The 144,179-nt window shown below is 44.4% G+C and overlaps 1 protein-coding gene across 1 annotated transcript; it reads right to left on the bottom strand.

Annotated features, from left to right (window-relative positions):
• Window positions 1-128,289: 128,289 nt before the first annotated feature.
• LOC125314886 lies at window positions 128,290-129,677 on the bottom strand. Its single transcript, XM_048278147.1, has 2 exons — window positions 128,404-129,677; window positions 128,290-128,341 (listed from the first exon to the last, which is right to left on the bottom strand). The coding sequence occupies exons 1-2, from the start codon at window positions 129,675-129,677 to the stop codon at window positions 128,290-128,292; spliced, it is 1,326 nt and encodes a 441-aa protein (XP_048134104.1).
• Window positions 129,678-144,179: the final 14,502 nt, after the last annotated feature.

Here is a 144,179-nt window from a genome sequence, read left to right as displayed (position 1 = left end):
CCCAAATACTCGTTTAAGAAGTGGGTTGAGCTATTAGACAATTTGAAACCCGAGCATATTAGATGGCGCCTGACTTGGCCTAAGATTATAGAGGCTCGCATTATGGGTGTTGAAGATAGTCCTATCCCCCTATTGGGATGTACTGGTGCTGTGGCATATTACCCCATCCGAGTGGTGAGGCAATTTGGAGTTCTACAAGAGATACCACCGGATGTTTGTCCCGGGATCTTCTCATTTGATATGACACGAGGAAAGCTCACTAAGGAAACAAAGGAGTTGTATCGGGCCCGGATCAAGCTTATTCTTCACGCTTTGAAGAACTCCCCGCTACAACAAGTTGAATGGCCGGATTATTTGGATGATGAGATGAACATTCATAGAGCCTCTAAGGAGTATATCAAGAAGTTTAAGGAGTATCGCCAATCAATGGTCGAGCCATATGTACCTGAGTGCGTATCTCCTCGGATTGAAGAAGTGGAGTCCTACGAGCCAGAGTACATAGTACCATATGTACCGGTAGTAGAGCCGTACATTCCCGAAGATCCAGAGCAATGGATGTTAGAAGAAGGAGAAGACCCATACTAATGGGATTCAGATGGGTCAGAAGAACAAGAAGAGTGGAAGCGTCCTAGACTTGGATAGATTCATTTCCCCATTTAGATTTTCGCATATTTATTATCTTTTAGATACTTCCGAACAATTTGGTTTGTAATATATACATATTATTTCTTTTATGAACACTTCATGCATACATATAGAAAAGTCAATTACCACGGATCAATGTCTCCAAATCCTTTAATATTTCCCATACTGATTTGATGTTCCGAAAACAGGTGAGTGATAAATACGAGGACTCGTAGCAAGACGCGCAAATTGAGGATGGAACAAGAAGAGCTCGCACCTCGTGTGGGTAATCTAGAGAATCAAATGAATATGATCGCCACAATGGTGGCGGAGATGAAAGCGATGCTGATCGCTAGCCAGGGGAGATACCCCGTTGATCCTAATTCCCAAGCCCCTACGGAGTCATCCGACGGAGTGAACGCTAATCCGGCGCCCGCCGCTAATCCCACTTTGAACCCGGAGCGACCGCCTAAGGATCCTCCTGTTGTGATAGATTTGGAAAAGAAGGAGAAACAGGTCCTCAAAATGGAAGAGGAGATAAGAAGGCTTGCTAAGATCGAAGAGTGTTTGGCGAGTCGGGGTTATGAACTCTCGAGGTTCGACAAGGTTGCACCATTCGAAAAGATAGAGGTTCCCGCTGACTACAAGGAACCGGACTTTGTAAGGAGATATAATGGGACCGGGTGTCCCAAGGCGCACTTGAAGTATTATTTGCGCCGAATGTCCCAATTCTCCGACAACATCCCACTACTGGTTAACACCTTCCAGGAGAGCCTATCTAGGGCAGCCCTGGCGTGGTTCATAGAATTGGAACCAGAGAGGCTTGCCGATTGGGACAAACCGGCAGATGAGTTCCTTCGGCAATACAAGTTTAACACTTTGACCGCCCTCACTAGAGAGGACCTTCCGAGAACTACAAAGGGAAAGAGCGAGGTCGTTCGCGCCTACGCCCAAAGATGGAGAGCACTGGCTGTGCGGGTAAAGCCGCCCGTCCCGGAAGAAGAACTAATAGACCTGTTTCTCAAGGCCCTTCCCTTTGAGTTTTTCGACAAGCTGAACACCTCTGGGTGTCGGACGTTTGCGCACCCGATCAAGGTGGCGGAACGCCATGAGTGGGCACTAAGAGAAAAGAAGATGCCCGAGGCGCCGTTCAAACGCCAATACCCTTTGAGAAGGGATAATAGTGAGCAAACTGGAGAAGTAGCCTTTGTCCCTAACCCGCCAAAACCCAGAAATTTTTCACCTTCAATCCCTACCCAAGGAACGTCCTCCTGGACCGCTTCCAAACCACCTGAATTCAGAAAAAAGAACCAAATTGTTTTTACCCCACTACCCCGACCCTTATCCAAACTACTACCAATGCTTCTGGAGAACCGCTTAGTTGCAAAAGAGCCACCTAGAGCTCACCCGCCAAGATTTCCCGGGTATGATGAGACCCAGACGTGCGTATACCATATGGGAGAAAGGGGACATAACGTGGACAACTGCCTCGCTCTCAAGTTCAAGGTGCAAGCATTGATTGATGGAAAAGTTCTAGAGTTTGATAAGGCTGAACCAAATGTGCAGCAGAACCCGCTACCCGAGCATCACGAGGTGAACGCGATTTTTGAAGGCGAAGAGGAAGAAGTTTTGGAGTTCATAGTGGACATAAGTAAAATGCGGGATGTCTTGACATTGGCCTCACAATACCCGGAAGGAGAAAATATTTCCCGGGAGCAAAAGGAAGCTTGCTTAGAAAAGCTGATTAGCTTGGGCGTCATAGGGAAAATGGAAAATGTCACTTTCAAGGGGACCTACGTGGCGGTGGACATGCTGTCCGAAGAATTTGTAATGAAACCTACGAGGGGAGCTGTTCTGAAAATACCCTCGGGATACTTGATGAGCATTAAAGATGGCCAAGAAATTGAAGAGACAGATGAATATGAAGTCCGTCTGGATAAGGCCCGCCGAGGCGATAGAAGGTTTTTGCAAAGGGCCCTAGAGAGAGGCGAAATAGTTGACAACCTGGGGGAAGATAGTGGCGGTTACAACTTTAAAGTGCTATATTTGGCGCCCCCGAGTTTCTTTGTTGACTCGGGAGATGTAGTCCCCGATGGATGGGGTGGAATGGACGACCCCGAAAGTGAAGAATTTGTGGGAACGGTAGATGAAGTCAAAGACCAAGCGGCTCCTCGGAATGAACAGGTGAATCAGGAGTCCAACGTGCGACTTTCTAATTTGGAGACCCATATGCGACATTTAACAACCATGGTAGCGAAAATATCGCAACTGATGGCTAAGAATGATGCCATGAGAGTAGAAGAGAACATGCAGGTTCTGGAGATACGGCGGGCTATAGACACACAAAATCGAAAGATCGCTCTACTGGAAGAGCAAGGAGACAATGTGTCAAGGAAAATGGATGAGTTGAAGGAGCTGATTACGCCACTCACCCAAGCAAGAAATGTTCCGCCTCAAGGCGCGAACCCGAGAGTGACCTTCCGCACGAAGTATAATGGCGCTGGATGTCCTCTGGCGCATATCTCATACTATCTTCGCTAAATGGTTGGCCACCATGAAGATGACGAAACACCGATCCGGAACTTCGGTCAAAGTTTAACGGGCCCCGCGCTAGCATGGTTTTAGTTGATTGACCTAGACTGGGTCTCGAGCTGGGAAGATTTATTAGAACACTTCATACGACACTTTGAAGCTGGAATCAGAGGTTATTTCACTAAAGCTAATCTGTTGAATATCGGGAATGGTGAAGACGAGAGCTTTGAACTCTTCGCTAGGAGGTGGAAGAAACACGCTGTGATGGTGCAATCGCCGCTGTCGGAGAGAGAAATGCTGGAGTTCGTACTGAAGTCACTTCCGGCTGAATACTTTGACCGCATGTATGCATACACGTACTCGTCATTCCCACATCTGGTGGAGATTGGTATGAGAATTGAGGGGATTATCTTGAGAATCAGAAAGGAAAGGCAGAGGTGTCTGGATGAAGAAAGTGCCACGTTGGTAAGGCCGGGTCCAGAATATAACCCCGAGGATGTTCATGAGGATGAAATGATCGGGATGGTAGATACCCCAATTCGTTTCGTGATTGATTTGAACAAAGTTGATAGCTGGGAGTTGGAAGCTTCTAGTTCAGAAAAACCATCAACATCCGAATCACTACCAGAAAAGATCATACCGGTGAAGATTAGGTTACCGCATGTGGAGGAGTATAATTCAAGGGCAGTTCATTGGGATTATGGAACGGGCGAGACCGACGCCATAATGAGATCCGGAAGGTATTATCCACCGAGAGAGGCGGATTCCGAAAAGAAAGTCCCGACTGCATAAGAGATTGAGAAATTGCAATCGGTCTTAAAAACCGGTGAGTATGAGGTCGTTGACCAGCTGCGGAAGATGCCTGCACGGATTTCTTTATTGGATCTATTCAAGAATTCCGAAAAGTATAAGAATGCCCTCTTGAAAGTGCTGGATGAGGTGCATGTTCCGGAAACAATTAACGAAGTGCAACTGGGAGATTTCGTGGGAGCTATCCTCTTGAAAGACCAGATATCCTTCTCGGATGAAGACTTCCCAAAAGAAGGGCGGGTCCACAACAAAGCCCTTTACATAGCTGTGAGGTGTCACGGAAAAGAGCTGCCTCACGTCTTGATTGATAATGGCTCTGCTTTCAACCTATGTCCTCTGAGCACTTTGAGAAGCTTGGGGATCAACGAAGACTTCGTCAAGACGTCTAAAGCTACTATCCGATCATTCGATGGAGTCTCCAAGAATGTGGTGGGAGAGATCAAATTGGACATTGTCATTGGACCGGTAACATTTTCTATACCGTTCCAAGTGTTAGATATCCCTAGAGCTTTCACCTTGCTTCTAGGACGACCATGGATCCATGTGTCTGGAGCGGTACCTTCCTCCCCGCATCAAAAGTTAAAATTTGTGGTCAAGGGTCAGTTGATCACCGTCCATGGCGAGACAGGACATCGGGCCGCTTTAAAAGGGATGGTTCCATACGTCGAGCCTTCAAAGGAGGAGGAGCTGAGTTATCATACCTTCGACATTGTATCCGTCATGCATGTGTCACCGGATGCAAAGGTAGCTACACCGGAGCTTTCGAAGCCTGCGACCATGGCAGGAAGAGTGCTACTCTCGAATGGATTTATTCCAGGTGCCGGATTAGGGAAATATGGTCGGGGAATCCGTAACCCTTTGAATTTGGGCTCAAATGACCACAAGGTTGGTCCGGGTTATAATGGAATAGCGAAGAATAATACAGGTCGAGGTCGAGGTCGAGGTCGAAACAAATGTTATGGAGACCGTGGACGCCGTGGACACCAAGGTGGCCGTTTCATAGGCACCGATGCATGGAAAGCTAGAGGAAAAATGTTCTTAAACCCCTTATTCGAGGTATTCTCTAAAGGAGGCAAATGGCTGGAAGATGAGGACATCTCCGAGGATGCAGAGCCGGACCTGTTCAACCCGTTCCTGGATAATCGGGTAAACGTGATAATTGAGTGGCTGGACGATGATTTCCCCACCCCCGAGTAAAAGGCTCTTTCTGAACTTTACCTTTTAATGCATTTTGATTACTGCACTTGTTTTTGAAGCTTTTTGCTATTTTAGCACCCTTTGGGTTACACGTTGCGGTCCGAGAAGTGCAGTATTGTATTGCCCTTAGTTGCATCTGTTAATGAAAATCATCTCAAATTTGATTACAGACGTGTGGAGCAACGGATTGGTCCGATGATGACAATTGATTCTACCATGAAACTTGAGGCCTGATCCGCCATATGATCTTGGGTTTTAAATAGCTTTTTGAGAACAAGGATGTCCGGGAAATTATGGACTAGTTCTCTTTCCTTTTTCTTCAAAATTAAATTCGAAAAATGTTTCCATGATAAAAAACATGCATTCTTTGATTTTATCATCTTTGAATACTAACCTTTCATGTTGCATTTCAGGCATGTCATCCCACCCATACATAACAGGTTAATATGTGACTCAGATCAGCTCGATGATTATGCATGCGAAGTTGATATAGACGAGGTTGATGTGAGCGATATCAAGAAAGAGTGGGATTGTTTTGAAGGATCTGAACCCCCTATCTCCGAAGAACCCATCACTATTAATTTGGGAGATTCCGACTGCGTCAAGGAATTGAAAATAGGAGGACACCTGTCCGCAGCAGATGTTTTAAGAATGACGGCATTGCTCAAGGAATATCAAGATATTTTCGCCTGGTCATATGCTGACATGCCGGGTTTAGATCGTGAAATTGTGGAGCATGCTCTGCCCACCAATCCTTCTTGCACACCAAGAAATCAATCACCCAGAAGAATGAATCCCGAATCGGCGGATAAGATAAAGGAAGAGGTGATGAAGCTCCTTAAAGTTGGATTTATCGAGGCTGTCCCATATGCTGATTGGGTCGCCAACATTGTACCAGTTAAGAAAAAAGACGGGAGAATTAGAATATGTGTAGATTATCGGGACTTGAACAAAGCCAGTCCAAAAGACGATTTTCCTCTACCGCACATTGATGTACTCATTGACAGTACCGCGAGTTTTGAATTATTCTCCTTTATGGATGGATTCTCGGGATATAATCAGATCATGTTGAAGGAAGAAGACAAGATCAAAACCTCATTCACTACACAATGGGGAACTTTCTGTTACAAGGTAATGCCCTTTGGATTGAAAAATGCAGGGGCAACATATCAAAGGGCTATGGCGACACTTTTTCATGACATGATACATAAGGAGATTGAGGTCTATGTGGATGATATGATTGCCAAGTCCAGACCTGGAGAAGACCATGTTAAAGTGCTAAAGAAATTATTTGATCGATTGAGAAAGTACAAGCTCAAGTTGAATCCTGCGAAATGCGTATTTGGCGCAAGATCCGGAAAGCTGCTAGGATTTGTGGTGAGCAGTCGTGGTATTGAAATTGACCCTTCCAAGATTAAAGCCATATGGGAAATAGGGACTCCTGCCATTGTCAAAGAAGTAAGGGGCCTACTTGGAAGATTGAATTATATATCCAGATTCATATCCCAACTGTCAGAAACGGCGAAACCCTTTTTCAAACTCCTGAAGAAAGGCGCAAAAGTAAAATGGGATTCAGAATGCCAACAAGCATTTGAGAAGATTAAGGAATATCTAGTACAACCTCCAGTATTGGTACCTCCTATCCCTAACGTTCCTTTAACTCTATATCTGACGGTTAACGATGAATCCTTGGGAGCTTTATTAGCTGAGACCAACCCCAAGGATCGTAAGGAACGGGGCATATATTATTTGAGCAAAAAGTTCACAACATCTGAAGCCAAATACCCAGCAGTGGAAAGGACTTGCGTAGCATTGGTTTGGGTCCTCCACAGATTGAGGCAGTATACGCTGCACTATCATATAGAGCTGGTCACTGAAAATGACCCTATCAAGTACCTTTTGGAGAAACCAACATTGATGGGAAAGATGGCTAAATGGCAAATATTGCTTTCAGAGTTCGATATCAAAACTTCTCCCCAAAAGTCTGTCAAGGGAAGAGCAATTGCTGACATGCTAGTTGAGAATCCTCCTAAGGACGTTTTAGAGCAAAACAAGGGAGGTCAAATCCTGAATATATCTGAAGACAAATGGACAATGTATTTTGACGGCGCAGTGAACCTCACTGGATCAGCCACCGGGGCAGTTATGATATCCCCCGAAGATCAACATTATCCAGTTTCAGCCAAATTGGTGTTTCCATGCACCAATAACATTTCTGAATATGAAGCCTGCATACTGGGATTACAATTGGCCATATCATTAAAAGTGAAAAAGTTACTGGTATATGGAGATTCCATGCTGATTATCTTACAAACCCAAGGAGAGTGGAAGATAAAGGATCCCAATCTTATTCCCTATCATAAGTACCTTGAGGAGCTGATCCAACATTTTGAGGAGATCACTTTTGAGTATCTTCCAAGAACCCAGAATCATTTTGCTGATGCTCTGGCCACACTATCAGCCATGTTACAAGTGCAAGACGGCCTTGAGATAGAGCCGTTAAGGATTGACATCCTTGAGCAACCGGCGTATTGCATGGTCATTGAAGAAGAACCTGATGAAGAACCGTGGTATCATGACATCAAGAATTATCTGCTGAAGGGCGAGTTCCCACAAGGCAGTCAACCAGAAGATAAGAAATACATAAGCAAGACGGCATCTAAATTCTTCCTCAGCGGACAGATTTTATACAAGAGGTCTTTTGATTCAATCCTATTGAGGTGCGTGAATTCGAAAGAAGCAAATCTCATTATGAAAGAGATTCATGAAGGAGAATGCGGACCGCATATGAATGGCCACCTCCTCGCTAAGAAGATCATGATGCTCGGATATTACTGGATGACTATCGAGTCGGATTGCAACCAGCATGTTAGATCCTGTCATCAATGCCAGGTATACGGCGACAGGATAAATGCGCCGCCAACCGAGCTACATCAAATGTCAGAACCATGGCCATTCTGTATGAGGGGAATCGATATGATCGGCCCTATCAACCCAAAGGCCTCCAACTGACATCGCTTTATTCTGGTGGCTATTGATTATTTCACCAAATGGATTGAAGCTAGCTCATATGCCAATGTCATTGCGAATAGTGTGGCTAAGTTCATCAAGCGAAATATCATCTCAAGATATAGAGCGCCAAGAGCCATCATTACAGACAATGGCTCAAATTTTAACAACAAGGTGGTCGATCACCTATTGGAACAATTTAAGGTACGACACCTTAATTCTTCACCTTACCGCCCACAAATGAATGGAGCTGTGAAAGCGGCAAACAAGAACATCAAGAAGATATTGGCCAAAACCGCTGAGAAATATCGAGACCGGCACGAAAGATTGCCATATGCTCTTATGGCTTATCGAACTTCAATACGTACTTCAACCGGGCCAACTCCCTACTCTTTGGTATACGGTATGGAAGCAGTCCTACCAGTGGAGGTGGAAATCCCCTCTTTAAGGATCTTGTCTCAAGTTGAGCTCACGAAAGAGGAGTGGAACCGGCAGAGACATGAACAGTTAAATTTGATTGACGAAAAACAATTGAAGGCTATCTGCTATGGTCAAAGCTACCAGAAGAAAGTAGCCAGAGCTTTTAACAAGAAGGTCAAACCTAGAAATTTTGAAACAGGGATGCTAGTTGTGAAGAAAATGCTCCCAAATGCCCAACATCCAGGAGGCAAATTCATGCCAAATTATGAAGGCCCTTACGTGATTCAGAAGGTCTTATCCGGGGGAGCTCTTATACTTGTAAACATGGATGGAGAAGAGTTGGCAAGTCCAGTGAATTCGGATGCCGTGAAGAGATATTTTCCTTGAAATAAATTGAGCTTCAGAGCGATTAATGAGCAGATCTGAGTCACATAAAGATTTTGCATTCGCATGACATTTGCATACATGCATTTGCATACGTTTGTATTTTGTAGGTGGACTGGGAATCATGAAGAACTTTGCAGTGCAATTGATCAAAACAGGGAGGTTATCTGTTATTTTGGATTACAGATTTTGTATATCTTTAACTGATTTGTTTCCTTTTATTTTTACAGGAAACGGGAGTCGACATCCGAAGGAGGTAGAAAGGAGTCGCTCCGAGATTTGAAAATTTTGAATATCTTGAACTAATTGTTTCCTTTTATTTTTACAGGAAACAGGAGTCAACGTCCGAAGTAGACAAAAAGAAATCGCTTCGGGATTTGAAATTTTAAACATCTTGAACTGATTGGTCACTTTTGTTTTTACAGGAAACGGGAGTCAACATCCGGAGGAGACGAGAAGAAATCGCTTCGAAACTTAAAATTTTGAATACCTTGAACTGATTGTTTCCTTTTGTTTTTACGGGGGACAGAAGTCAATATTTGAAGAAGACAGGTTTGAGGTTCTCCTCCTTTACAAAGTATTTTCATACACCGTCGTGCTTGAAATTGAAAAAACTTGGATTTATAAAGCCACAAGGCCCCTTTCAAAGAAATATTCCTTACAAATTACAGAAACATCTTTTGAATAAATTTTTTGATGAAAACTTTTGCAAAAGATGAATTTTGATGAAAACGCCCTGAGTTTCTATAAAAGGGCATGTTTTGAAAGCTTTTCAAAAGACTGATCCTTCAGATGAAAAGAGGCAAACATTACCCTTAAACACATCCCCGATACACTTGAGTGATGAGTGAGAGTGATAGAGCGAAAGAGCTTAACCTCGGGATGTAGAGGTCATTCGCGGTGATTACATAGATTGAAATGATGAAAGGCATTTCCATTTCAAAATTATCCATACACATTTATATCCCTTGATAACCACTCCGAGCCAAAAATGGAGAATTTTATGAATATAACCCTGTCAAGAACCACCCCACACTGGGGCATATTTGGAGGTTCATTGGATGATTCCTTGGAGAAAAGATCGGGTAAGACTTTATTGTGCTAACCTGCATCAATCTTTTTGTGATAGCTTCAGGTGATTTCTGGCAGAGACTTGGAACACCTCAAAGTGAAGAAAAGCACTTCATTTCTATATCCCAAACACTTACCCTTTGAAAAGCCAATTTGAGCCTTCGAATATTCATCTCTAAACCCTTATTGGTGATCACCTCCCCACATTGGGGCAAAACGAAAGGATAACCAGCAATGAGTCAAAAAGGATGATCGGGAGAATTTTTTATACTGGTCTCCAAAAGAGCCAGCCAATGCAAAGAATGATAAAGATTGAAAGGGCTGAAAAAAGCAAAGTGCTTGGTAAAAGCAAGGCCAAAGCCCATGAAGAGCATCCTGAAAAGGGGCAAAGTTTGAGAAATCAAGATGAAAAGAGGAAAATCCTCAAAGTCAATTAAAGAAAGAATGATCATGAATTTACTGCGAAAGCAAATGAATGCTGGAAAATGTCAAGGTGATCACCAAAGTTTACCCCTCTTTTGAAAATATGGCCATTCTTAAAGAGCCAACCTTAAGCCAAGATACAACCTGTCACCAAAACTTTTCTGATCTAAGAGGTGTTTCAGGTTGATGCAAGAAATCATACAGGAAGCTACCACTTAAAGAGGTAAGAACAATCATGTCTTATCATGTCTTCGGGGTTCTTGACTTGTATACTCGAAGAAGCTGTTTCTGATCGAAATTCATTTCTAAACCTTAAAATGAGCATCCTTTGATAAGCCTTTGACCCGGCCCGAATTACGGTCCCTTTTAAAATGCATTTTCTGATTAGTCAGATTGTATGCATCTCGAATGATCCCGAAACCTCAAGGTTAGGTTTCCTGTGAGCGGATTTGAATATTAAGAAAAGCCTTCCCAAATAGTGAGAAGCCCTCTTGGATGAAGGAAAACCCTTTTGAAGAACTTTTAAAACAACCTTTTTTGTAGAACACTTAGGATGTGTCATTTAAAATCCATCCTCAATGGGAATTTGAAATTGTGATTGAACACATTTCCTTCGCAAATACACTTCGAAAATTTATCTAAGAATTCTTAAGTTTCTCTCCAGAACTTAGAATTGTCATTCTAATGATATTTGATTGAACTTTCTGCAGGTTCGCTAGTGATCCCAAATGTCACGCCCCGTGTCCTTTTTGGCACGCTAACATCCCTCACTCGCTATATATCTTCCAGGATCGACAAGACAATAAATTTGAACGCGATGCAATATGCACATGCGGAAGCGATGCAACACCCAAATGGTAGAATTAAACAGAATGACTTTAGAAGACGAGAGATTTTTCATAACATAAAGAGACGATCGTTCTTACAACGCATAAGGACAAAATACATGAGGATGCAAGGGAGACAGTCAGCTTGGGTAAATAGGGTTCCCACAAAATATATGACAACTAAGGGTAGGCGTTCTACGAGACCACATCCATCCATCAGGATGTACCAAAAAGTAAGGGGCCCTACTCCGGTCTTCAGTCCGCGACATCTGCCGGTGGTGGCACATCTTCCGGGTCAGACTCCATTGGCTCTTCAGCGTCCTCCTCCTCCATCGAATCGGTGTTATAGTGCCTATAGTACACCCTACCATCGCCTATCCCATATTTGGTCACTATACGGTCCATTCGTCTCGGTATCCCAAAAGCGGCGGCGACATTTTCAGGGTCGGGGGTCTGAAAAGGTTTTGGGATACAACTATGAGAATAAATCTCAATAAGCTAACCCCTAAGCCTCGCTCAGGATAACAGTACCTCCAAGCCAACTCTATTAAGACCAAAACCCAACATACCACCAGTAGTAATAATAACCTCGAAATTATCAATTAAAGAGAATTGACACCATGCACACTTCAAATCAATATTCCACCAAATCTATAGTAACAAGCTTCGTACTTAGGCACTTATCAACAATTCAATCACAATGCATGGCAATAAATTCAAGGGGATCAATTCCAGCAATCAGGTCCGCAATTATCATTTCGGACTATTCAAAATCACACTCCCCGCGTCATATAGGCGCCTCAGGGTAATCGTATCACCTTCCCCGCGTCATATAGGCGCCTCAGGGTATTCATCTCACCATCACATTTACCAATACATTTCCCCGCGTCTTATAGGCGCATCGGGGTATTCATAAACACCATCCCCGCGTCATATAGGCGCATCAGGGTATTCAAGTACACTCCCCGTGTCACGCCCCGTGTCCTTCAAGCGCGCCAACATCCCTCGTTGTCGAAGAAATCTCGCAACTCACCAGGATCGCGAACGGACGTAAAACACGCGAGATGCAAATGCAAGCGGAAGCAATGAAAACAAACCCGACAATGAATATAGAATGACCTTAGAACATAACACCAAAATACATATAACATAGCCCGATAGGTTCAAGGTTCATACAGACCACCAGAAATAAAACGACTACGACTCAAGGATACAGCATAGGGACACAAAAGGAAACTCCCTAAACATAACCACTCGTCGACACACGAGGGTCCAAAAGTAGGGATAAGGACCTCTACACACCTAAGGGTCAGGCGTCATCATCAGAAGTAAACTCGGCAGGGGGAGCGTACTCCGGGGAGAAACTCGTCACGATGGCTCCACTAAACGCCCGCTCGGGCTCCTCCCATGGCTCCTCCTCTCGCACATCTTCCAGGTCCTCCTCTAGATCAGACGCCTCCTCGGGTATCGGCTCTTCTTCCGGTTCGGACTCCTCTTCGGGTTCCTCCATCTCCTGGTCATGTGCTAGATCCACGACATGAACTACGTTCGGGACAGGCTCGGGGATCGGTCCAACTACAGGTCCAAGGACAGGGAGTCTCGAAGGTGAAGCTATCGGGAGTCTAGGTCCAGCGGCATCCAAGACGTGCTCGGGAATCACCTCCTCCCTCAAAGGTCCAGATAAATAATCCCCATCCTTATAAGTCCAAGAGAGGAAGGAATAAGGGGTCAAGTATCCTCTCGCGTCGTCGATCCACAAGGTGCTAACCCTCCGATAATACGTCCGATCTGGTCCCACTCTATACTCGGTAATCACGGGCTCAAACCGAGTCGGTAGTCCAAAAAGTAGCGGCATCGCGGCGATCGGGGTCGAGGGTCTGAAAATGTTGGTCCCACAGAGGGGTGAGATCGACATCTCAGCAAGCGAAGCCTAACCTATCCTAAGGTCCTAGTACCTCCAGACAAAACTCGGCATGCAAACAATCCAATCCAAACAGCAGACAGTGGTCAATTCAAAGTGCACGAATAAAGCAATCATGTACAGAACCACCCGGAACATGCCAAATCACACAAGTCGATCCTCGCCATAGGGCTCACATACCACCTCCATAATTTAGTATCATAATCTCATATATCAAGTACAAGCCTCGGACTCTTAGGAACACGGCATTGTACGTATAAATACAGATATTTTTGTGTGCACACCGGGGTCTCAGACACTTAGGAATACGCCCCATGGGGTCTCGGACACTTAGGAATACGCCCCATTTATTCAACGGTCTCGGACACTTAGGAACACGACCGGATTAAGTCTCGGACAATTGGGCGAACACGGCATACTATACGGCCTCGGACGCCTCAATTAAACACGACTTTATAATCTCATGTATAGGTCATACACAAAGGGCCTCATGCCCTAATATCACAATATTGTAATTCCACAATTACTTGGGCTATTTAGCATGTCAATACCATCACGAGCTCGAATCGGGCCAATTGCCACATATCGCCTCACAAGGCCAATCATGCAATTACAAGGGGTCTCACACTAGCCAAGACATCACAATATCACATAAAATGCATTTAAAGCACCCCCAATTCAGAATTACTACTTTTGATACCAACGGTCCCATTCGAGCGAATTCCACGTTTTCTCTTACAAAGCCACACACTTAATCCCAAGAGGCTTCACACATGCCAAGGCATGTAAAAGTCATTCTAAAACACCTTTCAAGTGCCCCACATCAGAATTACAACATTTAGCACCCACTAACCATTTTAGTGCACAATTGCTCCAATTGAGTTATCTTAGGTCCCGATCGCCCCCAACCATGGTCTACTCTTAAACCACGTGCTATCCACACATCAAGTCATTCATGTCCACCCATATGATCACATAAATATCCTAGGACCAGCATTGATACCAATTGCACAGAAATTTCCAGATTGGTCCTCTCTAGCATTTCTCACTATCCCAAGCATTTAGCACACCATCTAGCCAAACCCAAGTGTCTCTTAGTAACCTAGGGCTCTAGGAAGGGTTAGGAAACACTTACCCTTGCTTTTTGATGAAGAAAAACCCGGCGAAAGCGCTTCCTTCGCGCACGATCAGATTCGATCTAAAAGGGTGTCCACCGGTTTCAAACACAAAGCACCAACTTTTAGTCCAAGAAAACCTCATCACACACAGCCATGAATCTCCTTTAAACACCCTAGAATCCTTTGAGACGCTTGAGCTCTTACCTTGAAGTTGGATGAGCAAAACCGGCGGTGAAACCCTAGGGTTTGTTCGGCGCCGAGAGAGAGAAAAACGAATGGCACGGCGGCGGCAACAACTCACAGCCAAGAAAGGAAGATGAAGTGGCGGTGGCGTGGTGGAGCTCCTCCTTGGTCCGGCGGTGTGAGGAGGCCGAAGGGGTGCTCGGCCAAGAGAGGAAAAGAGAGAGTTCTTGGGAGAGTGTTGAGCTCAAAATGAAGAAATGAGGGAGTGAGAGAGAGGATGAGTGATCAGCCAAGAGTAAGAGAGGGAGAGGGTGAGTTTGAGTGATTGAGTGAGTGACTTGATGGGTGGGAGATAGTGGGGTTGGTGTAGGACATGAATAGTAGAGTAGGTGGTGGGGTTTTTGGGGTTTGACTTGCATGGGGACTTGATCCCTTCAAGTGTCATGTCTCTCCAATATCCACATGGGGATTTAGGGGCTGATGGGTACGGTACAAGGGTTGACCGAAATTCCTTCGCGGTCGCTCAAGGGCTGAACGAATCTCGGGACCGGAATGGATTTTTTTGTTCCGCAAATCCGATCCTCATTTTTCCAACTTATATGGCTTCCAATTATCCTTAATAACATTTGCAAGGCGACATCCAAGTTTATTTGTATTGGAATTCTCGAATACCCGGCCGCCAATTTCGAAGTCCGCTTCGCGCTCAAAATCAGCCGATCGCATTTTCAGTGCACCTCTAACCGACGGGCGGCTTTCAGGAGCTACGCGTATCGACCCGTGATTTTAGTTACAACGTTTTAAGAATTCGGACCACGGCGACCCTGGTTGTCATGTAATCGCGAGGGAAACGGTCGGTCTTGACAGGACGCGATTGTCAGGAATCAGTTCAGGGTTATTCGCAAATCATGCTATGGCGTAGCGGTATCACCCGCGAACCAATTGCACGACGCTAGCAAATAGTTCTGACGTCAACCCTGGATCGGCCCGCAATGACCCCGAATGTACCCTCGGCGACCCTTATGGTCGGGATACCAGTCCGCGGTCGAGTCCTTTATGGTCTGCGCACTATCCTATTTAGCCATTCCCCTTTGGTCGGTTATCTCAAGAGTGATCAATTCTGAGTGAGGTTACTGGAATACATCGATACTCATTTCATTCATAACTTCGAAATGGGGTCGGAATTCAGAATGTCACAATTCTTCCCCCCTTACAAAAATTTCGTCCTCGAAATTTACAAGACTTAGCTACTCAAACAGGTGGGGGTATTTACGCCTCATAGCTTCCTCGCTCTCCCAGGTGGCTCCTTCTGTTCCGTGGTGCTCCCAGATTACTTTTACCAACGAAATTGTCTTGTTTCTCAGGACTTGTTCCTTCCTGTCCTCGATCCTAACCGGTCTTTCCACGTATGTTACTCGATCATCCACTTCGATAGCTTCATAATCCAAGACATGGGTCGGATCGGGCTCATACTTCCGTAGCATTGACACGTGAAAGACGTTGTGGACTTGCGACAGATTTGGCGGTAAGGCTAGTCGATAGGCCAGGGTTCCAATTCGCTCTAGTATCTCGAAAGGTCCCACGTATCTCGGACTTAGTTTCCCTTTCTTCCCAAATCGAGATAATCCTCGCATTGGCGATACCTTAAGGAACACATGATCTCCCACTTGGAATTCCAAAGGCTTACGTCGTCTGTCGGCGTAGCTTTTCTGGCGACTTTGGGCGGTCTTAAGTCTTTCTCTAATCACCTTCACTGCTTCAACTGACTGTTCTACTAACTCCGGGCCTGTTATACTCCTCTCACCGACTTCGTCCCAGCATATTGGCGTTCGGCACGCTCTGCCATACAGTGCTTCGAACGGTGCCATTCCGATACTCTGCTGATAGCTGTTGTTATAGGCGAACTCCACAAGGTGCAACTGCTCTTCCCAACCTCTTTTGAAGTCTATGACACACGCCCTTAACATATCTTCCAACGTCTGAATAGTTCTCTCGGACTGTCCATCCGTCCGAGGGTGGTAGGCGGTACTGCATCGCAACTTTGTCCCCATCGCTTCCTGCAGGCTTTTCCAAAACGAAGCGGTAAACTTGGGATCTCTGTCCGACGTGATTGTCACTGGCACTCCATGTAGTCGAACGATCCGCCTCATGTACGGTTCGGCGTACTGTCCCATAGCGAAATCCTTTCGCACCGCCAGAAAATGTGCAGACTTGGTCAATCGATCCACGATCACCCATATGGAGTCATGTCCCCTTTGACTCCTTGGTAAGGCCATAACAAAATCCATCGTGATGTGCTCCCATTTCCACTCAGGGATTTCCAATGGTTGAAGTAGGCCTCCCGGTTTACAATGTTGTGCCTTCACTTGCTGGCACGTTAAGCATTTTGCCACGTGCTTGGCGACGTCCACTTTCATTCCATTCCACCAGTAGTGCTGACGGAGATTTTGGTACATCTTCGTACATCCAGGGTGGATACTATAGTTACTCCGATGTGCTTCTGATAGAATCCTTTCTCGGAGCTCTTCGTCATTGGGTACGCATAACCTCCCACGAAACTTCAGTATTCCATCCTCCGATACCCGAAACTCAGGTTTCCTGTTATTCGCCTCCATTTCCAGAATCTTTTGGAGGTCGGGGTCCGTCGACCGTAATGCCTTAATCTTATCCTGGATCTCGGGTTCAATCCTTAGTGTCGCCATCAAATTGGACAACCGACAGACTTCCAATTTGAACTCCGAATCCCTTATCCTTTCTAGCAGAGTCCACTCTTTCACTAGCATATGCGCCATACTTGACTTCCGACTTAGCGCATCCGCTACCTTATTTGCTTTCCCGGGGTGATACAGAATGTCACAGTCATAGTCCTTAAGCAACTCTATCCACCGACGTTGTCTCATATTCAACTCCTTTTGGGAAAACAAGTACTTTAGACTCTGATGATCCGTATAGATCTGAAACTTTTCTCCACACGTATAATGCCTCCAGATCTTCAAGGCGAAGACTATAGCAGCAAGCTCCAGATCGTGAGTCGGGTAATTCATCTCATGAGGTCTTAATTGACGCGATGCATAAGCCACAACTTTTCCATGTTGCATTAGCACACACCCCAATCCTTTCAAAGATGCGTCACTATAGATCTCGTAACCTCCCGGTCCAGAGGGAATAGTCAACACTGGTGCGGTGGTCAGCCTATACTTCAGTTCTTGGAAACTTCTTTCGCACTTGTCGGTCCATTCAAACTTCGTTTCCTTCTTCGTCAATCTAGTTAATGGCATGGCTATTGAGGAGAACTTCTCCACAAACCTTCTATAGTAGCCTGCCAGTCCCAAGAAACTCCGCACTTCAGTCACCGTTGTCGGTCTAGGCCAACTCATCACCGCTTCGATTTTTGCAGGATCCACCGAGATTCCATCTCCAGATACTACATGTCCAAGGAACGCCACTCTATTCAACCAGAACTCACACTTACTAAACTTGGCGTAAAGTGAGTGTTCCCTTAATGTCTGCAAGACAATCCTCAAGTGTACTTCATGTTCGCCATTACTCATCGAGTAAATCAGAATGTCATCTATGAACACTATGACAAACTTATCCAAATACTCCTTGAACACACGATGCATCAAGTCCATAAATGCAGCTGGGGCATTGGTCAATCCAAATGGCATCACTGTAAACTCATAATGCCCATACCTTGTCCTAAAGGCAGTCTTAGGGACATCCTCCTTCTTAATCCTCAACTGGTGATATCCCGTCCTTAAGTCGATCTTGGAGAATACCGATGCACCTTGCAGTTGGTCGAACAAGTCATCTATCCTTGGCAATGGGTACTTGTTCTTAATGGTCGCCTGATTCAACCGCCTATAGTCGATGCACAAGCGCAACGACCCGTCCTTTTTCCTCACAAACAAAACTGGTGCTCCCCAAGGTGAAGCACTTGGACGAATAAACCCTTTGTCCAATAGTTCTTGCATTTGCACCTTTAATTCCTTCAACTCAGATAGGGACATTCTATAGGGTGCCTTCGATATCGGTTCCGTCCCAGGGGCTAACTCAATAGAGAATTCTGTTTCTCTCTCAGGTGGCAATCCAGGTAAATCTTGAGGAAAGACATCGGGGTATTCACATACTACCGATATGTTTTCTAACTTAGGTTCTTCCACCGTCGGATCCAACACAACCGCTAAATAGGCCTCACATCCATCATCCATCAACTTAGTCACCTCAAGTGACGAGATCAAAGGGATCGAGGTTCCTCCCCGGCTCCCGACAAAGTCAAATCTAGGGCGACCAACAGGAAAGAATTGAATCGCCCTGCTACCACAATCAACCACAGCCTTTAATTTGCCTAACCAATCCATCCCAACAATAACATCAAAGTCATACATGGGCAACACAGCAAGATCGATTAGTTCTTCGCTATCGCCAATCACTATCTTACAGTTCTGACACCCTAAGGAAACCAACGCTTCATTCTTTAAGGGTGTAGCCACATGCAATACTACTTCCAACGGTTTTAACTCTATTCCAGCCAAATCAGCAAATTGAGCAGACACGAATGAATGCGAAGCTCCAGGGTCAAACAAAGCATATGCAGCATGACCACAGAGAAGAACCGTACCTGTGACTACGCCGGGCGCATTCTCAGCATCCTTTCGCGCCACAGCATAGACTCTTCCTTGCGCCGGCGGTCGGTTCCGGCTCCCTTGAGGAGCAACTCCAATCCGAGGCCCTCCTGCGGCCTTACCATCTGCGGAAAATCTCCGGGAGCTTTCTCGCACTTGCCTAACATGGTGGCCCATCTTGCCACATCTGAAACAGGCACCTCCCTGACCGGGGCAAGGTCCATTTCCATGTCGCCTTCCACAGAGACGACAGTTCCGGTTGTTCGGGCGAGTCGGCTTCCCAATTCCTTTCTTCACCGGAGGAACAAATCGCCTGTTGTTCATCATTGGCCTCTTCCCAAAGTTACGATTGTCCCTCCGAGGAACGAACCGCGGTCCAGGGGCCATTTTCCTTCTTTCCCTCATGTCCCTTTCAATCGCTTGACCCCGCCTATATAGCTCCTCATAGTTCTGCAGGTCCAAAGCCACCAGTTGGCTACGGAGGTCAGGTTGTAGCCCATCTCTGAATCTTCTTGCCTTATCCAAAGGATTATCAACCATCCGCGGAGCATACTTAGACAGCCTTGCAAACTCCGCTTCATATTGCTCGACTGTCATGTTGCCTTGACGCAAGTTCTGAAATTCAACCAACTTCTGCTCCCGAGCAACTGCAGAGAAGAACTTCCCAATGAATGCCTCAGAGAATGCATTCCAATTAGGCACCACTCCTTCAGGGAAAACGGTCACTCTCGTAGCCCTCCACCAATCATGGGCAATCTCTTGGAGTTGGTACACCGCCAATGTCACTTTTTCAGCGTCAGAACATCCTAGAACCGTGAAGCATTTCTCAATCTCCTCAATCCAACGAGGAGCCATCTCCGGGTCTCCTTTCCCGTCAAACCTAGGTGGCTTCAGTTTCAGAAATTGCTCCACCATCTGACCCATGGCCCTATGAGGATTCTCTTGAGCAGGAGCATTACCACCTCCATTTCCCTGGCCATTGTTTCCATTATTCCCATTGTTCCCTAACGTCGCATTAATCGCAGCAACGGCGGCCTCAGCAGCTTGAGCTATTATCGTGGCCCTATCCTCAGCTTGTTGTGCCACGTAGGTAGCTCTTTCCCCGAGCCTCGCCTACCCATCAGCTCTCCTATCTGCTCCAAGGTCCTAATCACACCGTCCAGCCTTGGATCTTCTACTGGTGGGGCCCTCGAGCTAGACGCTCCTCTAGTACCTCTATTGCGGTTGCTCATCTCAGCAAGGTTTCACTACACCTGATAACTACAATTTTTTCCCGGGATCGGGGCCTAAGCCAAACACTCACGTCTATCTACCATCAACTAACATTTCAGGATCCCTCACAATCATTAGGCAGACAAACCAGTAGGTACTCAATCAAGCATACCAGGCCAAGAAAGCAAATAACATAGCCATCAAATCATGGCATCTCAAGCAACCATGGCATCACAACAAAGATTCTCGATCGTACCTCCGGTCCAGCCGCATCTGCAGCTTAGTGAAAACATCACAAACAACCCAGCACTTCATAGAGCAATCACAGCTAATTCACATAATAGTCCAAGACAAGGACTAGATACCAGGCCAATCCACATGCGCCATTTCAAATGACATGCTTTCGCGCCTAAGACTCATAACCACCTAAGGTCATAACTAATGGTCATTCCAAAGTCATTCCTCCTTATCACTCCAACACTCGATCGATGTGGATCGAGCTAGCCTCGCTCTGATACCACTTCAACGGGGATGTCACGCCCCGTGTCCTTCAAGCGCGCCAACATCCCTCGTTGTCGAAGAAATCTCGCAACTCACCAGGATCGCGAACGGACGTAAAACACGCGAGATGCAAATGCAAGCGGAAGCAATGAAAACAAACCCGACAATGAATATAGAATGACCTTAGAACATAACACCAAAATACATATAACATAGCCCGATAGGTTCAAGGTTCATACAGACCACCAGAAATAAAACGACTACGACTCAAGGATACAGCATAGGGACACAAAAGGAAACTCCCTAAACATAACCACTCGTCGACACACGAGGGTCCAAAAGTAGGGATAAGGACCTCTACACACCTAAGGGTCAGGCGTCATCATCAGAAGTAAACTCGGCAGGGGGAGCGTACTCCGGGGAGAAACTCGTCACGATGGCTCCACTAAACGCCCGCTCGGGCTCCTCCCATGGCTCCTCCTCCGGCACATCTTCCAGGTCCTCCTCTAGATCAGACGCCTCCTCGGGTATCAGCTCTTCTTCCGGTTCGGACTCCTCTTCGGGTTCCTCCATCTCCTGGTCATGTGCTAGATCCACGACATGAACTACGTTCGGGACAGGCTCGGGGATCGGTCCAACTACAGGTCCAAGGACAGGGAGTCTCGAAGGTGAAGCTATCGGGAGTCTAGGTCCAGCGGCATCCAAGACGTGCTCGGGAATCACCTCCTCCCTCAAAGGTCCAGATAAATAATCCCCATCCTTATAAGTCCAAGAGAGGAAGGAATAAGGGGTCAAGTATCCTCTCGCGTCGTCGATCCACAAGGTGCTAACCCTCCGATAATACGTCCGATCTGGTCCCACTCTATACTCGGTAATCACGGGCTCAAACCGAGTCGGTAGTCCAAAAAGTAGCGGCATCGCGGCGATCGTGGTCGAGGGTCTGAAAATGTTGGTCCCACAGAGGAGTGAGATCGACATCTCAGCAAGCGAAGCCTAACCTATCCTAAGGTCCTAGTACCTCCAGACAAAACTCGGCATGCAAACAATCCAATCCAAACAGCAGACAGTGGTCAATTCAAAGTGCACGAATAAAGCAATCATGTACAGAACCACCCAGAACATGCCAAATCACACAAGTCGATCCTCGCCATAGGGCTCACATACCACCTCCATAATTTAGTATCATAATCTCATATATCAAGTACAAGCCTCGGACTCTTAGGAACACGGCATTGTACGTATAAATACAGATATTTTTGTGTGCACACTGGGGTCTCGTACACTTAGGAATACGCCCCATGGGGTCTCGGACACTTAGGAATACGCCCCATTTATTCAACGGTCTCGGACACTTAGGAACACGACCGGATTAAGTCTCGGACAATTGGGCGAACACGGCATACTATACGGCCTCGGACGCCTCAATTAAACACGACTTTATAATCTCATGTATAGGTCATACACAAAGGGCCTCATGCCCTAATATCACAATATTGTAATTCCACAATTACTTGGGCTATTTAGCATGTCAATACCATCACGAGCTCGAATCGGGCCAATTGCCACATATCGCCTCACAAGGCCAATCATGCAATTACAAGGGGTCTCACACTAGCCAAGACATCACAATATCACATAAAATGCATTTAAAGCACCCCCAATTCAGAATTACTACTTTTGATACCAACGGTCCCATTCGAGCGAATTCCACGTTTTCTCTTACAAAGCCACACACTTAATCCCAAGAGGCTTCACACATGCCAAGGCATGTAAAAGTCATTCTAAAACACCTTTCAAGTGCCCCACATCAGAATTACAACATTTAGCACCCACTAACCATTTTAGTGCACAATTGCTCCAATTGAGTTATCTTAGGTCCCGATCGCCCCCAACCATGGTCTACTCTTAAACCACGTGCTATCCACACATCAAGTCATTCATGTCCACCCATATGATCACATAAACATCCTAGGACCAGCATTGATACCAATTGCACAGAAATTTCCAGATTGGTCCTCTCTAGCATTTCTCACTATCCCAAGCATTTAGCACACCATCTAGCCAAACCCAAGTGTCTCTTAGTAACCTAGGGCTCTAGGAAGGGTTAGGAAACACTTACCCTTGCTTTTTGATGAAGAAAAACCCGGCGAAAGCGCTTCCTTCGCGCACGATCAGATTCGATCTAAAAGGGTGTCCACCGGTTTCAAACACAAAGCACCAACTTTTAGTCCAAGAAAACCTCATCACACACAGCCATGAATCTCCTTTAAACACCCTAGAATCCTTTGAGACGCTTGAGCTCTTACCTTGAAGTTGGATGAGCAAAACCGGCGGTGAAACCCTAGGGTTTGTTCGGCGCCGAGAGAGAGAAAAACGAATGGCACGGCGGCGGCAACAACTCACAGCCAAGAAAGGAAGATGAAGTGGCGGTGGCGTGGTGGAGCTCCTCCTTGGTCCGGCGGTGTGAGGAGGCCGAAGGGGTGCTCGGCCAAGAGAGGAAAAGAGAGAGTTCTTGGGAGAGTGTTGAGCTCAAAATGAAGAAATGAGGGAGTGAGAGAGAGGATGAGTGATCAGCCAAGAGTAAGAGAGGGAGAGGGTGAGTTTGAGTGATTGAGTGAGTGACTTGATGGGTGGGAGATAGTGGGGTTGGTGTAGGACATGAATAGTAGAGTAGGTGGTGGGGTTTTTGGGGTTTGACTTGCATGGGGACTTGATCCCTTCAAGTGTCATGTCTCTCCAATATCCACATGGGGATTTAGGGGCTGATGGGTACGGTACAAGGGTTGACCGAAATTCCTTCGCGGTCGCTCAAGGGCTGAACGAATCTCGGGACCGGAATGGATTTTTTTGTTCCGCAAATCCGATCCTCATTTTTCCAACTTATATGGCTTCCAATTATCCTTAATAACATTTGCAAGGCGACATCCAAGTTTATTTGTATTGGAATTCTCGAATACCCGGCCGCCAATTTCGAAGTCCGCTTCGCGCTCAAAATCAGCCGATCGCATTTTCAGTGCACCTCTAACCGACGGGCGGCTTTCAGGAGCTACGCGTATCGACCCGTGATTTTAGTTACAACGTTTTAAGAATTCGGACCACGGCGACCCTGGTTGTCATGTAATCGCGAGGGAAACGGTCGGTCTTGACAGGACGCGATTGTCGGGAATCGGTTCAGGGTTATTCGCAAATCATGCTATGGCGTAGCGGTATCACCCGCGAACCAATTGCACGACGCTAGCAAATAGTTCTGACGTCAACCCTGGATCGGCCCGCAATGACCCCGAATGTACCCTCGGCGACCCTTATGGTCGGGATACCAGTCCGCGGTCGAGTCCTTTATGGTCTGCGCACTATCCTATTTAGCCATTCCCCTTTGGTCGGTTATCTCAAGAGTGATCAATTCCGAGTGAGGTTACTGGAATACATCGATACTCATTTCATTCATAACTTCGAAATGGGGTCGGAATTCAGAATGTCACACCCCGCGTCTTATAGGCGCATCAAGGTATTCATAACATTTTCATCCACAAATCATGCAAATCGCATTCCATGCCCACAATTCAATCGATTCACATAAACAAGATTTCATGATCGAGTACACGCAGAATCAAGCCCAATTCTTAATAATTGACTCGCACCACTCATCACATGGCCAAATGCACTAGGGCACATCACTGATTCAATTAATAATTTCTCAACTCATCACGCCATGGCCGAATAGTAATAAGGCCCAATCGACATCACAACATAGCATTACACATGCATTAGCTCTAGTCGCATAATCGGACTCTCAAGGCAATATCATAGCATTAGATTCACTCATGACCAACATTGCTCCAAATGACATTTAGTCACGTATTTAAGCCACAAACTAATCCCTTGATCCCTAGATGCAATATAGATCAGTCCTAACACCCCCAATCAAATCTCAAACCACTTAGGACCTCCAATCAAGTCTCTAAAATCATCCAAACGTCTTTCTCACTTTCAATTCTGCCATGAACAGTACCCCGACGCGAATGAACAGTACCCCGTCGCGATGAACAGTGCACGGCTTCGATGAACAATAACCCGAAGTCTTATTTCCATGCTTATTAACCTCTAATTAGGCCCAAGCATCCATTTCTAGCATAAAAGATCACATATCCAACTCCTAAAACCATCCAAGCACTTATTTCATTTTCGGATCCCTACTGTGAACAGTAACCCGACGCCCAAAATTTCACTAAATCAAGCCCTAAACATGCTCATTAGTAACCCATTAGCCTACTCAAGGATTAGGGAGTTGCTTACTTGAGTTTGAGCTTGAAACTCCTCCAAATGAGCCCAAAATCACCCCTCAAGCTCCCGGCAACCTCGCGGCCAAACGGCAGCTGATCGGTGGCTGATCGGCGGCGAGATGCTCGGAAAGTCGTGGCTGAACGATGGCAAGGTGGTGGCTGGTCGATTGTAGCACTTCGGGGTCGCCGGAAATGGGAGGTGCCAAGAGGGAGAGAGATGAGAGAACTTGAGAGAGTTTGAGAGTGAACTTGAGTGAAAATGAGAATGGGAGTGAGAGGGAGAGATTGCATCAGCCCACAAGAGAAGAGAGAGAGAGTGATTTGAGTGACTAGTCCTCATTCAAGAGTGACAAGATAGTGGGGGTTGGTATATGACATGAATAGTGTTGTTAGGTATGGGGTTTTTGGGGAAATTGGGGTTTTAATGAGCCTTGGGACTTGGGCACTTCAAGAGCATTTTTCTTTTCCATTTCTTTGATAATTTTGGCTGATGTGATGGGATGGTGAAGTGGCCAAAATTTTCCTTCGCGGTTTCTCAAAATGCTGAACGAAATTCGGGACCGGGGTGCACTTCTCGCTTCGCGATTTGATCTCCACTTTTTCTGACTCATACTGCGATATAAAATCCTTATTAACTCTGGTGAGGCGACGTCCAATTTATTTGCAATGGAATTCTCAAATACCCGGCCGTCGATTTCGAAGTTCACTTCGCGCTAAAAATTAGCCCATCGGGGTTTCAAGGCATCTCGGATCGACGGGCGGCTCTCGGGAGCTACGTGTATCGACCCGTGATTTTTATCACGTTTAAGAATTATTCGGACCACGGCGATCCTGGTTGTCATGTAATCGCGAGGGAAACTATCAGTCCTAGCAGGACGCGATCGTTAGGAATCGGTTCGGGGTTATCCACAAATCATGCTATGGCATAGCGGAATCACCCGCGGTCCATTTGCACGACGCTAGCAGATTGTTCTGATACTAATCCTAGATCGACCTACATGGTCTAGAACGTACCATCGCGATCCTTATGGTCGGGATACTAGTCCGCGGCCGAGTTCTTTAGTCTGCGTACTATCCTATTTAGCCATTCCCCTTCGGTCGGTCGTCTCTAGAGTGATCAATTCCGAGTGAGATTACTGAAACGCATCAATGCTCATTTTATTCATAAACTTCGAAATGGGGTCGGAATTCAGAATGTTACAACTCTTCCCCCCTTACAGAAATTTCGTCCTCGAAATTTACAAGACTTAACTACTCGAACAGGTGGGGGTGTTGACGCCTCATTGCTTCCTCGCTTTCCCAGGTGGCTCCTTCAGCTCCGTGGTGCTCCCAGATTACCTTCACCAACGGGATCGTCTTGTTCCTCAAGACTTGCTCCTTCCTGTCCTCAATCCTCACTGGCCTTTCCACGTACGTCACTCGATCGTCTACTTCTATAGCTTCATAATCCAAAACATGGGTCGGATCGGGCTCATACTTCCGTAGCATTGACACGTGAAAGACGTTGTGGACTTGCGACAGATTTGGCGGTAAGGCTAGTCGATAGGCCAGGGTTCCAATTCGCTCTAGTATCTCGAAAGGTCCCACGTATCTCGGACTTAGTTTCCCTTTCTTCCCAAATCGAGATAATCCTCGCATTGGCGATACCTTAAGGAACACATGATCTCCCACTTGGAATTCCAAAGGCTTACGTCGTCTGTCGCCGTAGCTTTTCTGGCGACTTTGGGCGGTCTTAAGTCTTTCTCTAATCACCTTCACTGCTTCAACCGACTGTTCTACTAACTCCGGGCCTGTTATACTCCTCTCACCGACTTCGTCCCAGCATATTGGCGTTCCGCACGCTCTGCCATATAGCGCTTCGAATGGTGCCATCCCAATACTCGGCTGATAGCTGTTATTATAAGCGAACTCCACAAGGTGCAACTGTTCCTCCCAACCTCCTTTGAAATCTATGACACACGCCCTTAGCATGTCTTCTAATGTCCGAATAGTCCTCTCGGATTGTCCGTCCGTCTGGGGATGATAGGCGGTACTGTCTCGCAACTTTGTCCCCATTGCCTCCTGCAGGCTCTTCCAGAATGAAGCGGTAAACTTAGGGTCTCTATCTGACGTGATTGTCACTGGGACTCCATGCAATCGAACGATTTGTCGCATATACAATTCGGCATATCTGTCCATGGCGAAGTCCTTTCGCACCGCCAAGAAATGTGCAGACTTGGTCAATCGATCCACGATTACCCATATGGAGTCATGTCCCCTTTGACTCCTCGGTAAGGCCATAACAAAATCCATCGTAATGTGCTCCCACTTCCACTCGGGAATCTCTAACGGTTGAAGTAGGCCTCCCGGTTTACAGTGCTGTGCCTTCACTTGCTGGCACGTCAGACATTTTGCCACGTGCTTCGCGACATCCACTTTCATCCCATTCCACCAATAATGTTGTCGTAAATTCTGATACATCTTCGTGCTACCCGGATGGATACTATAATTACTTCTGTGAGCTTCCGACAGGATCCTTTCCCTTAATTCCTCGTCCTTGGGTACACACAGCCTTCCACGAAACATCGGGGTTCCGTCCTCCGACACTTGAAAATCAGGCTTCCTTTTCTCCTTATCCATCTCGAGGATTTTCCGAACTTCATCGTCTGTAGATTGCAAGGCCTTAACTCTTTCTCGAATCTCTGGTTCCACTCTCAATGTGGCCATCAAACTGGACAGTTGACACACTTCGAGCTTAAATCCGGAATCTCTTATTCCTTCCAACAGAGTCCACTCCTTGACCATCAAGTGCGCCATGCTTGACTTCCTACTAAGTGCATCGGCAACCTTATTCGCCTTCCCGGGGTGGTATAGAATGTCGCAGTCGTAGTCTTTAAGCAGTTCCATCCACCGACGTTGCCTCATATTCAATTCACGTTGGGAGAACAAATACTTCAGACTTTGGTGGTCCGTGTAAATTTGGAATCTTTCTCCGCACAAGTAATGCCTCCAAATTTTTAATGCGAATACAATCGCTGCTAGCTCCAGATCATGTGTCGGGTAGTTCATTTCATGAGGTCTTAACTGTCTCGACGCATAAGCAACGACCCTTCCATGTTGCATCGGAACACATCCTAGCCCTTTCAACGATGCGTCGCTATATATCTCATAGCCTCCTGGGCCGAAGGAATCGTCAATACTGGTGCGGTCGTAAGTCTATGCTTGAGTTCTTGAAAACTTCTTTCACACTTGTCCGTCCATTCAAACCGCGTATCTTTTCTGGTCAGCTTCGTCAAAGGAGTTGCTATCGACGAGAACTTTTCCACAAATCTCCTATAATAGCCGGCCAGTCCTAAGAAACTCCGAACTTCGGTAATCGACGTCGGCCTTGGCCAATTCATAACCGCCTCAATCTTTGTAGGGTCCACTGAAATCCCATTTCCAGAAATGACGTGTCCGAGGAATGCCACTTCGTTGAGCCGGAACTCGCATTTACCGAACTTGGCGTAAAGCGAGTGCTCTCTTAATGTCCGTAGAACTACACTTAGATGTTGTTCATGTTCCTCAGAGTTCTTTGAATAAACTAGGATGTCGTCTATAAAGACAATGACGAACTGATCCAAATATTCCTTAAACACTCTATGCATTAGATCCATGAAAGCGGCTGGAGCATTCGTCAATCCAAATGGCATAACCGTGAATTCATAGTGACCATACCGTGTCCGAAACGCCGTCTTTGGTATGTCCTCCTTCTTTATCCTCAACTGATGGTACCCAGTTCTCAAGTCTATCTTAGAGAACACTGCAGCTCCTTGCAGTTGATCGAACAGGTCATCTATTCTAGGCAACGGGTACTTATTCTTAACCGTGACCTGGTTCGGTTGCCTATAGTCAATGCATAATCGCAAAGACCCGTCCTTCTTCCTTACGAACAGTACTGGCGCTCCCCACGGTGACGCACTTGGACGAATAAAGCCCTTATCCAATAGCTCTTGCATTTGAACCTTCAGTTCCTTCAACTCTGACAAGGACATTCGATAGGGCGCTTTTGAGATCGGCTCCGTCCCGTGGGCTAATTCGATCACGAACTCTATCTCCCTTTCTGGTGGCAATCCCGGCAATTCTTGAGGAAAGACATCGGGAAAGTCTCGTACCACCGCTATATCCTCCAACTTGGGTCCCTCTATCGTCGGATCTACCACTGCAGCCGGGTAGGCTTGGCACCCTTCGTCCAACAACTTAGTCACTTCCAAAGGACGAGATCAAAGGGATCGAGGTTCCCCCTCGACTCCCCGCAAATTCAAATCTAGGGTGACCGGTTGGATGAAACTCGATCACCCTGCTACCACAATCCATAACAGCTCTAAGCTTACCCAGCCAATCCATTCCAACTATGACATCAAAGTCGAACATGTTCAGAACAACCAAGTCTATCAGTTCCTCTCTACCGCCAATAGTTATCCTACAGTTCTGACATCCCAACGAAACTAATACTTTATCCTTTAAAGGCGTAGTGACATGCAACACAACATCCAACGGTTTCAAATCCAATTTAGCCAAATCAGCGAACTGTGCAGATACGAAAGAATGCGATGCTCCGGGATCAAATAATGCATAGGCAGCATGATCGCATAATGTAACCGTATCGTGACCACACCAGGTGCATCCTTCGCCTCTTTACGCGCCACAAAGATAGACTCGTCCTTGAGCTGGTGGCCTATTCAGGTTATTCTGCGGAGCAACCCCGGCTGGCGGTCCGTACCGAGGTCGTTGCCCTTGAAATGGAGGTCCTGGAGCTTGACTTGGGCAGGTCCTCACCTGATGGCCCAGCTGGCCACACTTAAAGCATGCACCCGTCCTACTCGGGCAAGGTCCGTTTCCATGTTTCCTTCCGCACAAGCGGCGGTTCCGATTGGACCGATGAACAGGTTTCCCAATATTTTTTCCCGACCGGAGGGACGAAACGCCTGTTACCCATCATTGGCCTTTTGCCAAACCGACGGTTGTCTCTGATAGAAGCAAACCGCGATCCAGATGCGGCAGCCCGTTCTTTCATATCCCTTTCAATCATCTGGCCTCGCTCGTACATCTCATTGTAGGTCCTCAAGTTCAGTGCTATCATCCGGCTACGAAGGTCAGGCCTTAGTCCATCTCGAAATCTCCGTGCCTTGTCTATCGGATTTTCAACCATTCTCGGTGCATATCTCGACAACCTTGAAAATTCGGCTTCGTGCTGATCGATCGTCAGCTGGTTCTGGCGAAGCCGTTGGAACTCTATCGGTTTCCGCTCTTGTGCGGTCTCCGAAAAATACTTCCCGTTAAACGCCTCGGTGAAGGCAGTCCAATTCGGAGCGGTGCCTTCAGGAAAGATTCCTCCTCTGGTGGCCTTCCACCAATCATCAGCGGTACCTTCCAGTTGGTAAACCGCTAGGGTTACTTTCTCTTCTTCCGTGCACCCCAAAACTTCGAAGGCTTTCTCTAGCTTTTCGATCCATCGAGGTGCCACCTCCGGGTCTCCGGCGCCGTCAAACCGAGCCGGTTTCAACTTTAGGAAATGTTCTACCAGTTGGCTCATCGGACGATTCATATTCCCATTTCCTCCTCCGTGACCATTCCCATTTAATCCATTATTTCCATTTGCCAGATTGGCAGCAGCCACAGCAGCCTCGGCGGCTTGAGCAACGGCAGCAGCCCTCTCTTGAGCCTGCCTACCCATCAAGTTACCAATCTCTTCTAGGGCCCTAAGGACTCCATCAACTCTCGGATCCTCTACCGCAGGTGCCCTCGAGCTAGAAGCTCCCCTTGTTCCTCTAGTTCTGTTGCTCATCTTAGTTAATTCTCACAACACCTGAACCACCCACAACCCCACTCGGGAGTTAGAGACCTAAGTTATCGACTAGTCTAATAAGCCTAGGTCACAACTCATGGTGACAGCCACAACAAGAAAAATAACTCACAGGCACGCAACCAAACAGCCAAGAGGCTCACAATCGAGGGTTCAGGTTCATACCTCGAGTCCAGACGCATCTGCAACTCAGCAAGATCACAACAATCATTCACTTGTCCAATAAATAGCATACCAAGCCACAACATTCAGTGCCAAGTACGAAGCTCCCATAGTCTTATAGTCACCAAAGGTGATGCCAATCCAATATGCCAGTCACAAGCACCAATTCATATGTCATGCATTTCGTGCCTAACTCTAGCGAATCCCTAAGGTCTCACTACCCAATCATTCCAAAGCCATCACTCCTTATTACTCCAAACCTCAATCAACTTGGATCGAGCCGACCTTGCTCTGATACCACTTCAACGGGGATGTCACGCCCCGTGTCCTTTTTGGCACGCTAACATCCCTCACTCGCTATATATCTTCCAGGATCGACAAGACAATAAATTTGAACGCGATGCAATATGCACATGCGGAAGCGATGCAACACCCAAATGGTAGAATTAAACAGAATGACTTTAGAAGACGAGAGATTTTTCATAACATAAAGAGACGATCGTTCTTACAACGCATAAGGACAAAATACATGAGGATGCAAGGGAGACAGTCAGCTTGGGTAAATAGGGTTCCCACAAAATATATGACAACTAAGGGTAGGCGTTCTACGAGACCACATCCATCCATCAGGATGTACCAAAAAGTAAGGGGCCCTACTCCGGTCTTCGGTCCGCGACATCTGCCGGTGGTGGCACATCTTCCGGGTCAGACTCCATTGGCTCTTCAGCGTCCTCCTCCTCCATCGAATCGGTGTTATAGTGCCTATAGTACACCCTACCATCGCCTATCCCATATTTGGTCACTATACGGTCCATTCGTCTCGGTATCCCAAAAGCGGCGGCGACATTTTCAGGGTCGGGGGTCCGAAAAGGTTTTGGGATACAACTATGAGAATAAATCTCAATAAGCTAACCCCTAAGCCTCGCTCAGGATAACAGTACCTCCAAGCCAACTCTATTAAGACCAAAACCCAACATACCACCAGTAGTAATAATAACCTCGAAATTATCAATTAAAGAGAATTGACACCATGCACACTTCAAATCAATATTCCACCAAATCTATAGTAACAAGCTTCGTACTTAGGCACTTATCAACAATTCAATCACAATGCATGGCAATAAATTCAAGGGGATCAATTCCAGCAATCAGGTCCGCAATTATCATTTCGGACTATTCAAAATCACACTCCCCGTGTCATATAGGCGCCTCAGGGTAATCGTATCACCTTCCCCGCGTCATATAGGCGCCTCAGGGTATTCATCTCACCATCACATTTACCAATACATTTCCCCGCGTCTTATAGGCGCATCAGGGTATTCATAAACACCATCCCCGCGTCATATAGGCGCATCAGGGTATTCAAGTACACTCCCCGCGTCTTATAGGCGCATCAAGGTATTCATAACATTTTCATCCACAAATCATGCAAATCGCATTCCATGCCCACAATTCAATCGATTCACATAAACAAGATTTCATGATCGAGTACACGCAGAATCAAGCCCAATTCTTAATAATTGACTCGCACCACTCATCACATGGCCAAATGCACTAGGGCACATCACTGATTCAATTAATAATTTCTCAACTCATCACGCCATGGCCGAATAGTAATAAGGCCCAATCGACATCACAACATAGCATTACACATGCATTAGCTCTAGTCGCATAATCGGACTCTCAAGGCAATATCATAGCATTAGATTCACTCATGACCAACATTGCTCCAAATGACATTTAGTCACGTATTTAAGCCACAAACTAATCCCTTGATCCCTAGATGCAATATAGATCAGTCCTAACACCCCCAATCAAATCTCAAACCACTTAGGACCTCCAATCAAGTCTCTAAAATCATCCAAACGTCTTTCTCACTTTCAATTCTGCCATGAACAGTACCCCGACGCGAATGAACAGTACCCCGTCGCGATGAACAGTGCACGGCTTCGATGAACAATAACCCGAAGTCTTATTTCCATGCTTATTAACCTCTAATTAGGCCCAAGCATCCATTTCTAGCATAAAAGATCACATATCCAACTCCTAAAACCATCCAAGCACTTATTTCATTTTCGGATCCCTACTGTGAACAGTAACCCGACGCCCAAAATTTCACTAAATCAAGCCCTAAACATGCTCATTAGTAACCCATTAGCCTACTCAAGGATTAGGGAGTTGCTTACTTGAGTTTGAGCTTGAAACTCCTCCAAATGAGCCCAAAATCACCCCTCAAGCTCCCGGCAACCTCGCGGCCAAACGGCAGCTGATCGGTGGCTGATCGGCGGCGAGATGCTCGGAAAGTCGTGGCTGAACGATGGCAAGGTGGTGGCTGGTCGGTTGTAGCACTTCGGGGTCGCCGGAAATGGGAGGTGCCAAGAGGGAGAGAGATGAGAGAACTTGAGAGAGTTTGAGAGTGAACTTGAGTGAAAATGAGAATGGGAGTGAGAGGGAGAGATTGCATCAGCCCACAAGAGAAGAGAGAGAGAGTGATTTGAGTGACTAGTCCTCATTCAAGAGTGACAAGATAGTGGGGGTTGGTATATGACATGAATAGTGTTGTTAGGTATGGGGTTTTTGGGGAAATTGGGGTTTTAATAAGCCTTGGGACTTGGGCACTTCAAGAGCATTTTTCTTTTCCATTTCTTTGATAATTTTGGCTGATGTGATGGGATGGTGAAGTGGCCAAAATTTTCCTTCGCGGTTTCTCAAAATGCTGAACGAAATTCGGGACCGGGGTGCACTTCTCGCTTCGCGATTTGATCTCCACTTTTTCTGACTCATACTGCGATATAAAATCCTTATTAACTCTGGTGAGGCGACGTCCAATTTATTTGCAATGGAATTCTCAAATACCCGGCCGTCGATTTCGAAGTTCACTTCGCGCTAAAAATTATCCCATCGGGGTTTCAGTGCATCTCGGACTGACGGGCGGCTCTCGGGAGCTACGTGTATCGACCCGTGATTTTTATCACGTTTAAGAATTATTCGGACCACGGCGATCCTGGTTGTCATGTAATCGCGAGGGAAACTATCGGTCCTAGCAGGACGCGATCGTTAGGAATCGGTTCAGGGTTATCCACAAATCATGCTATGGCATAGCGGAATCACCCGCGGTCCATTTGCACGACGCTAGCAGATTGTTCCGATACTAATCCTAGATCGACCTACATGGTCTAGAACGTACCCTCGCGATCCTTATGGTCGGGATACTAGTCCGCGGCCGAGTTCTTTAGTCTGCGTACTATCCTATTTAGCCATTCCCCTTCGGTCAGTCGTCTCTAGAGTGATCAATTCCGAGTGAGATTACTGAAACGCATCAATGCTCATTTTATTCATAAACTTCGAAATGGGGTCGGAATTCAGAATGTTACACCAAATCCTCGGAAAAGTTACATTTTAAAGATTTGATTAACCTAGATTTTCTGCAGGTCTTCCGGTGTCCTCGGGTCCTCGGATCCCCCATTTTAGAAAATTTGAAATAGGGTTTGAGCTTCTGTAGGCATACTAGTCAACCTAGGTCCTCGGATGGCACCCTCTCAAACGGCGAGTAGCTGCATAGACGAAAGCCGATCTGCTTTTTAGAAAATTTGAAATAGGGTTTGAGCTTCTGTAGGCATACTAGTCAACCTAGGTCCTCGGATGGCACCCTCTCGGACGGTGAGTAGCTGTATAGACGAAAGCCGATCTGCTTTTTAGAAAATTTGAAATAGGGTTTGAGCTTCTGTAGGTATACTAGTCAACCTAGGTCCTCGGATAGCACCCTCTCGGACGGTGAGTAGCTGCATAGACGAAAGCCGATCTACTTTTTAGAAAATTTGAAATAGGGTTTGAGCTTCAGTAGGTACACTAGTCAACCTAGGTCCTCAGATAGCACCCTCTCGGACGGTGAGTAGCTGCATAGACGAAAGCCGATCTGCTTTTTAGAAAATTTGAAATAGGGTTTGAGCTTCTGTAGGTACACTAGTCAACCTAGGTCCTCGGATGGCACCCTTCCGGACGGTGAGTAACTGCATAGACGAAAGCCGATCTACGTTTTAGATGGTGAGTCCCCGCATGGAGGATAGCCAATCTCTTTTAAATAGGTGAAACCCCTTTGTTACAAGGGTGAACCTCCCTTCCGAACGGTGAGTAACTTCCTAGATGAAAGCTGATCTGCATTTTAGATGGTGAGTCCCCGCATGGAGGATAGCCAATCTCTTTTAAATAGGTGAAACCCCTTTGTTACAAGGGTGAACCTCCCTTTCAGACGGTGAGTAACTTCCTAGATGAAAGCCGATCTGCGTTTTAGATGGTGAGTCCCCGCATGGAGGATAGCCAATCTCTTTTTAAATAGGTAAAATCCCTTTGTTACAAGGGTGAACCTCCCTTCCAGACGGTGAGTAGCTTCCTAGATGAAAGCCGATCTGCGTTTTAGATGGTGAGTCCCCGCATGGAGGATAGCCAATCTCTTTTTAAATAGGTAAAACCCCTTTGTTACAAGGGTGAACCTCCCTTCCGGACGGTGAGTAGCTTCCTATATGAAAACCGATCTTCATTTTAGATGGTGAGTCCCCGCATGGAGGATAGCCAATCTCTTTTAAATAGGTGAAACCCCTTTGTTACAAGGGTGAACCTCCCCTTCCAGACGGTGAGTAGCTTCCTAGATGAAAGCCGATCTGCCCCTTTTAAGTGATGAGTCCCCAGTGGATAGTCAAACCCATTTTTGAATAGGTGAAACCCCTTTGTTACAAGGGTGAACCTCCCTTCTAAGTCTTCAAACCACCGCTCGACGCCGCACGGACGCCGACCATTGCAAAATCGTGCCAAACCGTCCACAGGTAATTCCGTACACTCAATTTTTCAACCTCGGATCAACAAATCTCAAACCATAGACAGGTGAGCTACGGGTAAGTCTCTCTCTTTTCATCTCCCTTTCACATAAGACGAGCATGAACCGAAATAATTCCCCACGGAGTCGGAGCTTTAAACAACAAAGGTAAGGCAATTGAATGTTAAGACTAATTTTCTTTAAACTTTTCCCCAGCAGAGTCGATTAAGGATCCAGGTGTCACCTTGTCTTTGAAAGCAACCTCTAACCGAGATTACTTTCAAAGAGGGGCAGCTGTTGACACCCGATTTTTAATCAATTTTCATTTAGTTTTATTTTCCAAAATTCACCAAAAATTCACAAAAAAAAAAAAAAAAAAAATCAACATTGGAAGCCTTGGCTAAGCATAAGGAACCAATTTGGAACAAAAAATAATTTTTCATATTTTTCACATTTTTTAATATTTTCGGAAAATAGGAAAATACTAGAAAATACATAAAAAATACTTTTTGAGGTCGGAAAAATACAAAAGAATGTTCAATATTTTTCTTTTAATTCCCTTTTATTATGGACCTCAAGAAAAATTGAAAATTGAGTTCAAATTTAGGTGTTCCTTCACAACGCCTAAGGTTGGATTTGCACAAAAAATACCAATTGAGTCTTTTTATTTGCAATTTTTGCACATTTTAGGTCTAGACATTCAATTGCAATCCTTTTGAACTTCAATTTGATCAAATGCACCCTTAATTGCGCGAATTGCATGGATTGCACAAAATTCCCAAATTATTTGTAATTTAGTCCCTCAACTTGCCAATTTTTGAAATTACTTTTAATTGAGAGACTATCATGGTAAAATTGGACCGTCCCCCTATGTTTTCATACATTTCAAATCAATTGGCATAGGTCTCGTAGTCCAATTTGGTCGAATTGACATCCAATTGGGGTTTTCCCCAAATTGGCATTTTTGAAAAATTTGGGGTTTTTGTGCAAATTGATAGAAAATTTTGGGCAAAACCACCTTTTTAGATAATATCCAGGCCTATAAATCCAATTTTGAGGTTTAATTGCAAAAATTCCCAGTCAATTGTGGTTAATTTTGAAATTTATGAGAATTGCACTGTCTGAACCGGTTCAAACCGGTCTGACCACTGGTCGGACCGGTCGAACCGGTCCAAACAGTGTCTTCTTCTACCTCTCGCACACGCCATTTGCAGATTCAAAGATGAATTTTGATCACCAAATTGAGAGTCAATTCGACTCTAATTGACTCAATTGATAGAGGGCTTTTTTTCCGTAGGTTGAGGAGCGTCAATCCTCACCGGCGGCGAGGCCAATTCTCGCCGGAGATGGCCGGAATCGGCGGTCAAAGGGTCGGCACACTTAAAGTCAACATTTCTCAAACCGTGACAAATTCATGCTCGTTTGAGCTCGATTAAGGGTCTGACGGACGTTGACGGAATCACAACCGATTCAGTCACCGTCCGGCGCCCAAAGCACGTGAGATTAGCACATGAGAGACTCGGCCGACTCAAGCTCCCGCGCGCGCATTTTCAAAGATTGGGTATAAATAGCCTAGAAGGTTCTCGATCCAGGACGAGGCTCATTTGCTCGCGCAACCAACACAATAGAGAGAGAAAGAGTGAGAGATAGAGAGAGAGGCTCTGAGCGACAGCTTCACCGGAGCTTTGGACCAAGATCGTGAAATCTTCGCCGCTGCCGTTCCTGGCCAAATCAGGTCATCAGACCACCGCCGGAAGCTTCCTCGAACTTCTAGGATTCGATCGCGCCAGCTCGATTAACCCGCGAGCTCCTAAATCGGTAAGTCCAACTTCGAAGCTCTCTCCCGCACGATCATGGCATCACACTCACACCTGCACAATCATTGAAATTAACGTGTGCGTTTTCATTCTTGAACCTCTCTGATCATGATCGCATCTTCATTTCGCATTGATTACGCGTGAAAACCCCGAGTCGAGCCTCCAACACTTCGCGACCTGGTCGGACTTCCGCCGAGCGAATCCAAGAATTGCGGGTTCAATCCGAACCCGAGGTAAGTGTTATGAACTCACTTTGAGTGTACCTGAAGCTCTAATTTGATAGTTATGCTCGATAATGCTTGGTTGAAGCCCGAGATGCCGTGACTGTATATGGTTTATTTCTTGCGATTTAGCCGTTGAAATGTTTTGATTCTTTAGTATGTTAATCCGGAGATCATTAGGAATAGTTTGGTGTTGGTTTGAGTTTGATCGGCCGAGGTTTCACCGTCGGATCTCGCCGGGAAGCCTCGGCCGTCCGTTCTGTGTCGTCGCCGCGAAGAAGACGACGATGATGTGGCGATCAACAGGTCAAAGAGGTGATGTGTCACCGTGTGATTGGGCCAAGGTGTCGCTGACTCGGCTCGGCCGTTGGCGCGAGCGAGCCGAGCCGGCTACGATCGAACGGCTAGGATAATTCGCCTAGTTTGATTTGTGGCCGTTGGATCGTCTTTTTATATTTTTTTGAATATTCGTTTATTAGGTAGAAATTAGAAAAATAGTGAAATGGCGCCGTTTAGTCTAAGCAACACGTCGTCGTTTTGAGTGGAAGAGTAGTGAACGGCCGGGATTAAATTTAAGATAGATCGTAGCCGTCCATTCACCTAGTAGATGCGACACCGTTTAAGGGATATAGCCAAAAGCGTCGTCGTTTTAGGCTTCGGGGATAGCGGGCGGTCTAGATCGGATCTTAGATATAATCGTGACCGTCCATGCCTTTAACCTATGCGGCGCCGTTTAGATCAAGGAGTAGTGAACGGCCCGGATCAGGTCCGAAGTTTAATCACGGCCGTCCGTCGGTTTAGCTATGCGGCATCGTTTTTACAGAGAAGATCGAAGTGTCGTCGTTTCGCCTAGGCAAAGATCGACGGTTGAGATTGATCCACGAGTTGATCTCGGCCGTCCATTCTTTTTGAATATATTCTCGAGTAATTAGAAAATAGTTTAGAAAATTCAAAAATAAATAGCATACGACGCCGTTTTGAGGTCGAGCGAGTTTGCTGAGTCGGTCGGACCGGGTTGACCGGTCGTTGACCAGGTTGACCTGGTCCGATTTATTAATAAAAAAATAATAAAAAAATAAAAGAAATTTCCACAAAAATCCAAAAAAATTGTAAAAATACCTAGAAAATTCATAAAAAATTCCCAGATTTTCACAAAAAAATTTCTAAAAATTTGTAGATCAATTCGGGACTCATAAAGTCTGGATCAAAAATTTTGAGACTACGAGGGTCGATCTATGTCGATCCACAAAATTTCCAATATTTTTGAAAAATAAATAAAAATTTCAAAAAAATAGAAAAAATAGAAAAATTCAAGAAAATCACAAAAAGTGGGAAATGGCCACATTCAACTGGCCAAATCGAAATTTTGTGATTTTCGAGTCCCGAATCCCCAAAAATGACCATTCTACCCTTTCCGGGCCTTTCGCCCCAAATTTTTACCAAATCATCCCGACACCCAAATTTGATTTTTGTGTGGGCCGATAGGGCCATTTTTAGACATGTCAAACCTTGATTGATTGATTTGATTGCTCGTAATGATTTTGATTGCGCATTAAATTTTTGATTGTGATTGTTAGGATAGAAAATCCCCATCTACATGTACACCTAGAACTGTTAGAACCTACCTCACTCGATATCGCATCTGCATGAATTCTTAGGTTAGAAAGACACTCAACATCGGTAACCGAAAGGGCGTCAATTTGAAATTTGGCGTAACCAAGTCCCCGGACCCAAAATCTCCGGTTTTCGCGGAACCGAACGGTTTCTCCCGACCGCTCGGTAAGGTTTTCCGATCGTACCTTCCAATAAATTGATCGGTGGCGACTCCAAATTGCATGTACACCTCGCACATGTCACCCGACTACACAAGGTCAATTTCGATATTTGATAAATTTTACCCGACATCGCGATTCGAGTAATGGGTTTTGGGAGAGACCCGCGATCCCACATAAATATGTATAAAAGGGGAATCGGCTCGTTAACCCTACTCACCCCGGAACATACGTACGAAAAAAAAAAAATATTTTCCGGAGGAGGGTCGCGACAATCATCACAACTTGTAAGATCGTTTAAGTGATCGGGGTTGAAGGTCAAATTTTCCTTTTTAGATAGATGGCGCCCCGAGGTCTTGTTGATGTGCCCGACGTATTCACATGGGAGCGGAGGACTGTTCGACGCAAGGACCGAGTACCCGCTACATTTCGGGTTTTCGGATTTGTCCATGGACGGGAGCTCAATGGACGGAACCACATCCGTAGCGAGAGTTGCGATTATACCCGATGTGGACGATATTTGGAACTCGAGCGCGAGAAAGAAAGAATTTGGGAGTTGTACATGAAATTGGCGAAGAAGCCTCGTGCGACCAAGACGGCCCCAAAGCACTCCCCGATTAAGAAGAAGGAGGTCATTACCATATCCTCCGATGATGAAGAAGATATCAAGCTTCCCGAGATAGTGGAGATTTCATCCGATGAGGATACCCTTCCGATTGTCTAGATTAGTACGACTTTGGGGCATTTTCTAGGTTTCATTATATTTTGAGTCGATTATGTACTTTCATCGACATTTATTGTCCGAACATCTTTAGATGCTATCATGTTCTATTTCTTTCGACTTTATTGTATTAGACTTGTAAATTCCATGAGTTGTCAAACCGTGAGCGATTTTCTACCCCGATTACGCTTAAACGATCCTAATCAAATTACATGCCATCTTTGGGTGGGATTAGGTCCATAACTACCCTATTTGGCTTATTTGGGTCAAGTGGGAGTAGTTGACCCTCATGTTACCAAAAGATGACATGGAATTTGGTTAGCACATTTGCATCACATTTCATGCATATTCATATTAAACCCGTGGTAATTGACTTTAGGATAATCATTTTTGCATCTTTTTAGATCATGGGGAACGGAGACATCAAGATCATTCCGGTACCACGCAAAGAACTCTCTATATGGTGGGACCGCCTCGACATCGTCAACAAAGCCTATGTAGAAGGACGTTTGGGACGACTTATAGATTTGATCAAAGTGGAATACCAACCGGCGCTCATTCAAGCACTAGCCAAGGCATGGGACGCGCGTACAATGACATTTAACTTCCGAGGATTAGAGTTGACTCCTACGCTCGAGGAGTATACCGCTATTATCGGGGCCAAATTTGAAGAACGTATAGCTCAACCTCCTTTGGACATGGACTCCACTCGTTCATTATCGAGTTTTCTCCGTCTTAAAACTTCTGAGATTGAAAAAGTTTACAAGTCCAATTCTAACAAGTTCACCTTCTCGTTCCTTTTCGACAATTATTTCTCTTTATCCACCGAAACCAGTCATAAATCGGGAAAGGTGTTCATCTTGGCTTTCTTTGCATTTGTCCTATTCCCAACTTCTAGAACTACCTTTGACCCTTCCATAACCTATATAGCCAGACAAGCATGTTGTCGCTGGGATTATTCGTACATGATTCTAGCTGAGACCTTTCTTTCCCTAAATCGTTCCAAAACTTCGAAAAAGGCCGTTTTCCAAGCGTCTAGTGGGCTACTTCACATGTGGTTCACCTCTCATATAAAGACATTCCAACTCCGAGTAGGGTGTTATGAGATCAACGAGCACGTTTACCCTCTTAGATCCTTCCTTAAATGTCAATCCCTTGTACCCAAATACTCGTTTAAGAAGTGGGTTGAGCTATTAGAAGACTTGAAGCCTGAACATGTTAGATGGCGTTTGACTTGGCCCAAGATTGTGGAGGCTCGCATGACGGGTGTGGAAGATAGTCATATCCCCCTATTGGGATGTACTGGCGCTATGGCATATTACCCCATCCGAGTGGTAAGGCAATTTGGAGTTTTACAGGAGGTGCCACCGGATGTTTGTCCCGGGATTTTCTCGTTTGACATGACACGAGGAAAACTTACAAAAGAAGCAAAGAAGTTATATCAGGCTCGGATCAAGCTTATTCTTCACGCTTTGAAGAATTCCCCACTGCAACAAGTTGAATGGCCGAATTATTTGGATGATGAGATGAACGTGCACAGAGCCTCCAAGGAGTATATCCAGAAGTTTAAGGAGTATCGCCAATCAATGGTGGAGCCATATGTACCTGAGTGCGTATCTCCTCGGATTGAAGAGGTGGAGTCATATGAGCCAGAGTACATAGTACCGTACGTACCGGGAGTAGAGCCGTACATTCCCGAAGATCCGGAGCAGTGGATGTCAGAAGAAGGAGAAGACCCATACTTGTGGGATTCCGATGGATCAGAAGAGCAAGAAGAGTGGAAGCGTCCCCGACTTGGATAGATCCATTCCCCCATTTAGATTTTACATATTTGTTGTCTTTTGAACACTTTGGTTTGTAATAGATACATATTATTTCTTTTATGAGCATTTCATGCATACATATAGAAAAAGTCAATTACCACGGATCAATATCTACAAATCTTTTAATATTTTCCATACTGATTCGATGTTCTGAAAAACAAGTGAGTGACAAACACGAGGACTCGTAGCAAAACGCGCAAATTAAGGATGGAACAAGAGGAGCTCGCACCTCGTGTGGGTAATCTGGAAAACCAAATGAATGTGATCGCCACAATGGTGGCGGAGATGAAGGCAATGATGATTGCAAGCCATGGGAGATACCCCGTTGATCCTAATTCTCAAGCCCCTGCGGGGTCATCCGATGGAACAAACGCTAGTCCGGCGCCTGCCGCTAATCCTACTTTGAATCCGGAGAGGCCGCCTAAGGATCCTCTTGTTGTGATAGATTTGGAAAAGAAGGAGAAACAGGTCCTCAAAATGGAAGAGGAGATCAAAAGGCTGGCTAAGATCGAAGAGTGTTTGGCGAGTCGGGGTTATGAACTCTCGAGGTTTGACAAGGTTGCACCGTTTGAAAAGATAGAGGTTCCCGCTGACTACAAGGAACCGGATTTTGTGAGGAAATACAATGGGACTGGGTGTCTCAAGGCGCACTTGAAGTATTATTTGCGCCGAATGTCCCAGTTCTCCGACAACATCCCACTACTGGTTAACACCTTCCAGGAGAGCCTATCTGGGGCAGCCCTGGCGTGGTTCATTGAATTGGAGCCAGAGAGGCTCGCCGATTGGGACAAACCGGCAGACGAGTTCCTTCAGCAATACAAGTTTAACACTTTGACCGCCCTCACTAGAGAGGACCTTCCGAGGACTGTAAAGGGAAAGAGCGAGGCCGTTCGCGCCTACCCCCAGAGATGGAGAGCACCGGCTGTGCAGGTAAAGCCGCCCGTCCCGAAAGAAGAACTAATAGACCTGTTTCTCAAGGCCCTTCCCTTTGAATTTTTCGACAAGCTGAACACCTCTGGGTGTCGGACATTTGCGCACCTGATCAAGGTGGCGTAATGCCATGAGTGGGCACCGAGAGAAAAGAAGATACCCGAGGCGCCTTTCAAACGCTAATACCCTTTGAGAAGGGATAATAGGGAGCAAACTGGAGAAGTAGCCTTTGTCCCTAACCCGCCAAAGCCCAGAAATTTCTCGCCTTCAATCCCTACCCAAGGAACGTCCTCTCGGGCCGCTTCCAAACCACCGGAATTCAGAAAAAAGAACCAAATTGTTTTTACCCCACTACCCCGACCCTTATCCAAACTACTACCGATGCTTCGGGAGAACCGCTTAGTTGCAAAAGAGCCACCTAGAGCTCACCCGCCAAGATTTCCTGGGTATGATGAGACCCGGACGTGCGTATACCATATGGGAGAAAGAGGGCATGATGTGGACAACTGTCTCGCTCTCAAGTTCAAGGTGCAAGCATTAATTGATGGAAAAGTTCTAGAGTTTGATAAGGCTGAACCTAATGTGCAGCAGAACCCGTTACTCGAACATCGCGAGGTGAACGCGATTTTTGGAGGTGAAGAGGTAGAACTTCTGGAGTTCATAGTGGACATAAGTAAAATGCGGGATGTCTTGACATTGGCCTCACAATACCCGGAAGGAGGAAGTATTTCCCGGGAGCAAAAGGAAGCTTGCTTAGAAAAGCTGATTAGCTTGGGCGTCATAGGAAAAATGGAAGATGTCGCTTTCAACGGGACCTACGTGGCGGTGGACATGCTGTATGAGGAATTTGCGATGAAACCTACAAGGGGACCTGTTTTGAAAATACCCTCGGGATATTTGATGAGCATAAAAGATGGTCAAGAAATTGAAGAGATAGACGAATATGAAGTCCGTCTGGATAAAGCGCGCAAAGGTGATAGAAGATTTATGCAGAAGGCCCTAGAGAGGGGCGAGATAGTGGATAACCTCGGAGAAGATAGTGGTGGTTACAACTTTAAAGTGTTGTATTCGGCACCCCCAAGCTTTTTCGTCGATTCCGGAGATGTAGTCCCCGATGGGTGGGGTGGAATGGACGACCCCGAAAGTGAAGAATTTGTGGGAACGGTCGATGAAGTCAAAGACCAAGCGGCTCCTCGGAATGAACAGGTGAATCAGGAGTCCAACGTGCGACTTTCTAATTTGGAGACCCATATGCGACATTTAACAACCATGGTAGCGGAATTATCGCAACCGATGGCTAAGAATGACGCCACGAGAGTAGAAGAGAACATGCAGATTCCGGAGATACGGCGGACCATGGAGACACAGAATCGAAAGATCGCCCTACTGCAAGGGCAAGGAGACGATATGTCAAGGAAAATGGATGAGTTCAAAGAGCTGATTACGCCACTTACTCGGGCAAGAAATGTTCCGCCCCAAGGCGTGAACCCGAGAGTGACCTTCTGCACGAAGTATAATGGCGCTGGGTGTCCTCTAGCACATATCTCATATTATCTTCGCCGAATGGTTGGCCATCATGAAGATGATGAAACGTTGATTCGGAATTTCAGACGTAGTCCGGCGGGCCCCGCACCGGTGTGGGTCCAATCAATCGATCTGGACCGGGTCCCGAGCTGGGAGGATTTATCGGAGCACTTTATACGACACTTTGAAGCTGGAATCAGAGGTTATTTCACTAAGGCTAATCTGTTGAACATCCGGAAAGGTGAAGATGAGAGTTTTGAACTCTTCGTCGGGAGATGGAAGAAACATGCTATGATGGTGCAACCGCCACCGTCGGAAAGGGAAATGCTGGAGTTCGTATCGAAGTCACTTCCGGCTGAATATTTTGACCGCATGTATGCGTACGCGTATTCGTCGTTCCAACGTCCGGTGGAGATTGGTATGAGGATTGAAGGAATTATCCCGAGAGTCAGAAAGGAAAGGCAGAGGGATCTGGATGAAGAAAATTCCACGTTGGTGAGGCCAGGTCCAGAACATAACCCCGAAGATGTTCATGAGGACGAGATGATCGGGATGGTAGATACCCCGATTCGTTTCGTGATTGATTTGAACAAAGTTGATAGCTGGGAGTTGGAAGCTTCTAGTTCGGAAAAACCGTCATCACCAGAAAAGATCATGCCGGTGAGGATTAAGTTACCGCATGTGGAAGAGTACAACTCGAAGGCAGTGCATTGGGACTATGGAATGGGCGAGATCGACGCCATAATGAGATCGGGAATATGTTATCCACCAAGAGAGGCGGATTCTGAAAGGAAAAACCCGACTGCAGAAGAAGTTGAGAAACTGCAATCGGTAGTGAGGACTAGTGAATATGAGGTCGTTGACCAACTGCGGAATATGCCTGTACGGATTTCCTTATTAGATCTCTTCAAGAATTCCGAAAGGCACAAGAATGCCCTTTTGAAAGTGCTGGATGAGGTGCATGTTCCGGAAACGATTAACAAAGTTCAACTTGGGGACTTCGTAGGTGCTATCCTTTTGAAAGACCAGATATCCTTCTCGGATGAGGATTTCCCAAGAGAGGGGCGTATCCACAACAAAGCCCTCTATATTGCTGTGAGGTGCCATGGGAAGGAGGTTCCTCACGTCCCGATCGATAACGGTTCTGCTTTCAACCTATGTCCTCTGAGCACCCCGAGAAGCTTAGGGATCAATGAAGATTTCGTGAAGACATCCAAGGCCACCATCCGGTCATTTGATGGAGTCTCTAAAAATGTTGTAGGAGAGATCGAGCTGGACATTGACATTGGACCGGTAACTTTCTCTATACCGTTCCAAGTACTGGATATCCCTAGCGCCTTCACCTTGCTCTTGGGAAGACCATGGATTCATGTGTCCGGAGCGGTACCTTCCTCCCTGCATCAAAAGTTAAAATTTGTGGTTAAGGGTCAGTTGATCACCGTCCATGGCGAGACGGGACATCGGGTCGCTTTAAAAGGGATGGTCCCATACATTGAACCTTCAAAGGAGGAGGAGCTGAGTTATCATACCTTCGACATTGTATCTGTCATGCATGTATCGCCAGATGCAAAGATGGCTATACCGGAGCTTTCGAGACCTGCGACTATGGCGGGAAGAGTGCTACTCTCGAATGGATTTATTCCAGGTGCCGGATTAGGGAAGTACGGTCGGGGAATCTGTCACGCCCCGTGTCCTTTTTGGCACGCTAACATCCCTCACTCGCTATATATCTTCCAGGATCGACAAGACAATAAATTTGAACGCGATGCAATATGCACATGCGGAAGCGATGCAACACCCAAATGGTAGAATTAAACAGAATGACTTTAGAAGACGAGAGATTTTTCATAACATAAAGAGACGATCGTTCTTACAACGCATAAGGACAAAATACATGAGGATACAAGGGAGACAGTCAGCTTGGGTAAATAGGGTTCCCACAAAATATATGACAACTAAGGGTAGGCGTTCTACGAGACCACATCCATCCATCAGGATGTACCAAAAAGTAAGGGGCCCTACTCTGGTCTTCAGTCCGCGACATCTGCCGGTGGTGGCACATCTTCCGGGTCGACTCCATTGGCTCTTCAGCGTCCTCCTCCTCCATCGAATCGGTGTTATAGTGCCTATAGTACACCCTACCATCGCCTATCACATATTTGGTCACTATACGGTCCATTCGTCTCGGTATCCCAAAAGCGGCGGCGACATTTTCAGGGTCGGGGGTCCGAAAAGGTTTTGGGATACAACTATGAGAATAAATCTCAATAAGCTAACCCCTAAGCCTCGCTCAGGATAACAGTACCTCCAAGCCAACTCTATTAAGACCAAAACCCAACATACCACTAGTAGTAATAATAACCTCGAAATTATCAATTAAAGAGAATTGACACCATGCACACTTCAAATCAATATTCCACCAAATCTATAGTAACAAGCTTCGTACTTAGGCACTTATCAACAATTCAATCACAATGCATGGCAATAAATTCAAGGGGATCAATTCCAGCAATCAGGTCCGCAATTATCATTTCGGACTATTCAAAATCACACTCCCCGCGTCATATAGGCGCCTCAGGGTAATCGTATCACCTTCCCCGCGTCATATAGGCGCCTCGGGGTATTCATCTCACCATCACATTTACCAATACATTTCCCCGTCTTATAGGCGCATCAGGGTATTCATAAACACCATCCCCGCGTCATATAGGCGCATCAGGGTATTCAAGTACACTCCCCGCGTCTTATAGGCGCATCAGGGTATTCATAACATTTTCATCCACAAATCATGCAAATCGCATTCCATGCCCACAATTCAATCGATTCACATAAACAAGATTTCATGATCGAGTACACGCAGAATCAAGCCCAATTCTTAATAATTGACTCGCACCACTCATCACATGGCCAAATGCACTAGGGCACATCACTGATTCAATTAATAATTTCTCAACTCATCACGCCATGGCCGAATAGTAATAAGGCCCAATCGACATCACAACATAGCATTACACATGCATTAGCTCTAGTCGCATAATCGGACTCTCAAGGCAATATCATAGCATTAGATTCACTCATGACCAACATTGCTCCAAATGACATTTAGTCACGTATTTAAGCCACAAACTAATCCCTTGATCCCTAGATGCAATATAGATCAGTCCTAACACCCCCAATCAAATCTCAAACCACTTAGGACCTCCAATCAAGTCTCTAAAATCATCCAAACGTCTTTCTCACTTTCAATTCTGCCATGAACAGTACCCCGACGCGAATGAACAGTACCCCGTCGCGATGAACAGTGCACGGCTTCGATGAACAATAACCCGAAGTCCTATTTCCATGCTTATTAACCTCTAATTAGGCCCAAGCATCCATTTCTAGCATAAAAGATCACATATCCAACTCCTAAAACCATCCAAGCACTTATTTCATTTTCGGATCCCTACTGTGAACAGTAACCCGACGCCCAAAATTTCACTAAATCAAGCCCTAAACATGCTCATTAGTAACCCATTAGCCTACTCAAGGATTAGGGAGTTGCTTACTTGAGTTTGAGCTTGAAACTCCTCCAAATGAGCCCAAAATCAGCCCTCAAGCTCCCGGCAACCTCGCGGCCAAACGGCAGCTGATCGGTGGCTGATCGGCGGCGAGATGCTCGGAAAGTCGTGGCTGAACGATGGCAAGGTGGTGGCTGGTCGGTTGTAGCACTTCGGGGTCGCCGGAAATGGGAGGTGCCAAGAGGGAGAGAGATGAGAGAACTTGAGAGAGTTTGAGAGTGAACTTGAGTGAAAATGAGAATGGGAGTGAGAGGGAGAGATTGCATCAGCCCACAAGAGAAGAGAGAGAGAGTGATTTGAGTGACTAGTCCTCATTCAAGAGTGACAAGATAGTGGGGGTTGGTATATGACATGAATAGTGTTGTTAGGTATGGGGTTTTTGGGGAAATTGGGGTTTTAATGAGCCTTGGGACTTGGGCACTTCAAGAGCATTTTTCTTTTCCATTTCTTTGATAATTTTGGCTGATGTGATGGGATGGTGAAGTGGCCAAAATTTTCCTTCGCGGTTTCTCAAAATGCTGAACGAAATTCGGGACTGGGGTGCACTTCTCGCTTCGCGATTTGATCTCCACTTTTTCTGACTCATACTGCGATATAAAATCCTTATTAACTCTGGTGAGGCGACGTCCAATTTATTTGCAATGGAATTCTCAAATACCCGGCCGTCGATTTCGAAGTTCACTTCGCGCTAAAAATTAGTCCATCGGGGTTTCAGTGCATCTCGGATCGACGGGCGGCTCTCGGGAGCTACGTGTATCGACCCGTGATTTTTATCACGTTTAAGAATTATTCGGACCACGGCGATCCGGGTTGTCATGTAATCGCGAGGGAAACTATCAGTCCTAGCAGGACGCGATCGTTAGGAATCAGTTCGGGGTTATCCACAAATCATGCTATGGCATAGCGGAATCACCCGCGGTCCATTTGCACGACGCTAGCAGATTGTTCCGATACTAATCCTAGATCGACCTACATGGTCTAGAACGTACCCTCGCGATCCTTATGGTCGGGATACTAGTCCGCGGCCGAGTTCTTTAGTCTGCGTACTATCCTATTTAGCCATTCCCCTTCGGTCAGTCGTCTCTAGAGTGATCAATTCCGAGTGAGATTACTGAAACGCATCAATGCTCATTTTATTCATAAACTTCGAAATGGGGTCGGAATTCAGAATGTTACAGAATCCTTAACCCTTTGAATTTGGGCTCAAATGACCACAAGGTTGGTCTGGGTTATAATGGAATAGTGAAGAATAACACAGGTCGAGGCCGAGGTCGAAACAAGTGTTATAGAGACCGTGGACGCCATGGACACCAAGGTGGCCATTTTATAGGCACCAATGCATGGAAGGCTAGAGGGAAGATGTTCATAAATCACCTATCAGAGGTATTTTCTAAAGGAGGCAAATGGCTGGAAGATGAGGACATCTCCGAGGATGCAGAGCCGGACTTATTCAACCCGTTCCTGGATAATCGGGTGAACGTGATAATTGAGTGGCTGGACAATGATTTCCCCACCCCTGAGTAAAAGGCTCTTTCTGAACTTTATCTTTTAATGCATTTTGATTACTGCATTTGTTTTTGAAGCTTTTCGCTGTTTTAGCACCCTTTGGGTCGCATGCTGCGATCCAAGAAGTGCGGTACTGTATTACTCTTAGTTGCATTTATTAATGAAAATCATCACAAATTTGATTACAGACATGTGGAGCAACGGATTGGTCCGATGATGACAATTGATTCTACCATGAGACTTGAGGCCTGATCCGCCATATGATCTTGGGTTTTAAATATCTTTTGAGAACCAGGATGTCCGGAAGATCGTGGACTAGTTCTCCTTTCTTTGTCTAAAAAATTGGAATTTGAAAAATGTTTTCATGATAAAAATCATGCATTCTTCAATTTTATCATCTTTGAATACTAACCTTTCATGGTGCATTTCAGGCATGTCATCCCACCCATACATAACAGGTTAATATGTGACTTAGATCAGCTCGATGATTATGCATGCGAAGTTGATATAGACGAGGTTGATGTGAGCGATATCAAGAAAGAGTGGGATTGTTTTGAAGAATCTGAACCCCCTATCTCTGAAGAACCCATTACTATTAATTTGGGAGATTCTGACTGCGTCAAGGAAGTGAAGATAGGAGGACACCCGTAGGCAGCAGATGTTTTAAGAATGACAGCATTGCTCAAAGAATATCAAGATATCTTCGCCTGGTCATATGCTGACATGCCGGGTCTAGATCGTGAAATTGTGGAGCATGTTTTGCCCACAAATCCTTCTTGCACACCAGTAAATCAATCACCCAGAAGAATGAATCCCGAACTGGCAGATAAGATCAAGGAAGAGGTGATGAAGCTCCTTAAAGTTGGATTTATCGAAGCTGTCCCATATGCTGATTGGGTCACCAACATCGTACCAGTAAAGAAGAAGGATGAGAGAATTAGAATATGCGTGGATTATCGGGACTTGAACAAAGCTAGTCCCAAGGATGAATTTCCTCTACCGCACATTGATGTGCTCGTCGACAATACCGCGGGCTTTAAGTTATTCTCCTTTATTGATGGATTCTCGGGATATAATCAGATCATGTTGAAGGAAGAAGATAAGATCAAGACCTCACTTACTACACAATGGGGAACTTTCTGTTACAAGGTAATGCTCTTTGGATTGAAAAATACAGGGGCAACATATCAGAGGGCTATGGTGACCATTTTTCATGATATGATACATAAGGAGATTGAGGTCTATGTAGACGATATGATTGCCAAGTCCAAGCCTGGAGAAGACCATGTTAAAGTGTTGAAGAAGTTATTTGATCGATTGAGAAAATACAAGCTCAAGTTGAATCCTGCGAAATGCGTATTTGGCGCAAGATCCGGAAAGCTGCTAGAATTTGTGGTGAGTAGTCGTGGTATTGAAATTGACCATTCCAAGATTAAAGCCATATGGGAAATAGGGACTCCTGCCGCTGTCAAAGAAGTGAGGGGCCTACTTGGAAGATTGAATTATATATCCAAATTCATATCTCAACTATCAGAAACGGCGAAACCCTTTTTCAAGCTGTTAAAGAAAGGTGCAAAGGTGAAATGGGATTCAGAATGCCAACAAGCGTTTGAGAAAATCAAGGAATATTTGGTACAACCTCCAGTGTTGGTACCTCCTATCCCTAACGTTCCTTTAACTCTATATCCGACAGTTAATGATGAGTCCTTGGGAGCTTTACTAGCTCAAACTAACCCCAAGGATCGTAAAGAGCGAGCCATATACTATTTGAGCAAAAAGTTCACAACATCCGAAGCCAAGTACCCAGCAGTGGAAAGGACTTGCGTAACATTGGTCCGGGTCCTCCACAGATTGAGGCAGTATACGCTGCATTATCATATAGAACTGGTCACTAAGAATGACCCTATCAAGTACCTTTTGGAGAAACCAACGTTGTTAGGAAAGATGGCTAAATGGCAAATACTGCTTTCAGAGTTCGATATCAAAACCTCTCCCCAAAAGTCTGTCAAGGGAAGAGCAATTATTGACATGCTAGCTGAGAATCCTCCTAAGGATGTTTTAGAGCAAAACAAGGGAGGTCAAATCCTGAATATATCTGAAGACAAATGGACAATGTACTTTGACGGCGCAGTAAACCTCACCGGATCGTGCACCGGCGCAGTTCTGATATCCCCCGAAGATCAACATTATCCAGTTTCAGCCAAGTTGGTATTCCCCTGCACCAACAACATTTCTGAATATGAAGCCTGCATACTTGGGTTACAATTGGCCATCTCGTTAAAAGTAAAGAAGCTGCTGGTATATGGAGATTCCATGCCGATCATTTTACAAACCCAAGGGGAGTGGAAGACAAAGGATCCCAAGCTTATTCCCTATCATAAGTACCTTGAGGAGCTGATCCAACATTTTGAGGAGATCACTTTCGAGTATCTTCCAAGAACTCAGAATCACTTCGCAGATGCTCTGGCCACATTATCAACCATGTTACAAGTGCAAGATGGCCTTGAGATAGAGCCGTTAAGGATTGACATCCTGGAGCAACCTGCGTATTGCATGGTCGTTGAAGAAGAACCCGATGAAGAACCATGGTATCATGACATTAAGAATTACCTACTGAAGGGCGAATTCCCTCAAGATAGTCAACCAGAAGATAAAAAGTATATCAGCAAGATTGCATCTAAATTTTTCCTCAGCGGACAGATCCTATATAAGAGATCCTTTGACTCAGTCCTATTGAGGTGCGTGAACTCAAAAGAAGCAAATCTCATTATGAAAGAGATTCATGAAAGGGAATGCGGACCGCATATGAATGGTCACCTCCTCGCCAAGAAGATCATGAGACTCGGGTATTACTGGATGACTATCGAGTCGGATTGCAACCAGCATGTTAGATCCTGTCATCAATGTCGGGTATGCGGCGACAGGATAAATGCGCCGCCAACCGAGCTACATCAAATGTCAGAACCCTGGCCATTCTGCATGTGGGGAATTGATATGATTGGCCCTATCAACCCAAATGCCTCAAACGGACATCGTTTTATTCTGGTGGCTATTGATTATTTCACCAAATGGATTGAAGCTAGTTCATATCCCAATGTCACTGCGAACAACGTGGCTAAATTCATCAAGCGAGATATCATTTCAAGATATGGAGTTCCAAGAGCCATCATTACAGACAATGGTTCCAACTTAAATAACAAGGTAGTCGATCACCTATTGGAACAATTTAAGGTACGACACCTTAATTCTTCACCTTACCGCCCGCAAATGAATGGAGCTGTGAAAGCGGCAAACAAGAACATCAAGAAGATATTGGCTAAAACTGCTGAGAAATATAGAGATTGGCATGAGAGATTGCCATATGCTCTCATGGCCTACCGAACTTCGATTCGTACTTCAACCGGGGCAACTCCTTACTCTTTGGTATACGGTATGAAAGCAGTCCTACCAGTAGAGGTGGAAATCCCCTCTTTAAGGATCCTGTTTCAAGTTGAACTCTCAGAAGACGAGTGGAGTCGACTAAGGCACGAACAGTTGAATTTGATTGATGAAAAACGATTGAAGGCCATCTGCCATGGTCAAAGCTACCAGAAGAAAGTAGCTAGAGCTTTTAACAAGAAGGTTAAGCCCAGAAATTTTGAAACAGGGATGCTAGTTGTGAAGAAAATGCTTCCAAATGCCCAACGCCCAGGAGGCAAGTTTACACCAAATTATGAAGGCCCCTACGTGATTCAGAAGGTATTATCCGGGGGAGTTCTTATACTTGTAAACATGGATGGAGAAGAATTGGCAAGTCCAAGAAATGCAGACGCCGTGAAGAGATATTATCCTTGAAATAAAACTGAGCTTCAGAGCGATTGATGGACAGATCTGAGTCACATAAAATTTTGCATTCGCATGACATTTGCACACATGCATTTGCATACGTTTGTATTTTGCAGGTGAACTGGGAATCACGAAGAACCTTGCAGGGAACAAGAATTGACATCCGAAGAAGACAAGAGAAGTCGCTTCGGGATTTGAAATTTTGAATATCTTTGAACTAATCGATTCCTTTTGTTTTTACAGGAAACGGGAGTCAATATCCGAAGGAGATGAGAGGAAGTCGCTTCGGGATTTGAAATTTTGAATATCTTTGAACTAATCGATTCCTTTTGTTTTTACAGGAAACGGGAGTCAATATCCGAAGGAGATGAGAGGAAGTAGCTTCGGAATTTGAAATTTTGAATATCTTTGACTGATTGTTTCCTTTTATTTTTACAGGAAACGGGAGTCGACATCCGAAGGAGACAGGAGGAAGTCGTTTCGGGATTTGAAATTTTGAATGTGATAGGAAATTTTGAACATCTTTGAACTGATTGCTTCTTTTTATTTTTACAGGAGACAAAAGCCAACATTTGAAGAAGACAGGTTTGAGGTTCTCCTCCTTTATGAAATATTTTCATACACTGACTTGCTTGAAATTGAAAATTTTGGATTTGCAAAGCCACAAGACCCTTTCAAAGAAATATTCCTTCCAAATTACAGAAACATCTGTTGAATAAACCATTTGATGAAAATTTTTGCTAATGATGAATTTTGATGAAAACACCCTGGGTTTCTATAAAAGGGCATGTTTTGAAAGCTTTTCAAGAGAATGATCCTTCAGATGAAAAGAGGCAAACATTATCCTCAAACACGTCCCCGATACACTTGAGTGATGAGTGAGAGTGGTAGAGAGAAAGAGCTTAATCTCGGGACGTAGGGATTATTCGCGATGATTACATGGATCGAAATGATGAAAGGCATTTTCATTTCAAAATTATCCATACACAGTTATACCCCTTGATAACCAATCTGAGCCAAAAGGGAGAATTTTATGAATACAACCCTGTCAAGAACCACCCCACAATGGGGCATATTTGGAGGTTCATTAGATAATTCCTTGGAGAATAGATCGGGTAAGACTTTATGGTACTAACCTACATCAATCTTTTTGTGATAGCTTCAGGTGATTTCTGGCAGAGACTTGGAACATCTCAAAGTGAAGAAAAACATTTCACTTCTATATCCCCAAACGCGTATCCTTGGAAGAGCCAATTTGAGCCATTGAATATTCATTTCTAAACCCTTGTTGGTGATCACCTCCCCACATTGAGGCAAATAAAGGAATAGCCAGCAATGAGTCAAAAAGCATAATTTGGAAGAATTTTTGATACTGGTCTCCAAAAGAGCCAGTCAATGCAAAAATGATAATGAGAAATAAAAGGGCTGAAAAAGCAAAGCGCCTGGTAAAAGCAAGGCCAAAGCCCATGAAAAGAGCATCCCGAAAAGGGGCAAAGTTTGAGAAAGCAAGACGAAAGGAGGAAAATCCTCAAAGTCAATTGAAGAAAGAATGATCATGAATCTTCTGTAAAAGCAAATGAATGCTAGAAAAATGTTAAGGTGATCACCAAAGTTCACCCCTCTTTTGAAAATATGGCATTTTCTTAAAGAGCCCACCTTAAGCCAAGATACTGCCTGTCACCAAAACTTTTCTGATCTAAGAGGTGTTTCAGGTTGATGCAAGAAATCATACAGGAAGCTACCGCTTAAAGAGGTAAGTACAATCCTGTCTTATCATGACTTCAAGGTTCTTGACTTGTAAACCCGAAGAAGCTATTTTTGATCGAAATTCATTTCTAAATCTCAAATTGAATATCCTTTGATAAGCCTTTGACCTGGCATGAATTACGGTCCCTTTTAAAATGCCTTCTCCGATTAGTCAAATTGTATGCATCTCGAATGATCCCGAAACCTCAAGGTTAGGTTTTCCGTGAGCAGATTCGAATTTTAAGAAAAGCCTTTCTAAATGTGTGAGAAGCCCTCTTGGATGAAGGAAAACCCTTTTGAAAATTTTTTAAAACAACCTTTTTGAAGAACACTCGAGATGTGTCATTCAAAATCCATCCCCAGTGAAAATTTGAAATTGTGATTGGATACATTTCCTTCGCAAATATACTTTGAAATTCTGTCTAGAATTCTAAAGTTTATCCCCAGAACTTAAAATTGTCTTTCTAATGATGTTTGGTTGAACTTTCCGCAGGTTCCTTGGTGATCCCAAATCCTTAGAAAAGTTACATTTTAAAAATTTTATTAACATGGACTTTCTGCAGGTTCCCCGGTGATCCCAAATCCTCAGAAAAGTTACATTTTAAATATTTGACTAACTTGGATTTTCCGCAGGTCTTCTGGGCATTCCCGGGTCCTCGACCCTCTCCTTTGAAAATTTGAAAATAGGGTTTGAGCTTCTGTAGGTACACTAATTAACCTAGGTCCTCGGATGGCACCCTCTCGGACGGTGAGTAGCTGCATAGACGAAAGTCGATCTGCTTTTTAGAAAATTTGAAATAGGGTTTGAGCTTCTGTAGGTACACTAGTCAACCTAGGTCCTCAGATGGCACCCTCTCGGACGGTGAGTAGCTGCATAGACGAAAGCCGATCTGCTTTTTAGAAAATTTGAAATAGGGTTTGAGCTTCAGTAGGTACACTAGTTAACCTAGGTCCTCGATTGGCACCCTCTCGGACGGTGAGTAGCTGCATAGACGAAAGCCGATCTGCTTTTTAGAAAATTTGAAATAGGGTTTGAGCTTCTGTAGGTACACTAGTTAACCTAGGTCCTCAGATGGCACCCTCTCGGACGGTGAGTAGCTGCATAGATGAAAGCCGATATGCTTTTTTAGAAAATTTGAAATAGGGTTTGAGCTTCAGTAGGTACACTAGTCAACCTAGGTCCTCAGATGGCACCCTCTCGGACGGTGAGTAGTTGCATAGATGAAAGCCGATCTGCTTTTTAGAAAATTTGAAATAGGGTTTGAGCTTCAGTAGGTACACTAGTCAACCTAGGTCCTCAGATAGCACTCTCTCGGATGGTGAGTAGCTGCATAGATGAAAGCCGATCTGCTTTTTAGATGGCAAGTCCCCGCATAGAGGATAGCCAATCTCTTTTAAATAGGTGAAACCCCTTTGTTACAAGGGTGAACCTCCCTTCCAGACGGTGAGTACCTGCATAGAGGAAAACCGATCTGCTTTTTAGATGGTGAGTCCCTACATAGAGGATAGCCAATCTCTTTTAAAATAGGTGAAACCCCTTTGTTACAAGGGTGAACCTCCCTTTCAGACGGTGAGTAGCTTCCTAGATGAAAGCCGATCTGCCCCTTTTTAAATGATGAGTCCCCGTTGACACCTGAATTTTTAGTCAATTTTCATTTAGTTTTATTTTCCAAAGTTCACTAAAAATTCACAAAAATTAAAAAAAAAAAAATTAAAAAATCAACATTGGAAGCCTTGGCCATGCATAAGGAACCAATTTGGAACAAAAAATAATTTTTCATATTTTTTACATTTTTTTAAATATTTTCGAAAATAGGAAAATACTTGAAAAATCCATAAAAAATACCTTTCGAGGTCACAAAAATACACAAAAATATCCAATATTTTTCTTTTAATTCCCTTTTCATATGGACCTCAAGAAAAATTGAAAATTGAGTTCAATTTTAGGTGTTCCTTCACAACGCCTAAGGTTGGATTTGCACAAAAAATACCAATTGAGTCTTTTTATTTGTAATTTTTGCACATTTTAGGTTTAGACATTCAATTGCAGTCCTTTTGAACTTCAATTTGATCAAATGCACCCTTAATTGCGTGAATTGCACGGATTGCACAAAATTCCCAAATTATTTGTAATTTAGTCCCTCAACTTGCCAATTTTTGAAATTACTTTTAATTGAGGGACTATCATGGTAAAATTGGACTGTCATCCTATGTTTTCATGCATTCTAAATCGATTGGAATGGGTCTCATGGTCCAATTTGATCGAATTGACATCCAATTGAACTTTTCCCCAAATTGGGAATTTAGAAAAATTTGGGGCTTTGGTGCAAATTGATGGGAAATTTTGGGCAAAAACACATTTCTAGACAATATCCAGGCCCCCTAAGTTCAATTTTGAGGTTTAATTGCAAAATTTCCCAGTAAATTGTGATTAATTTCAAAAATAGCACAAAATTTACTGTCTGAACCGGTTCGGACCGGTCTGATCGCCGGTCGGACCGGTCGAACCGGTCCCGAACGATACTTCATCTTCCCCGCGAGCATGAGCCATTCTGCAGACTTGATGGGCGAACTTCAACGATCAAATTGAAGGCCCATTCGACCTTAATCAATGAAATTGATGTGGGGCTTTTGATCCTCAAGTGGTGGTGCGTCGTTTGTCACCGGTGGCATGGCCAATGGCCGCCGGAGACGGCCGAAATGGACAGTCAAAGCTCCGGCGACGCAAAAAAGTCAACATTTCGCAAATTGCACAAATTTGAGCTCAATTCGCGACTAACGGAGGACCAAACGGAGTTTGCTGTGATGGCCGTCTCCGTCCGACTTCCGGCGAGCCAAAAATCACGTGAATGGCACGTGTGAGACTCGGCCGACTCGAGCACCCGACGCACCTTTTTTTCAAAAAATGAGTGTAAAAGCTGAAGAGAATTCTAGAACAGAGAGGAGGCTCATTTGCTCGCGCAACCAACGTAATAGAGAGAGAAAGAGTGAGAGATAGAGAGAGAGGCTCTGAGCGACGCCTTCGCCGGAGCTTTGGACCAAGACCGTGAAATCTTCGCCGCCGCCGTTCTCGGCCAAATCAGGTCATCGGACCACCGCCGGAAGCTTCCTCGAACTTCCGGGATTCGATCGTGCCAGCTCGATTAACCCGCGAGCTCCTAAATTGGTAAGTCCAACTTCGAAGCTCTCTCCCGCACGATCATGGCATCACACTCACACCTGCACAATCATTGAAATTAACGTGTGCGTTTTCATTCTTGAACCTCTCTGATCATGATCGCATCTTCATTTCGCATTGATTACGCGTGAAAACCCCAAGTCGAGCCTCCAACACTTCGCGACCTGGTCGGACTTCGGCCAAGCGAATCCAAGAATTGCGGGTTCAATCCGAACCCGAGGTAAGTGTTCTGAACTCACTTTGAGTGTGCCTGAAGCTCTAATTTGATAGTTATGCTCGATAATGCTTGGTTGAAGCCTGAGATGCCGTGATCGTATATGGTTTATTTCTTGCGATTTAGCCGTTGAAATGTTTTGATTCTTTAGTATGTTAATTTGGAGATCATTAGGAATAGTTTGGTGTTGGTTTGAGTTTGATCGGCCGAGGTTTCACCGTCGGATCTCGCCGGGAAGCCTCGGCCGTCCGTTCTGTGTCGTCGCCGCGAAGAAGACGACGATGATGTGGCGGTCAACAGGTCAAAGAGGTGATGTGTCACCGTGTGATTGGGCCAAGGTGACGCTGACTCGGCTCGGCCGTTGGCGCGAGCGAGCCGAGTCGGCTACGATCGAACGGCTAGGATAATTCGCCTAGTTTGATTTGTGGCCGTTGGATCGTCTTTTTATATTTTTTTGAATATTCGTTTATTAGGTAGAAATTAGAAAAATAGTGAAATGGCGCCGTTTAGTCTAAGCAACACGTCGTCGTTTTGAGTGGAAGAGTAGTGAACGGCCGGGATTAAATTTAAGATAGATCGTAGCCGTCCATTCACCTAGTAGATGCGACACCGTTTAAGGGATATAGCCAAAAGCGTCGTCGTTTTAGGCTTCGGGGATAGCGAGCGGTCCGGATCGGATCTTAGATATAATCGTGACCGTCCATGCCTTTAACCTATGCGGCGCCGTTTAGATCAAGGAGTAGTGAACGGCCCGGATCGGGTCCGAAGTTTAATCACGGTCGTCCGTCGGTTTAGCTATGCGGCATCGTTTTTACAGAGAAAATCGAAGTGTCGTCGTTTCGCCTAGGCAAAGATCGACGGTTGAGATTGATCCAAGAGTTGATCTCAGCCGTCCATTCTTTTTGAATATATTCTCGAGTAATTAGAAAATAGTTTAGAAAATTCAAAAATAAATAGATAAATAGCATACGGCGCCGTTTTGAGGTCGAGCGAGTTTGTTGAGTCGGTCGGACCGGGTTGACCGGTCGTTGACCGGGTTGACCCGGTCCGGTTTATCAATAAAAAAATAATAAAAAAATAAAAGAAATTTCCACAAAAATCCAAAAAAATTGCAAAAATACCTAGAAACTTCATAAAAATTCCTAGATTTTCACAAAAAATTTCTAAAAATTTGTAGATCAATTTGGGACTCATAAAGTTTGGATCGAAAATTTTGAGACTACGAGGGTCGATCTATGTCGATCCAGAAAATTTCCAATATTTTTGAAAAATAAATAAAAATTCCAAAAAAATAGAAAAATTAGAAAAATTCAAGAAAATCACAAAAAATGGGAAATGGCCACATTCAACTGGCCAAATCGAAATTTTGTGATTTTCGGGTCCCGAATCCCCAAAAATGACCATTCTACCCTTTACGGGCCTTTCGCCCCAAATTTTTACCAAATCATCCCGACACCCATATTTGATTTTTGTGTGGGCCGATAGGGCCATTTTTAGACATGTCAAACCTTGATTGATTGATTTGATTGCGCATTAAATTTTTGATTGTGATTGTTAGGATAGAAAATCCCCATCTGCATCTACACCTAGAACCGTTAGAACCTACCTCACCCGATATCGCATCCGCATGAATTCTTAGGTTAGAAAGACACTCAACATCGGTAACCGAAAGGGCATCAATTTGAAATTTGGCGTAACCAAGTCCCCGGACCCAAAATCTCCGGTTTTCGCAGAACCGAACGGTTTCTCCCGACCGCTTGGTAAGGTTTTCCGATCGTACCTTCCAATAAATTGATCGGTGGCGACTCCAAATTGCATGTACACCTCGCACATGCCACCCGACCACACAAGGTCAATTTCGATATTTGATAAATTTTACCGGACATCGCGATTCGAGTAATGGGTCTTGGGAGAGACCCGCGATCCCACATAAATATGTATAAAAGGGGGATCGACTCGTTAACCCTACTCACACCGGAACATACGTACGAAAAAAAAAATAATATTTTCCGGAGGAGGGTCGCGACAGACTAGCGATTCTACTGGGGACGTATAAGAGAACTTAAGCCGATAAAAATGTTGATTTTTTTTCGACTTAGTTTCCTGCAGATGCTCTTGAAGATGAGGTACGTCCACTAACAAAAAGTGTTAAATGTTGATGCAGTGGGGAGTTATAAGAGGTGGCGTCTATGCTAACCATTTTTGATGCAGATATGGAGTTTTGGGTTGTTTGTTTATTTATGCAAATATTGAAGCGGTGTTTTGAATATAAATTGCTGTGCATGTCTTGCATATTTTGAGGATCACGACACTGCACACACAAGCGCCTAAACCCGAGCCACGAATCACCCTTATAGGTCGCCATAGATAGGATCGGTATGTGAAGCTCTTGTGTTTGATTGCACTTGGGTTGACCATATTTGATCCCGCTCGCTATGCAAGATTGATGGTCCTGCCCACTTGTTGTTTGATTGCGCTTGTGGGCGGCCTATCGATTTGTATAGCGGGAGCCTTTTTAGGTCCATACCCGAGCCTTTTTTATTTCTTTAGAGTTAAACCTCACCTGTCTCATGCGCATGTGAAATGGACGGTTGGTATACCTAAAACCAAAAACCAAAAAAAGAGTAACATCGGTTGGTAAGGCTTTCTACCCTTTTTATTTTGAACTTGTAAATTTAAATTTTGCATATCATGCATTTTCACGACATATCATCACAATTTGTAAGATCGTTTAAGTGATCGGGGTTGAAGGTCAAATTTTCCTTTTTAGATAGATGGCGCCCCGAGGTCGTGTTGATGTACCCGACGTATTCACATGGGAGCGGAGGACCATTCGACGCGAGGACCGAATACCCGCTACATTCCGGGTCTTCGGATTTGTTCATGGACGAGAGCTCAATGGACGGAACCACATCCGTAGCGAGAGTTGCGATTATACCCAATGTGGACGATATTTGGAGCTCGAGCGCGAGAAAGAAAGAATTTGGGAGTTGTATATGAAATTGACGAAGAAGCCTCGTGCGACCAAGACGGCCCCAAAGCACTCCCCAATTAAGAAGGAGGAAGTCATCACCATATCCTCCGATGATGAAGAAGATGCCAAGCTTCCCGAGATAGTGGAGATTTCATCCAATGAGGATACCGTTCCGATTGTCTAATTTAGTACGACTTTGGGGCATTTTCTAGGTTTCATTATATTTTGAGTCTATTATGTACTTTCATTGACATTTATTGTCCGAACATCTTTAGATACTATCATGTTCTATCTTTTTCGACTTTATTGTATTAGACTTGTAAATTCCATGAGTTGTCAATTTGTGAGCGACTTTCTATCCCGATTACGCTTAAACGATCCTGATCAAATTACATGCCATCTTTGGGTGAGATTAGGTCCACAACTACCCTATTTGGCTTATTTGGGTCAAGTAGGAGTAGTTGACCCTCATGTTACCAAAAGATGACATGGAATTTGGTTAGCACATTTGCATCACATTTCATGCATATGCATATTAAACTGTGGTAATTGACTTTAGGATCATCATTTTTGCATTTTTAGATCATGGGGAATGGAGACATCAAAGTCATCCCAATACCGCGCAAGGAACTCGCTATATGGTGGGATCGCCTCGACATCGTCAACAAAGCCTACGTGGAAGGACGTTTGGGACGACTTATAGATTTGATCAAAGTGGAATACCAACCGGCGCTCATTCAAGCACTAGCCAAGGCATGGGATGCGCGCACAATGACATTTAACTTCCGAGGATTAGAGCTGACCCCTACGCTTGAGGAGTATACCGCTATTATCGGGGCCAAATTTGAAGAACGTATAGCTCAACCCCCTTTGGACATGGACTCCACTCGTTCGTTATCGAGTTTTCTCCGTCGTAAAACTTCTGAGATTGAAAAAGTTTACAAATCCAATTCTAACAAGTTCACCTTCTCGTTCCTTTTCGACAATTATTCCTCTTTACCCACCGAAACCGGTCATAAATCGGGAAATGTGTTCATCTTGGCTTTCTTTGCATTTGTCCTATTCCCAACTTCTAGAACTACCTTTGACCCTTCCATAACCCATATAGCCAGACAAGTATGTTGTCGCTGGGATTATTCGTATATGATTCTAGCTGAGACGTTTCTTTCCCTAAATCGTTCCAAAACTTCGAAAAAGGTCGTTTTCCAAGCGTCTAGTGGGCTACTCCACATGTGGTTCACCTCTCATATAAAGACATTCCAACTCCGAGTAGGGTGTTATGAGATCAACAAGCACGTTCACCCTCTTAGATCCTTCATTAAGTGTCAATCCCTTGTACCCAAATACTCGTTTAAGAAGTGGGTTGAGCTATTAGACAATTTGAAACCCGAGCATATTAGATGGCGCCTGACTTGGCCTAAGATTGTGGAGGCTCGCATTATGGGTGTTGAAGATAGTCCTATCCCCCTATTGGGATGTACTGGCGCTGTGGCATATTACCCCATCCGAGTGGTGAGGCAATTTGGAGTTCTACAAGAGATACCACCGGATGTTTGTCCCGGGATCTTCTCATTTGATATGACACGAGGAAAGCTCACTAAGGAAACAAAGGAGTTGTATCGGGCCCGGATCAAACTTATTCTTTACGCTTTGAAGAATTTCCCGCTACAACAAGTTGAATGGCCGGATTATTTGGATGATGAGATGAACATTCATAGAGCCTCTAAGGAGTATATCAAGAAGTTTAAGGAGTATCGCCAATCAATGGTCGAGCCATATGTACCTGAGTGCGCATCTCCTCGGATTGAAGAAGTGGAGTCCTACGAGCCAGAGTACATAGTACCATATGTACCGGGAGTAGAGCCGTACATTCCCGAAGATCCAGAGCAGTGGATGTCAGAAGAAGGAGAAGACCCATACCAATGGGATTCAGATGGGTCAGAAGAACAAGAAGAGTGGAAGCGTCCTAGACTTGGATAGATTCATTTCCCCATTTAGATTTTCGCATATTTGTTATCTTTTAGATACTTCCGAACAATTTGGTTTGTAATATATACATATTATTTCTTTTATGAACACTTCATGCATACATATAGAAAAGTCAATTACCACGGATCAATGTCTCCAAATCCTTTAATATTTCCCATACTGATTTGATGTTCTGAAAACAAGTGAGTGATAAATACGAGGACTCGTAGCAAGATGCGCAAATTGAGGATGGAACAAGAGGAGCTCGCACCTCGTGTGGGTAATCTGGAAAACCAAATGAATGTGATCGCCACAATGGTGGCGGAGATGAAGGCAATGATGATTGCAAGCCAGGGGAGATACCCCGTCGAAGCTAATTCTCAAGCCCCTGCGGGGTCATCCGACGGAGTGAACGCTAATCCGGCGCCCGCCGCTAATCCCACTTTGAACCCGGAGCTACCGCCTAAGGATCCTCCTGTTGTGATAGATTTGGAAAAGAAGGAGAAACAGGTCCTCAAAATGGAAGAGGAGATAAGAAGGCTTGCTAAGATCGAAGAGTGTTTGGCGAGTCGGGGTTATGAACTCTCGAGGTTCGACAAGGTTGCACCGTTTGAAAAGATAGAGGTTCCTGCCGACTACAAGGAACCGGACTTTGTAAGGTGATATAATGGGACCGGGTGTCCCAAGGCGCACTTGAAGTATTATTTACGCCGAATGTCCCAGTTCTCCGACAACATCCCACTATCGGTTAACACCTTCCAGGAGAGCTTATCCAGGGCAGCCCCGGCGTGGTTCATAGAATTGGAACCAGAGAGGCTCGCCGATTGGGACAAACCGGCGCACGAGTTCCTTCGGCAATACAAGTTTAACACTTTGACCGCCCTCACCAGAGAGGACCTTCCGAGAACTACAAAGGGAAAGAGCGAGGCCGTTCGCGCCTACGCCCAAAGATGGAGAGCACCGGGCTGTGCAGGTAAAGCCGCCCATCCCGGAAGAAGAACTAATAGACCTGTTTCTCAAGGCCCTTCCCTTTGAGTTTTTCGACAAGCTGAACACCTCTGGGTGTCGGACGTTTGCGCACCCGATCAAGGTGGCGTAACGCCACGAGTGGGCACTAAGAGAAAAGAAGATGCCCGAGGCGCCGTTCAAACGCCAATACCCTTTAAGAAGGGATAATAGGGAGCAAACTGGAAAAGTAGCCTTTATCCCTAACCCGCCCGGATCCTTAATGGACTCTGCTGGGGAAAAATCTAAAGAAAATAAGTCTTGACATTCGAGTGCCTTACCTTTGCTGTTAAAGCTCTAACTCTGCGCGGAATTATTTCCAGCTCATGCTCATTTTATGTGAAAGATAAATGAGGAGAGAGAGATACTTACTTGTAGCTCACCTGTTTGTGTTTGGAGATTTGTTGATCCGAGGTTGAGAGAATGATTATATGGAATTACCTCCGAACAGTTCGCGCGATTTTATGATGGTCAGCGTCCGTCCGGTGTCGAGCGGTGGTTTGAAAATTTAGAAGGGAGGTTCACCTTTGTAACAAAAGGGTTTCACCTATTCAAAAATGAGATTGGCTATCCTCCGGGGATTCACCATTAAAAAAAGGGGCAGATCGGCTTTCCTCTAGGAAGGTATTCACCGTCTGGAAGAGAGGTTCACCCTTGTAACAAAGGGGTTTCACCTATTTAAAAGAGATTGGCTATCCTCTAGGAAGGGACTCACCATTTAAAACGCAAATCGGTTTTCCTCTATGCAGTACTCACCGTCTGAAAGGGAGGATCACCCTTGTAACAAAGGGGTTTCACCTATTAAAGAGATTGGTTATCTTCTATGCAGGGACTCACCATCTAAAACGCAGATCGGTTTTCCTCTATGCAGGTACTCACCGTCTGGAAGGGAGGTTCACCTTTGTAACAAAGGGGTTTCACCTATGAGAGGGTGCCATCTGAGGACCTAGGTTAACTAGTGTACCTACGGAAGCTCAAACCCCATTTTCAAATTTTCAAAGGAGAGGGTGCTATCCGAGGATCTAGGTTAACTAGTGTACCTACGTAAGCTCAAACCCTATTTTCAAATTTTCAAAGGAGAAGGTGCCATCCGAGGACCTAGGTTAAGTAGTGTACCTACAGAAGCTCAAACCATATTTCAAATTTTCAAAGGAGAGGGTGCCATCTGAGAACCTAGGTTAATTAGTGTACCTACAAAAGCTCAAACCCTATTTCAAATTTTCAAAGGAGAGGGTGCCATCTGAGGACCTAGGTTAACTAGTGTACCTACGTAAGCTCAAACCCTATTTCAAATTTTCAAAGGAGAGGGTGCCATCTGAGAACCTAGGTTTACTAATGTACCTACAGTGTCTGAAACCCTATTTCAAATTTTCAAAGGAGAGGGTGCCATCTGAGGACCTAGATTTATTAGTGTACCTACAGAAGCTCAAACCCTATTTCAAATTTTCAAAGGAGAGGGTGCCATCCGAGGACCTAGGTTAACTAGTGTACCTACAGAAACTCAAACCCTATTTCAAATTCTCAAAGGAGAGGGTGCCATCCGAGGACCTAGGTTTACTAGTGTACCTATATAAGCTCAAACCCTATTTCAAATTTTCAAAGGAGAAGGTATCATCCGAGGACCTAGGTTTACTAGTGTACCTACAGAAGCTCAAACCCTATTTCAAATTTTCAAAGGAGAGGGTGCCATCCGAGGACCTAGGTTTTGCTAGTGTACCTACAGAAGCTCAAACCCTATTTTCAAATTTTCAAATTGGGGATCCGAGGACCCGGGGATGCCAGAAGACCTGCAGAAAATCCAAGTTAATCAAATCTTTAAAATGTAACTTTTCCGAGGATTTGGGATCACTAGGGAACCCGCAGAAAGTTCAATCAAACATCATTAGAATGACAATTTTAAGTTCCGGGGAGGAACTTAAGAATTCCAGACAAATTTTCAAAGTGTATTTGCGAAGGAAATGTGTCCAATCACAAGTTCAAATTTCCACTGAGGATGGATTTTGAATGACACATCCCGAGTGTTCTACAAAAAGGTTGTTTTAAAAGTTTTTCAAAAGGGTTTTCCTTCATCCAAGAGGGCTTCTCACCATTTTGGGAAGGCTTTTCTTAAAATTCAAATCCGCTCACAGAAAACCTAACCTCGAGGTTTCGGGATCATTCGGGATGCATACAATCCGACTAATCAAAGAAGGCATTTTAAAAGGGACCGTAATTCAGGCCAGGTCAAAGTCTTATCAAAGGATGTTCATTTTGAGGTTTAGAAATGAATTTTGATCGGGAGTAGCTTCTTCGGGTTTACAAGTCAAGAACCCCGAAGTCATGATAAGACAGGATTGTACTTACCTCTTTAAGCGGTAGCTTCCTGTATGATTTCTTGCATTAACCTGAAACGCCTCTTAGATCAGAAAAGTTTTGGTGACAGGTCGTATCTTGGCTTAAGGTGAACTCTTTAAGAAAGGCCATATTTTCAAAAGAGGGGTGAACTTTGGTGATCACCTTGACATTTTTCCCAGCATTCATTTGCTTTTGCAGTAGATTCATGATTGTTCTTTCTTCAATTGACTTTGAGGATTTTCCTCTTTTCATCTCAATTTTTCAAACTTTGTTCCTTTTTCAGGATGCTCCTTTCTTCATGGGCTTTGGCCTTGCTTTTACCAGGCACTTTGCTTTTTCTAGCCCTTTCGTTTCTTGTCATTTTTTGCGTTGACTGGCTCTTTTGGAGACCAGTATCAAAAATCCTTCCAATCATGCTTTTTGACTCGTTGCTGGTTATTCCTTTGTTTGCCCCAGTGTGGGGAAGTGATCATCAACAAGGGTTTAGAAATGAATATTCAAAGGCTCAAATTGGCTCTTTAAAGGGAAAGTGTTTGGGGATATAGAAATGAAATGCTTTTCTTCACTTTGAGGTGTTCCAAGTCTTTGCCGGAAATCACCTGAAGCTATCCCAAAAAGATTGATGCAGGTTAGTACAATAAAGTCTTACCTGATCTTTTCTCCAAGGAATCATCCAATGAACCTCCAAATATGCCCCAATGTGGGGTGGTTCTTGACAGGGTTATATTCATAAAATTCTCCCCTTTTTGGTTCTGAATGGTTATCAAGGGATATAGATGTGTATGGATAATTTTGAAATGGAAATACCTTTCATCATTTCAATCCATGTAATCACTGCGAATGATCCCTACGTCCCGAGCTTAAGCTTTTTCGCTCTATCACTCTCACTCATCACTCAAATGTATCAGGGACGTGTTTAAGGACAATGCTTGCCTCTTTTCACCTGAAGGATCATTCTTTTGAAAAACTTTCAAAACATGCCCTTTTATAGAAAGCCATGGCGTTTTCATCAAAATTCATCATTCGCAAAAGATTCTCATCAAAAGATATATTCAAAAGATGTTTCTGTAATTTGAAAGAAATGTTCCTTTGAAAGGGCCTTATGGCTTCACAAATCCAAATTTTCAATTTCAAGCATGACAGTGTATGAAAATACTTTGTAAAGGAGGAGAACCTCAAACCTGTCTTCTTCAAATATTGACTTCTGTCCCCTGTAAAAATAAAAGGAAGCAATCAGTTCAAAGACATTCAAAATTTCAAATCCCGAAGCGACTTCCTCCTATCTCCTTTGGATGTTGATTCCCGTTTCCCGCATAAACAAAAGGAAACAATCAGTTAAAGATGTTCAAGATTTCTGATCCCGAAGCGACTTCCTCCCGTCTCCTTCGGATGCCGATTCCCGTTTCCTGCATGTACAAAAGGAATCAATCGGTTAAAGATATTCAAAGTTTTAAATCTCGAAGTGACTTCTCTTGTCTCCTTTGGGTGTTGATTCCTGTTTCCTGTAAAAACAAAAGGCAACGATTAGTTAAAGATATTCAAAATCTGTAATCCAAAATAACAAATAACTTCCCTGTTTTGATCAGTCACTCTGCAAAGTTCTTCATGATTCCCAGTTCACCTGTAAAATACAAACGTATGCAAATGTATGTATGCAAGTGTCATGCGAATGCAAAACTTTATGTGACTCAGATATGCTCATCAATCGCTCCGAAGCTCAATTTTATTTCAAATGTAATATCTCTTTACGGCGTCTGCATTTACTGGACTCGCCAATTCTTCTCCATCCATGTTTACAAGTATAAGAGCTCCCATGGATAAGACCTTCTGAACCACGTAGGGGCCTTCATAATTTGGCATAAATTTGCCTCCCGGGTGTTGAGCATTTGGGAGCATTTTCTTCACAATCAGCATCCCCGCTTCAAAGTTTCGAGGCTTGACCTTCTTGTTAAAGCCCTGGTACTTTCTTCTCGTAGCTTTGACCATGACAGATAGCCTTTAATCGCTTTTCATCAATCAAATTCAATTGTTCGTGTCTCTGTCGGTTCCACTCATCTTCCGAGAGTTCAACTTGAGACAGGATCCTTAAAGAGGGGATTTCCACCTCTACTGGTAGGACTGCTTCCATACCGTATACCAAAGAGTAGGGAGTTGCCCCGGTTGAGGTACGAATTGAAGTTCGGTAGGCCATGAGAGCATATGGCAATCTTTCATGCCGCTCTCGATATTTCTCAGCAGTTTTGGCCAAGATCTTCTTGATGTTCTTGTTTGCCGTTTCCACAGCCCCATTCATTTGCGGGCGATAAGGTGAAGAATTAAGGTGTCGTACCTTGAATTGTTCCAATAGGTGATCGACAACGTTGTTGTTTAGATTAGAGCCATTGTCCGTAATTATGGCTCTTGGCACCCCGTATCTTGATATGATATCTCGTTTGATGAATTTAGCCACGTTGTTCGCAGTGACGTTAGCATATGAGCTGGCTTCAATCCACTTGGTGAAATAATCAATAGCCACCAGAATAAAACGATGTCCGTTGGAGGCCTTTGGGTTGATAGGGCCAATCATATCAATTCCCCACATAGAGAATGGCCAGGGTTCTGACATTTGATGTAGCTTAGTTGGCGGTGCATTTATCTTATCGCCGAACACTTGGCATTGATGACAGGATCTCACATGTTGGTTGCAATCTGACTTGATAGTCATCTAGTAATATCCGAGTCTCATAATCTTCTTAGCGAGGAGGTGACCATTGATATACGGTCCGCATTCCCCTTCATGAATCTCTTTCATAATGAGATTTGCTTCTTTCGAGTTTACGCACCTCAATAGGACTAAGTCAAAGGATCTCTTGTATAGGATCTGTTCGCTGAGGAAAAATTTAGATGCCATCTTGCTGATATACTTTTTATCTTCTGGTTGAATGTCTTGTGGGAATTCGCCCTTCAGCAGATAATTCTTGATGTCATGATACCACGGTTCTTCATCAGGTTCTTCTTCAATGACCACGCAGTATGCAGGTTGCTCCAGGATGTCAATTCTCAACGGTTCTATCTCAAGGCCATCTTGCACTTGCAACATGGCTGATAATGTGGCCAGAGCATCCGCGAAGTGATTCTGAGTTCTTGGTAGATACTCGAAAGTGATCTCCTCAAAATGTTGGATCAGCTCTTCGAGGTACTTATGATAAGGGATGAGCTTGGGATCCTTTGTCTTCCACTCTCCTTGAGTTTGCAAAATAATCAACATGGTATCTCTTTATTCCAATAGTTTCTTCACTTTCAATGAAGTAGCCAATTGTAATCCTAGTATGCATGCTTCATATTCAGAAATGTTGTTGGTGCATGGGAATACCAACTTAGCCGAGACTGGATAATGCTGATCTTAAGGGGATATTAAAACTACTCCGGTACCTGATCCGGTGAGATTCATCGCGCCGTCAAAGTACATCGTCCATCTATCTTCAGATATGTTCAAAATTTGATCTCCCTTGTTTTGCTCTGAAACATCTTTAGGAGGATTTTCAGCTAGCATGTCTGCAATTGCTCTCCCTTTTACAGATTTTTGAGGAGAAGTTTTGATGTCAAATTCTGAAAGTAGCACTTGCCATTCGGCCATCTTTCCCGGCAATGCTGGCTTTTCCAGAAGATATTTGATAGGGTCATTCTCCGTGACCAGTTGGATATGATAGTACAGGGTATACTGCCTTAATCTGTGGAGGACCCAAATCGGTGCTACGCAAGTCCTTTCCACCGAGGAATACTTAGCTTCGGATGTTGTAAACTTTTTGCTCAAATAATAGATGGCCCGTTCCTTTCGATCTTTGGGGTTGGTTTGAGCTAATAAAGCTCCCAAAGATTCATCATGAACTGTCAAATATAGAGTTAAAGGAACGCTAGGGATAGGAGGTACCAAGACTCGGGGTTGTACCAAATATTCCTTGATCTTCTCAAATGCTTGTTGACATTCCGCATCCCATTTTACTTTTGCGCCTTTCTTCAGAAGCTTGAAAAAGGGTTTCGCCGTTTCCGACAAATGTGATATGAATCTGGATATATAATTCAATCTTCCAAGTAGACCCCTCACTTCTTTGACAGTGGAAAGAGTCCCTATTTCCCATATGGCTTTGATCTTGGAGGGGTCGATTTCGATTCCACGACCGCTTACGATAAATCCAAGCGCTTTTCCGGATCTTGCGCCAAATACGCATTTTGCAGGATTTAGCTTGAGCTTGTATTTCCTCAATCGATCAAATAATTTTCTCAAGACTCGAACATGATCTTCTCCAGTGCCGGACTTGGCGATCATATCATCCACGTAAACCTCCACCTCTTTATGTATCATGTCATGAAAAAAGGTCACCATAGCCCTCCGATAAGTTGCCCCTGCGTTTTTCAATCCGAAGGGCATGACCTTATAACAAAAGATCCCCCATTACGTAGTGAATGAGGTCTTGATCTTATCTTCTTCTTTCAACATGATCTGGTTATATCCCGAGAATCCATCCATGAAGGAGAAAAGTTCAAAGCCCGCAGTGCTATCGACAATCACGTCAATGTGCGGTAGAGGAAAATCGTCTTTCGGATCGGCTTTGTTCAAGTCCCGATAATCCACACATATTCCGATTCTTCCATCCTTCTTCTTAACCGGCACGATGTTGGCGACCCAATCAGCGTATGGGACAGCCTCAATAAATCCAACTTTGAGGAGCTTCATTGTGATTGTTCACACCTGAATTTTTAATCAGCTTTCCTTTAGTTTTATTTTCCAAAATTCCCAAAAATTCACAAAAAAAAACAAAAAATTAAAAATCAACATTGGAAGCCTTGGCCAAGCTTAAGGAACCAATTTGGAACAAAAAAATAATTTTTCATATTTTTCACATTTTTTAATATTTTCGGAAAATAGGAAAATACTTTAAAATTCATAAAAAATACTTTTCGAGGTCACAAAAATACACAAAAATGTTCAATATTTTTCATTTAATTCCCTTTTAATTTTTACCTCAAGAGAAATTGAAAATTGAGTTCAATTTTAGGTGTTTCTTCATAACTCCTAGAGTTGAATTTGCACAAAAAATACTAATTGAGTCTTTTTATTCGCAATTTTTGCACATTTAGAGTCTAGACATTCAATTGAAGTCCCTTTGAACTTCAATTTGATTAATTGCACCCTCAATTGCACGAATTGCACGAATTAGGCCAAATCCCCAAAATTGTTTGCAATTTAGTCCCTAGGATTTCAAATTTTTAAAATTACTCGCAACCTAGGGATTATCATGGTAAAATTGGACCACCCCTAGGGTTTTGACACATTTCAAATCGATTGGCATAGGTCTCATGGTCCAATTTGATCGAATTGACAATCAATTGAACTTTTCCCCAATTTGGGAATTTTGAAAAATTTGGGGCTTTTGTGCAAATTGATGAGAACTTTTGGGCAAAACCACTTTTTCAGATAATATTCAGGCCCTTGAGTTCAATTTTGAAGTTTAATTACAAAAATTCCCAGCCAATTTTGTTTAATTTTGAAAATTGTGAGAAATTCATTGTTTGAACCGGTTCAGACCGGTCTGACCGCCGGCCGGACCGGTCCAGCACAGTTCATCATCTTCCTCAGACTCGCGCCATTTTGCAGGTTTAAGGGGTGAACTTCAATCATCAAATTGAAGGCCAATTCAAGCCTAATCGAATCAATCACCTTAGGGGTTTCATGCATTAGATCAATACCCGTTGATTGAGACTAATTTCGCGTCCAACGGTCGCCGGAGGAGCTCCGGCACACCGAAAGTCAACCTTTTAGAATTTGTGAACAATTAGTGCTTGTTTGAGCTCAACCAGAGGCCTGACGGACGTTGGACGGAATCCTAACGATTCCGTCATCGTCCGGCGACCATAAGTCACGTAACCGCACGTGAATCATAGTCGGCGAAGCATGGCCCGTACGCGCGTGTTTTTGTAAAATCAAGTATAAAAGGATTGGAGGATTCCAGAACAAAGTGGGGGGGGCTCATTCGTGCTCGCAAGGTCCAACAGAATAGAGAGAGAGTGAGATAGATAGAGAGAGAAGCTCTCGGGTGACTTCCATCGCCGGAGCTTCGAGCAAGTCTGCAAATACTTCGTCCGGCCGATCCAGAGCAAACAAAAGCGCGAGATCAAGTTCAGAAGCTCACCCGAGCTTGAGAGATTCAATCGCACCAGCTGGATTGTCAAGAAATACTCTAAATCGGTAAGTTAGCTTCTCAATTTCTTGATCGTGCAATGATGGCATCTCAAGCTCACGAGCATAATCCTTTCAATTATTGTGTGCCTTTTCATCCTTAAACCTTACCGATCATCATCGCATCATGTTTTTGCTTTGATTCTGCGCGATTATCACGAGTCGAACCTTCAACCTGCTTCGGTCCGGTCGAACCTCGGCCAGGCGATTCCGGCCACCGTGAGCTCGATCCGAGCTCAAGGTAAGTTCCCTAACCTTGCTATGGTGCTTCTGTGTGGATTAATTGCTTTGATTATACCTTAGATTGAGTGTTTGAACTCGCGATGGCCGACTCGTGTATAGCTTGATTGTTTGCGATCCTGTGGATGAAATCGCTTGATTCTTGTATATGTTGATCTGTGAAGTGAGGTGAGTAGATTAGGTTTGGTTTGGTGTCGTTTCGGCGAGATCTCGCAGGAAGGATTCCCGCCGTCCGTTCAGGCGTCGTCGGGAGGTAGAAGACGACCGACGTGGCGATCAATAGGTCAACAAAGCCGAGGTGTCATCACGCGATTGGGCCAGGCTGTTTCCGACTCGGCTCGGCCGTTGGCGCGAGCGAGCTAAGTCAGCTCCGATCCGACGGTCCGTATAATTAGGCAAGTTTGATTCCGGACCGTCGGATCTTTATTTTGTATTTTTTGAATATTCGTGTATATTAGATGGAAAATATAGAAAATACAAAACCGTGTCGTTTAGGGAAGTGGTCGAGCGGCGTCGTTTTATGTCCGAGGGAAATGCGTCACCGTTTTGTAGTCGAGAAGGATGGACGGTCCGGATTAGATCTAGCATCCAATCGTAGCCGTTCATTGGTTTGACTGTGTGACGTCGTTTAGATTAGTAGCATGAGAACGTCGTCGTTTGGTCTTAACAGAGAATGGACGGACTAGATCGAGTCTCGAGTTACATCGTGACCGTTCATGTGTTTAAAGGGTGCGACGTCGTTTTGTTAATAAGCGAGTGAACGGTTCAGATCAAGTCATAGGATTTAATTGTGGCCATTGATGCATTTAAGCGATGCGGCGTCGTTTTAGGGAAATAGGTAAATGCGTCGTCGTTTTGTTCCTGGACGCGCAAACGGCTGAGATTAAATCTAGATTTGATCTCACCGGCCCATTCATTTTCAATATATTCAGATTTGATTTTTCATAAAATAGAAAATAAATAAATAAAAGGTAAATGTGGTGTCGTTTTGGTGTTGCAAGCGGGTCTGCGGGCGGTCGGACCGGGTTGACCGGCCGTTGACCGGCTGTTGATCGGTTTGACCCTGTCCGGTCTATTAATAAAAAATAATAAAAAGAAATAAAAAGAAATTTCCAAAAATCCAAAAAAAATTGTAAAAATACTTAGAAAATTCATAAAAATTCCCAGATTTTCACAAAAAATTTCTAAAAATTTGTAGATCGATTCGGGACCCATAAAGTCTGGATCGAACATTTTGAGACTTCGAGGGTCGATCTGTTTCGATCCGGAAAATTCTCATTTTTTTAAGAAAATAAATAAAAAATTCCAAAAAATAGAAAAAATTAGAAAAATTACAGAAAATCACAAAAAATGGGAAATGGCCACATTCAACTGGCCAAATCGAAATTTTGTGATTTTCGGGTCCCGAACCTCCAAAAATGACCATTCTACCCTTCTGGGCCTTCCGCCCCAAATTTTCGCCAAATCACCCCGAAACCCAAATTTGAATTTTGTGTGGGTCGATAGGGCCATTTTAGACATGTCTGTATGGTTGATTGATTGAATTGATATTGATTGTTTTGAATGCGCATTTTAATTTTTGATTTTGATTGTTAGAATAAAAAATTCCCGTCTGCATGTACACTTAGAATTGTTAGGACCTACCTCACCCAATATCGTATCTGCATGAACTCGTAGGTTAGAAAATCACTCAACATCGGTAACCGAAAGGGCGTCAATAAAAATTTCGGCGTAACCAAGTCCCCGGACCCATTAATCTCCGGTTTTCGCGGAACCGAACGGTTTCTCCCGACCGCTCGGTAAGGTTTTCCGATCGTACCTTCCAATAAATTGATCGGTGGCGACTCCAAATTGCATGTACACCTCGCACATGCCACCCGACCACACAAGGTCAATTTCGATATTTTATAAATTTTACCCGACATCGCGATTCGAGTAATGGGTCTTGGGAGAGACCCGCGATCCCACACATAGAAGATATATAAAAGGGGATCGGCTCGTTAACCCTACTCGCCCCGCCGGGAAACGACCGACGGAGGGTCGCGACAATGACATTCCGAATTCCGACCCCATTTCGAAGTTTATGAATAAAATGAGCAGTGATGCTTTCAGTAATCTCACTCAGAATTGATCACTCTAGAGACGACTGACCAAAGGGGAATGGCTAAATAGGATAGTACGCGGACTAAAGAACTCGGTCGCGGACTAGTATCCCGACCATAAGGATCGCCGAGGGTACATTTTAGGCCATGCAGGTCGATCTACGATTAGTGTCAGAACAATCCGCTAGCGTCGTGCAAATGGAATTTTCTAGTGGATTTGTGTGCAATGATACCCCGATGCGTTAAACGCGGGGTTTGTGAGCGATCGTATTATACTATGACATATCTGTATGCACATTGTACCCCGATGCGTTAAACGCGGGGTTGTGCCCGTCCCGATGCGTTAAACGCGGAACCGACCTGAGGCGTTATCACGCGGGTCTATGAATTGAGCTCATTCATATATATGTATACGTATATCGTATAGCCCGATGCGTTTTTACGCGGGCCTATTCGTTGAGATCTTATGCTATGAGCCCGAGGCATAGAGACGCGGGCCCGAATGTTTGAATTGCCTGAGGTTGATGCCATGCGTGGTTGATATGTATCGTAGAAGGTTCGATGATTGAATTGAAAGTTTCAGTGTGTTAGCTTATGTTCATAATTCCTGCATATTTGGTCCGTCGATGGATGTCCGATAGTATGTCACAGATTAGACTGCTTGGAGGTACTGTAACCTAGGGTTGGCTTAGACCTACCTTATTGGGATTCTTTATCTCACCCCTTCGTGGGACCCACTTTTCAGACCACCGACCCTGAAGATGCCGCCGCCGCTTTTTGGGATACCGAGACGGATCGATCGCATAGTGACGAAATATATAATAGGTGATGGTAGGGTGTACTATAGGAACTTTAGCACTGTGTGGATAGACGTAGGAGGTGGAGCTTGGGAGGAGTTTACCTTTTTGGCATGGACTAAGGGAGCCGAAGAAGGAATGGGCGGACCCCTTCAAATTTATGACGTGCCCTACGATGAGGACGAGCAAGGAGACCCCATGGAGTTGGACCCCGTCGAGTGTTTGCCTTGGAATGGATAAGTCGAGGACCCGGACACCGAATCCATGGAGGAGGAGGACGCTGAAGAGCCAATGGAGTCCGACCCGGAGCCGATAGAAGAAGCTCAAGCAGTGGAAGTTGCAGATGGCGATGCGCAGTCGGAGGAGCCCACCGAGTCCGAACAGGCATTGATGGACGAGTTCAACGAGCCACCGGATTCCGAGTCAGAGCCCGAGGCGGAGGATCCATCAGATGGCAATGGACTCGACCTTTAGGTTTAGGCGATCGTGGGTCTTTTGGACACCTACAGGCCAGGTGTAGCTTCTAGTTGGGTCGTCCCTTTTTGATGTAACTGACCCCTCTCCCGAACCCTTATGATGTATTGCTATGTTACTATGTTGTATGGATGTTGTGCCTTTATATTATTGAATCTCTTGTTTCTTAAGTCATTCTGTTGAGTTTAATTGTTTGGGTGTTGTATCGCTTCCGCATGTGCATATCACATTACGTTAAGTTTATCGCCGTGTCGATCCCGGGAGAAATAAGGCGAGAATGAGGGATGTTGGCGCGCCGGAAGGACACGGGGCGTGACATTCATCACCTCCTCCTTGATCTTATCCGCCAATTCAGGATTCATCCTTCCGGATGGTTGATTAACTGGTGTGCAAGCAGGATCCGTGGGCAAAGCATGCTCCACTATTTCACGATCTAAACCTGGCATGTCAGCGTATGACTAGGCGAAAATATCTTGATATTCCTTGAGTAATGCCGTCATTCCTAAGACATCTGCTGCAAACAGGTGTCCTCCCACCTTCACTTCTTTGACGCAAGTAGAGTCTCCCCGATTAATAGTGATGGGCTCTTCGGAGATAGGAGGCTTGGACTCTTCGAAACAATCCCATTCCCTCTTGATATCTCTCACATCAGCCTCTTCTATATCAATTTCATATGCATAATCATCGAGCTGATCTGAGTCACATATTAACTTGTTATGCATGGGTGGGATGATATGCCTGAATTGCATCATGAAAGGTTAGTATTCAAAGATGACAAAATTAAAGAATGCATGATTTTTAACATGAAAATATTTTTCGAATTCAGTTTTTGAAGAGGAAAGAAAGAGAACTAGTCCATAACTTTTCGGACATCCTTGTTCTCAAAAAGCTATTTAAAAATTCAAGATCACGTGGCGGATCAAGCCTCAAGTCCCATAGTGTAAGTAATTGTCATCATCGGACCAATCCGTTGTTTCACATGTCCGTAATAAAACTTGAGATGATTTTCATTAATAGATGCAACTAAGAGCAATACAAGATTGCACTTCTTGGGTCACAACATGAGACCCAAAGGGTGCTAAAACAACTAAAAGCTTCAAAAACAAATGCAGTAATCAAAATGCATTAAAATATAAAGTTCAGAAAGAGCCTTTTACTCGGGGGTGGGGAAATCATCCTCCAGCCACTCAATGATCACGTGCACCCAATTATTCAGAAACGGGTTGAACAAATCAAGCTCTGCATCTTCAGAAATGTCCTCATCTTCTAGCCATTTTCCTCCTTTGGAGAACACCTCAACTAAGGGGTTTAGGAACGTCTTCCTTTTGGCTTTCCACGCGTCGGTGCCTACAAAACGGCCACCTTGGTGTCCATGGCCTCCTTGGTTTCCATAACGATTGTTTCGACCTCGGCCTCGACTCGTGTTACGCTTTATTTCCTCTTTATAGCCCAGACCTACTTTGTGGTCATTCGAGCTCAAATTCAAAGGGTTAAGGATTCCTTGACCGTACTTCCCTAATCCGGCACCCGGTATAAAACCGTTCGAAAGTAGCACCTTTCCCGCCATAGTCGCAGGTTTTGAAAGCTCCTAGATAGCTATCTTTGTATCCCGCGATACATGCATGACAGATACGATGTCAAAGGTATGATAACTCAACTCTTCCTCCTTTGCGGGTTCGATGTATGGGACCATCCCTTTTAAAGAAGCGCGATGCCCCGTCTCGCCATGGATGGTGATCAGCTGGCCCTTGACTACGAATTTTAACTTTTGATGCAGTGAGGAAGGTACCGCTCCGCACACATGAATCCATGGTCTTCCAAGAAGCAGGGTGAAAGCGCTAGGGATATCCAACACTTGGAACGGTATAGAGAATGTTACCGGTCCAATGGCAACATCCAGTTCGATCTCTCCCACTACATTCTTGGAGACTCCATCGAATGATCGGATAGTGGCCTTAGATGTCTTCACGAAATCTTCGTTTATCCCCAAGCTTCTCAAAGTGCTTAAGGGACAGAGATTAAAGGCCGAGCCATTGTCGATTAGAACGTGAGGAACCTCCTTTCCATGGCATTTCACGGCGATATAAAGGGCTCTATTATGCACACGCCCTTCCCTTGGGAAATCTTCATTCGAGAAGGATATCTGGTCTTTCAAGAGGATAGCACTTACGAAGTCCCCCAGTTGAACCTCGTTGATGGTCTCCGGGACATGGACCTCATCCAACACTTTCATGAGGGCATTCTTGTGCTTTTCGGAATTCTTGAAGAGATCTAATAAGGAAATCTGTGCAGGCATCTTCCGCAGTTGGTCAACGACCTCATATTCACCGGTCCTCACAACCGATTGCAACTTCTCAACCTCTTCCGCAGTCGGGGCTCTCTTTTCGGAATCCGCTTCTCTTGGTGGATAACATCTTCCCGATCTCATTATGGCGCCGATCTCACCCGTTCCATAGTCCCAATGAACTACCTTCGAATTATATTCCTCCACAAGCGGCAACTTTATCTTTACCGGTATGATCTCTTCTTGTGATGACTTAGATGTTAACGGTTTTTCCGAACTAGAAGCTTCCAACTCTCAGCTATCAATTTTGTTCAAATCAATCACGAAACGAATCGGGGTATCTACCATCCCGATCATTTCATCCTCATGAACATCACTCAGGTTATGTTCGGACACAGATCTCACTAACGCAGCATTTTCTTCATTCGAGACACTTCGCCTTTCCCTTCTAACTCTCGGGATAATTTCCTCAATCCTCATGCCGATCTCCACCAGATGTTGGAATGAAGAATACGTGTATGCATACATGCGATCAAAGTATTCCGCCGGAAGTGACTTCAGCACGAACTCCAGCATCTCCCTTTCGACAAATGGAGGTTGCACCATCACAGCGTGCTTCTTCCATCTCCTAGCGAAGAGTTCAAAGCTCTCGTCTTCACCTTTTCTAATGTTCAACAAATTAGTTTTGGTAAAGTACCCTCTAATTCCAGCTTCAAAGTGCCGTATGAAGTGTTCTGATAATTCCTCCCAGCTTGGGATCCAGTCTAGATCGATTGATTGGAACCACACCAGTGCGGGGCCCGCCAGACTATGTCCGAAATTTCGGATAAGTGTTTCATCATCCTCATGATGGCCAACCATTTGGCGAAGATAATATGAGATATGCGCCAGAGGACACCTAGTGCCATTATACTTCGTGCGGAAGGTCACTCTCGGGTTCACGCCTTGGGGCGGAACATTTCTTGCTTGAGTAAGTGGCGTAATCAGCTCTCTTAATTCATCCATTTTCCTTGACACTTCGTCTCCTTGCTCTTGCAGTAGAGCGATCTTTCGATTTTGCGTCTCTACAGCCCGCCGTATCTCCAGAATCTGCATGTTCTCTTCTACCGCCATGGTACTCCTTTTGGTCATCAATTGTGACAAATCCACTACCATGTTTGTCAAATAACGTATGTGAGTTTCAAGATTAGAAACCCGTATATCTACCTCCCGATTCTCCTGTTCATTCCGAGAGGCCTCTTGATTCTTAGCTTCATCGACCGTTCCCACAAATTCTTCACTTTCGGGGTCATCCATTCCACCCCACCCATCGGAGACTATATCTCCAGAGTCAATGAAAAAGCTTGGGGGCGCCGAATACAACACTTTAAAGTTGTAACCGCCACTATCTTCTCCTAGGTTGTCAACTATTTCTCCCTTCTCAAGAGCTCTCTGCATAAATCTTCTATCACCTCTGCGTGCTTTATCCAGACGGACTTCATATTCGTCTATCTCTTCAATTTCTTGGCCATCTTTGATGCTCATCAAATATCCCGAGGGTATTTTCAAAACAGCTCCCCTCGTAAGTTTCATCGCAAATTCCTCGGACAGCATGTCCACAGCCACATAGGTATCCTTAAAAGTAGCATCTTCCATTCTCCCTATAACGCCCAAGTTGATCAATTTTTCCAAGCAAGCTTCCTTTTGCTCCCAGGAAATACTCTCTTCTTCCGGGAATTGTGAGGCCAATGTCAAGATATCCCGCATTTTACTCATATCCACTACGAACTCCAGAACCTCTTCCTCTTCGCCTCCGAAAATCGCGTTCACCTCGCGATGCTCAGGTAACGGGTTCCGTTGCACATTCGGTTCAATTTTATCGAACTCCAAAACCTTACCGTCAATCAACGCTTGTACCTTGAATTTGAGAGCGAGACAGTTGTCTACATTGTGCCCCCTTTCTCCCATATGGTATATGCACGTCTGGGTCTCATCAAACCCGGGAAATCTTGGAGGATGAGCTCTAGGTGGCTCTTTTGCAACTAAGCGGTTCTCCAGCAGCATGGGTAATAATTTAGATAAGGGTCGGGGTAGTGGGGTGAAAACAGGTTGGTTCTTTCTTCTAAATTCTGGTGGTTTGGAAGCGATCCAGGAGGACGTTCCTTGGGTAGGGGTAGAAGGTGAGAAATTTTTAGGTTTTGGCGGGTTAGGGACAAAGGCTACTTCTCCAGTTTGCTCCATATTATCCCTTCTCAAAGGGTATTGGCGTCCGAAAGGCGCTTCAGGTATCTTCTTCTCTCTCGGTGCCCACTCATGGCGTTCTGCTACCTTGATTAGATGAGCAAACGTCCGACACCCCGAGGTGTTCAGCTTGTCGAAATACTCGAAGGGAAGTGCCTTGAGGAAAAGATCTATTAGTTCCTCTTCGGGGACGGACGGTTTTACCCGCACAGCCAATGCTCTCCATCTCTGGGCGTAGGCGCGAACGGCCTTATTCTTTCCCTTTACAGTTCTCAGAAGGTCCTCTCTAGTGAGGGCGGTCAAAGTGTTAAACTTGTATTGCCGAAGGAACTCGTCTGCCAGCTTGTCCCAATCGGCGAGCCTCTCTGGCTCCAATTCAATAAACCACGCCAGGGCTGCCCCAGATAGGCTTTCCCGGAATGTATTGACCAGCAGTGGGATGTTGTCGGAGAATTACGACATTCAGCGCAAATAATACTTCAAGTGCGCCATGGGACACCCGGTCCCATTATATTTCCTCACAAAATCCCATTCCTTATAATCAGCGGGAACCTCTATCTTCTCAAATGGTGCTACCTTATCAAATCTCGAGAGTTCATAACCCCGACTTGCCAAGCATTCTTCGATCTTAGCAAGCCTCTTGATCTCCTCTTCCATTTTGAGGACTTGTTTCTCCTTCTTTTCCGGATCAATCACAACAGGAGGATCCTTAGGCGGTCGCTCTGGATTTAGAGTGGGATTAGCGGCAGGTGCCGGATTAGCGTTTGCTCCATCAGAAGAGCCCGCAAGAGCTTGGGAATTAGGATCAACAGGGTATCTCCCCTGGCTAACGATCAGCATCGCCTTCATCTCCGCCACTATTGTGGCAATCATATTCATTTGGTTCTCCGGATTACCCACACGAGGTGCGAGCTCTTCTTGTTCCATTCTTAATTTGCGCGTCTTGCTACGAGTCCTCGTGTTTATCACTCACCTGTTTTTCAGAATATCAAACCAGTATGGAAAATATTAAAGGATTTGGAGACATTGATCCGTGGTAATTGAACTTTCTACATATATGCATGAAATGCTCATAAAAGGAATAATATGTATTTATTACAAACCAAATTGTTCAAAAGTATCTAAAAGGTAACAAATATGCGAAAATCTAAATGGGGGAATGAATCTATCTAAGTCGGGGATGCTTCCACTCCTCTTGCTCTTCTGGTCCATCGGAATCCCACAGGTATGGGTCTTCTCCTTCTTCCGACATTCACTGCTCTGGATCTTCGGGAACGTACGGCTCTACTCCCGGTACGTACGGTACTATATACTCTGGCTCATATGACTCCACCTCTTCAATGCAAAGAGATACGCATTCGGGTACATATAGCTCAACCATTGATTGGTGATACTCCTTAAACTTCTGGATATACTCTTTGGAGGCTCTATGAATGTTCATCTCGTCATCCAAATAATCCGGCCATTCAACTTGTTGTAACGGGGAATTCTTCAAAGCATGAAGAATGAGTTTGATCCGAGATCGATACAACTTCTTTGCTTCCTTGGTGAGCTTTCCTCGTGTCATGTCAAACGAGAAAATCCCGGGACAAACATCTGGTGGCACCTCTTATAGAACTCCAAATTGCCTCACCACTCGGATGGGGTAATACGCCGCAGCGCCAAGATATCCCAATTAGGGGATATAGCTATCTTCAACACCAATAATGCGAGCCTCCACAATCTTGGGCCAAGTCAAACGCCATCTAACATGTTCAAGCTTCAAATTTTCCAATAGCTCAACCTAGTCACGGCCGGTTCGGTGGAACCGCCGGTTCCGGTTAAGGAACCGGTGGTTCCGGTTCCACGAAAAGGTGGAACCGGAACCGGCCGTGAAAAATGGCGGTTCCGGTTCCGGGCCGGTTCCGGTTCCGGTTCGGAACCGCCGGTTCATTCCGATTCATTTTTAATAATAATTTTTAAAATAATAAATAATAAAATAAATATAATAAATAATAAATTATAAAATACAATTAAATTGTACATTGTAATAAAATATGGGAAAAAAAGAAGAAGGAATGGGCTTGAACTTAATGAATTATCATTAAGCGACCTACATATCTTCTTGGGGATAGAAGAATCAAAGCCCATGTAGTTCTTTTTACCTTTGAGAACCCCAACTTACCTCATCGTCAATCCTCGCTACCCGTTGTGGTACCCGTGGCGGTGGTATCTCCAACATCATCGCTAAAAAATTCGTGTTCACGATCTAACTCTTGGTGTCGATATTTCGCCCTCGTCCAATCGCCGACACAAGCTTGAGCTTCCACAGAGTCCGGGCTTAATCTTGAACGGCGAGAGTCCAAAATTAATCCTCCAGAACTAAATGCTTGTTCAACTGCAACCGTTGAAGAAGGGGTTGCTAATATTTGACGAGCGATGAGGGCGAGAACTGGATACTCGATTTGGTGACTCTTCCACCACTTCAGGATTTCGAAATCTGTACTATGTTCCGCATCACGAAACTCAAATTGAGTGGTTAAATATTTTTCTAATTCAGAAATATTACCTGTTGCCCCTTTTTTTTTTTTTTGCCTACTCTTAAGCATATTATACCCTCTACTAAGTGAACTACCACCTTCGCTACGTGAGGCAGTAGATTGTAAAGATCCAGAATCACTTAAACCATATCTACTACAAAATTCTCCATATAATGCTACTATAGATTCTTTAACATGTCCTAATATATTTAAAATATCTATTGAATCATCCAAATGTAAACAATCATGATAATACACATTCAAATAATCTTGTAAACCGTCTAATTTAATACGTGGATCAAAAACAATACCAACTAAATAGACAAGAGGAATTTGCAAATAATAATGCAACCATTTTTCTCGCATTACTAAAATAGTTTGACCTAATTCGGTATCTTTTTCATATTCACTAAAAACACTACTAATATTAACACACTCTATTAAAAATAAATGCGTTGTAGGATAATAAATACCAGATAAAGTCTTAGTAGCATCATTAAAAATTTTCAAAATATCTAAAATTTTCTTGCAAGCGTCCCAATGTTGAGGATGTAAAGTAATTTCGGGAATATTTTGTGAAATAAACATACATAATAAATCTTTATATTCAAAAGTTTGCCGAAGCAACTCGTACGTAGAATTCCAACGAGTCGGAATATCTTTTGGAAATCTTCTTGGCCTTCTCCCATTTTGTTTACAAAATTTTCCCCATGATTTCATACATTGGGGACGACTCCATAAAAATTTAATTGCACTTTTTATTGGGGCGAGAGAAGTGTCAAGAGTTCGTAAACCATTTTGTACACATAAATTTAAAACATGACAAGCACATCTAATGTGAAAAAATTGTCCGCCAAAAGTGGGTTTGCAAATATTTTCTAATTCGGGAATAGAAGCGGTATTTGCGGCGGCATTATCAAAACCAATTGAAAATACTTTATTTATTAAATTATATTCTTCTAAAACTTGCCTAATTATTCTATAAATATTATGAGCCGAATGGCTTTCATCAAAAACTCGGAATGCAATAAGTCTTTTTTGAATCATCCAATTGTCATCTATCCAATGACACGTGACACCCATATAAGAATGAATTTGCCAAGGATCACTCCAAATATCGCTACCTATATGCACACGTCCATTGAATTCCGCAAAAAATTTTGCTAAAGATTTTTTTCCTTTTTTATAAAGATGAAAAACTTCGCGTTTAAGAGTATTTTTTGGAATAGTTGGCGCTTGCGGAACCAACGCAGTATTTATCAAATATTTCATATTAAAATTTCCACCAGTATTAAACGGAGCATGATCAAGGGCAACATATTCACCTAATGTTTGTTTATAAAGTGCTTCAGTGAAACGAAATAAAGGATGAGGCTTAGAAGTGGCGTACCCGGAAATTTGTTGTTGCGTATTGTCGATCCCCGCTTGCGTTGGATGTTTTTTCGTCAAATGCCGACGGAATGTTCCGTAGCCGTCTCCTTTCATGAATTTATAAGTTTGCGAACAATATTTACATTTTACATTATATTTACCTTCGACTTCATCACGTACCTTGTCGAAGTGTAGCCACAAGTCCGATGTATTATCTCGGCCCTTCCGTTCCGGCTCATTTGCCGTTGACGTTTCTTCGACACCAGTGGGAGGATGAAGACTTTCTTGTGTTGGAATGTGCTCGACGTTCGGAATCGGGACATAGTTGATATTATCGTCGTCGTCTTCCCAACTTGCATACTCACGAGGATCGTATTCATGAATGGGATACTCGGAATCTCCCATAGCCATCTTGCCCTTGTCAGCATTTCCGCTTCCACTTGCCATTTTTGAGAGAATTGATCGGAAATCCGATTGAGAGAATTGAGTCGGGATTGAGAGAATTGGGAGAATTTGAGCGATTTGAGAGGATTTCAGAGAGAATTCGAGAGATTGTTCGGAGAATTTGTGACAAAAATGAAAGGGGAAGCATATGCATTTATAGGCAAGAATCATTTTTTTTTTTTAAATGGAAAGCAACGGCCAATTTGGCCGTTGCACGTTGGCAACGGCCCAAAGCCGCGGGGGGGGGAGGGGGGCCAAGGGCGCAGAGCCGTTGGGCTTTCTTTTTTTTTTTTTTTTTTTTTTGGCGGTTCGGAACCGGAACCGGCCCGTGAGGGCCGGTTCCCACGTTTCCGGAACCGTGGGCTTGGCCAACGGGCCGGTTCCGGGCCGGTCAACGGGCCGGTTCCGGGCCCAAATGGCCACAACTAGCTCAACCTACTTCTTAAACGAGTATTTGGGTACAAGGGATTGACACTTGAGGAAGGATCTAAGAGGGTGAACGTGCTCGTTAATCTCATAACACCCTACTCTGAGTTGGAAAGTCTTTATATGAGAAGTGAACCACATGTGGAGTAGCCCATTAGATGCTTGGAAAACGGCCTTTTTGGAAGTTTTGGAACGGTTTAAGGAGAGAAAGGTCTCAGCTAAAATCATGTACGAGTAATTCCAGCGACAACATGCTTGTCCGGCTATATGGACTATAGAAGGATCAAAAGTGGTCCTTGAGGTTGGGAATAGGACGAATGCAAAGAAAGCCAGGATGAACACCTTTCCCAATTTATGACCGGTTTCGGTGGGTAAAGAGGAATAATTGTCGAAAAGGAATGAGAAGGTGAACTTGTTAGAATTGGACTTATAAATTTTTTCTATCTCAGAAGTTTTAAGACGAAGAAAACTCGATAAAGAACGAGTAGAGTCCATGTCTAAAGGGGGTTGAGCTATATGTTCGTCAAACCCGGCCTCGATAATGGCGGTGTATTCCTCAAGTGTAGGGGTCAATTCTAAACCTTGGAAGTTAAATGTCATTGTGCGCGCGTCCCATGCCTTGGCTAGCGCTTGAATGAGGGCCGGTTGATATTCCACTTTGATCGGATCTACTAGTCGTCCCAAACGTCCTTCAACGTAGGCCTTGTTGATGATGTCGAGACGATCCCACCATATAGAAAGCTCCTTGGGCGGTATTGGAATGACTTTGATGTCTCCATTCCCCATGATCTAAAAAATGCAAAAATGATGATCCTAAAGTCAATTACCACGGATTTAATATGCATATGCATGAAATGTGATGCAAATGTGCTAACCAAATTCCATGTCATCTTTTGGTAACATGAGGGTCAACTACTCCCACTTGACCCAAATAAGCCAAATAGGGTAGTTATTGACCTAATCTCACTCAAAGATGGCATGTAATTGATTAGGATCGCTTAAGTGTGTTGACACCCGATTTTTAATCAATTTTCCTTTAGTTTTATTTTCTAAAAATTTCTAAAAATTCACAAAAAATCAAAAAATTAAAAAATCAATATTGGAAGCCTGGGCCAAGCATAAGGAACCAATTTGGAACAAAAAATAATTTTTCATATTTTTCATATTTTTTAATATTTTCGGAAAATAGGAAAATACTTCAAAATTCATAAAAAATTCCTTTCGAGGTCACAAAAATACACAAAAATGTGCAATATTTTTCTTTTAATTCCATTTTCATATTGACCTCAAGAAAAATAAAAAATTGAGTTCAATTTTAGGAGTTCCTTCATAATGCCTAAGGTTGAATTTGCATAAAAAATACCAATTGAGTCTTTTTATTTGTACTTTTTGCACTTTTTAGGTCTAGACATTCAATTGTAGTCCCTTTGAACTTCAATTTGATTAATTGCACTCTCAATTGCGCGAATTGCACGGATTGCACAAGATCCCCAAATTCTTTGCAATTTAGTCCCTCAATTTGCCAATTTTTGAAATTACTTTTAATTGAGGGACTATAATAGTAAAATTGGACTGTCCCCCTATGTTTTCGTGCATTCTAAATTGATTGGAATGGGTCTCGTGGTCCAATTTGATCGAATTGGTCTTCAATTGAACTTTTCCCCAAATTGGGAATATTGAAAAATTTGGGGCTTTTGTTCAAATTGATAAGAAATTTTGGGAAAAATCACATTTTTATATAGAATTCAGGCCCTTAAGTCCAATTTTGAGGTTTAATTTCAAAAATTCCCAATCAATTTTGATTAATTTTGAAAATTTGGGAAAGTTCACTGTCCGAACCGGTCTGACCACCGGCCGAACCGGTCCAGTACAGTGTCATCTTCCCCAAAATCAACCGCGCGAGTTGCAGGTTTGGGCAATGAGATTCAACAGTCAAATTGAAGCACAATTCATACCTAATTGAGCTAATTGGCGTGGGGGTTTTGATGTGCGAGTCAAGCCCCGTCGATTGCCACCGGCGGATATGGCCAATGGCCGCGGAGCACGGCGGAGCAGCTGGTCAAAGGCTCGGCAGCTTGAAAAGTCAACATTATGCAACCCGTGTCAAATTAACACTCGTTTTGTGATCAACGGAGGCCTAATGGACGCGGACGGAATCCCAAGTGATTCCGTCGCCGTCCGAGGACTCATTTGCGCGTATCCACACGTGTGGACAGCTCGGCCAAGCTCGCCCGTCCGCGCGCCCAAATTTAAAACCAACTATAAAAGGCCAAGAAGATTCTCGATCAAGGGGGAGGCTCATTGTCGCGACCCTCTCCGTCGGTCGATAAAATCCCGGGCGGGGCGAGTGGGGTTAACGAGCCGATCCCCCTTTTATATATATTTTTTTTATGGGATCGCGGGTCTCTCCCAAGACCCATTACTCGAATCGCGATGTCGGGTAAAATTTATCAAATATCGAAATTGACCTTGTGTGGTCGGGTGGCATGTGCGAGGTGTACATGCAATTTGGAGTCGCCACCGATCGATTTATTGGAAGGTACGATCGGAAAACCTTACCGAACGGTCGGGAGAAACCGTTCGGTTCCGCAAAAACCAGAGATTTTTGGGTCCGGGGACTTGGTTACGCTGAAATTTTAATCGACGCCCTTTCGGTTACCGATGTTGAGTGTTTTTCTAACCTAGGAGTTCATGCAGATGCGATATCGAGTGAGGTAGGTTCTAACAGTTCTAGGTATACATGCAGATGGGAAATTTCTATTTCTAACAATCACAATCATGAAATTTAAATGCGCAATCAATATAATCGCAATCAATCAAGGTTTGGCATGTCTAAAATGGCCTTATCGACCCACACAAAATTCAAATTTGGGTTTCGGGATGAATTGGTGAAAATTTGGGGCGAAAGGCCCGGAAGGGTAGAATGGTCATTTTTGGGAGTTACGGACCCGAAAATCACAAAATTGGGGTCGGGCCAGTTGAATGTGGCCATTTCCCATTTTTTGTGATTTTCTTGAATTTTTCTATTTTTTCTATTTTTTTTTGGAATTTTTATTTATTTTTCAAAAATATTGGAAATTTTCCGGATCGACATAGATCGACCCTCATAGTCTCAAAATTTTCGATCCAGACTTTATGAGTCCCGAATTGATCTACAAATTTTTAGAAATTTTTTGTGAAAATCAGGGAATTTTTATGAATTTTCTAGGTATTTTTGCAATTTTTTGGATTTTTGTGGAAATTTCTTTTATTTTTTATTATTTTTTATTAATAAACCGGACCGGGTCAACCCGGTCAACGGCCGGTCAACCCGGTCCGGTTGCCCACGCACCCGCTCGACAATACTAAAACGGTGCCGTACCCTATTTATTTGATTTTCTTTTTTGATTTTCTAAACTAATTTCCTATTATTCGAAAATATATAAAAGAAATGGACGGCCGAGATCAACTCTTAAATCAATCTCAGCCATTGACTCTACCCTAATCAAAACGACGACGCTTTGGTCCATCCACATAAAACGACGTCGCGTTCTTTAGTATCCTGGACGGCCACGATTAAATCCTTTGGCTCGATCCGAGCCGTTCACTCACTCTGAGTACGAAACGACGACGTACTCGACTCTCATTCCTAAACGGTGTCGCATCTTTTAAACAAACGAACGGCCGAGATTCGTTCCCGACCTAATCTGAGCCGTCGACCTATCTTTGCTCAAAACGACGCCGGATCAGCCAAATGCATGGACGGTCACGATCTAACCTAGATTCAATCTGGACCGTCCATTCCTAATCTAATAAAAAACGGCGTCGCTTTTGATTATTTCTATTTTCTATCTAATAACCTAATATCCTAAAATACGAAAATACAGATCCGACGGCCTAGAATTGAAATCAATTATTTATGGTGACCGTCCGATCGGATCCGACTCAACTCGTCCGCGCCAACGGCCAAGTTGAGTCGACGACCACTTGGACCAACCAGAGCAAGACACGTGGACCTTTGACCATTTGACCGAGCCACGTCGGCTCGTCTCCTACCTCGAGACGACGCAAAATGGATGGTCGGGAGCTCTCCGGCGAGATCCAAAGGCGAGATCTCGCCGGAATGACTCTAAACCAGGACCGATCAACTCGTATCAACGTCCGTATTAACATATCCAAAAACTAAGCAATTCCATCCACAGAATCAACCTCAATCAAGCTTGCACAGTATCAATTTCTCAGAACCTAATCTCATCACACAGAGCATAACTACCTAATTCAAGCTTCAGGATCATTCAAGGTGAGTTCAAGATGCTTACCTCGTGTTCAGATCGAACCCGCAGCTGCCGGATTCGCCTGGCCGAAGTCCGACCAGGCCGCGATGAGTAGGAGGTTCGACTCGAGGTTTTTGAGAGGAATCTATGCAAAACGAAGGTGCGATGGTGGTCAGAGAAGTTCAAGAATGAAAACGCACACATTAATTTCAATGATCGTGCAAGTGTGAGTGTGATGCCATGATCGTGCGGGAGAGAGCTTCGAAGTTGGACTTACCGATTTAGGAGCTCGCGGGTTAATCGAGCCGGCGCGATCGAATCCTGGAAGTTCGAGGAAGCTTCCGGCGGTGGTCCGATGACCTGATTTGGCCAGGAACGGCGGCGGCGAAGATTTCACAGCCTTGGTCCAAAGCTCCGGCGAAACTGTCGCTCAGAGCCTCTCTCTCTATCACTCCCTCTTTCTCTCTCTATTCTGTTGGTTGCGCGAGCCAAATGAGCCTCCCTGGTTTCTAGAATCCTCTTGACTATTTATACCCAGAATTTTTTTAAAAAATGCGCGCGCGGGTGAAGCTTGGCCGAGCACCTCACATGCCAATCACGCGGGTTTAGACTCGCCGGACAGTGACGGAATCATTAGGATTCCGTCCAACGACCGTTAAACGTCCGTCGAGCCTTAAGCGAGCACAAATTGCGTCCCGGGTTGGAAATATTGACTTTTGTGTCATCGAGAGTTTGATCGGCTCGCCGGAGCTCGTCCGGCGGCCATTATCCTCGAAACCGGACTTAATCAACGCATGATCACCTCGGGTATAAAACGCCCAAGTCAATTAGTCTGATTATCGTCGATTGCCCAGTCAATTTCCTCTTCAAAATTTGCCCAAACACTGTTCATTCGCGCGAGTATTCTGCGAGGAAGATGGCACTGTTCCCGACCGGTTCGACCGGTCCGATCGGCGGTCGGATCGATCCGATCGGCGGTCAGACCGGTCCGAATCGGTTCGGACATGTAATTTTCGAAATTAACCCAAATTTACTAGGAATTTTTGTAATTAAATTTCAAAATTGAACTTAGGGACCTGAATTCTATCTAGAAATGCAATTTTGCTCAAAATCTTTGATCAATTCATGCAAAAACCCCAAAATTTTCTAATTGCCCAAATTGGGGAAATGTTTAATTGAGTGTCAATTCGACCAAATTGGATCATGAAACCTGTTCCAATCGATTTGAAATGCATGAAAACATAGGGGGACGGTCCAATTTTACTATGATAGTCCCTCAATTAAAAGTAATTTCAAAAATTGGCCAATTGAGGGACTAAATTGCAAATAATTTGGAGATTCTTGTCTAATTAGTGCAATTCATGCAATTGAGGGTGCAATTGATCAAATTGAAGTTCAAAGGGACTGCAATTGAGGGTGTAATTGATCAAATTGAAGTTCAAAGGGACTGCAATTGAATGTTTAGACAACAAATGTGCAAAAATTGCAAATAAAAAGACCCAATTGGTATTTTTTATGGAAATTCAACCCTAGGCGTTGTGAAGGAACACCTAAAATTGAACTTAATTTTCAATTTTTATTGAGGTCAATATTAAAACGGAATTAAATGAAAAATATTGAACATTTTTGTGTATTTTTGTGACCTCGGAAAGTATTTTTTATGAATTTTGAAGTATTTTCCTATTTTCCGAAAATATTAAAAAATGTGAAAAATATGAAAAATTATTTTTTGTTCCAAATTGGTTCCTTAAGCTTGGCCAAGGCTTCCAATGTTGATTTTTTAATTTTTTTGATTTTTTTTTGTGAATTTTTGGGAAATTTTAGAAAATAAAACCAAAGGAAAGATGACTAAAAATTCAGGTGTCAACAGCTGCCCCTCTTTGAAAGTAATCTCGGTTAGAGGTTGTTTTCAAAGACAAGGTGACACCTGAATCCTTAATCGACTCTGCTGGGGAAAAATTTAAAGAAAACTAGGCTTAACATTCAATTGCCTTTTCTTCGCAGTTTAAAGCTCTGACTTCGTGGGGAATTATTTCCAATTTATGCTCATTTCATGTGAAAGAGAGATGAGAAGAGAGAGAGAGACTTACCTGTAGCTCACCTGTCTATGGTTTGAGAATTGTCGATCCGAGGTTGAAAGATTCCGTATATGGAATTACCTGTGAATGGCGTGACGAGATTTGCAATGGTCATTGTCCGTATGATGTCGAGCGGTGGTTTGAAAACTTAGAAGGGAGGTTCACCCTTGTAACAAAGGGGTTTCACCTATTCAAAATGGGTTCGACTATCCACTGGGGATTCATTATTTAAAAAGGGGCAGATCGGCTTTCATCTAGGAAGCTACTCACCGTCTGGAAGGGAGGTTCACCGTTGTAACAAAGGGGTTTCACCTATTTAAAGAGATTGGCTATCCTATATGCAGGGAATCACCATTTAAAAAAAAAACAGATCGGCTTTCGTCTATGCAGCTACTCACCGTGTGAGAGGGAGGTTCACCCTTGTAACAAAGGGGTTTCACCTATTTAAAAGAGATTGGCTATCCTTCATGCGGGGACTCACCATCTAAAACGCAGATCGGCTTTCGTCTGTGCAGCTACTCACCGTTTGGAAGGGAGGTTCACCCTTGTAACAAAGGGGTTTCACCTATTTAAAAGAGATTGGCTATCCTCCATGCGGGGACTCACCATCTAAAACGCAGATCGGCTTTCGTCTATGCAGCTACTCACCGTCTGGAAGGGAGGTTCACCCTTGTAACAAAGGGGTTTCACCTATTTAAAAGAGATTGGCTATCCTCCATGCGGGGACTCACCATCTAAAATGCAGATCGGCTTTCGTCTATGCAGCTACTCACCGTCTGGAAGGGAGGTTCACCCTTGTAACAAAGGGGTTTCACCTATTTAAAAGAGATTGGCTATCCTCCATGCGGGGACTCACCGTCTAAAACGCAGATCGGCTTTCGTCTATGCAGCTACTCACCGTTCGGAAGGGAGGTTCACCCTTGTAACAAAGGGGTTTCACCTATTTAAAAGAGATTGGCTATCCTTCATGCGGGGGACATCTGAGGACCTAGGTTGACTAGTGTACCTACGTAAGCTCAAACCCTGTTTCAAATTTTCAAAGGAACAGATCGGCTTTCGTCTATGCAGCTACTCACCGTCCGAGGACCTAGGTTGACTAGTGTACCTACTGAAGCTCAAACCCTATTTCGAATTTTCTAAAAAGCAGATCGGCTTTCATCTAGGAAGCTACTCACCGTCCGATAGGGTGCCATCCGAGGACCTAGGTTGACTAGTGTACCTACGTAAGCTCAAATCCTATTTCAAATTTTCAAATTGGGGGATCCGAGGACCCGGGGACACCGGAAGACCCGCAGAAAATCCAAGTTAATCAAATCTTTAAAATGTAACTTTTCCGAGGATTTGGGATCACTAGTGAACCTACGGAAAGTTCAATCAAATATCATTAGAATGACAATTCTAAGTTCTGGAGAGAAACTTAAGAATTCTTAGACAAATTTTCGAAGTGTATTTGCGAAGGAAATGTGTTCAATCACAATTTCAAATTCCCATTGAGGTTGGATTTTAAATGACACATCCTGAGTGTTCTACAAAAAGGTTATTTTAAAAGTTCTTCAAAAGGGTTTTCCTTCATCCAAGAGGGCTTCTCACTATTTGGGAAGGCTTTTCTTAATATTCAAATCCGCTCACAGGAAGCCTAACCTTGAGGTTTCGGGATCATTCGAGATGCATACAATCCGACTAATCAGAAAAGGCATTTTAAAAGGGACCGTAATTCAGGCCGGGTCAAAGGCTTATCAAAGGATGCTCATTTTAAGGTTTAGAAATGAATTTTGATCAGAAATAGCTTCTTCGGGTTTACAAGTCAAGAATCCCCAAGACATGATAAGACAGGATTGTACTTACCTCTTTAAGCGGTAGCTTCCTGTATGATTTCTTGCATCAACCTGAAACACCTCTTAGATCAGAAAAGTTTTGGTGATAGGTTGTATATTGGCTTAAGGTGGGCTCTTTAAGAATGGCCATATTTTCAAAAGAGGGGTGAACTTTGGTGATCACCTTGACATTTTTCCAGCATTCATTTGCTTTTACAGAAGATTCATGATCATTCTTTCTTCAATTGACTATGAGGATTTTCCTCTTTTCATCTTGATGATCTTTCTTCAGGATTTTCCCCTTTTCGGGATGTTCTTTTCATGGGCTTTGGCCTTGCTTTTACCAGGCACTTTGCTTTTTCTAGCCCTTTCATTCCTCGTCATTTTTTGCATTGACTGGCTCTTTTGAGACCAGTATCAAAAGTTCTTCCAAATTATGCATTTTGACTTATTGCTGGCAATTCCTTTGTTTGCCCCAGTGTGGGGAGGTGATCACCAACAAGGGTTTAGAAATGAATATTCAAAGGCTCAAATTGGCTCTTCAAAGGGTAAGTGTTTGGGGATATAGAAATGAAATGCTTTTCTTCACTTTGAGGTGTTCCAAGTCTCCGCCAGAAATCACCCGAAGCTATCACAAAAAGATTGATGCAGGTTAGCACAATAAAGTCTTACCCGATCTTTTCTCCAAGGAATCATCCAATAAACTTCCAAATATGCCCCTAGTGTGGGGTGGTTCTTGACAGGGTTATATTCATAAAATTCTCCCTTTTGGCTCAGATTGGTTATCAAGGGATATAATTGTGTATGGATAATTTTGAAATGGAAATGCCTTTCATCATTTCAATCCAAGTAATCATTGCGAATGATCCCTACGTCCCAAAATTAAGCTCTTTCGCTCTATCACTCTCACTTATCACTCAAGTGTATCGGGGATGTGTTTAAGGATAATGCCTGCCTCTTTTCATCTGAAGGATCATTCTTTTGAAAAACTTTCAAAACATACCCTTTTATAAAAAAACCCAGGGTGTTTCATCAAAATTCATCGTTTGCAAAATGCTCTCATCAAAAGATATATTCAAAAGATGTTTCTGAAACTTGTAATGAATGTCTCTTTGAAAGTGCCTTGTGGCTCTATAAATCCAAGTTTTTTTTCAATTTCAAGCACGACAGTGTATGAAAATACTTTGTAAAGGAGGAGAACCTCAAACCTGTGTTCTTCAAATATTGGCTTCTGTCCCCAGTAAAAACAAAAGGAAACCATCAGTTCAAGATATTCAAAATTTTAAGTTCCGAAGCGATTTCTTCTCATCTCCTCCGGATGTTGACTCCCGTTTCCCGTAAAAACAAAAGGAAACAAATCAGTTCAAGATATTCAAAATTTTAAGTTCCGAAGCGATTTCTTCTCATCTCCTCCGGATGTTGACTCCCGTTTCCCGTAAAAACAAAAGGAAACAATCAGTTCAAAGATGTTCAAAGTTTTTTAAATCCCGAAGCGATTTCTTCTTGTCTCCTTCGGATGTTGACTCCCGTCTCCCGTAAAAAAACAAAAGGAATCAATCAGTTCAAAGATATTTAAAGTTTTTAAATTCCAAAGGTGATTTCCCTGTTTAATCCATGGCTCTGTAAGATTTCCTCATGACTCCCAGTCTACCTACAAAATACAAATGTATGCAAATGCATGTATGCAAATGTCATGCGAATGCAAAATCTTATGTGACTCAGATTTGCTCATCAATCGCTCCGAAGCTCAATTTTATTTCAAGGATAATATCTCTTCACGGCGTCTGCATTTACTGGACTCGCCAATTCTTCTCTATCCATGTTTACAAGTATAAGAGCTCCCCCGGATAAGACCTTCTGAATCACGTAGGGGCCTTCATAATTTGGCATGAATTTGCCTCCTGGATGTTGAGCATTTGGGAGCATTTTCTTCACAACTAGCATCCCTGCTTCAAAATTTCTAGGCTTGACCTTCTTGTTAAAAGCCCCGGCTACTTTCTTCCGGTAGCTTTGACCATGGCAGATAGCCTTTAATCGCTTTTCATCAATCAGATTTAATTGTTCATGTCTCTGCCGGTTCCACTCATCCTCTGTGAGTTCTATTTGAGACAGGATCCTTAAAGAGGGGATTTCCACCTCTACTGGTAGGACTGCTTCCATACCATATACCAAAGAATAGGGAGTTACCCCAGTTGAAGTACGAATTGAAGTCCGGTAGGCCATGAGAGCATATGGCAATCTCTCATGCCAATCTCTATATTTCTCAGCAGTCTTGGCCAATATCTTCTTGATGTTCTTATTTGCCGCTTCCACAGCTCCATTCATTTGTGGGCGATAAGGTGAAGAATTAAGGTGTTGTACCTTAAATTGTTCCAATAGGTGATCGACCACCTTGTTGTTCAAATTTGAGCCATTGTCTGTAATGATGGCTCTTGGCACTCCATATCTTGAGATGTATCTCGCTTGATGAATTTAGCTACGCTATTTGCAGTGACATTGGCATATGAGCTGGCTTCAATCCATTTGGTGAAGTAGTCAATAGCCACTAGAATAAAACGATGTCCGTTTGAGGCCTTTGGGTTGATAGGGCCAATCATATCAATTGCTCACATGCAAAATGGCCATGGTTCTGACATTTGGTGTAGCTCAGTTGGCGGCGCATTTATCCTATCGCCGTATATCTGACATGGATGACAGGATCTAACATGCTAGTTGCAATCCGACTCGATAGTCATCTAGTAATACCCGAGCCTCATGATCTTCTTAGCGAGGAGGTGGCCATTCATATGCGGTCCGCATTCCCCTTCATGAATCTCTTTCATAATGAGATTGGCTTCTTTCGAATTCACGCACCTCAATAGGATTGAATCAAAAGACCTCTTGTATAGGATCTGTCCGCTGAGGAAAAATTTAGATGCCATCTTGCTTATGTACTTTTTATCTTCTGGTTGACTATCTTGAGGGAATTCGCCCTTCAGTAGATAATTCTTGATGTCATGATACCACGGTTCTTCATCGGGTTCTTCTTCAATGGCCATGCAGTATGCAGGTTACTCCAGGATGTCAATCCTTAACGGCTCTATCTCGAGGCCGTCTTGCACTTGTAACATGGCTGATAGTGTGGCCAAAGCATCTGCGAAGTGATTCTGAGTTCTTGGCAGATATTCAAAAGTGATCTCCTCAAAATGTTGGATCAGCTCCTCGAGGTACTTATGATAAGGAATAAGCTTGGGATCTTTTGTCTTCCACTCTCCTTGGGTTTGTAAAATGATCAGCATGGAATCTCCATATACCAGCAGCTTCTTTACTTTTAACGAGTTGGCCAATTGTAGTCCCAAGATGCAGGCTGATCCAATGAGGTTCACTGCGCCGTCAAAGTACATTGTCCATTTGTCTTCAGATATATTCAGGATTTGACCTCCCTTGTTTTGCTCTAAAACATCCTTAGGAGGATTCTCGGCTAGCATGTCAGCAATTGCTCTTCCCTTGACAGACTTTTGGGGAGAGGTTTTGATATCAAACTCTGAAAGCAGTATTTGCCATTTAGCCATTTTTCCTAGCAATGTTGGCTTCTCCAAAAGGTATTTGATGGGGTCATTTTCAGTGACCAGTTCTATATGATAATGCAGCGTATATTGCCTCAATCTGTGGAGGACCCAGACCAATGCCACGCAAGTCCTTTCCACTGCTAGGTATTTGGCTTCGGACGTTGTGAACTTTTTGCTCAAATAATATATGGCCCGCTCTTTACGATCCTTGGGGTTGGTCCGAGCTAATAAAGCTCCCAAGGATTCATCATGGACTGTCAGATATAGAGTTAATGGAACGTTAGGGATAGGAGGTACCAATACTGGAGGCTGTACCAAATATTCCTTGATCTTCTCAAACGCTTGTTGACATTCTGCATCCCATTTTACTTTTGCGCCTTTCTTCAGGAGCTTGAAAAAGGGTTTCGCCGTTTCTGATAGTTGAGATATAAATCTGGATATATAATTCAATCTTCCAAGTAGGCCCCTTACCTCCTTAACAGTAGAAGGAGTCCCTATCTCCCATATGGCTTCGATCTTGGATGGATCGATCTCAATACCACGGCTGCTCACCACGAACCTTAGCAGCTTTCCAGATCTTGCGCCAAATACGCATTTCGCAGGATTCAGCTTGAGCTTGTACTTTCTCAACCGATCAAATAACTTCTTTAGCACTTTAACATGGTCTTCTCCAGGCTTGGACTTGGCAATCATATCGTCCACATAAACCTCAATCTCCTTATGTATCATGTCATGAAAAAGGGTCACCATAGCCATCTGATATGTTGCTCCTGCATTTTTCAATCCAAATGGCATTACCTTGTAACAGAAGGTTCCCCATTGCGTAGTGAATGAGGTCTTGATATTATCTTCTTCCTTCAGGAAGATCTGATTATATCCCGAGAATCCATCCATAAAGGAGAATAATTCAAAGCCCGCGGTACTATCAACGAGCACATCAATGTGCGGTAAGGGAAAATCATCCTTCGGACTAGCTTTGTTCAAGTCCCGATAATCCACGCATATTCTAATTCTCCCATCCTTTTTCTTAACTGGTACGATGTTGGCAACCCAATCAGCATATGGGACAGCCTCGATAAATCCAACCTTAAGGAGCTTCATCACCTCTTCCTTGATCTTATCCGCCAGTTCAGGATTCATTCTTCCGGGCGATTGATTTACTGGTGTGCAAGAAGGATTTGTGGGCAAAACATGCTCCGCAATTTCACGATCTAGACCCGGCATGTCAGCATATGACCAGGCGAAGATATCTTGATATTCTTTGAGCAATGCTGTCATTCTTAAAACTTCTGCTGCCGACAGGTATCCCCCTATTTTCACTTCCTTGATACAATCAGAATCTCCCAAATTAATAATAATGGGTTCTTCGGAGATAGGGGGTTCAGATTCTTCAAAACAATCCCACTCTTTCTTGATATCGCTCACATCAACCTCGTCTATATCAACTTCGCATGCATAATCATCGAACTGATCCGAGTCACATATTAACCTGTTATGTATGGGTGGGATGACATGCCTGAAACGCACCATGAAAGGTTAGTATTCAAAGATGATAAAATCAAAGAATGCATGTTTTTTTATCATGGAAACATTTTTCGAATTTTAATTTTGAAGAAAAAGGAAAGGGAACTAGTCCATAATTTCCCGGACATCATTGTTCTCAAAAAGCTATTTAAAACCCAAGATCATATGGCGGATCAGGCCTCAAGTTTCATGGTAGAATCAATTGTCATCATCGGACCAATCCGTTGCTCCACATGTCTGTAATCAAATTTGTGATGATTTTCATTAATAAATGCAACTAAGAGCAATACAGTACCGCACTTCTTGGATCGCAGCATGCGACCCAAAGGGTGCTAAAACAGCGAAAAGCTTCAAAAACAAATGCAGTAATCAAAATGCATTAAAAGATAAAGTTCAGAAAGAGCCTTTTACTCGGGGGTGGGGAAATCATCGTCCAGCCACTCAATTATCACGTTCACCCGATTATCCAGGAATGGGTTGAATAAGTCCGGCTCTGCATCCTCGTAGATGTCCTTATCTTCCAGCCATTTGCCACCTCTAGAAAATACCTCAGATAGGTGATCTAGGAACATCTTCCCTCTAGCCTTCCATGCATTGGCGCCTATAAAACGGCCACCTTGGTGTCCATGACGTCTACGGTCTCCATAAAACTTGTTTCGACCTCGGCCTCGACCTGTGTCATTCTTCACTATTCCATTATAACCCAGACCAACCTTGTGGTCGTTTGAGCTCAAATTCAAAGGGTTATGGATTCCCCGACCATGTTTCCCTAATCCAGCACCAGGAATAAAACCGTTCGAGAGTAGCACTCTTCCCGCCATGGTTGCAGGTTTCGAAAGCTCAGGCGCAGCTATTTTTGCATCCGGTGACACATGCATGACAGATACAATGTCGAAGGTATGATAACTCAACTCCTCCTCCTTTAAAGGCTCGATGTATGGAACCATCCCTTTTAAAGCGGCCCGATGTCCTGTCTCGCCATGGACGGTGATCAACTGACCCTTAACCACAAATTTTAACTTTTGATTCAGGGAGGAAGGTACCGCTCCAGACACATGGATCCATGGTCTTCCCAGGAGCAAGGTGAAGGCGCTTGCGTTGTCCAGTACTTGGAACGGTATAGAGAATGTTACCGGTCCAATGACAATGTCCAATTCGATCTCTCCCACCACATTCTTGGAGACTCCATTGAATGATCGGATAGTAGCTTTAGACGTCTTGACGAGATCTTCATTGATCCCTAAGCTTCTCAAGGTGCTCAAAGGACATAAGTTGAAAGCAGAACCGTTATCAATCGGGACGTGAAGAACCTCCTTCCCGTGGCACCTCACAGCAATATAGAGGGCTTTGTTGTGGACACGCCCCTCTCTTGGGAAATCCTTATCCGAGAAGGATATCTGGTCTTTCAAAAGGATAGCACCTACGAAGTCCCCAAGTTGAACTTCGTTAATTGTTTCCGGAACATGCAGCTCATCCAGCACTTTCAAGAGGGCACTCTTGTGCTTTTCAGAATTCTTGAAGAGATCTAATAAGGAAATCAGTGCTGGCATTTTCCGCAGTTGGTCAACGACCTCATATTCACCGGTCCTTACGACCGATTGCAACTTCTCAACTTCTTCTGCAGTCGGGTTTTTCTTTTCGGAATCCGCCTCTCTTAGTGGATAACATCTTCCCGATCTCATTATGGCGTCAATCTCGCCCGTTCCATAATCCTAGTGGACTGCCCTTGAATTATACTCCTCCACGGGCGGTAACTTAATCTTCACCGGTATGATCTTTTCTGGTGATGACGGTTTTTTCGAACTAGAAGCTTCCAACTCCCAGCTATCAACTTTGTTCAAATTGATCACGAAACGAATCGGGGTATCTACCATCCCGATCATTTCGTCTTCATGAACATCTTCAGGGTTATATTCTGGACCTGGCCTTACCAATGTGGCATTTTCTTCATCCAGATCCCTTTGCCTTTCCTTTCTGACTCTCAAGATAATCCCCTCAATTCTCATACCAATCTCCACCAGATGTTGGAATGAGGAGTACGTATACGCATACATGCGGTCAAAGTATTCAGCCGGAAGTGACTTTAGCACAAACTCCAGCATCTCCCTTTCTGATAGTGGCGGTTGCACCATCTCAGCGTGCTTCTTCCACCTCCTAGCGAAGAGTTCAAAACTCTCGTCTTCACCTTTCCGGATGTTTAACAGATTAGCTTTAGTGAAATAACCTCCGATTCCAGCTTCAAAGTGTCGTATGAAGTGTTCCGATAAATCTTCCCAACTCGGGACCCAGTCTAGGTCAATCAACTGAAACCATGCTAGCGCGGGGCCCGTTAAACTTTGTCCGAAGTTTCGGATCAGTGTTTCGTCATCTTCATGGTGGCCAACCATTTGGCGAAGATAGTATGAGATATGCGCCAGAGGACATCCAGCGCCATTATACTTCGTGCGGAAGGTCACTCTCGGGTTCGCGCCTTGAGGCGGAACATTTCTTGCTTGGGTGAGTGGCGTAATCAGCTCCTTCAACTCATCCATTTTCCTCGACACATTGTCTCCTTGCTCTTCCAGTAGAGCGATCTTTCGATCTTGTGTGTCTATAGCCCGCCGTATCTCCAGAATCTGCATGTTTTCTTCTACCGCCATGGTATTCCTTTTGGTCATCAATTGCGATAAATCTGCTACCATGTTTGTCAAATGACGCATATGGGTCTCCAAATTAGACAGTCGCACGTTGGACTCCTGGTTCACCTATTCATTCCGAGGAGCCGCTTGGTCTTTAACTTCATCGACCGTTCCCACAAATTCATCACTTGCGGGGTCATCCATTCCGCCCCACCCATCAGGAACTATATTTCTAGAGTCAACGAAAAAGCTTGGGGGTGCCGAATACAACACTTTAAAGTTGTACCCACCACTATCTTCCCCCAGGTTGTCAACTATTTCGCCCCTCTCTAGGGCCCTTTGCAAAAACCTTTTATCGCCTCGGCGGGCCTTATCCAGACGGACTTCATATTCGTCTGTCTCTTCAATTTCTTGGCCATCTTTAATACTCATCAAGTATCCCGAGGGTATTTTCAGAACAGCTCCCCTCGTAGGTTTCATTGCAAATTCTTCGGACAACATGTCCACCGTCACGTAGGTCCCCTTGAAAGTGACATTTTCCATTTTTCCTATGACGCCCAGATTGATCAACTTTTCTAAGCAAGCCCCCTTTTGCTCCCGGGAAATACTCTCTCCTTCCGGGTATTATGAGGCCAATGTCAAGACATCCCGCATTTTACTTATGTCCACTATGAACTCCAAAACTTCTTCCTCTCCGCCTTCAAAAATCGCGTTCACCTCGCGATGCTCAGGTAACGGGTTCTGCTGCACATTTGGTTAAGCTTTATCAAACTCTAGAACTTTTCCATCGATCAATGCTTGCACCTTGAACTTGAGAGCGAGGCAATTGTCTATGTTATGCCCTCTTTCTCCCATATGGTATATGCACGTCCGGGTCTCATCATACCCAGGAAATCTTGGCGGGTGAGTTCTAGGTGGCTCTTTTGCAACTAAGCGGTTCTCCAGAAGCATTGGTAGTAGTTTGGATAAGGGTCGGGGTAGTGGGGTAAAAACAATTTGGTTCTTTTTTCTGAATTCCGATGGCTTGGAAGCGGCCCAGGAGGACGTTCCTTGGGTAGGGATTGAAGGCGAGAAATTTCTGGGCTTTGTCGGGTTAGGGACAAAGGCTACCTCTCCAGTTTGCTCCCTATTATCCCTTCTCAAAGGGTATTGGCGTCCGAAAGGCGCTTCGTGTACCTTCTTTTCTCTTAGTGCCCACTCATGGCGTTCCGCCACTTTGATCGGGTGTGCAAATGTCCGACACCCGGAGGTGTTCAGCTTGTCGAAAAACTCAAAGGGAAGGGCCTTGAGAAACAGGTCTATTAGTTCTTCTTCCGGGACGGGCGGCTTTACCTGCACGGCCAATGCTCTCCATCTCCGGGCGTAAGCGCGAATGGCCTCGCTCTTTCCCTTTGTAGTTCTCAGAAGGTCCTCTCTAGTGAGGGCGGTCAAAGTGTTAAACTTGTATTGCCGAAGGAACTCGTCTCCCGGTTTGTCCCAATCGGCGAGCCTCTCCGGCTCCAATTCAATGAACCACGCCAGGGCTGCCCCAGATAGGCTCTCCTGGAAGGTGTTAACCAAGAACGAAACATTGTCCGAGAATTGCGACATTCGGCGCAAATAATACTTCAAGTGCGCTTTGGGACACCCGATCCCATTATATCTCCTCACAAAGTCCGGTTCCTTGTAGTCAGCAGGAACCTCTATCTTTTCAAACGGCGCAACCTTATCAAACCTCGAGAGTTCATACCCTTGACTCACCAAACATTCTTCGATCTTAGCAAGCCTTTTGATCTCCTCTTCCATTTTGAGGACTTGTTTCTCTTTCTTTTCTAAATCTATCACAACAGGAGGATCCTTATGCGGTCGCTCCGGGTTCGGAGTAGGATTAGCGGCAGGCGCCGGACTAGCGTTTGTTCCATCGGATGACCCCGCAGGGGCTTGAGAATTAGGATCAACGGGATATCTCCCCTGGCTTGCAATCATCATTGCCTTCATCTCCGCCACCATTGTGGCGATCACATTCATTTGGTTTTCCAGATTACCCACACGAGGTGCGAGCTCTTCTTGTTCCATCCTTAATTTGCGCGTTTTGCTACGAGTCCTCGTATTTGTCACTCACCTGTTTTCGGGATATCAAATTAGTATGGAAAATATTAAAGGATTGGAGGCATTGATCCGTGGTAATTGACTTTTCTATATGTATGCATGAAATGCTCATAAAAGAAATAATATGTATTTATTACAAACCAGATTGTTCAAAGGCATCTAAAAGATAACAAATATGTAGAATCTAAATGGGGGAATGGATCTATCCAAGTCGGGGATGCTTCCACTCTTCTTGCTCTTCTGACCCATCGGAATCCCATAGGTATGGGTCTTCTCATTCATCCGACATCCACTGCTCTGGATCCTCGGGAAGGTACGGCTTCACTCCCCATGATAAAAAAAAATGCAAAAGATGATGATCCTAAAGTCAATTACCACGGGTTTAATATGAATATGCATGAAATGTGATGCAAATGTACTAACCAAATTCCATGTCATCTTTTGGTAACATGAGGGTCAACTACTCCCATTTGACCCAGATAAGCCAAATAGGGTAGTTATGGACCTAATCTCACCCAAAGATGGCATGTAATTTTATTAGGATCGTTTAAGCGTAATCACGGTAGAAAGTCGCTCACAATTTGACAACTCGGGGAATTTACAAATCTAACACAATAAAGTTGAAAAGGATATGACATAATAGCATCTAAAGATGTTCGGACAATAAATGTCAATGAAAGTACATAATAGACTCAAAATATAATAAAATCTAGAAAATGCCCCAAAGTCGTACTAATCTAGACAATCGGAATGGTATCCTCATCGGATGAAATCTCCACTATCTCGGGAAGCTTGACATCTTCTTCGTCATCGGAGGGTATGGTGATAACTTCCTTCTTCTTAATCGGGGAGTGTTTTGGGGCCGTCTTGGTCGCACGAGGCTTCTTTGCCAATTTCATATACAACTCCCAAATTCTTTCTTTCTCGCGCTCGAGCTCCAAATATCGTCCACATCGGGTATAATCGCAACTCTCGCTACGGATGCGGTTCTGTCCGTTGAGCTCTCGTCCGTGAACAAATCCGAAAACTCGGAATGTAGCGGGTACTCGGTCCTCACGTCGAATGGTCCTCCGCTCCCATGTGAATACGTCGGGTATATCAACACGACCTCGGGGCGCCATCTATCTAAAAAGGAAAATTTGACCTTCAACCCCGATCACTTAAACGATCTTACAAATTGTGATGATATGTCGTGAAAATGCATGATATGCAAAATTTAAATTTACAAGTTCAAAATAAAGAGGGTAGAAAGCCTTACCAACCGGCGTTACTCTTTTTTTGGTTTTTGGTTTTAGGTATACCAACCGTCCATTTCATATGCGCATGAGACAAGTGAGGTTCAACTCTAAAGAAATCAAAAAGGCTCGGGTATGGACCTAAAAAGGCTCCTGCTATACAAATCGATGGGCCGCCCACAAGCGCAATCAAACAACAAGTGGGTAGGACCATCAATCTTGCATAGCGAGCGGGATCAAGTATGGTCAACCCAAGTGCAATCAAACACAAGAGCTTCGCATACCAATCCCTATCTATGGCGACCTAAAAGGTGATTTCGCGGCTCGGGTTTAGGCGCTTGTGTGTGCAGTGTCGTGATCCTCAAAATATGCAAGACATGTACCACAATTTATATTCAAAACACCGCTTCAAAATTTGCATAAATAAACAAACAACCCCAAAACTCCATATCCGCATCAAAAAGGGTTAGCATAGACATCCCCCCTTATAATTCCCATCTGCATCAATATTTAACACTTTTTGTTAGTGGACGTACCTCATCTTCAAGAGCATTTGCAGAAAACGAAGTTAGAAAACAATCAACATTTTTATCGGCTTAAGTCCTCTTAATATCCCCAGTGGAGTCGCCGATCTGTCGCGACCCTCTCCGTCGGTCGATAAAATCCCGGGCGGGGCGAGTAGGGTTAACGAGCCGATCCCCCTTTTATATATATTTTTTTTATGGGATCGCGGGTCTCTCCCAAGACCCATTACTCGAATCGCGATGTCGGGTAAAATTTATCAAATATCGAAATTGACCTTGTGTGGTCGGGTGGCATGTGCGAGGTGTACATGCAATTTGGAGTCGCCACCGATCGATTTATTGGAAGGTACGATCGGAAAACCTTACCGAGCTGTCGGGAGAAACCGTTCGGTTCTGCGAAAACCAGAGACTTTTGGGTCCGAGGACTTGCTTACGCCGAAATTTTAATCGACGCCCTTTCGGTTACCGATGTTGAGTGTTTTTCTAACCTAGGAGTTCATGCAGATGCGATATCGGGTGAGGTAGGTTCTAACAGTTCTAGGTATACATGCAAATGGGAAATTTCTATTCCTAACAATCACAATCATGAAAATTAAATGCGCAATCAATATAATCGCAATCAATCAAATCAAATCAATCAAGGTTTGGCATGTCTAAAATGGCCTTATCGACCCACACAAAATTCAAATTTGGGTTTCGGGATGAATTGGTGAAAATTTGGGGCGAAAGGCCCGGAAGGGTAGAATGGTCATTTTTGGGAGTTACGGACCCGAAAATCACAAAATTGGGGTCGGGCCAGTTGAATGTGGCCATTTCCCTTTTTTTTGTTATTTTCTTGAATTTTTTTAATTTTTCTATTTTTTTTTTTGAATTTTTATTTATTTTTCAAAAATATTGGAAATTTTCTAGATCGACATAGATCGACCCTCGTAGTCTCAAAATTTTCGATCCAGACTTTATGAGTCCCGAATTGATCTAAAATTTTTAGAAATTTTTTGTGAAAATCTGGGAATTTTTATGAATTTTCTAGGTATTTTTGCAAATTTTTGGATTTTTGTGGAAATTTCTTTTATTTTTAATTATTTTTTATTAATAAACCGGACCGGGTCAACCCGGTCAACAGCCGGTCAACCCGGTCCGACCGCCTACAGACCCGCTCGACAATACTAAAACGGTGCCGTACCCTATTTATTTGATTTTCTTTTTGATTTTCTAAACTAATTTCCTATTATTCGAAAATTTATAAAAGAAATGGATGGCCGAGATCAACTCTTAAATCAATCTCAGCCATTGACTCTACCCTAATCAAAACGACGACGCTTCGGTCCATCCACATAAAACGACGTCGCGTTCTTTAGTATCCCGGACGGCCACGATTAAATCCTATGGCTCGATCCGAGCCGTTCACTCACTCTGAGTACGAAACGACGACGTACTCGACTCTCATTCCTAAACGGTGTCGCATCTTTTAAACAAACGAACGGCCGAGATTCGTTCTCGACCTAATCTGAGCCGTCGACCTATCTCTGCTCAAAACGACGCCGGATCAGCCAAATGCATGGACGGTCACGATCTAACCTAGATTCAATCTGGACCGTCCGTTCCTAATCTAATCAAAAACGGCGTCGCTTTTGGTTATTTCTATTTTCTATCTAATAACCTAATATCCTAAAATACGAAAATACAGATCCGACGGCCTAGAATTGAAATCAATTATTTATGGTGACCGTCCGATCATATCCGACTCGGCTCGTCCGCGCCAACAGCCGAGCTAAGTCGGCGACCACTTGGACCAACCCGAGCAAGACACGTGGACCTTTGACCATTTGACCGAGCCACGTCGGCTCGTCTCCTACCTCGCGATGACGCAAAATGGACGGTCAGGAGCTCTCCGACGAGATCCAACGGCGAGATCTCGCCGGAATGACTCTAAACCAGGACCGATCGACTCGTATCAACGTCCGTATTAACATATCCAAAAACTAAGCAATTCCATCCACGGAATCAACCTCAATCAAGCTTGTACAATATCAATTTCTCAGAACCTAATCTCATCACACAGAGCATAACTACCTAATTCAAGCTTCAGGATCATTCAAGGTGAGTTCAAGATGCTTACCTCGGGTTCGGATCGAACCCGCAGCCAGCTGGATTCGCCCGGCGAAGTCCGACCAGGCCGCGATGAGTAGGAGGTTTGACTCGAGGTTTTTGAGAGGAATCGATGCAAAACGAAGGTGCGATGGTGGTCAGAGAAGTTCAAGAATGAAAACGCACACGTTAATTTCAATGATCGTGCAGGTGTGAGTGTGATGCCATGATCGTGCGGGAGAGAGCTTCGAAGTTGGACTTACCGATTTAGGAGCTCGCGGGTTAATCGAGCCGGCGCGATCGAATCCTAGAAGTTCGAGGAAGCTTCCGGCGGTGGTCCGATGACCTGATTTGGCCAGGAATGGCGGCGGCGAAGATTTCACAGCCTTGGTCCAAAGCTCCGGCGAAACCGTCGCTCAGAGCCTCTCTCTCTATCTCTCCCTCTTTCTCTCTCTATTCTGTTGGTTGCGCGAGCCAAATGAGCCTCCCCGGTTTCTAGAATCCTCTTGACTATTTATACCCAGAATTTTTTTAAAAAATGCGTGCGCGGGTGAAGCTTGGCCGATCACCTCACGTGCCAATCACGCGGGTTTAGGCTCGCCGGACGGTGACGGAATCATTAGGATTCCGTCCAACGACCGTTAAACGTCCGTCGAGCCTTAAGCGAGCACAAATTGCGTCCTGGGTTGGAAATATTGACTTTTGTGTCAACGAGAGTTTGATCGGCTCGCCGGAGCTCGTCCGGCGGCCATTATCCTCGAAACCGGACTTAATCAACGCATGATCACCTCGGGTATAAAACGCCCAAGTCAATTAGTCCGATTATCGTCGATTGCCCAGTCAATTTCCTCTTCAAAATTTGCCCAAACACTGTTCATTCGCGCAAGTATTCTGTGAGGAAGATGACACTGTTCCATACGGGTTCGACCGGTCCGACCGGCGGATCGACCGGTCCGAACCGGTTCGGACGTGTAATTTTTGAAATTAACCCAAATTTACTGGAAATTTTTGCAATTAAATTTCAAAATTGAACTTAGGGACCTGAATTCTATCTAGAAATGCAATTTTGCCCAAAATCTTTGATCAATTCATGCAAAAACCCCAAAATTTTCTAATTGCCCAAATTGGGGAAATGTTTAATTGAGTGTCAATTCGACCAAATTGGATCATGAAACCTGTTCCAATCGATTTGAAATGCATGAAAACATAGGGGGACAGTCCAATTTCACTATGATAGTCCCTCAATTAAAAGTAATTTCAAAAATTGGCCAATTGAGGGACTAAATTGCAAATAATTTGGGGATTCTTGTCTAATTAGTGCAATTCGTGCAATTGAGGGTGCAATTGATCAAATTGAAGTTCAAAGGGACTGCAATTGAATGTCTAGACAACAAATGTGCAAAAATTGCAAATAAAAAGACCCAATTGGTATTTTTTATGGAAATTCAACCCTAGGCGTTGTGAAGGAACACCTAAAATTGAACTTAATTTTCAATTTTTATTGAGGTCAATATTAAAACGGAATTAAATGAAAAATATTGAACATTTTTGTGTATTTTTGTGACCTCGAAAAGTATTTTTTATGAATTTTGAAGTATTTTCCTATTTTCCGAAAATATTAAAAAATGTGAAAAATATGAAAAATTATTTTTTGTTCCAAATTGGTTCCTTAAGCTTGGCCAAGGCTTCCAATGTTGATTTTTTTAATTTTTTTGATTTTTTTTTGTGAATTTTTGGGAAATTTTAGAAAATAAAACTAAAGGAAAGATGACTAAAAATTCGGGTGTCAACACTCATTCCGCTCGCCTAGTACCAGAATAGAGAGAGAAAGCGAGAGAGGAACTCCCGCACGAAGCTCGAGCTCGTGTTGCGCACGAAGGTTCCGCAACTTCATTCCGCGAATCCGAGGCTAAGTCGGAACATCGGACCACCACAGGAAGCTCGCCGGAGCCACCAGGAAGCGATCGCACCGACCGGATCGGCTCAAGACCTCCAAAATCGGTGAGTGAACCTCCTAAGCTTCGTTCCGAGCATTCATGGCGTCGCGAGTTCATGAACACGATTGATGCAATTAGTGTGTGCGTTTTGATCTTTGAATGTCGCCGATCCTCCTCGCACCTTTGTTTTGCTTTGATTTTGCACAAAAACCTGCCAATCGAGTCCGTGAAACCAACCTCCATGGCCGTCTCATGTCGAAGCTCGTCTAGGTGATCCTAGACCAAACCAGGTCAATCTGACCTGCGGGTAAGGTTTTTGAATCTCCTTAGAGTGAATCCTGTGATCGAATCGAGTTATTGTGCTTTATATCTAGTGATTGGATTCTGCGATTTCGATTCTATGCGTGGTGTGTATCTAGCAATTTAGCCAATGAAATTGTGTAATATTTGGATATGATAATCTGGATGTTCCTCCGAATCGATTCGCGTTGGTTTGAAGTCGTTCCGGCGAGATCTCACCGTTGGATCTCGCGCGGAGCAACCCCGGCCGTCTGTCGCGTCGTCTGGCGCGAGGTTGAAGATGATGACGTGGCCCGAGTCAAAGAGTCAAAATATGACGTGTCGTCCCGGGATTGGACCATGTCATCACCGACTCGGCTCGGCCGTTGGCGCGGGCGAGCCGAGTCGGCCTTGATCCGACGGTTTAGGTTATTAGTTTAGTTTGATTTGTAGCCGTCGGATCTGCATTTTAATTTCGGATATTAGATATATTAGGTAAATAATCCAATAAACACTAAACGGTGCCGTTTTAGTTAGGACCTTGGCGACGTCGTTTAGGACAGATAGGGAGTGAACGGCTAGGATTACACCTAGGATTGATCGCAGCCGTTCAAGGTTTTAGATGATGCGTCGTCGTTTTTGTCTTTAGATAGGTTTGACGGTCCGTATTAAGTCTAGGAAAGATCGGGGCCGTCCGTTCTTTGCCTAATACGGCGTCGTTTGGATTAATAGGAATCGACGGCCGAGATGAAATCTGGATATCTAATCCGGGCCGTCCATTCAATGTCAATATGCGACGTCGTTTTGGTCGAGTCGAATCGACGGTTGAGATGGGTTCCAGATTCAATCTCAGCCATCCATTCCATTTTGATATTTTCGGATATTAGAAATTAGTTTAGAAAATAAAAATAAATAAATAAATATATACATATACGGTGCCTTTTTGGAGGTCGAGCAGGTCGATGGGCGGTCGGACCGGGTTGACCCGGTCCGGTATATTAATAAAAAAATAAAAAATAATAATAAAAAGGAATTTCCAAAAATCCAAAAAAATTGCAAAAATACATAGAAAATTCACAAAAATTCCCAGATTTTCACAAAAAATTTCTAAAAATTCCTAGATCGATTCGGGACTCATAAAGTCTGGATCGAGAATTTTGAGATTTCGAGGGTCGATCCATTTCGATCCGGAAAATTCCCGATCTTTCAAAAAATAAATAAAAAAATTCAAAAAATTACAAAAATTAGAAAAATTCCATAAAATCACAAAAAATGGGAATGACCACATTCAACTGGCCCGACCCTGATTTTGTGATTTTCGGGTCCCGAACCCTAAAAATGACCATTCTACCCCTCCGGGCCTTCCGTCCCAAATTTTCACCAAATCACCCCGAAACCCGAATTTGATTTTTGTGTGGGCCGATAGGGCCATTTTAGACATGTCAAACCTTGATTGTTTGATTTGATTGCTTGTGTTGATTTTGATTGCACATTAAATTTTTTCTGATTGTGGATGTTAGGATAGAAAATCCCTATCTGCATGAATACTTAGAATTGTTAGGACCTACCTCACCCAATATCGCGTCCGCATGAATTCTTAGGTTAGAAATACACTCGACATCGGTAACCGAAAGGGCGTCAATATGAATCTTGGCGTAATCAAGTCCCCGGACCCAAAATCTCTAGTTTTCGCAAAATCGAACGGTTTCTCCCGACCGCTCGGTAAGGTTTTCCAATCGTACCTTCCAATAAATCGATCGGTGGCGACTCCAAATTACATGTACACATTGCACATGCCACCCGACCACACTAAGGTCGATATCGTTATTTGATAAATTTTACCCGACATCGCGATTCGAGTAATGGGTCTTCGGAGAGATCCATGATCCCTAAAAAATTACCCCGCCGACAACCGGGGTTACAATAAAAAGGAGGGATCGGCTCGTTAGCCCCGTCCGCCGGAAGCGAAGGGTCGCGACAGATCGGCGACTCCATTGGGGAATATTAAGAGGACTTAAGCCGATAAAAATGTTGATTGCTTTCTAACCACGTTTTCGGCAGATGCTCTTGAAGGTGAGGTACGTCTACTAACAAAAAGTGTTAAATGTTGATGCGGATGGGAGTTATAAGGGGTGACGTCTGTGCTAACCCTTTTGATGCGGATATAGAGTTTTGGGTTGTTTGTTTATTTATGCAAATATTGAAGCGGTGTTTTGAATATAAATTGTTGTGCATGTCTTGAATATTCCGAGGATCACGACACCGCACACACAAGCGCCTAAACCCGAGCCGCGAATCACCCCATAGGTCGCCATAGATAGGGATCGGTATGCAAAGCTCTTGTGTTTGATTGCACTTGGGCTGACCATATTTGATCTCGCTCGCTATGCAAGATTGATGGTCCTACCCACTTGTTGTTTGATTGCGCTTGTGAGCGGCCCATCGATTTGTATAGCGGGAGCCATTTTAGGTCCATACCCGAGCCTTTTTGATTTCTTTAGAGTTGAACCTCACTTGTCTCATGCGCATGTGAAACGGATGGTTGGTATATCTAAAACCAAAAACCAAAAAAGAGTAACATCGGTTGGTAAGGCTTTCTACCCTTTTTATTTTGAACTTATAAATTTAAATTTTGCATACCATGCATTTTCACGACATATCATCACAATTTGTAAGATCGTTTAAGTGATCGGGGTTGAAGGTCAAATTTTCCTTTTTAGGATAGATGGCGCCCCGAGGTCATATTGATGTACCCGACGTATTCACATGGGAGCGGAGGACTATTCGACGTGAAGACCGTGTACCCGCTACTTTTCCAGTCTTTGGATTTGTCAACGGACGGGAGCTCAATGGACGGAACCGCATTCGTAGCAAGAGTTGCGATTATACCCGTTGTGGATGCCATTTGGAGATCAAGCATGAAAAGGAGAGAATTTGGGAGTTGTATATGAAATTGGCGAGTGTCGCGACCCTCCTCGTCGTTCGATAAAATCCCAGCGGTGGTGTGGTAGGGTTAACGAGCCGATCCCTTTTTATATCTATTTTTTATTATGTGTGGGATCGCGGGCCCCTCCCAAGACCCATTACTCGAATCGCGATGTCGGGTAAAATTTATAAAATATCGAAATTGACCTTGTGTGGTTGAGTGGCATGTGCGAGGTGTACATGCAATTTGGAGTCGCCACCGATCGATTTATTTGAAGGTACGACCGGAAAACCTTACCGAGCGATCGGGAGAAACCGTTCGGTTCCGCGAAAACCCGAGATTTTTGGGTCCGGGGACTTGGTTACGCCAAAATTCATATTGACGCCCTTTCCGTTACCGATGTCGAGTGTTTTTCTAACCTAAGAATTCATGCGGATGCGATATCGGATGAGGTAGGTCCTAACAATTCTAAGTATTCATGCGGATGGGGATTTTACTATTCCTATCAATCACAATCAGAAAAATTAAAATGCGCAATCAATATAATTTCAAACAGTCAAATCAATCAATCAAGGCTCTATATACCTGAAGATGGCCCTATCGGCCCACACAAAAATCAAATTTGGGTTTTGGGGTGATTTGGCCAAAATTTGGGGCGGAAGGCCCAGAAGGGTAGAATGGTCATTTTTTGAGGTTCGGGACCCGAAAATCACAAAATCGAGGTCGGGCCAGTTGAATGTGGCCATTTCCCATTTTTTGTGATTTTATGGAATTTTTCTAATTTTTTGAATTTTTTATTTATTTTCTAAAAATATTGGGAATTTTTCGGATCGACACGGATCGACCCTCGAAGCCTCAAAATTATCGATCCAGACTTTATGAGTCCCGAATCGATCTACAAATTTTTAGAAATTTTTTGTGAAAATCTGGGAATTTTTATTAATTTTCTAATTATTTTTGCAATTTTTTTGGATTTTTGGAAATTTCTTTTTATTTTTTATTATTTTTTATTATTAAACCGGACCGGGTGAACCCGGTCAACGACCGGTCAACCCGGTCCAACCGCCTGCAGACTCACTCTAGCCCTATACGACGCCGTATACGTATTTATCTATTTATTTTTGATTTTTCTAAAACATATTCTAATATTCTGAATATACAAAAAAGAAACGAACGGCTAAGATCAATCCCAGAATCAATCTCAGCCGTCGATCTTCGCCCAAGTGAAACGACGCCGTGTCAGCCCGCTTATCTTAAACGACACCGCATCTTGCATTAAAAGGGACGGCCGCGATCAAACTTGGGATCTAATCTGGACCGTCGATCTATCTAACTATAAAACGACACCGCATCCACTTATAACAATGAACGACTGCGATTGGTCCTAAGCCTAATCCGGATCGTCCGTCCTTCTCGACCACAAAACGACGACGCATCCATTCTAAGCACAAAACGACGTCGCCCCAATTAAGATCTTGGACGGTCGGGATCTAATCTAGACTCGATCTCGACCGTCTATTCTACCAAATACAAAAACGACGTCGCCCGAGTACCACCTAAACGGCACCGTTTTGTATTTTTTATTTCTATCTAATATACTAAATAATAAAAAAAAAAAATAGAAAATCAGATCCGACGGCCCTAAATCAAATCTACCTAATTACCGTGGCCGTCGGATCTGAGCTGACTCGGCTCGTCCGCGCCAACGGCCGAGCCGAGTCGGCGACGAGCCGGACCAACCAACGCTTGACACGTCGGACCGCTGACCGAGTTGACCGCCACGTAGACTTCGTCTTCTCCACTGCGACGACAGAATGGACGGCCAGAGTTGCTCCGGCGAGATCCAACGGCGAGATCTCGCCAGAATAACTCGAGACCAACGCCGATCGACTCGTCTATTCATCCGGATCAACATATCTAAGAATCAGATAATTTCATCCACAAAATCACCAATAATCGAACTCGCACAGAGCTTAACTATGAACAATCAATCAAGCAACAAAGAGCATATCAATCCAATTCCTCTACACAGAAGCATCCCGAGGTGTTGAGAAGACTTACCTCCAGCTCGGATCGAGCTCGCAGGTGGGCCAGCGAGGTCCGGCCGGTGTTTGGCCGGGCCCGAGTTGTGATGGAGGTTCGACTCGGGCAATTAGGGAGGAATCGATGCAAAAACGTAGTGCGATCGTGATTAGTGATGTTCAAAGAGTAAAACGCCTACATTAATTTCACTAATTGTGCACGGAATAGAAGGATGCCATGATCGCACGGAGAGATTATCGCGAAGTGGACTCACCGTTTCTGGAGATCTCGGGTTGCTTGGCTCAAGACGATCGCTTTACGGAAGTCTAAGGAAGCTTCCGGCGGTGGTCCGGTACTCCGATTTGGTCTGTGGTGGCCGGACGAGCGTTCCATAGTCAAGCTCCGACGAGGCTGCGTTGAAGCTCGCGAGAGCGTCTTTCTCTCTCTTCTCTCTATTTCTCTCTCTATTCTGTTGTGTGAATGAGCGAATGAGCCACCCCTTTCGTTCTAGAATCCTCTCAACCCTTTTATACTCATTTTCAAAAATCGCGCGCGCACGGGCTTGAGTCGGCCGAGGCTCTCACGTGCTAATCACGTGGTTTATGGCTCGGCGGACGGTGATGGAATCATTAGGATTCCGTCCCAGTCCGTTAAGCCTTCGTTGAACCCAAAACGAGCGCCAATCGAACTCTGAATGCATTATGTTGACTTTTTGGGCGCCGAGGCTTTGACCGGCAATGTCGCCGTTCTCCGGCGACGATCACCTGTGCCGTCGACGACAATCGACTCTCCTCGACCCGAGAAACAAAAGCCCCAAAACAATTAGTTCGATTATGGTTGAATTGAACCCCAATTTGGCTATTGAAACTCGGCCTTCAAAGCTGCAAATCGCGCGGATGAGAGGTTGAAGACGACACTGTTTGGACCGATTCGACCGGCGGTCAGACCGGTCCGAACCGGTTCAGACAGTGTTTTATGCACAATTTTTGAAATTAATCAAAAACGGTAAAGAATTTTTGAAATTAATCTTCAAAATTGGACTTAGGGGCTTGTATATTATCTAGAAATGCAATTTTGCCCAAAATTTTCTATCAATTTGCACAAAACCCCCAAATTTTTCTATTTGCCCAAATTGGGGAAAAATTCAATTGGACGTCAATTTGGTAAAATTGGACTACGAGACCCACGCCAATCGATTCAGAATGTTCAAAAACCTTAGGGGTAGCTCAATTGTGTATAAAAAGTTCCTCAATTGGAAGTAATTTCAAACATTGCAAATTGAGGGACTAAATTGCAAATAATTTGGGGATTCTTGTCTAATTTGTGCAATTCGCGCAATTGTAGGTGCAATGGATCAAATTGAAGTACAAAGGGATTGCAATTGAATGTCTAGACTCTAAATGTACAAAAATTGCAAATGAAAAGACTCAATTGGTATTTTTTATGCAAATTCAACCTTAGGCATTATGAAGGAACACCTAAAATTGAACTCAATTTCAATTTTTCTTGAGGTCAATATGAAAAGGGAATTAAAAGAAAAATATTGGGCATTTGTGTGTATTTTTGTGACCTCGAAAGCTATTTTTTTATGATTTTTCAAAGATTTTTCTATTTTCGGAAAATATTAAAAAAATGTGAAAAATATGAAAAAAATTTTTTGTTCCAAATTGGTTCCTTATGCTTGGCCAAGGCTTCCAATGTTGATTTTTAATTTTTTGATTTTTTTGTGAATTTTTGGGAATTTTGGAAAATAAAACTAAATGAAAACCGATTAAAAATTCGGGTGTCAACAATTGCCCCTCTTTGAAAGTTATCTAGATTAGAGGTTGCTTTCAAAGACAAGGTGACACCTGGATCCTTAATCGACTCTGCTGGGGAAAAATCTAAAGAAAATAAGTCTTGACATTCGATTGTTTTACCTTTGCTGTTAAAGTTCTAACTCCGTGGGGAATTGTTTCAGTTCATGCTCATTTTATGTGAAAGAGAAATGAGAAGAGAGAGAGGCTTACCCGTAGCTCACCCGTGTGTAATCCGAGATTTGTTGATCCGAGGTAGAAAGATTCGGTGTATGAAATTACCTTCGAATGAATGGCGAGATTTCGCGATGGTCGGCGTCCATCCGGTGTCTAGCGGTGGTTTGAAAACTTAGAAGGGAGGTTCACTCTTGTAACAAAGGGATTTCACCTATTCAAAATGGTTTGACTATCCACCGGGTATTCATCATTTCAAAGGGGCAGATCGGCTTTCATCTAGGAAGCTACTCACCGTCTGAAATGGAGGTTCACCCTTGTAACAAAGGGGTTTCACCTATTTAAAAGAGATTGGCTATCCTCTATGCGGGGACTCATCATCTAAGACGCAGATCGGCTTTCATCTAGGAAGCTACTCACCGTTCGGAAGGGAGGTTCACCCTTGTAACAAAGGGGTTTCACCTATTTAAAAGAGATTGGCTATCCTCCATGCGGGGACTCACCATCTAAAATGCAGATCGACTTTCATCTAGGAAGCTACTCACCGTCCGAGTGGGTGCTATCTGAGGACCTAGGTCGACTAGTGTACCTACAGAAGCTCAAACCCTATTTCAAATTTTCTAAAAAAGCGGATCGGCTTTCGTCTATGCAACTACTCACCGTCCGAGAGGGTGCCATCTAAGGACCTAGGTTAACTAGTGTACCTACGGAAGCTCAAACCCTATTTCAAATTTTCTAAAAAGCAGATCGGCTTTCGTCTATGGAGCTACTCACCGTCCGAGAGGGTGCCATCTGAGGACCTAGGTTAACTAGTGTACCTACAGAAGCTCAAACCCTATTTCAAATTTTCTAAAAAGCAGATCGGTTTTCGTCTATGCAGCTACTCACCGTCTGGAAGGGAGGTTCACCCTTGTAACAAAGGGGTTTCACCTATTTGAAAAGAGATTGGCTATCCTCCATGCGGAGATTCACCATCTAAAATGCAGATCGGCTTTCGTCTATGCAGCTACTCACCGTCTGAAAGGGGAGGTTCACCCTTGTAACAAAGGGGTTTCACCTATTTAAAAGAGATTGGCTATCCTCCATGCGGGGACTCACCATCTAAAACGCAGATCGGCTTTCATCTATGCAGCTACTCACCGTCCGGGAGGGTGCCATCTGAGGAGCTAGGTTGACTAGTGTACCTACGGAGCTCAAACCCTATTTCAAATTTTCTAAAAAGCAGATCGGCTTTCGTCTATGCAGCTACTCACCGTCCGAGAGGGTGCCATCTGAGGACCTAGGTTGACTAGTGTACCTACAGAGCTCAAACCTTATTTCAAATTTTCTAAAAAGCAGATCGGCTTTCGTCTATGCGGCTACTCACCGTCCGAGAGGGTGCCATCTGAGGACCTAGGTTGACTAGTGCACCTACATAGCTCAAACCCTATTTCAAATTTTCTAAAAAGCAGATCGGCTTTCGTCTATGCAGCTACTCACCGTCCGAGAGGGTGCCATCTTAGGACCTAGGTTGACTAGTGTACCTACAGAGCTCAAACCCTATTTCAAAATTTTCTAAAAAGCAGATCGGCTTTCGTCTATGCGGCTACTCACCGTCCGAGAGGGTGCTATCTGAGGACCTAGGTTGACTAGTGTACCTACGGAGCTCAAACCCTATTTCAAATTTTCTAAAAAGCAGATCGGCTTTCGTCTATGCGGCTACTCACCGTCCGAGAAGGTGCCATCTGAGGACCTAGGTTGACTAGTGTACCTACGGAGCTCAAACCCTATTTCAAATTTTCTAAAAAGCAGATCGGCTTTCGTCTATGCAGCTACTCACCGTCCGAGAGGGTGCCATCTGAGGACCTAGGTTGACTAGTGTACCTACAGTAGCTCAAACCCTATTTCAAATTTTCAAAGTTGAGGATCCGAGGACCCGGGGATGCCAAAAGACCTGCAGAGAATCCAAGTTAATCAAATTTTAAAATGCAACTTTTCCGAGGATTTGGGATCACCAGGGAACCCGCAGAAAGTTCAAGTTAACCAAATCTTTGAAATGTAACTTTTCCGAGGATTTGGGGTCACCAGGGAACCTGCAGAAAGTTTAATCAAATATCATTAGAATGACAATTCTAAGTCTTGGGGAGAAACTTAAGAATTCTTAGCCAAATTTTCAAAGTGTATTTGCGAGAGAAATGTGTCCAATCACAAGTTCAAGTTTCACTGAGGGTGAATTTTGAATGACACATCCCGAGTGTTCTACAAAAAGGTTGTCTTAAATGTTTTTCAAAAGGTTTTCCTTCATCAAAGAGGGCTTCTCACCATTTGGGAAGGCTTTTCTTGAAATTCAAATCCGCTCAGAGGAAACCTAACCTTGAGGTTTCGGGATCATTCGAGATGCATACAATCCGACTAATCAGAGAAGGCATTTTAAAAGGGACCGTAATTCAGGCCAGGTCAAAGGCTTATCAAAGGATATTCAATTTAAGGTTTAGAAATGAATTTTGATCAACAATAGCTTCTTCGGGTCTACAAGTCAAGAACCCCGAAGTCATAATAAGACAGGATTGTACTTACCTCTTTAAGCGGTAGCTTCCTGTATGATTTCTTGCATCGACCTGAAACAACTCTTAGATCAGAAAAGTTTTGGTGATAGGTTGTATCTTGGCTCAAGGTGGGCTCTTTAAGAATGACCATATTTTCAAAAGAGGGGTGAACTTTTGGTGATCACCTTGACATTTTTCCAGCATTCATTTGCCTTTTGCAGAAGATTCATGATCATTCTTTTTCCAATTGATTTTGAGGATTTCCCTCTTTTCATCTTGATGATTTTTCTTCAGGATTTGCCCCTTTTCGGGGTGCTCTTTTCATGGGCTTCGGCCTTGCTTTTACCAGGCGCTTTGCTTTTTCTAACCCTTTCATTCTTCACCATTTTTTTGCATTGACTGGCTCTTTTGGAGACCAGTATCAAAATTCTTCCGATCATGCTTTTTGACTCATTGCTGGTAATTCCTATGTTTGCCCCAGTGTGGGGAGGTGATCATCAACAAGGGTTTAGAAATGAATATTCAAAGGCTCAAATTTGCTTTTTCAAAGGGTAAGTGTTTGGGGATATAGAAATGAAATGCTTTTCTTCACTTTGAGGTGTTCCAAGTCTCTGCCAGAAATCACCTGAAGCTATCACAAAAAGATTGATGCAGGTTAGCACAATAAAGTCTTACCTAATCTTTTCTCCAAAGAATCATCTAATGAACCTCCAAATATGCCCCAGTGTGGGGTGGTTCTTGACAGGGTTATATTCAGAAAATTCTCCCTTTTGGCTCAGATTGGTTGTCAAAGGGATATAAATGTGTATGGATAATTTTGAAATGGAAATGCCTTTCATCATTTCAATCTATGTAATCACCGCGAATGATCTCTACGTCCCAAAATTAAGCTCTTTCGCTCTATCACTCTCACTCATCGCTCAAGTGTATCAGAGACGTGTTTGAGGATAATGCTTGCCTCTTTTCATCTGAAGGATCATTCTTTTGAAAAACTTTCAAAGCATGCCCTTTTATAGAAACTCAAGGCGTTTTCATCAAAATTCATCGTTTGCAAAATGTTCTCATCAAAAGATATGTTCAGAAGATGTTTTTGAAACTTGTAATGAATGTCTCTTTGAAAGGGCCTTGTGGCTCTATGAATCCAAGTTTTTCAATTTCAAGCACGACGGTATATGAAAATTCTTTGTAAAGGAAGAGAACCTCAAACCTGTCTTCTTCAAATATTGGCTTCTGTCCCCTGTAAAAAACAAAAGGAAACAATCAGTTCAAAATATTCAAAATTTTAAATCCCGAAGTGATTTCTTCTTGTCCCCTTCGGCTGTCGATTCCCGTCTCCTGTAAAAAAAACAAAAAGGAAACAATCAGTTCAAAGATATTTAAATTTTCAAATTCCGAAGTGATTTCTTCTTATCTCCTTCGGATGTTGATTCCCGTCTCCTGTAAAAATAAAAGGGAACAATCAGTTCAAAATATACAAAATCTGTAATCCAAAATAACAGATAACTTCCCCGTTTTGATCAATTGCTCTGCAAAGTTCTTCATGATTCCCAGTCCACCTACAAAATACAAATGTATGCAAATGCATGTATGCAAATGCCATGCGAATGCAAAATATTTATGTGACTCAGATCTGCTCGTCAATCGCTCTAAAGCTCAATTTATTTCAAGGAAAATATCTCTTCACGGCATCCGAATTCACTGGACTTGCCAACTCTTCTCCATCCATGTTTACAAGTATAAGAGCTCCTCCGGATAAGACCTTCTGAATCACGTAAGGGCCTTCATAATTTGGCATGAATTTGCCTCCTGGATGTTGGGCATTTGGGAGCATCTTCTTCACAATCAGCATCCCTGCTTCAAAATTTCTAGACTTGACCTTCTTGTTAAAAGCTCTGGCCACCTTCTTCCGATAACTTTGACCATGACATATAGCCCTTAATCGCCTTTCATCAATCAAATTCAATTGTTCATGTCTCTGCCGATTCCACTCCTCTTCCGTGAGCTCAACTTGAGACAATATCCTTAAAGAGGGGATTTCCACCTCCACTGGTAGGACTGCTTCCATACCGTATACCAAAGAGTAGGGAGTTGCCCCAGTTGAAGTACGTATCGAAGTTCGATGTCACGCCCCGTGTCCTCCAAGCGCGCCAACATCCCTCGTTGTCGAAGAAATCTCGCAACTCACCAGGATCGCAAACGGACGTAAGACACGCGAGATGCAAATGCAAGCGGAAGCAATGAAAACAAAACCCGACAATGAATATAGAATGACCTTAGAACATAACACCAAAATACATATAACATAGCCCGATAAGTTCAAGGTTCATACAGACCGCCAGAAATAAAATGACTACGACTCAAGGATACGGCACGGGGACACAAAAGGAAACTCCCTAAACATAACCACTCGTCGACACACGAGGGTCCAAAAGTAGGGATAAGGACCTCTACACACCTAAGGGTCAGGCGTCATCATCAGAAGTAAACTCGGCAGGGGGAGCGTACTCCGGGGAGAAACTCGTCACGATGGCTCCACTAAACGCCCGCTTAGGCTCCTCCCATGGCTCCTCCTCCGGCACATCTTCCAGGTCCTCCTCTAGATCAGACGCCTCCTCGGGTATCAGCTCTTCTTCTGGTTCGGACTCCTCTTCGGGTTCCTCCATCTCCCGGTCATGTGCTGGATCCACGACATGAACTACGTTCGGGACAGGCTCGGGGATCGGTCCAACTACAGGTCCAAGGACAGGGAGTCTCGAAGGTGAAGCTATCGGGAGTCTAGGTCCGGCGGCATCCAAGACGTGCTCGGGAATCACCTCCTCCCTCAAAGGTCCAGATAAATAGTCCCCATCCTTATAAGTCCAAGAGAGGAAGGAATAAGGGGTCAAGTATCCTATCGCGTCGTCGATCCACAAGGTGCTAACCCTCCGATAATACGTCTGATCTGGTCCCACTCTATACTCGGTAATCACGGGCTCAAACCGAGTCGGTAGTCCAAAAAGTAGCGGCATCGCGGTGATCGTGGGTGAGGGTCTGAAAATGTTGGTCCCACAGAGGGGTGAGATCGACATCTCAGTAAGCGAAGCCTAACCTATCCTAAGGTCCTAGTACCTCCAGACAAAACTCGGTATGCAAACAATCCAATCCAAACAGCAGACAGTGGTCAATTCAAAGTGCACGAATAAAGCAATCATGTACGTAACCACCCGTAACATGCCAAATCACACAAGTCGATCCTCGCCATAGGGCTCACATACCACCTCCATAATTTAGTATCATAATCTCATATATCAAGTACAAGCCTCGGACTCTTAGGAACACGGCATTGTACGTATAAATACAGATATTTTTGTGTGCACACTGGGGTCTCGGACACTTAGGAATACGCCCCATGGGGTCTCGGACACTTAGGAATACGCCCCATTTATTTAACGGTCTCGGACACTTAGGAACACGACCGGATTAAGTCTCGGACAATTGGGCGAACACGGCATACTATACGGCCTCGGACGCCTCAATTGAACACGACTTTATAATCTCATGTATAGGTCATACACAAAGGGCCTCATGCCCTAACATCACAATATTGCAATTCCACAATTACTTGGGCTATTTAGCATGTCAATACCATCACGAGCTCGAATCGGGCCAATTGCCACATATCGCCTCACAAGGCCAATCATGCAATTACAAGGGGTCTCACACTAGCCAAGACATCACAATATCACATAAAATGCATTTAAAGCACCCCCAATTCAGAATTACTACTTTTGATACCAACGGTCCCAATCGAGCGAATTCCACGTTTTCTCTTACAAAGCCACACACTTAATCCCAAGAGGCTTCACACATGCCAAGGCATGTAAAAGTCATTCTAAAACACCTTTCAAGTGTCCCACATCAGAATTACAACATTTAGCACCCACTAACCATTTTAGTGCACAATTGCTCCAATTGAGTTATTTTAGGTCCCGATCGCCCCCAACCATGGTCTACTCTTAAACCACGTGCTATCCACACATCAAGTCATTCATGTCCACCCATATGATCACATAAACATCCTAGGACCAGCATTGATACCAATTGCACAGAAATTTCCAGATTGGTCCTCTCTAGCATTTCTCACTATCCCAAGCATTTAGCACACCATCTAGCCAAACCCAAGTGTCTCTTAGTAACCTAGGGCTCTAGGAAGGGTTAGGAAACACTTACCCTTGCTTTTTGATGAAGAACAACCCGGCGAAAGCGTTTCCTTCGCGCACGATCAGATTCGACCTTGAAGTTGGATGAGCAAAACCGGCGGTGAAACCCTAGGGTTTGTTCGGCGCCGAGAGAGAGAAAACGGACGGCACGGCGGCGGCAACAACTCACAGCCAAGAAAGGAAGATGAAGTGGCGGTGGCGTGGTGGAGCTCCTCCTTGGACCGGCGGTGTGAGGAGGCCGAAGGGGTGCTCGGCCAAGAGAGGAAAAGAGAGAGTTCTTGGGAGAGTGTTGAGCTCAAAATGAAGAAATGAGGGAGTGAGAGAGAGGATGAGTGATCAGCCAAGAGTAAGAGAGGGAGAGGGTGAGTTTGAGTGATTGAGTGAGTGACTTGATGGGTGGGAGATAGTAGGGTTAGTGTAGGACATGAATAGTAGAGTAGGTGGTGGGGTTTTTGGGGTTTGACTTGCATGGGGACTTGATCCCTTCAAGTGTCATGTCTCTCCAATATCCACATGGGGATTTAGGGGCTGATGGGTACGGTACAAGGGTTGACCGAAATTCCTTCGCGGTCGCTCAAGGGCTGAACGAAACTCGGGACCGGAATAGATTTTTTTGTTCCGCAAATCCGATCCTCATTTTTCCAACTTATATGGCTTCCAAATATCCTTAATAACATTTGCAAGGCGACATCCAAGTTTATTTGTATTGGAATTCTCGAATACCCGGCCGCCAATTTCGAAGTCCGCTTCGCGCTCAAAATCAGCCGATCGCATTTTCAGTGCACCTCGAACCGACGGGCGGCTTTCAGGAGCTACGCGTATCGACCCGTGATTTTAGTTACCACGTTTTAAGAATTCGGACCACGGCGACCCTGGTTGTCATGTAATCGCGAGGGAAACGGTCGGTCTTGACGGGACGCGATTGTCGGGGAATCGTTCGGGGTTATTCGCAAATCATGCTATGGCGTAGCGGTATCACCCGCGAACCAATTGCACGACGCTAGCAAATAGTTCCGACGTCAACCCTGGATCGGCCCGCAATGACCCAGAATGTACCCTCGGCGACTCTTATGGTCGGGATACCGGTCCGCGGTCGAGTCCTTTATGGTCTGCGCACTATCCTATTTAGCCATTCCCCTTTGGTCAGTTATCTCAAGAGTGATCAATTCCGAGTGAGGTTACTGGAATACATTGATACTCATTTCATTCATAACTTCGAAATGGGGTCGGAATTCAGAATGTCACAATTCTTCCCCCCTTACAAAAATTTCGTCCTCGAAATTTACAAGACTTAGCTACTAAAACAGGTGGGGGTATTTACGCCTCATAGCTTCCTCGCTCTCCCAGGTGGCTCCTTCCGTTCCGTGGTGCTCCCAGATTACTTTTACCAACGGAATTGTCTTGTTTCTCAGGACTTGTTCCTTCCTGTCCTCGATCCTAACCGGTCTTTCCACGTATGTTACTCGATCATCCACTTCGATAGCTTCATAATCCAAGACATGGGTCGGATCGGGCTCATACTTCCGTAGCATTGACACGTGAAAGACGTTGTGGACTTGCGACAGATTTGGCGGTAAGGCTAGTCGATAGGCCAGGGTTCCAATTCGCTCTAGTATCTCGAAAGGTCCCACGTATCTCGGACTTAGTTTCCCTTTCTTCCCAAATCGAGATAATCCTCGCATTGGCGATACCTTAAGGAACACATGATCTCCCACTTGGAATTCCAAAGGCTTACGTCGTCTGTCGGCCGTAGCTTTTCGGCGACTTTGGGCGGTCTTAAGTCTTTCTCTAATCACCTTCACTGCTTCAACCGATCTGTTCTACTAACTCCGGGCCTGTTATACTCCTCTCACCGACTTCGCCCCAAGAAATTGGCGTTCGGCACGCTCTGCCATACAAGGCTTCGAACGGTGCCATTCCGATACTCTGCTGATAGCTGTTGTTATAGGCGAACTCCACAAGGTGCAACTGCTCTTCCCAACCTCTTTTGAAGTCTATGACACACGCCCTTAACATATCTTCCAACGTCTGAATAGTTCTCTCGGACTGTCCATCCGTCTGAGGGTGGTAGGCGGATCTTGCTCGCAACTTTGTCCCCATCGCTTCCTGCAGGCTTTTCCAAAACGAAGCGGTAAACTTGGGATCTCTGTCTGACGTGATTGTCACCGGCACTCCATGTAGTCGAACGATCTGCCTCATGTACAGTTCGGCGTACCTGTCCATAGCGAAATCCTTTCGCACCGCGAGAAAATGTGCAGACTTGGTCAATCGATCCACGATCACCCATATGGAGTCATGTCCCCTTTGACTCCTTGGTAAGGCCATAACAAAATCCATCGTGATGTGCTCCCATTTCCACTCAGGGATTTCCAACGGTTGAAGTAGGCCTCCCGGTTTACAATGTTGTGCTTTCACTTGCTGGCACGTTAAGCATTTTGCCACGTGCTTGGCGACGTCCACTTTCATTCCATTCCACCAGTAGTGCTGACGGAGATTTTGGTACATCTTCGTACATCCAGGGTGGATACTATAGTTACTCCGATGTGCTTCTGATAGAATCCTTTCTCGGAGCTCTTCGTCATTGGGTACGTATAACCTCCCACGAAACTTCAGTATTCCATCCTCCGATACCTGAAACTCAGGTTTCCTTTTATTCGCCTCCATTTCCAGAATCTTTTGGAGGTCGGGGTCCGTCGACTGTAATGCCTTAATCCTATCCTGGATCTCGGGTTCAATCCTTAGTGTCGCCATCAAATTGGACAACCGACAGACTTCCAATTTGAACTCCGAATCCCTTATCCTTTCTAGCAGAGTCCACTCTTTCACTAGCATATGCGCCATACTTGACTTCCGACTTAGCGCATCCGCTACCTTATTTGCTTTCCCAGGGTGATACAGAATGTCACGGTCATAGTCCTTAAGCAACTCTATCCACCGACGTTGTCTCATATTCAACTCCTTTTGGGAAAACAAGTACTTTAGACTCTGATGATCCGTATAGATCTGAAACTTTTCTCCACACAGATAATGCCTCCAGATCTTCAAGGCGAAGACTATAGCAGCAAGCTCCAGATCGTGAGTCGGGTAATTCATCTCATGAGGTCTTAATTGACGCGATGCATAAGCCACAACTTTTCCATGTTGCATTAGCACACACCCCAATCCTTTCAAAGATGCGTCACTATAGATCTCGTAACCTCCCGGTCCGGAGGGAATAGTCAACACTGGTGCGGTGGTCAGCCTATGCTTCAGTTCTTGGAAACTTCTTTCGCACTTGTCGGTCCATTCAAACTTCGTTTCCTTCTTCGTCAATCTAGTTAATGGCATGGCTATTGAGGAGAACTTCTCCACAAACCTTCTATAGTAGCCTGCCAGTCCCAAGAAACTCCGCACTTCAGTCACCGTTGTCGGTCTAGGCCAACTCATCACCGCTTCGATTTTTGCAGGATCCATTGAGATTCCATCTCCAGATACTACATGTCCAAGGAACGCCACTCTATTCAACCAGAACTCACACTTACTAAACTTGGCGTAAAGTGAGTGTTCCCTTAATGTCTGCAAGACAATCCTCAAGTGTACTTCATGTTCGCCATTACTCATCGAGTAAATCAGAATGTCATCTATGAACACTATGACAAACTTATCCAAATACTCCTTGAACACACGATGCATCAAGTCCATAAATGCAGCTGGGGCATTGGTCAATCCAAATGGCATCACTGTAAACTCATAATGCCCATACCTTGTCCTAAAGGCAGTCTTAGGGACATCCTCCTTCTTAATCCTCAACTGGTGATATCCCGTCCTTAAGTCGATCTTGGAGAATACCGATGCACCTTGCAGTTGGTCGAACAAGTCATCTATCCTTGGCAATGGGTACTTGTTCTTAATGGTCGCCTGATTCAACTGCCTATAGTCGATGCACAAGCGCAACGACCCATCCTTTTTCCTCACAAACAAAACTGGTGCTCCCCAAGGTGAAGCACTTGGACGAATAAACCCTTTGTCCAATAGTTCTTGCATTTGCACCTTTAACTCCTTCAACTCAGATAGGGACATTCTATAGGGTGCCTTCGATATCGGTTCCGTCCCAGGGGCTAACTCAATAGAGAATTCTGTTTCTCTCTCGGGTGGCAATCCAGGTAAATCTTGAGGAAAGACATCGGGGTATTCACATACTACCGATATGTTTTCTAACTTAGGTTCTTCCACCGTCGGATCCAACACAACCGCTAAATAGGCCTCACATCCATCATCCATCAACTTAGTCACCTCCAATGACGAGATCAAAGGGATCGAGGTTCCTCCCCGGCTCCCGACAAAGTCAAATCTAGGGCGACCAACAGGAAAGAATTGAATCGCCCTGCTACCACAATCAACCACAGCCTTTAATTTGCCTAACCAATCCATCCCAACAATAACATCAAAGTCATACATGGGCAACACAGCAAGATCGATTAGTTCTTCACTATCGCCAATCACTATCTTACAGTTCTGACACCCTAAGGAAACCAACGCTTCATTCTTTAAGGGTGTAGCCACATGCAATACTACTTCCAACGGTTTTAACTCTATTCCAGCCAAATCAGCAAATTGAGCAGACACGAATGAATGCGAAGCTCCAGGGTCAAACAAAGCATAAGCAGCATGACCACAGAGAAGAACCGTACCTGTGACTACGCCGGGCGCATTCTCAGCATCCTTTCGCGCCACAGCATAGACTCTTCCTTGCGCCGGCGGTCGGTTCTGGCTCCCTTGTGGAGCAGCTCCAATCTGAGGCCCTCCCTGCGGCCTTACCATCTGTGGAAAATCTCCAGGAGCTTTCTCAATGCACTGCCTAACATGGTGGCCCATCTTGCCACATCTGAAACAGGCACCTCCCCGACCGGGGCAAGGTCCATTTCCATGTCGCCTTCCACAGAGACGACAGTTCCAATTGTTCGAGCGAGTCGGCTTCCCAATTCCTTTCTTCACTGGAGGAACAAATCGCCTGTTGTTCATCATTGGCCTCTTCCCAAAGTTACGATTGTCCCTCCGAGGGACGAACCGCGGTCCAGGGGCCATTTTCCTTCTTTCCCTCATGTCCCTTTCAATCAGTTGACCCCGCCTATATAGCTCCTCATAGTTCTGCAGGTCCAAAGCCACCAGTTGGCTACGGAGGTCAGGTTGTAGCCCATCTCTGAATCTTCTTGCCTTATCCAAAGGATTATCAACCATCCGCGGAGCATACTTAGACAGCCTTGCAAACTCCGCTTCATATTGCTCGACTGTCATGTTGCCTTGACGCAAGTTCTGAAATTCAACCAACTTCTGCTCCCGAGCAACTGCAGAGAAGAACTTCCCAATGAATGCCTCAGAGAATGCATTCCAATTAGGCACCACTCCTTCAGGGAAAACGGTCACTCTCGTAGCCCTCCACCAATCATGGGCAATCTCTTGGAGTTGGTACACCGCCAATGTCACTTTTTCAGCGTCAGAACATCCTAGAACCGTGAAGCATTTCTCAATCTCCTCAATCCAACGAGGAGCCATCTCCGGGTCTCCTTTCCCGTCAAACCTAGGTGGCTTCAGTTTCAGAAATTGCTCCACCATCTGACCCATGGCCCTATGAGGATTCTCTTGAGCAGGAGCATTACCACCTCCATTTCCCTGGCCATTGTTTCCATTATTCCCATTGTTCCCTAACGTCGCATTAATCACAGCAACGGCGGCCTCAGCAGCTTGAGCTATTATCGTGGCCCTATCCTCGGCTTGTTGTGCCACGAGGGCAGCTCTTTCCCGAGCCTGCCTACCCATCAGCTCTCCTATCTGCTCCAAGGTCCTAATCACACCGTCTAGCCTTGGATCTTCTACTGGTGGGGCCCTCGAGCTAGACGCTCCTCTAGTACCTCTATTGCGGTTGCTCATCTCAGCAAGGTTTCACTACACCTGATAACTACAATTTTTTTTTTTCCCAGGGATCGGGGCCTAAGCCAAACACTCACGTCTATCAACCATCAACTAACATTTCAAGATCCCTCACAATCATCAGGCAGACAAACCAGTAGGTACTCAATCAAGCATACCAGGCCAAGAAAGCAAATAACATAGCCATCAAATCATGGCATCTCAAGCAACCATGGCATCACAACAAAGATTCTCGATCGTACCTCTGGTCCAGCCGCATCTGCAGCTTAGTGAAAACATCACAAACAACCCCGCACTTCATAGAGCAATCACAGCTAATTCACACAATAGTCCGTAACAAGGACTTGATACTAGGCCAATCCACATGCGCCATTTCAAATGACATGCTTTCGCGCCTAAGACTCATAACCACCTAAGGTCATAACTAATGGTTGTTCCAAAGTCATTCCTCCTTATCACTCCAATACTCGATCGATGTGGATCGAGCTAGCCTCGCTCTGATACCACTTCAACGGGGATGTCACGCCCCGTGTCCTCCAAGCGCGCCAACATCCCTCGTTGTCGAAGAAATCTCGCAACTCACCAGGATCGCAAACGGACGTAAGACACGCGAGATGCAAATGCAAGCGGAAGCAATGAAAACAAAACCCGACAATGAATATAGAATGACCTTAGAACATAACACCAAAATACATATAACATAGCCCGATAAGTTCAAGGTTCATACAGACCGCCAGAAATAAAATGACTACGACTCAAGGATACGGCACGGGGACACAAAAGGAAACTCCCTAAACATAACCACTCGTCGACACACGAGGGTCCAAAAGTAGGGATAAGGACCTCTACACACCTAAGGGTCAGGCGTCATCATCAGAAGTAAACTCGGCAGGGGAGGCGTACTCCGGGGAGAAACTCGTCACGATGGCTCCACTAAACGCCCGCTTAGGCTCCTCCCATGGCTCCTCCTCTGGCACATCTTCCAGGTCCTCCTCTAGATCAGACGCCTCCTCGGGTATCAGCTCTTCTTCTGGTTCGGACTCCTCTTCGGGTTCCTCCATCTCCTGGTCATGTGCTGGATCCACGACATGAACTACGTTCGGGACAGGCTCGGGGATCGGTCCAACTACGAGTCCAAGGACAGGGAGTCTCGAAGGTGAAGCTATCGGGAGTCTAGGTCCGGCGGCATCCAAGACGTGCTCGGGAATCACCTCCTCCCTCAAAGGTCCAGATAAATAGTCCCCATCCTTATAAGTCCAAGAGAGGAAGGAATAAGGGGTCAAGTATCCTATCGCGTCGTCGATCCACAAGGTGCTAACCCTCCGATAATACGTCTGATCTGGTCCCACTCTATACTCGGTAATCACGGGCTCAAACCGAGTCGGTAGTCCAAAAAGTAGCGGCATCGCGGTGATCGGGGTTGAGGGTCTGAAAATGTTGGTCCCACGGAGGGGTGAGATCGACATCTCAGCAAGCGAAGCCTAACCTATCCTAAGGTCCTAGTACCTCCAGACAAAACTCGGTATGCAAACAATCCAATCCAAACAGCAGACAGTGGTCAATTCAAAGTGCACGAATAAAGCAATCATGTACGGAACCACCCAGAACATGCCAAATCACACAAGTCGATCCTCGCCATAGGGCTCACATACCACCTCCATAATTTAGTATCATAATCTCATATATCAAGTACAAGCCTCGGACTCTTAGGAACACGGCATTGTACGTATAAATACAGATATTTTTGTGTGCACACTGGGGTCTCAGACACTTAGGAATACGCCCCATGGGGTCTCGGACACTTAGGAATACGCCCCATTTATTTAACGGTCTCGGACACTTAGGAACACGACCGGATTAAGTCTCGGACAATTGGGCGAACACGGCATACTATACGGCCTCGGACGCCTCAATTGAACACGACTTTATAATCTCATGTATAGGTCATACACAAAGGGCCTCATGCCCTAACATCACAATATTGCAATTCCACAATTACTTGGGCTATTTAGCATGTCAATACCATCACGAGCTCGAATCGGGCCAATTGCCACATATCGCCTCACAAGGCCAATCATGCAATTACAAGGGGTCTCACACTAGCCAAGACATCACAATATCACATAAAATGCATTTAAAGCACCCCCAATTCAGAATTACTACTTTTGATACCAACGGTCCCAATCGAGCGAATTCCACGTTTTCTCTTACAAAGCCACACACTTAATCCCAAGAGGCTTCACACATGCCAAGGCATGTAAAAGTCATTCTAAAACACCTTTCAAGTGTCCCACATCAGAATTACAACATTTAGCACCCACTAACCATTTTAGTGCACAATTGCTCCAATTGAGTTATTTTAGGTCCCGATCGCCCCCAACCATGGTCTACTCTTAAACCACGTGCTATCCACACATCAAGTCATTCATGTCCACCCATATGATCACATAAACATCCTAGGACCAGCATTGATACCAATTGCACAGAAATTTCCAGATTGGTCCTCTCTAGCATTTCTCACTATCCCAAGCATTTAGCACACCATCTAGCCAAACCCAAGTGTCTCTTAGTAACCTAGGGCTCTAGGAAGGGTTAGGAAACACTTACCCTTGCTTTTTGATGAAGAACAACCCGGCGAAAGCGTTTCCTTCGCGCACGATCAGATTCGACCTTGAAGTTGGATGAGCAAAACCGGCGGTGAAACCCTAGGGTTTGTTCGGCGCCGAGAGAGAGAAAAACGGACGGCACGGCGGCGGCAACAACTCACAGCCAAGAAAGGAAGATGAAGTGGCGGTGGCGTGGTGGAGCTCCTCCTTGGACCGGCGGTGTGAGGAGGCCGAAGGGGTGCTCGGCCAAGAGAGGAAAAGAGAGAGTTCTTGGGAGAGTGTTGAGCTCAAAATGAAGAAATGAGGGAGTGAGAGAGAGGATGAGTGATCAGCCAAGAGTAAGAGAGGGAGAGGGTGAGTTTGAGTGATTGAGTGAGTGACTTGATGGGTGGGAGATAGTAGGGTTAGTGTAGGACATGAATAGTAGAGTAGGTGGTGGGGTTTTTGGGGTTTGACTTGCATGGGGACTTGATCCCTTCAAGTGTCATGTCTCTCCAATATCCACATGGGGATTTAGGGGCTGATGGGTACGGTACAAGGGTTGACCGAAATTCCTTCGCGGTCGCTCAAGGGCTGAACGAAACTCGGGACCGGAATAGATTTTTTTGTTCCGCAAATCCGATCCTCATTTTTCCAACTTATATGGCTTCCAAATATCCTTAATAACATTTGCAAGGCGACATCCAAGTTTATTTGTATTGGAATTCTCGAATACCCGGCCGCCAATTTCGAAGTCCGCTTCGCGCTCAAAATCAGCCGATCGCATTTTCAGTGCACCTCGAACCGACGGGCGGCTTTCAGGAGCTACGCGTATCGACCCGTGATTTTAGTTACCACGTTTTAAGAATTCGGACCACGGCGACCCTGGTTGTCATGTAATCGCGAGGGAAACGGTCGGTCTTGACAGGACGCGATTGTCGGGAATCGCTCGGGGTTATTCGCAAATCATGCTATGGCGTAGCGGTATCACCCGCGAACCAATTGCACGACGCTAGCAAATAGTTCCGACGTCAACCCTGGATCGGCCCGCAATGACCCAGAATGTACCCTCGGCGACTCTTATGGTCGGGATACCAGTCCGCGGTCGAGTCCTTTATGGTCTGCGCACTATCCTATTTAGCCATTCCCCTTTGGTCAGTTATCTCAAGAGTGATCAATTCTGAGTGAGGTTACTGGAATACATTGATACTCATTTCATTCATAACTTCGAAATGGGGTCGGAATTCAGAATGTCACATTCGATAAGCCATAAGAGCATATGGCAATCTTTCGTGCTAGTCTCGATATTTCTCAACGGTTTTGGCCAATATTTTCTTGATGTTCTTGTTTGCCGCTTCCACAGCTCCATTCATTTGTGGGCGGTAAGGTGAAGAATTAAGGTATCGTACCTTAAATTGTTCTAATAGGTGGTCGACCACCTTGTTGTTCAAATTTGAGCCATTGTCTGTAATGATGGCTCTTGGCACTCCATATCTTGAGATGATATCTCGCTTGATGAACTTAGCCACACTATTCGCAGTGACATTGGCATATGAGCTAGCTTCAATCCATTTGGTGAAATAATCAATAGCCACCAGAATAAAGCGATGTCCGTTGGAGGCCTTTGGGTTGATAGGGCCAATCATATCAATTCCCCACATGCAGAATGGCCATGGTTCTGTCATTTGGTGTAGTTCAGTTGGCGGCGCATTTATCTTGTCGCCGTACACCTGACATTGATGACAAGATCTAACATGTTGGTTACAATCCGACTCGATAGTCATCTAATAATACCCGAGTCTCATGATCTTCTTAGCGAGGAGGTGGCCATTCATATGCTGTCCGCATTCCCCTTCATGAATCTCTTTCATAACGAGATTTGCATCTTTGGAATTCACGCACCTCAGCAGGACTAAGTCAAAGGATCTCTTGTATAGGATCTGTCCGCTGAGGAAAAATTTAGATGCTATCTTGCTGATATACTTTTTATCTTCTGGTTGACTGTCCTGCAGGAATTCGCCCTTCAGCAGATAATTCTTAATGTCATGATACCACGGTTCTTCATCAGGTTCTTCTTCAATGACCATGCAGTATGCAGGTTGCTCCAAGATGTCAATCCTTAATGGCTCTATTTCAAGGCCATTTTGCACTTGTAACATGGCTGATAATGTGGCCAAAGCATCAGCGAAATGGTTCTGAGTTCTTGGCAGATATTCAAAAGTGATCTCCTCAAAATGTTGGATCAGCTCCTCGAGGTACTTATGATAAGGAATAAGCTTGGGATCCTTTGTCTTCCACTCTCCTTGGGTTTGTAAAATGATCAGCATGGAATCTCCATATACTAGCAGCTTCTTTACTTTTAACGAGATGGCCAATTGTAGTCCCAGTATGCAGGCTTCATATTCAGAAATGTTATTGGTGCATGGAAACACCAATTTAGCTGAAACTGGATAATGTTGATCTTCGGGGGATATCAGAACTGCCCCAGTTCCTGATCTAGTGAGGTTCACCGCGCCGTCAAAATACATCGTCCATTTATCTTCAGATATGTTCAGAATTTGACCTCCCTTGTTTTGCTCCGAAACGTCTTTAGGAGGATTCTCAGCCAGCATCTCATCAATTGCTCTTCCCTTGATAGACTTTGGGGGAGAGGTTTTGATATCAAACTCTGAAAGCAGTATTTGCCATTTAGCCATCTTTCCCAACAATGTTGGCTTCTCCAAAAGGTACTTGATAGGGTCATTTTCAGTGACCAGCTCTATATGATAGTGCAGCGTATACTGCCTCAATCTGTGGAGGACCCAAACCAATGCTACGCAAGTCCTTTCCGCTGCTGGGTATTTGACTTCAGATGTTGTGAACTTTTTGCTCAAATAATATATGGCCCGCTCTTTACGATCCTTGGGGTTGGTTTGGGCAAGTAAAGCTCCCAAGGACTCATCATTAACCGTCAGATATAGAGTTAAAGGAACGTTAGGGATAGGAGGTACCAACACTGGAGGTTGTACCAAATATTCTTTGATCTTCTCAAATGCTTGTTGACATTCTGCATCCCATTTGACCTTCGCGCCTTTCTTCAGGAGCTTGAAAAAGGGTTTCGCCGTTTCTGATAGTTGAGATATGAATCTGGATATATAATTCAATCTTCCCAGTAGACCCCTTACTTCTTTGACAATGGCAGGAGTTCCTATTTCCCATATGGCTTTAATCTTGGAAGGGTCAATTTCAATACCACGACTGCTCACCACAAATCCTAGCAGCTTTCCAGATCTTGCGCCGAATACGCATTTCGCAGGATTCAGCTTGAGCTTGTATTTTCTCAATCGATCAAATAATTTTTTCAGCACCTTAACATGGTCTTCTCCAGGCTTGGACTTGGCAATCATATCGTCCACATAGATCTCAATCTCCTTATGTATCATGTCATGAAAAAGGGTCACCATAGCCCTCTGATATGTTGCTCCTGCATTTTTCAATCCAAAGGGCATTACCTTGTAACAAAAGGTTCCCCATTGTGTAGTGAATGAAGTCTTGATCTTATCTTCTTCCCTTAGCATGATCTGATTATATCCTGAGAATCCATCCATAAAGGAGAATAATTCGAAGCCCGCGGTACTGTCGACAAGTACATCAATGTGCGGTAGAGGAAAATCGTCTTTGGGACTAGCTTTGTTCAAGTCCCGATAATCCACGCATATTCTAATTCTCCCGTCCTTCTTCTTAACTGGTACGATGTTGGCGACCCAATTAGCATATGGGATAGCCTCGATAAATCCAACCTTAAGGAGCTTCATCACCTCTTCCTTGATCTTATCCGCCAGTTCAGGATTCATTCTTCCGGGTGATTGATTTACTGGTGTGCAAGAAGGATTTGTGGGCAGAGCATGTTCCACAATTTCACGATCTAGACCCGGCATGTCAGCATATGACCAGGCGAAGATATCTTGATATTCTTTGAGCAATGCTGTCATTCTTAAAACATCTGCTGCCGACAGGTGTCCTCCTATTTTCACTTCTTTGATGCGATCAGAATCTCCCAAGTTAATAGTAATGGGTTCTTCAGAGATAGGGGGTTCAGATTCTTCAAAATAATCCCACTCTTTCTTGATATCGCTCACATCAACCTCGTCTATATCAACTTCGCATGCATAATCATCGAGCTGATCTGAGTCACATATTAACCTGTTATGTATAGGTGGGATGACATGCCTGAAATGCACCATAAAAGGTTAGTATTCAAAGATGATAAAATTGAAGGATGCATGATTTTTATCATGAAGACATTTTTCAAATTCCAATTTTTAGACAAAGAAAGAAGAACTAGTCCACGATCTTCCAGACATCCTGGTTCTCAAAAAGCTATTTAAAACCCAAGATCATATGGCGGATTAGGCCTCAAGTCTCATGGTAGAATCAATTGTCATCATCGGACCAATCCGTTGCTCCACATGTCTGTAATCAAATTTGTGATGATTTTCATTAATAGATGCAACTAAGAACAATACAAGACTGCACTTCCTGGATCACAGCATGTGACCCAAAGGGTGCTAAAAAGCGAAAAGCTTCAAAACAAATGCGGTAATCAAAATGCATTAAAAGATAAAGTTCAGAAAGAGCCTCTTACTCAGGGGTGGGGAAATCAACGTCCAGCCACTCAATTATCACGTTCACTCGATTATCCAGGAACGGGTTGAATAAGTCCGGCTCTGCATCCTCGAAGATGTCCTCATCTTCCAACCATTTGCCTCTTTTAGAGAATACCTCGAATAAGAGGTTTAGGAACATTTTTCCTCTAGCTTTCCATGCGTCGGTGCCTATAAAACGGCCACCTTGGTGTCCACGACCTCCTTGGTCTCCATAACGATTGTTTCGACCTTGGCCTCGACCTGTGTTATTCTTTACTATTCCATTATAACCCAGACCAACCTTGTGGTCATTTGAGCTCAAGTTCGGAGGGTTACGGATTCCCTGACCGTACTTTCCTAACCCAGCACCCGGAATAAAACCGTTCGATAGTAACACTCTCCCCGCCATAGTCGCAGGTCTCGAAAGCTCGGGTGTAGCCAGCTTTGCATCCGGTGACACGTGCATGACAGATACAATGTCGAAGGTATGATAACTCAGCTCCTCCTCCTTTGAGGGTTCAATGTATGGAACCATCCCTTTTAAAGCGTCTCGATATCCTATCTCGCCATGGACGGTGATCGGTTGGCCCTTAACCACAAATTTTAACTTTTGATGCAGGGAGGAAGGTACCGCTCCGGACACATGGATCCACGGTCTTCCCAGGAGCAAGGTGAAGGCGCTAGGAATGTCCAGTACTTGGAACGGTATAGAAAATGTTACCGGTCCAATTCGATCTCTCCCACCACATTCTTGGAGACTCCGTCAAATGACCGGATGGTGGCCTTGGATGTCTTCACAAAATCTTCATTGATCCCCAAGCTTCTCAAAGTGCTCAGAGGACATAGGTTAAAAGCCGAGCCATTATCAATCAGAACATGAGGAACCTCCTTTCCATGACACCTCACGGCGATGTAGAGAGCTCTGTTGTGGACACGCCCCTCTTTTGGAAAATCTTCATCCGAGAAGGATATCTGGTCTTTCAAAAGGATAGCACCTACGAAGTCCCCTAGTTGAACTTCGTTAATTGTTTCCGGAACATGCACCTCATCTAGCACCTTCAGGAGGGCATTCTTGTGCTTTTCAGAATTTTTGAAGAGATCTAATAAGGAAATCCGTGCAGGCATCTTCCGCAGTTGGTCGACGACCTCATATTCACTGGTCCTTACGACCGATTGCAACTTCTCAACTTCTTCTGCAGTTGGGTTTTTCTTTTCAAAATCTGCCTCTCTCGGTGGATAACATCTTCCCGATCTCATTATGGCGTCAATCTCGCCCGTTCCATAGTCTCAGTGTACTGCCTTCGAGTTGTACTCTTCCACAAACGGTAATTTAATCTTCACAGGTATGATCTTTTCCGGTGGTGATTTAGACGTTGATGGTTTTTCCGAACTAGAAGTTTCCAACTCCCAGCTATCAACTTTGTTCAAATCAATCACGAAACGAATCGAGGTATCTACCATCCCGATCATCTCGTCCTCATGGACATCTTCAGGGTTATGTTCCGGACCTGGCCTCATCAACGTGGCATTTTCTTCATCCGGATCCCTCTGCCTTTCCTTTCTGATTCTCGGGATAATTCCTTCAATTCTCATCCCAATCTCCACCAGATGTTGGAATGACGAATACGCGTACGCATACATGCGGTCAAAGTATTCCGCCGGGAGTGACTTGAGTACAAACTCCAGCATTTCCCTTTCCGACAGTAGCGGTTGCACCATTGCCGCATGCTTCTTCCATCTTCTAGCGAAGAGTTCAAAACTCTCGTCTTCACCTTTCCCGATATTCAACAGATTAGTTTTAGTGAAATAACCTCCGATTCCAGCTTCAAAGTGTCGTATGAAGTGTTCCGATAAATCCTCCCAGCTCGGGACCCGGTCTAGGTCAATCAGCTGAAACCATGCTAGCGCGGGGCCCGTTAGACTACGTCCGAAATTCCGAATCAACGTTTCATCATCTTCATGATGGCCAACCATTTGGCGAAGATAATATGAGACATGCGCCGGAGGACACCCAGCGCCATTATACTTCGTGCGGAAGACCACTCTCGGGTTCGCGCCTTGAGGCGGAACATTTCTTGCCCGAGTAAGTGGCGTAATCAGCTCTTTCAACTCATCCATTTTCCTTGAAAGTGGCGTAATCAGCTCTTTCAACTCATCCATTTTCCTTGAAAGTGGCGTAATCAGCTCTTTCAACTCATCCATTTTCCTTGAAAGTGGCGTAATCAGCTCTTTCAACTCATCCATTTTCCTTGACACATTATCTCCTTGCTCTTCCAGTAGAGCGATCTTTCGATTTTGTGTGTCTATAGCCCGCCGTATCTCCAAAATCTGCATATTCTCTTCTATTCTTGTGGCGTCATTCTTAGCCATCAGTTGGGACAATTCCGCTACCATGTTTGTCAAATGACGCATATGGGTCTCCAAATTAGAAAGTCGCACGTTGGACTCCTGATTCACCTGCTCATTCTGAGGAGCCGCTTGGTCTTTAACTTCATCGACCGTTCCCACAAATTCATCACTTGCGGGGTCATCCATTCCACCCCACCCATCGGGGACTACATCTCCAGAATCAACAAAGAAACTCCGGGGCGCCGAATATAGCACTTTAAAGTTATAGCCACCACTATCTTCTCCTAAATTGTCCACTACTTCACCTCTCTCAAGAGCTTTCTGCATGAATCTTCTATCACCTCTGCGTGCTTTATCCAGGCAGACTTCATATTCATCTATCTCTTCGATTTCTTGGCCATCTTTAATGCTCATCAAATATCCCGAGGGTATTTTTAAAACAGCTCCCCTCGTAGGTTTCATCGCAAACTCCTCAGACAGCATGTCCACCGCCACGTAGGTCCCTTTAAAGGCAGCGTTTTCCATTCTTCCCATAACGCCCAGATTGATCAACTTTTCTAAGCAAGCTTCCTTTTGCTCCCGGGAAATACTCTCTCCTTCGGGGTATTGCGAGGCCAACGTCAAGACATCCCGCATTTTACCCATATCCACTATGAACTCCAGAACCTCTTCTTCTTCACCTCCAAAAATCGAGTTCACCTCGCGATGCTCGAGTAACGGGTTCTGCTGCACATTTGGTTCAGCCTTATCAAACTCTAGAACCTTTCCATCGATCAATGCTTGCACCTTGAACTTGAGAGCGAGACAGTTGTCCACGTTATGTCCCCTTTCTCCCATATGATATATGCACGTCCGAGTCTCATCATACCCAGGAAATCTTGGCGGGTGAGCTCTAGGTGGCTCTTTTGCAACCGAGCGGTTCTCCAACAGCATGGGTAATAATTTGGATAAGGGTCGGGGTAGTGGGGTAAAAACAATTTGGTTCTTTTTTCTGAATTCCGGTGGTTTGGAAGCGGTCCAGGAGGACGTTCCTTGGGTAGGGATTGAAGGCGAGAAATTTCTGGGCTTTGGCGGGTTAGGGACAAAAGCTACTTCTCCAGTTTGCTCCCTATTATCCCTTCTCAAAGGGTATTGGCGTTTGAAAGGCGCCTCGGGTATCTTCTTTTCTCTTAATGCCCACTCGTGGCGCTCCGCCACCTTGATCGGGTGCGCAAATGTCGGACACCCGTGGGTGTTCGGTTTGTCGAAGAATTCAAATGGAAGGGCCTTGAGAAACAGATCTAGTAGTTCTTCTTCAGGGACGGACGGCTTTACCTGCACAGCCAGTGCTCTCCATCTCCGGGCGTAGGCGCGAACGACCTCGCTCTTCCCTTTCACTTGTTCTCGAAGGTCCTCTCTAGTGAGGGCAGTCAAAGTATTAAACTTGTATTGCCGAAGGAACTCGTCTGCCGGTTTGTCCCAATCGGCGAGCCTTTCTGGCTCCAATTCTATGAACCACGCCAGGGCTGCCCCAGATAGGCTCTCCTGGAAGGTGTTAACCAGTAACGGGATGTTGTCGGAGAATTGCGACATTCGGCGCAAATAATACTTCAAGTGCGCCTTGGGACACCCGGTCCCATTATATCTCTTCACAAAGTCCGGTTCCTTGTAGTCGGTAGGAACCTCTATCTTTTCAAACGGTGCAACCTTGTCAAATCTCGAAAGTTCATAACCCCGACTCGCCAAACACTCTTCAATCTTAGCAAGCCTTTTGATCTCCCCCTCCATTTTGAGGACCTGTTTCTCCTTCTTTTCCAAATCTATCACAACAGGAGGATCCTTAGGCGGTTTCTCCAGATTCAAAGTGGGATTAGCGGCAGGCGCCGGATTAGCGTTCGCTCCATCAGATGACCCCCGAGGGGCTCGGGGATTAGGATCAACGGGGTATCTCCCCGGGCTTGCAATCATCATAGCCTTCATCTCTGCCACCATCGTGGCGATCATATTCATTTGATTCTTCAGATTACCCACACGAGGTGCGAGCTCCTCTTGTTCCATCCTTAATTTGCGCGTTTTGCTACGAGTCCTCGTATTTGTCACTCACCTGTTTTCAGAATATCAAATCAGTATGGGAAATATTAAAGGATTGGAGACATTGATCCGTGGTAATTGACTTTTCTACATGTATGCATGAAATGCTCATAAAAGAAATAATATGTATTTATTACAAACCAGATTGTTCAAAAGCATCTAAAAGATAACAAATATATAAAATCTAAATGGGGGAGTGGATCTATCCAAGTCGAGGATGCTTCCACTCTTCTTGCTCTTCCGATCCATCGGAATCCCACAAGTATGGGTCTTTTCCTTCTTCTGACATCCACTGCTCCGGATCCTCAGGAATGTACGGCTCTACCCCCGGTACATACGGTACTATGTACTCTGGCTCATATGACTCCACCTCTTCAATCCGAGGAGATACGCACTCGGGTACATATGGCTCGACCGTTGATTGGCGATACTCCATAAATTTCTGGATATACTCCTTAGAGGCTACGTGAACGTTCATCTCATCATCCAAATAGTCCGGCCATTCAACTTGTTGCAGTAGGGAGTTCTTCAAAGCATGTAGAATGAGCTTAATCCGAGATTGATATAACTTCTTTGCCTCTTTTGTAAGCTTCCCACGTGTCATATCAAATGAGAAGATCCCGGGACAAACATCCGGTGGTATCTCTTGTAGAATTCCAAATTGCCTTACCACTCGGATGGGGTAATATGCCACAGCGCCAGTATATCCCAATAGGGGGATAGGACTATCCTCAACACCCATAATGCGAGCCTCCACAATCTTAGGCCAAGTCAGACGCCATCTAACATGTTCAGGCTTCAAATCTTCTAATAGCTCAATCCACTTCTTAAACGAGTATTTGGGTATAAGGGATTGACACTTAAAGAAGGATCTAAGAGGGTGAACGTGCTCATTGATTTCATAACACCCCACTCGGAGTTGGAAAGTCTTTATATGAGAGGTGAACCACATGTGGAGTAACCCACTAGATGCTTGGAAAACAGCCTTTCTAGAAGTTTTGGAACGATTTAAGGAAAGAAAGGTCTTAGCTAAGATCATGTACGAATAATCCCAGCGACAACATGCTTGTCCGGCTATATGGGTTATGGAAGGGTCAAAGGTAGTTCTAGAAGTTGGGAATAGGACGAATGCAAAGAAAGCCAAGATGAACACCTTTCCCGATTTATGACCGGTTTCGGTGGGTAAAGAGGAATAATTGTCGAAAAGGAACGAGAAGGTGAACTTGTTAGAATTGGACTTGTAAACTTTTTCAATCTCAGAAGTTTTAAGGCGAAGAAAACTCGATAATGAACGAGTGGAGTCCATGTCCAAAGGGGGTTGAGCTATACGTTCTTCAAATTTGGCCCCGATAATAGCGGTATACTCCTCAAGTGTATGGGTCAATTCCAATCCTCGAAAGTTGAATGTCATTGTGCGCGCGTCCCATGCCTTGGCTAGTGCTTGAATGAGCGCCGGTTGGTATTCCACTTTGATCAAATCTACAAGTCGTCCCAAACGTCCTTCCACATAGGCTTTATTGACGATGTCGAGGCAATCCCACCATATAACGAGTTCCTTGCGCGGTATTGGGACGACTTTGATGTCTCCATTCCCCATGATCTAAAAATGCAAAAATGATGATCCTAAAGTCAATTACCACAGTTTAATATGCATATGCATGAAATGTGATGCAAATGTGCTAACCAAATTCCATGTCATCTTTTGGTAACATGAGGGTCAACTACTCCCACTTGACCCAAATAAGCCAAATAGGGTAGTTACGGACCTAATCTCACCCAAAGATGGCATGTAATTTGATTAGGATCGTTTAAGCGTAATCGGGGTAGAAAGTCGCTCACAAATTGACAACTCATGGGATTTTCAAGTCTAATTACAATAAAGTCGAAAAGGATAGGACATGATAGCATCTAAAGATGTTCGGACAATAAATGTCGATGAAAGTACATAATCAACTCAAAATATAATAAAATCTAGAAAATGCCCCAAAGTCATACTAAACTAGATAGTCGGAACGGTGTCCTCATCTGATGAAATCTCCACTATCTCGAGAAGCTTGACATCTTCTTCGTCATCGGAGGGTATGGTGATAACTTCCTTCTTCTTAATCGGGGAGTGTTTTGGGGCCGTCTTGGTCGCACGAGGTTTCTTTGCCAATTTCATATACAACTCCCAAATTCTTTCTTTCTCGCGCTCGAGTTCCAAATACCGTCCACATCGGGTATAATCACAACTCTCGCTACGAACGCGGTTCCGTCCATTGAGCTCCCGTCCATGGACAAATCCAAAGACTCGAAATGTAGCGGGTACTCGGTCCTCGCGTCGAACAGTCCTCCGCTCCCATGTGAATACGTCGGGTACATCAACACGACCTCGGGGCGCCATCTATCTAAAAAGGAAAATTTGACCTTCAACCCCGATCACTTAAACGATCTTACAAATTGTGATGATATGTCGTGAAAATGCATGATATGCAAAATTAAAATTTACAAGTTCAAAATAAAGAGGGTAGAAAGTCTTACCAACCGATGTTACTCTTTTTTTTGGGTTTTTGGTTTTAGGTATACCAACCATCCATTTCACATGCGCATGAGACAAGTGAGGTTCAACTCTAAAGAAATCAAAAAGGCTCGGGTATGGACCTAAAAAGGCTCCCGCTATACAAATCGATGGGCCGCCCACAAGCGCAATCAAACAACAAGTGGGTAGGACCATCAATCTTGTATAGCGAGCGAGATCAAATATGGTCAACCCAAGTGCAATCAAACACAAGAGCTTCGCATACCGATCCCTATCTATGGCGACCTAAAAGGTGATTTCGCGGCTCGGGTTTAGGCGCTTGTGTGTGCAGTGTCGTGATCCTTGAAATATGCAA

This window comes from Rhodamnia argentea, chromosome 4, assembly GCF_020921035.1.
Source record: "Rhodamnia argentea isolate NSW1041297 chromosome 4, ASM2092103v1, whole genome shotgun sequence".
NCBI lineage: Eukaryota > Viridiplantae > Streptophyta > Magnoliopsida > Myrtales > Myrtaceae > Rhodamnia > Rhodamnia argentea.
This window is presented reverse-complemented; position numbering and strand designations above follow the sequence as displayed.

What these genes read in the sequence shown, in the direction of transcription:
- LOC125314886 (XM_048278147.1), bottom strand. Translation starts at nt 129,677, where the DNA reads ATGAGCAACCGCAATAGAGGTACTAGAGGAGCGTCTAGCTCGAGGGCC. An exon ending in GGTCATGCTGCTTATGCTTT is followed by an intron (nt 128,342 to 128,403) that starts GTTTGACCCTGG and finishes TGGCTGGAATAG; the next exon opens with AGTTAAAACCGTTGGAAGTA.